Here is a 142,099-nt window from a genome sequence, read left to right as displayed (position 1 = left end):
TTGGAACAGGAATTTGTTGTCTCAGTTCTGGATTGTGGAAAGCTGAAGTGAAGATGTGGGCAGGGTGGTTCTTCTGAGGGCTGTGACAGAGAAACTGTTCCAGGCCTCCCCCTGCCCCCCCTCCGACTGGTGGCCTCAGACGTCCCCCCAGCCTCATCCCCCAGGACTCCAGATTTAGTGGGTAGAGGTGAAAAGGGTGCAGCATGGAAGCCAAGTGCACAAATGACCTTTAAAAGATTCTCTCTGCAGGTGTGGTGTTTTATGGGGCTCTGACAGAGTTTGAGCTATTTTCTGTCTCTGTCTCTGTCTCTTTCCTCTTCTGTCTCTCTGTCTCTGTCTCTCTCTCACCCTGTCTCTCTCTCCTACTCTGAAGGGCTCTGCCCCAGGCCTGGGAGAATTCAGACCCAGACTCAGGTGGTGAGTTAACCATTTCCTGCCAGGTCGGCCGGGTCTTGGCTGCCTGAAGTGCTACTAGTGAGTTTCAGGCTGCGTGTTGCATTGTCAGTAGTCAATGATGGCATTTCCTCCTCTCCCCCAACACAGTTCCAGCCAGTTCATCCTCCCACTGCCTCTCTTCTCAGTTCAACCCACATGCTGGGAGGCAGAGAAGTCGTGTAACAGCAGACCCTCCAGGAGAGGGTCCTGTTTGCCTCTTAGACCTCTCTGCCATTGACAGAGCTACCTAAGCTCTGGAAGGTGAGCTACCTAAACCTTCACCTCCCACCTCGTCTGGGATCCAGGTCCTTGACACCCTTTGATGCCACCCAGGGCTCCATGTGTACGGGGTGGGGACAGGAAAAGCTCTGGCCAAGGAAAATTAGTGTTTCCTGGGACATTAGAATCCTGCCTCTCTGGAATTTACTTCTAAAGTATGGAATTGTAAAAAGAATGCTGGGGTCAGAAGCTAGAAGTCTGGAGCCTTGAACTCTAGCCCACTTCTTGCTGGTCCCAATGCGTTCGCTATTTCTTTACTTCTTTGAGTTTCAGTTTCTTTGTCTATAAAACAGGAAAAATACTGACCCAACTCATCTCAAAAGAGATAGTGGTAGCACTTTTAGAGCTGTAATGTGCTATGAAGAAGGTATAAGATTATTATTACTATTGTCTCTCCTGCCCTTCAGTTATTGGAAAACCTTATTATAGGTTCTTTTTTAAAAAATTTTTTAATGTTTTATTTATTTTTGAGAGAGAGAGAGAGAGAGAGAGAGCAAGTTGGGGAGGGGCAGAGAGAGAGAGGGAGACTCAGAATCTGAAGCAGGCTTCGAGCTGTCAGCACAGAGCCTGACACGGGACTCAAACCCACGAACCTCAAGATCATGACCTGAGCGGAAGTCTGACACTTAACAGACTGAGCCACCCAGGCACCCTGTAGGTTCTTAAAAACACAATTAAAAGCACACATGCTTAAGACACAATACAAGCAGGGCCTGATAGGAATAGCTCAACTCCCCTTCATTCATGCTACGCCTCCATTCCCCTTCTAATGAACTCCTGTTCATTTCGTACGTAGCTCTTTAGACACCTTCTATGCACGTGCGACTGGTGCACAATGGGTTCTTTTTATCTCCGAATCAGAGCACTCTGTATGTCCCTTTTGTATCTGATTATTTTCATTCAGTATTTTGAAGAACCTTTTGTTTTAGCACAGATAAACTCTGTAATGGTTGTATGACACTTCACAATGAGAATGTACTATGATGTGTTTACTGATTACTCAAAGCTGGACATTCCCATTCTTTTAAGGCCCCTCAGGCTGGCAGTTTGGAGACTCCACAATTGTCCTGACATTATGCTCTTCTGCATTTCTTGATCACTGGAATCCCTGGGCCTCTAAAATCAGGATGTGGGAGCTGGATGCAGCAGACACATCCGGCCTCAGGATGGGAGGAGCGGTGGGAGACTTTTTGGCACCCATGTGTTGAGGCCTCCCTAGGGCACAGGAAGCAGAGAGGGAAGTAGGTCTGGGGACATCACTCAGGGTCTTTGCTTCTATTGATCTCTTCTGCCTCCCTGCCTGCCTCTAAGTCCATGCAGGGAGCATGCTGGCCCATTATAGTCACCTGGGGAACTTCTACAATCTCAGAGCTGTATCACCCCACCCCCTGCCCCCCGCCCCCCCACCCCCTGGCCAATTAAACCAGAATCTCTGGAGACCAGCCCAGCACATTATTAGCAGTTTGGTAAGTATTTTAGGTGATTGTCTATTGTACAGCCCACAAGAACTACAGCCGAGACACCTGGAGATAATAATGGCATGATGAACCCAAAGGCCTTTACTTTCTTCCTCTCTTTCAACTCTATGAGAGAGAGGATTATCCCACAGCATGCAACCCAGAATGCATTTACCCAGCGTGCATACATGATGTATACATGAGGTGGTTTTTATTGAATTCCTTATTAAATTTTTATTTGGTCACCTTCTTCACTCTTCTTCAAAATTGTTTATGTAAATTGGTAAGACGCTTTTAGCAGGCAATTTGGCAATATGTATCAAGAGCCATAAAACTCTTTAGAGTTTAGAATCATTGGCCTAACTATTCCACTTTTGGAACCTATCCTAGAGAAATAACATAAATATGGGGGGGGGAATGCTATATGCATAAGATGCTCGTTGCAATATTATTTATATTAATGGAAAACTGGAGAAACCGAAATGTCCAATGTTACAGGAACGGGTAAGTAAACGGTGGCACATCTATTTGGTAAAATATTAAGTAATCGTTAAAATCATTAAATGGTTATGAAGACAAAGCAATAACATGGAAAAAGCTTGTGCCGTAAAGTTAACTGAAAACGCAGGATACAAGATTGTGCAGATACACTATAATCACAACTGCATGCAGAGAAAACTAAATGTAAAGGAAAAGAATCAGAAAGGAAAAAAACAAAATGCTAACATAGATTGTGTTAGGATGATGGGACTAATTTTTTCTCTTCCCTACTCCCCATGATTTTATAATATGATTGCATTACTACTTAGAAGGATGGGGAGCCTGGATGGCTCAGTTGGTTGAGCATCGGACTTTGGCTCAGGTCATGATCTCGTGGTTCATGGGTTTGAGCTCCCCATCAGGCTCAGAGCCCTGAGCCTGCTTCGGATTCTGTGTCTCCCTCTCTCTCTCTGCCCCTCTCCCACTCACACTCGGTCTTTCTCTGTCACTCAAAAATAAACCTAAAAAAATTTTTTAGTAAATAAAAATTGATGGAAATAAATAGTAAGAAAATTCTGCCTCGTGTGTATTTTCATGTCTGTCCAAGACTGGCAACACCCTGATGATGAAGTCACTATACACCATGCTGAGGCCACTGAACAACACCCAGTGCTTTAGGCTTCACCCAGCACTTCACCCAGAGCAAAAGTCCAAATAACAATGGGTCAGAAGTCAAAGGATCTGGTTTTTAGTCCCTGCCCCCATTTTACAGTATGACCTTGAGCAAATCGTTCCTCCCTTCTGAACCTCAGTTCTCACATCTGTGAAACAATGGGTTTATCTTGGAGAGTGCCCAAGAAACGTCCTGTGCTGAAAGGTGACAATGCAGATGGTGCTAATGACCCACAAGTGCATTCCGATTCATTGAACGGGAGAGTAAGAGGCAGAAAAGTGTCTCCCCGAAAATGTCTGCAGACCAGATGCCTTTGCTCCTTGTTTCTACATTCAGAATGGCTCTCCCTCCCTGTCCTGTATTGAAATCCTTAAAAGCATAACTGAATAAATGTAAGGCAAATCACACACCTCTATTCAATATTTGGTAATTTCTCTCCACATCACTCACATGCAGTCCTGATGGCTTGTAAATATAAGTGCTTCTGGAATATGCAGGAGAGTGCGTGGAGCCAAACAGGAAATCATGCTCCACCCCCACCCCTGACTTTTCATCTTGATAAAGTGATTTCCCTCAACAGGCAGAGGACAGGGAATCATAAATCAGTGACAGCAGAGCTCCTTGGGGTCTGCGCAGCCCTCTGCTGGGGAGAGATGGCTCTCTTATAAGATGTGGATGCACCAGCCTGGGGCTACAGAAAGAGGGAGAAAGGTCTGGGGTCGTTAAAAAGCAGAATCATTCTGATGGGAAAGGAAATTGAAACCCCAGGATTTAAAGAGAGCAATAAAGGTGATGATGGGAAACGGAAGTCCTCACTCGTCTGGCAGGAGGGGATAAGCCGTTAGGATTAGTACATTTTCCACCTGACTGATGTTTAACTGTTGAAGTGCCAGGACTTGACCTTTAACCCCATTAAGATGTTTCTCCATCTTATGAGTGTCTGTATGGGGCATAATTTAGCCTTTTTCTAATAACACAAGGGAAGGGAGCCAGGGGTATATCACGTATCTGTCTGAGTGGTTGTCTGTGAATGGCCATGTTCCCCACTCAACTGTGAGTTCCATGAAGTCCGGAACCCTACATTCCGTTCCTAAAGACATTCCTGGCACAGAGTGGGCACAGAGACGTATTTGTTGAAAGAGTGAGACCCCACTGTTGTATAATATGCTGTATTATGAAGGACTTGTTGCTACTATCAGAAAATGGCTGTTGCTAAGCTAGGCAAAAATGAAGATGACCTGAGGGATTTATGGGGTGTCTAATTGCAGTCTGAGCAGCGGGAATTGACCGGCACCAGGCTGGAGCCCTGCCCGGGGAAGAGCGGGTGAGGAGGGACCCAGGGGAAATTCCTTATTCTCATCTCTGCTTGTCTTTGGGCTTCTCCTTCCTTATTCTCTCTCATTGTTGACCACGTTTTTCTGCTGTACAGAATACGACTACCTTCTTTTCAGTTTATTGGTTCTCATTTTCAGAATGAGATTAGCCTTTCTTTCTGGGTTGTTTCAGTTCCTAAACCTCAGTTCGGTTCATGCGTATCTCAGGCCAGTCAACTGTGGCATGGGTCGGGGCGGGGTGGCCCTGTCACCAATAAGATGAACGCTCTGGAAACCTTGCAGGTGGAGGAGGGTGTGTCCTCAAGCAAAGGGGTATGGATCTTCAAAACAATAGCTTCCACTACATTCATATTATCTCCTTGAATCTTTATAATAAACTTCTCAGGCAGGCAAGCCTGTCATCTGTTCTTCACAAGAGGAAAAAATAAGATTGAGAAAGAATAAAGAGTTTGCCTGAGATCACACAGCTGGGGATGGGGAGGCTGGAGGCAGTAGTGGTAGGAGGTAGGTGGCATAAAAGCTTGGGGTGTTCCCCCACGCCACGCAGTCTCCCATCAACCTCCCAATCACTGCCCATCACTTTGCACTGTGGTAATTGTGGCAGACAGGGTGGCCAGAGGGCTAAATGTTCACTGACCCCAGAAAACCCTGCAAATTGCTCTCTTGGAAAACCCCAAAGTCAGCTTGCTTTTGGCTATTTGCTTCTCTCTCATAAAGCTAGGTGAAGGTTGTATCCTGCCTGCTCCTGGGGGCAACGTACTGCAAAGTTGCCTTTCCTAAAAATTAATTGGTGAATCAAAGGTCAGAGTTGCTTTCTCCCCAGTGACTGTTTGGTCCTCCAGAATAGCTTTTTTCCCTTCACCGTGGCCATCCGTGTCTTTTAACCCTCTGGCAGCCATGAAAACCATATCATTTATTCTCTACCCTGTGAACTACACTGGGACCTACTATGCCTTCACGCGTGGGAGGTTTATGTTTGAATGTGTGGGAAGATTGTATTTTGCCGTTGCCAAGAAGTTGTGCAAGAGTGTTTTGACACCAATTTATTCAAAATATCGTTGATATTATCATCCTCTTTCTCATCAGGTGACACTTTTCTCCAAATATGCCACTGATCATGATTTCCTCAAGTTCTTTTTAATGTTTGACTTGTGACAGACTCTCAGGCAGAAGCAATATGAAAGGCATATCTTTAATATTGTCACAAGACAGAAGAAATCCTCTATGGTGTCTACATGGTAAAGAAGCTTGCTCGTGACATTTGTTTTGTAATAATATTTCATATTCAGCATATCCCCTGGTCCATGGGCCAGATCAGGGAAGTAACATGGAGTGCGAGGGTGATGGGGGAGGGCAGGAAGCCGGTAAAAATATTATCAGATTGTAACCTCAGGGAGCATTTTATAATTATCTAGTAATAGGATAGCTTTGCTTACCTAGGGAGTTCTGTGGTTCTCAAGTAATCTTTCATATAAGATTCAAAAGGATGTTAGTACCAGTTAAGAAAAATATCTTTGTCTGACAGGAACTGCAAAAATTTTAAAAGAGATTATAAAATCCTCAAGGAAAAAGGCTTTCAAATACAGAAAGCAAATCCAAATGACTGAAAAAATAAAAGTTACCATTAATTCACATAGTAAGAAGTCTAAAGGAGGGGCACCTGAGTGGCTCAGTCAGTTGGGGGTCCAACTTCGGCTCAGGACATGATCTGAAGGTTCATGAGTGAGACCCCTGCGTTGGGCTCTATGCTGTCATTGTGGAGCCCACTTCAGATCCTCTGTCCTCCTTTCTCTCTGTCCCTCCCCTGCTTATGCTCTCTCTCTCTCTCAAAACTAAATAAACATTTTTTAAAACAGAAGCCTAAAGGTAAGACAATTTTAGAGATGGTGAATTAATTCACTTAACATTATCAGTGATCCAAGTTCTATCTATCTTTCCTGTTGTTCAAGTATGTTAGCTAGCTTTCCTCATAGGCACAAGATAGCTGCACCATCTCTAGGTATTACATCCTCACATACCACCATCTGGAGGAAGAAGAGGGGCAATCTCTTTCTTGTGCCTTTGTTTAAGACTAAGAAATCTCTCTTGAAATGTTCTACCCAGAAAATGGATACGGATACTAACATCCTTCTGAACAGAATTCAGTCAAAGAACAGAATTGTCCTTTTCAAAGCCGATCACTAGCAAAATAAATAGAATTATTTTGAAGGACTGAAGACTGAGGTGACATATCCCTGAAATACATGACTGCCTGGCATCTGAACTGTGCACATATTCTATTAGCAAAGAAGTGGTGGGAGGGGGGATAGCTCTCAGGCAGGGCACAACGATGGCTGCTATAGGGCTCGATACACATTTCTTGATTTTAATCCATTTTATTCTGCTTAAACCTCAGGACATTTGATTCACTGACACCTACTGGGATAGAGATCATTAAGCCTCACATAATAACAAACCAGTTTCCGAAACACTATAAAACCACTCAAGAGAGACTGTATTCAGAAAACAGTTTCTTGAAAAAGCCACAAAATTGGGCTACAGTTTCGTGACGAAGTGATTACTTTTCACTAACTTGGTATAACCTTCTGATTATGAGTCTCATTTTGAAATGCCAAAGCAGCCCTTCAGAAAATACATGACTCCATCAACCACACTTGCTCGTTCAAATCCGTATGTCATTTCCATTAGTACTAGGCTAGAGGGATGGCCATATGATATAGGAAATAAAAACTTTATCCACATCTATCTATACGTCTGGCTATCTACCTACCTACCTGCCTGCCACCTTTTATAACTGTCCACAATCCACAAAAGCTGAGATGTGCTCTGTGACATTTTCTTTAGAGGAACTAGGAAATCCCCCTTATCAGAGGACACTGGTCGCATCACCAGTTCTGTTCTGAAACCACGTATGGTTTCTCTCCAGCTTGGCCCACAGAGTGAGGGAAATTTCCAGAGATCTGGGTAGAGGAACTAATCAGAGTGGTGGGGATGAAATAATTCCAGCATGCCAGTCCCGTCTTCAAGGTCCAAGAGTCTGAAGAGAAAGTCTAATTGGCTTAGCTTGGGTACGTGCCCTTCTCTTAGGCAGAGTGAGGGGACACCTTGATTAACACGTCTACCGAAACCACTGCCTGGAGGAAGTCATTCCCCACAGGGAAATCAGGGAGCTGTTACCAGAGGGGGTGGATGCCAGGCAGGCAAACAGCCATCCACAGCAACCTCGAAGCACTCCCTGAAAATACACCATTGGTAAACAGGATTCGTAGGATGTAATAACAAAACAACTTTTTTTCTGCTTCCCACGTCTCTTTAATCCTGCTTAGTGAAGGCAATCGACTTTCTGTCCCTGAATGTAGAAACCTTACTCATTTTTAAAACGTGAAACAGCCTGTGATCACTCGAAGATGCAAACACAATCTTAAATTCAGTAATAGAATGTTAATGCTATTAGCACTTTAATCTTCATTCAGAGATAAGGCTTCTCCGCCATTCCCCAACTGGGATCAGTTGCAGGCAAGCTGTCTGCCTTTGGCAATGAGAGTGGTCAGCCTATATTGTCTTCTTCTCGCTACCTGCTGCTTCTCATTCCCTCCGTGGTCACAGCCGGGGAAGAAGGAGTGGGAAGGAGGAAAGGAAAGATTCTATTTAACTGGGATTGTCGTAAAATGTTCTTGTGCTCCTCATGGCACAGTGAATGTTTAAAGCTGACTCTCTGATGGGCATTTTCATGTGTCTTTTTGAGGCTTCCTTGCTGTGTGTCTTTGATTGCAACTCTCTTGCTCTCAATCTCTGTGCAGCCCATCCAGCTCTCTCGCCCTCTAGGTTCATGGGAACAGACGTTGGACTCCTGCACTCCCCTCTTCCAACTGTAGGGGTCACATATCTAGTTTTCTGAGTGGTTCTGCTGGATCCCCCATTCACTAGGCTTGTGTTGATGGATAAGCACTGGCATCCCATGCTTAGTGGGGTGTGTGTGTGTGTGTGTGTGTGTGTGTGTGTGTGAGAGAGAGAGAGAGAGAGAGAGATATTCTCAGAACAACACTCTCCAAGAAATCTTTTTGAAATAATTCTTTCCTCCCAATCGCCATCCCCTGTACTTCATTTATATCTTCATAGAATGTGAAGGGTTCAAGAATTATAATTTTTTAAAATAATCTTTGCCAACAGATGACAATGGCATTGTTTTCATTTGTATTTCTTTAATTGTTAATGACTACCCATTTTTCATACACCCCGTGGATGGGTCTAACAATCAAAATAATTAACAGAGCTCTTACTATATGCCAGCTACTTCGCTGATGCTAACTCACTTAATCTTCACTGGACCCTATGCAGTCAGTCCTATTATAATTCCCATTTGGCAGATGAGGTCCGAATGATGAATTAACTTGGCCAAAGTCACACACAGCTAGTGGGTCTCACTCTGGAGTGCTCTTGCCTGACTTTTCCTGTTTCTTGTTCTGTTCATTCTGCTCTGATTCCTCTTCTCCTTCCTCTTTGTCTTCTCCTCCTCTCCTTATCCTTCTTACATTCTTCATTTTCCTAGGGAGCATTCTGACTTTACTAGCTATAGTCAACCTGTTCAGTTCAGTTCCATCCCGTATACAGTGGGCATTTAGCCATGCTGAGCACTGTATCAGGGGCTGATACAGGCAAACACAATGGCCAGTGTGAGCTGAACTCATCATCTAATAGGGAGAGTACACACTGCTCATGTATAGCTCGTGACAGTTTCCCAAGTGCATTCACAGTTCTCCCACTGCAGTTCTCAGTTTCAGAGAGGTTAGATGACTTATCCAAGGTCACACAACTAAGAAGTGGTGCAAGAGAGACAAGAGAGGCTTCTGGCATGCAAATCAACCATCTTAGTATGAGTTCTTCACACCTTTCCTACTTTTACCATTTTGTTGTCACTCCACATCTGGGGACATTTGTCATTAGAACAACTTTAATCTCCACTTTGGGGCTATGCCTGAAGTTTAAAGCCTGGAAGGCTGCTCTCTGGTTAATTGAAGTGTTACTATAGCAACAGTGACCATAAAAACCAGAAGAGCATGTACAAATTTCACATCCACAGGTTAGGGTGTGCAAACGTGTAACTTCATTTTCTTACAACTCAGGTTAATTTCTGATCTTGAGCTCCCATTCTGCTTGATGCAAGAAATGTATTCTAGTCACTTTCAAGCAAACTCAATAAAATTCAGTATTTCTTAGCCATTTTTTTTTTTAATTTAAAACTTAGTCAACTCGAGATGATTTCCCCTCTCCCCCTGGGGGTGGTATTGAGTTCCCAGAGGAAGGTGGGATTCTGCAAATGCTCCCCTGCAGGGGGGTTGTAAGGCAGATAGTGGCATCAGTCTTCAGCTTCCAAAGTCCTGATAGGTGGGCTTGGCTGGGATAATGTTTGGTCCTCCTTTGAAGGGAGAGCGCCCTGTCCTGGTGCTGGGGATCCCTGACTTGTGGTCACATTCTCATCAGCTTCCTGTTGGGAATGTCCAGACTACATCCCTCTGATGCCTGTCTCCTTATCTGGAGACACCCCTCCCAGGGCTCCAGCTTTCCCTACAGTGCTCTCTGGCACTCTCTCAATTAACTCTCTTGCCCCACTCTCAGGAACTAGATGTGCCCTCTCATGCCAATCCCAAGGTCTAGAAAATCCAGGGGATTTTCCCTTGCCTTGAGGCCAGAATGAGAAGGAGAAGAGGAAAAAATGGGCGTCTGGGTGGCTCAGTCAGTTTAGCATCCAACTTCAGCTCAGGTCATGATCTTATGGTTCATGAGCTTGACTCTGCCTTGGGCTCTCTGCTGTCAGCCTGTCAGCTCAGAGCTGGGTTTGGATCCTCTGTCTCTGTCTCTGTCTCTCTCTCTCTCTCTCTCTCTCTCTCTCTCTGCCTCTCTCTCTCTCTTCCTGTCTTAAAAATAAATAAACCTTAAAATTTTTTTTAATCTACCAACATACCTCTTTTGTTGCTTTTTAAACCAGTTTTCCACTTTATTCTTAGATTGATGGAAAAAACACTGAGCACTTCCCCCTCACCCAGAAGCTCCCACAGATGTACCTCTGTTGTGTTGGCCTCAAAACACACTCCCTTGTGACTTGTTCATCCACTGACAACCATCTCTGCCCTCCCCAGCCATCGGGCCCTGCACCTGGGATGTATCACTCTGTCCGTAGATTCATTTTTCTTTCTTTCCATTCTTTTATCACATAAGCCCATGCAATTGGTCGATACGTTCATCCTTCTTTTCCTTCTTTTCTTATACGGAAATGTTTGTTTTCCAACTGTTTCACTTGTCTTCAGTCTTCTTTGGAAATAGAAGAGGGTCTAAAGTAAAATTCTAATAAATAAAATCCATGTAGCCCTTTTAAGTTTCGGTGAGTAGAACCACCCACATTATGCCATATGTGAATGCACCATAATTTTCCTGACTCCAAATTGCTTTCATTTTGAATCAATTTCTTTGTGTGAAGGCTTTGATGTTTTTCCCCCTTCTGAGTCAGTGATCCTAGTTAGGCAAAAGAAAGAAAAAGAATAACAATGTTGAGTTATCTATGATATCCCAGGCTCTATGCTGGACACGTTTATCTACATTATCTCATTGCATGCACCCTAGATTTATAGGGTCCTAGCTGCAGCCTAAGCTCTGTTTGCTCTGAGGTTCAGACAAGCCCATCTGGAGTCTGAAGAGAGAATGAGGTGAGCAAGAATGCAGGGGCTGGTTTGAGCCTCCTGGGAAAAAAATTAATTTTCTAAGTTTGAAGAGAGAATCCACTGGAAGAGAAATTTGCACACTAATTCATTCGACAAATATTTGTTGAGCCCCTACAGTGTGCTGGGCACCAGGGATACAATTGTGAGAAATTGAAGGGCAATGAGCCAGTTTTGGAGGGAAGGGTGAATTCTGAGCGCAGCAGGGAATGAACCACTCAGATTGTCCTGTTACCCAGACCCCAATCCTAAGGAATGACAGCTGCAGTACAAAGTGATCAAACACCAAAAGTTAACTTTGGTTCCATTTCTGAGAAACAATAAAAAAAGGACAGCGAGAGGAAAACCAGTGTTTCCTGCACTCTGTGTGACAATGTCCTCTACACAAACGTCAAGGCAGAACTTGGAATATGTTGGACACCAGGAGGGCTCTCTGATGGGGCATTAACCCAAACAACCAAAGCAAGGAGGAGGGATAAAGCAAGAGCAGCCAGTATGCCTTGAGCCCAGGACTTGACTGAGATCTATGCTGGAGTGTGCAAGAACTAACTGGGAAGACTTTGGGGAATTCCCCAATTCCCACAGGCTGATGGGGCTGGAGTCTGAGAATACAGCTTTGTGACTTCTGCCAAGTCTCCATGTTTACCCCCAGGGTAGTGTGGCCGGGGGAGGGTTATGTTGTTTCACAGAGGCTCAGAGGAGATAAGATACTTGCCAAAGGTTATTGATTTAGTAATGATCTTTCTCCAAAGTCCTTCCAAGACCCAGTCCACCATGTGGTATAGTGGAAAAGCCCCAAGATTCTCATCTCTGCTGTTAACACATTGTGGGACCTTGGGCAAGTGAATTTATCTCTTTGAGCTCAAGTTTTTCATCCTATAAAGGAAGGGGATAAACTAGAAGAGCTACAACATTCTGTGGTTCTTGGACTAATGTTAGCCCCTCAGCTCCACTCTGGGCGCCCTTCATAATCTAACCCAGTCTTGCATATCCAGACAAAACCCCCTTGCTTCCTAACAGGGCCCCTTTACTCTAGCCAAACCAGTTTTCTCACTGTCGCTGAACATAGCACATTGATATTCATTCTTGACCCTTTGCCAAATCCCTCCATAGGGAGACTAAGAAAATTGGAAAATACATCCTGGTCAGACCACAGTCTCTCCAGCCATTGTTGGAAAGGACAAACTCATTGCCTTCCCCCACACCGACCTTCAAGGTGGGCATATGTCAGCTCCCCTGGGCATCCATTTACATCTGACATTAATTTGTCCAGATCCTTTGTGAATTCATTTATATTTCCCTCATGTGCTACATCTTGGAGTAATGTGTCTCACAAGTTTATTACCCATTCCCTTTATTTGTTCTAACTGTTCCTCGCTCATCTTTCCCTCCAGCTAGTGTTTGGGCTGAATAAGTCCTTGTTCACCCTCTCCTGATTATTGATGAGTTTACTGATTTCCATCGTGTCCTTTTCCCATCTGGAGAACTCTAACCTTTATGGCCTGTCTTCCCTCCGCAGCCCTCAATTGTTCTATCTCCTTTCCTTCTCCAGGGTCAGAACATCCCTTCAGAGTTTCACTGACTAGAACTCACCACAAATCAATGAAGGGAGGATGTATGGTGTTTAGAGAAACACGAGGGTTTGAGAGCAAAGTTATTCCCAAACTGCCCCCACCTTGCCGATGTCTGATGTGTGTTTTCTTGGCCTTTGGAACAAAAGCAAGCACTTCAAATGCATGTATTCTAAAGACACAGGCTCTCTCCTGGCTTCTGACAGAGATGTTAGTCACAAAGTTTGGATTTGTTTATTTTTAAAACGTATTTGCTCATGCCATGTTAAATTCATCTTCCTCTTTTTTGCCAATTTATACAAAGTCAGTCAATAGCAATAATAATTAACATTTAGTAAACTCTGAAAATGCCCCAGGCACTGTGGTAAATGTGTAGTATCTTTCTTAATCCTCTCTGCAACCCTCTGAGGTAGGGATTATTATCACCCAATTTTGAAGACAAGAATGTTGAAGAGCAAAATATTGAGAATATTGAGAAATGAAAATATTAAGAAATATTGAGAAAAAGTAACTCGGTTATTGCACAGCTGGCAAATGGCAGAACCTAGTCTCAAACCCAGAGAGGCTGAGATTTGTCAGCCTGAAGTTCTTTGCAGTTAACCCTGGCTGTAGATTAGAATCACCTAGGAGCTTTGAGAAACCGCCAATTCCTCAGGCCCCGCCCCAGGGCAACAAAGTCAGGTTCTCAGGGGGCTGGGGTCCAGATACAGATATCTTTAAAAAGTTCCCCCAGGCAATTCCGTCATCAATCCAGGATTGAGGGCCATTACTCTGGTGCCTCCTACTGTCAAAGCCTGTTAGTTTTTTCTACTGTACCCAGAAGAATACATTTAGTCATCTGCTACGTGCAGGTACATCCTGTGACTTTCCTCGCTCCAGAACATTTATAAAGATACTAAATCTGCTCAGTCTTGGCATAGATTCTTTTGTTGTGGTGGTGGTGTTGGTGGTAAAGTATACATAACGCAATATTTAGCATGTTAACTATTTCTTTAAAAATATTTCCTTTTTAAGGGCGCCTGGCCAGCTAAGTCAATGGAGCACGCTACTCTTGATCTCAGAATTGTGGGTTTGAGCCCCATGCTGGGTGTAGAGATTACTTAAAAATAAAATCTTAATGGGGCACCTGGGTGGTTCAGTTAGTTAAGTGTCTGACTTCGGTTCAGGTCATACTCTCACAGTTCATGAGTTCGAGCCCCGTGTCACTTGACAGCTCATAGCCTGGAGCCTGCTTCAGATTCTGTGTCTCCCTCTCTCTCTGCTCCTCCCTGCTCATGCTCTCTCTCTCTCTCTCTCTCAAAAATAAACATTTAAAAAATTGAGAATAAAATTTTTTAAAAAAGCTAAAATCTTAAAAAATATTTCCTCTTTAATATATATACTGGATCATTCTATATGTATTGGTTTTCCCCCCTTTTAAATTTATGTATTTATTTTAAGGGTGGGGGGAGAAAATGAGTGGAGGAGGGTCAGAGAGAGAGGGAAAGAGAGAATCCCAAGCAGGCTTCACGCTGTCAGCACAAAGTCCAACTTGGGGCTCAAACTCATGAACCGTGAGAGCATGACCTGGGGCAAAATCAAGAGTTGCATGTTTAACCGACTGAGTCACAGGTACCCCTTAACCTTTTTTAATTATGGTGAATACATTTAACATAAAATTTACCATCTTCATGATGTTTTAAGTGGCCAGTGAAGTGGCATTAAGAACATTCACAGTGTTGTGCAGCCATCACCACCATCCATCTCTAGAACTTCTCCATCATCCCGAACTGAAACTCTATACCCATTAAATACGAACTCCCCAATTCCCTGCCATCCTAGTCCCTGGCAACCACCATTCTACTCTACTATTCTAGGTACCTCATATGATTGGAATCATACAATATTTGTCCTTCTGTGTCTGGTTTATTTCACTCAGCATAATGTCTACAAGTTTCACTCATGTTGTAGCATGTGTCAAAATATCCCTCCTTTTTCAAGCTGAATATTATCCCGCTGTATGTCTATACTACATTTTGTTTATCTACTCATTGCATCAGTATAAGAGGAGGGAGTTTTAACAGTGCAGAATCTAGAGAAACCAAATTTTGCTCCTAATTTTGCTTTCGGAATCTAAGCCATTCACTAATCTTAAGAAAAGAGACATTCCCTCCTGCAGCCATATGATGACTTAACCTTTTAAAACAGCCTTTCTTAGACAACTTAGTCAAAAGTTTTTAGTCTAAGTACTTAGTCTAAGTATTTTAGTCTAAGTACTTAGTCTAAGTAGATTACAGTCATTCCTCCTTTATATTTACTTTTTTTACTGTCTCAAAGAACTCCACTAACTGTGTCTCTTCCCTCTTCAGTGTCTGTCCACTCCTACATTTTCTGTGTGGTCCAGGGCAATTTCCCCGTCCCTCAGGAAGCCTTCCGGGACATAGTTCCATGGGCTCCTTCTCTCTTGAGTTTGTCTGGTGTTTACTGCCTACAGCAGGCTATCTGGCATTTACCTGCTATTTACTTCTCACATGCACATCACATTCCCAATAACATGATCATCCCCTAAGTATTGCTCATCCTCTATCTGTGTCTTCTCCAGCCTCAGTGCAAAACTGAGCAAATAACTGGGGGGGGGGGGGGGGGAGAATGATTCTTATTTAATTGAAATGAAGGAGTTTGCTGTCTCTCCCTGAGAATCAGTGCCTCCAGCCAATGTCTGAGATCCGAGCTGCCTGAAGCATCACCAAGATGTGTTAAGGGCACATCCCACCCCTCTGCACTTCTCAGACTTGGGTAAGAGCCAACACTCAGCCATACTGAGAGGGGGCAAAGTTCTCTTCATCAGGACTTACCTTATTATTCACTTGGCTCTCACTCCTGACTTCCCTGGGCACCCATATTCCTGCTTTTGTTTCACCCCTGTCCCTCTCAGTTCCCTATTTTAGATTCCCATCCCTTAGATTCCTTCCTCATACAGCAAAAGTGGACATGGGTTTTTATGCTTTTCATTGTCTCTGCCCAGTGGGTTGCAGGGGCTGTCATAACAGTCTCCTAACTGGTCTCCTTCTCTCACTTCCACCCACTGCCACCCATCTCACCCCATCAGGCTCCTGCTCCAAACCTCGGATGATTCTCCTCTTCTGGCCTGCAGAATTAAATCCAATCCCCCTTCCATGACATTCAAGGCTTCTCTAATCTGGCCCTGCTCACAGGTGGGCATCACCTCCTACTATATCCCCCCATGTGTTCCATGAGTAACAATGTATGGAATGATTCTTCTCAGGCTAGGATTCTGGGGGTATCGTACAGTCCCAGTATAGTGGTGTGCTCAGTGGATAATATGAAGGGAATGACTGTTTATTCCCCACCCTTGCAAAAGTGCTGTTAATTTATGGGTTGCCTTATCTAGATAAGGCATGATGCCAACCTGTTGTTCCCCAACAGGGAGGATTTCTGAAGTCACTGAGCACCAGAGGAGAGACATTTTGGTCAGGGCAAAGGAATCTTTTTTTTTTTTTTTTTTTTAATGTTTACTTATTTATTTTGAGAGAGAGAGTGTGAGCTTGAGCAGGGGAAAAGGGGAGAGAAAGAATCCCAGTCAGCCTCTGCGTTTTCAGCACAGAGCCTGTGAAGATCACGACCTGAGCCAAAATCCAAAGTCAGACATTTAACCCACCGACTACCCAGGCATCCCGCAAAGGCATCTTCCTGTGACCTCTCAACCATCTTGATGGTTTTCCATCCCCACTCAGGCGGCAGATTCTTCTTCAGATTCCTTTTCTCCCATCCAGAGGCCTGGCCCTGCTCAGGTCCTCTCAGTGCCACACCTGGGCCTCTTCGTGGTCACAACTTGGGATTCTCTTCTTGGCAGGATTCTGATCCCACTCTGGGAACACTGTCTCATGTTTCCTTGGCCAATGTCCAGCCTGTGTCCTGATCAATTTGGGACGTCTGTGGCTCGTCTTGGGAGAAAATCACAGACAAAGATCTCACGTTTCCAAATGTCTTTAAGAACAGTGACCACACTTTTTGTTCTTCCTTGAGTCCGAGTGTCCTGAGAGTGACCCCTGCCTGCTGGCTTCTAGCTGAGCACTTGACTTGTCCCTTTGTAGCTCATCTACCCGGCATCCTGGTGTCATCTGTTGGGCCAGCGGTGCCTCTGTCCTTCCTTCTGATCTTTGCACCCCTCCCATCCCTCACTTCTTCCCGACTCAGCCACAGCCTAGATCAGATAGTGCCTGCTGGGACAGCAGGAAAGGGGAGGGCGAAAGGTGCTCCCGGGTGCCCGGGGAGAGACATGTGATTGCCCCTGCGTATGAGGGCAAGCTGCAAAATCAGCCTGCCTTCTCTCGCACCACACCCCTGATTTAGCAGACATGAAAATGGGGTGTGTGTGTTGTGTGTATGTTGTGTGTGCGCACATGATGTACACACTCATTTACGCGTGTTGCCAGAGAGAACGTGTGAGGGTAAATAGATGAACGCCTGGAAGGGGATTTATTTTTTTCAGGAATTGAGAAGAAGAAGCAGAACTGTAACACAAGAAACAAAAACGATGCCAGGATGAGGATGCGCGTGTGAGGTGAGTGACACTTCAGAGGGTCTGGGCTTTCAGAGCTAACTCTACTCTGTCTTGACTGTGTGGGCCAGTGGACCCATGTGTCTAATTGAGTGGAAAACAATGAGTACATTTTTCTCTACTATGCATTTTCTGTTAAAAAGTTTTAAGTGAAGGGGCGCCTGGGTGGCTCAGTCGGTTGAGCGTCCGACTTCGGCTCAGGTCACGATCTCGCGGTCCGTGAGTTCGAGCCCCGCGTCGGGCTCTGGGCTGACGGCTCAGAGCCTGGAGCCTGTTTCCGATTCTGTGTCTCCCTCTCTCTCTGACCCTCCCTCATTCATGCTCTGTCTCTGTCTCAAAAATAAGTAAATGTTAAAAAAAAAAAAAGTTTTAAGTGAAAATGTAGGTGTTAACTAACACGCAAGTGGAGGGAACAGTTTGATGTGGAAAAACCTAAGTTCAACTCTCAGCTCTGAAAATGCCCAGTTGTGTTATTGTGCCTCAGTTCCCCTGTCTGTAAAATAGGGATAATACTAATGCAATCATTAACTTGTTATTGTGCTCTTCTCTTTACCAAGCACCATTCTTGGGATGATAGTAATGAACAAAGCAGACAATGTCTCCACTTTCGCGGAATTCATATTCTTGTCAGAGAAGATAGACAATAAATAAGCATGTATGTACATTGCTGAATGAGGATAGAAGGTGAAAGGGGTTTGTTATTTTTGTTTCTGTTTTTTTTATTTTTTTAATTATTTTTTTTTAGAGAGAAAGGGAGAGTGGGGGAGAGGGGCAAAGGGAGAAAGAGAGAAAGAGAGAGAGAGAGAGAGAGAGAGAGAGAGAGAGAGAGAGAGAATCTCAGGCAGGCTCCATGCCCAGCACAGAGTCCAATGTGGGGCTCAATCCCATGACCCTGGGATCATGACCAGAGCCGGAATCAAGAGTCAGACACTCAGCCGACTGAGCCACCCACATGCCCCTAGGGGTTTGTTATTTCTGAAAAGATAAGTAATGTACCTCTAATGAACTGATATTTGAACAAGACTGAAGAAAGTGAGGAAACTGCCCATGTGAACATCTGTCAAAAGAGCTTTCCTGGCAGGGAGAACATCAAGTGCAAAGGCCCTGACGGGGCAGCCTTGGGTGTTTGGGAAATGGCAGAGAGGATGGTAAGGCGAAAGAGAAGTGAAGAGAAGGGGAGAGTGGTAGGAGATGGTGTCAGAAAGTCTTATGGGCTTGTTAAGGATGTGGCATTTCCTCTGGTGAGCTGCAGGGCTGTGGAAGGTGTTTGAGCAGAGGAGTGACAGGATCTGACTTGGAATGGCTTCTGTGCAGAGAACAGACTATAGCAGCAGAAGTGAAAGCAGGCAGAGCAAACATCCAGGTGAGAGAAGATAGTGGTTTGAATTGGGGTGCTAGTGGAGGAGGGGGTGAGCAGTAGTTTGATTCTGAAAATATGTCAAAGGTCAAGACCGTGGAATTTATGATGGCTTGGATGTGGAGCGTGAGATGACTTCAAGATTTTGGCCTTGAGGGATGCAAAGAACAGAGCTTTTATTTACTAGATTAGGGAAGTCACAAGGAAGGGCTGGTTTTAGGAAAGAAAATTGGAAGTTAGATTTCGGGAATGTTAAGCCAGAGATACCTACTAGATGTTCACGTGGACGAAAGGAGCAGATAGTTGGGTCTGTACATTTGGGTCTCAAAAGAGAGAGGTCAGAGCCACAGACACAAACTTGGACGTCATCATCACAGAGATGGTGTTTACCACCACGGAGCTGGACAAGACTGTCTGCAGTGTCATGGAGCCATCTCCTTCACAGGAGTATGAAGGTCAAAACGTATCGAATGGAAAGTACTTTTGCAAGCTGAAATTGCTACACACGTGGAAAGGACAAAGTGCATACCTTTAGTGAAGAAACATAATTTTAAGGACTGTCTGCTGGAAAAGTTAGCATCATAGAATGTGTGTACAAAGAAGACCTTGGAAACCGGTTGATCAACCCCTGTCATTTGACCCATGAGGAACTGAGGTCAGAGAGTTTGAGAGGGTGGCCAAGGACAGCCAGGTCATCAGCTCCTGAGCTGGTCTTAGAAATGGGAAGCCCTAACTGCTGGTGCAGTGCTCTTTTCCAACACACGACGCACCTGCTCACATTTACTGCTTCAGCTCTCTCTGAATCTGTTAACCAGGGCCAAGTAATTCTTCCAAAACAGAAATCTAATTATATCGCCTGGTGCTTTCATACATGCTATTTCCTCTGCCTGGAATACTCTGCCTCCTCCTGCTTCTCTGTCTGGCAAATTCCTGCCCTGTCTCCATTCCCAGCTAGAAGGACCCTTTGCCCTTCCTTGCCCTGCCGAGTGGAGCTGGTCACTGGCCCTCCACGTGCCCGTGGAGCTTTGGTCCTGCAGCAGAATCCTCAGATGTGCAGTGATTATGTCTGCCTCCGCCCCCCGCCCTGCCCCGTATGCCTGTGAGACCCTGACTTTCTCCTCTTCCTATGACCTCTCCACCTAGCACAGTGAATGGTACTTAAATGTTTGGAGAGGAAGGAAGGAAGGAAGGAAGGTCTTCTCTCTCACTTTAGCTCAGGACAATGGCAAAGCTGCCATTTAGTGACACTTCAGTTCCTCTGACAGAAGTGTGCTTTCGGTTCACAGTTAGACAATGACTTCTGGGGTGGGAATTTTCTGTTTTCTTCTCTCTCCCCAGGCACAATAAACAGGTGATTCTGGGACCAGGAAACTGTTCAGGCATCATAAGTGATTGGTGCCTTCTTTTCAATTCTCTCTTTGCTATCAACATATGTGAGACCGTGGTTTGTATGCCTTTTGCTACAAGGCCAGATTTGTGTCTGTGCCTGGGCCATGCACAGACATGTATGCATACATATACACACATGTACACGCCTTCCTGGGAGGGCTGCATTCTCATTTCTCGGAGGTACCCAGAGCTCCCAGAAAAATGCCCTCAGATGGGAGGCAGGAGGCAGTGTTGTGCTCAGCCTTGTCATCCTTGAGCAGGAAAATCTGGACTTCCTTCTTAACCTCTTGACAACTTAGTTCAAGATGAGTTTGGAATTTCTAGGTCAACAGAGAATTCTAAGAACTTCTTTTCACCCCCTCCCCCCACCATGATCGCTGCTCTTTTTAGCATGTTTGTTTTGAATAATTCTGTGTTAATTACTGTATTTACATTCTACTTAATTAACACATTTCCGGTAGGTAGAGAATTGCTTCTGATAGAAGCAATTATTGTACAGGTTATTACAGAGTTTTAAGGAAGATGACAGAAGGTGATAGCGACACTGAGCGAGGGGGTCAATGCTCCAGGTTTTGTTCCTAGTAAATGAGTCAGAGATTCTAACTGGATTGGATTTGTCCAACTCAGGAAGTGCCTGATGCATGTGGTGAGCCAGTCTAGCGAAGCAACTGTCCGTTCCTGAGGCTTGGACTTCTGAAGCTCTCTTTTATTGAGAGCTCTTGAGTAATCACTGTTAATCAATACAATACTGTAGGATGCAATTAAGATTAATTAGCCCGCATCCCCAGCAGCTATGCTCCTCTGTCTGTGTCTCCTTGGGCGTCTCCGCCTCTTGGCTCCTGCTTCCCCCAGAAAGGAAGAGTCCCTGGCCTGAATCTTCGGTCTCGGGTCTCCTTTCTTCTCTTTCTGCACCAAGCCCTCTGTCATTCATTCACCCATTCATAAAGTGGAGATGGAGAGCCAAGAAGGGGCATGAAGTGATGTTGGAAAGGCAGAAAGATAAAGCAATCAAACACGGTGGAGAAAGAGGGGGAGGGGAGAGAATATGATGAAGGATGGAGATGGTTGTTTTTACCTTTCAGGAGAGAGCTGCTGCAGACAGAATTGCTCACAAGGCATTTCGTCTACTCTCCCAACAGACAGACTCTCCTGCTCACCCTTTTTTCCTACAGTATATCGAATATTTTCCTGTTTCCATATTAATTAAAAGGTGTCTATATATTGCATACATTTATATTTTTGCAATGGCAAAAACCTGTCTCCATGATTCTGTCGGGAATGAGAATGGGGGTTGGGGGGAGAGGAAGCAGCTCTCACAGCAGTGGAAGGGTCTCAGATAGAAGATCAGGATCAGTGCCCTGAATTCCGTCTTTGAACTTGATTTCTACCCCTAAGTAAATGGAAGGGCTACCAGATGGTATGTGCTGGTATGTGCTGACACACGTTTCCTTCCTTTTTTCCTCTTTGTATCTCTCCTCTTGTCAAGAGTGTGTCTTAGTTTTGCAATTCCTCTCCACTCTGTACCTTATGAGTTCTGGCATTTCTGTTGCCCTAAAAAGTCTTTATTTCTGAGATTGTGCACTGTTCCCCTTTTTTTACAGCATCCCATAAACTCCCTTCTTGGATTCTTTCTCTCTTTCCCATCATCCTGACCAAATTGCTTCTCATGTTGGTTCAGGTGTGTGTGTGTGTGTGTGTGTGTGTGTGTGTGTGTGCGCGCGCGCGCGCGTGCGCACGCGCGTGTGTAGGGAAGCACAGCTCTGGAGTTCTTTTATTGTCTCCATTCCTCTGCTTTATCTGGGATTTCCTTTACCCAGAATTTTGTTATATAAAATGATTCACTCTCCTTCTTCCATTTCTGGCATACTCCAGGAGGACTTTTAATGTTGTCCTTTTTCTGACTTACCCATTTTTATTTCACAGTTCTCTGTGGTTATCTCTTAAAATTACTCTTTCGAGGTTTAATTTTTCAAGTCTTTTGTCTTTATCCTTCATTATTTCGTTTTCTTTTCTTAGGTCACCTTTTTAATTTTAAAATACCTTTTTTTGTTCAGCAGAGGGCTCCCTTCCCATCCCTCTTGCAGCCCGGGCAGATAAAATTCGAAGCCCCCCGTCTCTCCCTCCCCGGTTCTTGCCTTCAGAAACACTAGATGCTTAAACTTGTAAACATTTCAGCCTTGATCGGTGAGATCGCCGTAACCCTTCTCTCTCAGCCGAGAGCACTCCTCTGCCTCCCGGGATCGCTACTCTCCTGGATGTGCTCCCAGTGTTCCTTGAGGATATTTTTACTCACTACAGCCCCTACTTGTTCCCCAAATCGTTCTGAGGGTAGGTGTTGCCAGCCCTAGTTTACAGTTGGGGAAACTGAGGCATGGAGAGGTTCCCTCAAGGTCGTGCAGCTGGTAAAGTTAACCCTGATCCAGCCAGTTCTGGTTTTCCAGTCCAGCCCAGCAGCCTCGTCTTCGACCGCAATTTATACCAGATTTCCCCTGTTTTGTACGCGATTCCTTCCCCCGTTTAAATCCACAGGCAGGAAGATCGTCCCTAGCTAATAGGCCTGGGGAATTTGGGAGCCGGGGGGAAGGGAGACTTTTCTCAGGCGCCAAGGTTTGGGGTGGGTAGGGTTCTGGTGGGCTGACGCCCCTAGAGGAAGTCAGGTTCGAGATGGGGTCACCGAGGACAGTAAGGCAGGATGTGGCAAAAGGGCTCAGGAGGACCTGGGTCTCGTCGTCCGAATGCCGGCTGCGGAGCGGGACTTGTGTCCACCCACTGGGTGACACACACTAGGCAGGCCAGGGGCGGGAGTCGGGCCGAGCCTGGGGACATTGAGATGCAGGGCGCCCCCTCGCGCTCTTCCGCGCGCCTCGGGGCTGGCGGGTGAAGCGCCGGCCGCGGCAGGTCCTCTCCAACCCCCTCCTCCTTTTCGCTCCCGCTCCCTCCTTCCCTCCTCTCTCTCCCAACTCCTCCCCCCACCGCCTCTCCCCCCCTCCTTCGGCTTCCTCCGTCTCCTCCCCGTTCTCACCCGCGCTCCGGGTCGGGAGCTAGTTGGAGCGCGGGGACTGCTGCCAGAGCCCAGCTCCACGGAGCCGGGCGGGTCGGCCGCGCGTCCAGCGGCTGCTGGAGGAGCCCGAGCGCAGCGGCGCGGGGCCCGGGTCGGGACTGCACGGGAGCGCCGAGCCCAGGGCCGGGGGCCGTTCCAGCGCGGCCGCCCATTCCCAGACGGGCCGCCAGCCTTCCTGGTTGGCTTCCGCTGCTCCGTGCCGCCGGGAGCCGGGAGCCGCCGAGAGCAGGGCACCTGTGCCCGCAGCCCGGAGGTGAGTCCCGGGAGCCCCGGGCGTTTCCCCTGCGCGGGCTGGGGCTGCAAGTTGCAAACTTCAGCAACTCGGCTGGGCAGAGGGGTAGGGGCCCGGAGGAGCTAGCAAGTTGGAACCGGGTGGGGGAGGCTGCGGGCGGGAGGAGAAGGGGGTCCCCGGGCTTCCTCGCCCACCGCGCTGCCGCTTTCCCGCCGACCGCCAGCTCCGGGTCCCGGCTGCGCGGGGCCCTGGTCGGGCCGCGCGGCCGGTGCGTCTGGGCAGCAGCCGTGATGGGGACCCGCCGCCCGGGCCTGGAGGAGGGGACGGACGAATGAAAGGCTGAGAGAGCGCGGGGCAGAGGAGCTGAGACTGGCGCCGCGATGGAGGCTCGCCGAGGGCCGACGAGTAAACCGGAGGGAAGGAGAGTGCGGGCGGCGAGGCGCGTGGGAACGCGTGGCCCGCTCGGAGTGTGAAATCTCGCGCTCGCGGACGTCCCCGCCTGCCCGGCCCCCACCCGGTTCTTCCCAGACCCCCTGCCCTGGCAGGGCCCCGCGGAGCCCGAACTGTGCCCCGCCAGGGCCCAGACGCGGCGGCCCGGGGGCCCCGCGCTCCCGCCTCGGAGGGTGGAGAAGGGTGCGGCGGCGGGAACGCGGGACGCGGACGGCGATTCCCTGATTTATTTTTCTCATGGTAATTCGTCTTTGTGGTTGGGGCTGCTCATTCACTTTCCGCTCACGTCGTGCGGGAGATCCAGCGCGGAGGGAGGGAGCGGGGGGCGCTCGGGCACCGGGAGGGATGGAGACAGGAGAGGGGATCCGGGACCCGCGCGGGGCGGGAGCCGACAGGGAAGTGGCGGTAGGACGCGCCGGGGGAGAAGGCGAGGCTGAGGCGACCCTGCCTTGCGGAGCCGCGAGCCGGCGGCGGTGGGAGGACAGAGCCGGCTCCTCCGCCTGCCGCAAACTTTAAACAACGAGGAGGAGCCACCTGAAGCGCGGTTCCTGCCTCCTCCCCAGCCCCCTGTGCCGAGTCCGCGGGTCATCCCACCCGCCCCGCCGCGCCGGGCTGGAGTGGGCCCCGAGCCGGACGGGGACGGGTAGCCGCCGGTCTCTGCCCCCACCCCCGCGACGCTCTGCAGGCTTTCCGCGGCGGGGATGAGAGCAGGAGCTGGGAGAGGGCTGCCACCCTCGGGACGCGCTCCTTCCCGGTCCCGTGCCTGAGCAAACGCGAATGGGGTTGGAGGCGTGGAGGCTTGCCTGGGTCTAGACCCCACCGCGACCCTACCTTTTGTGCTTCCAACCCCCATCCTTTTCCTTCAGCCCCTAGCGATTCCAGTCTGCTTCCACCAGTCACCCCGCTTCCTATTCTCCCCATCCTCCCAGTTCGGCCTCATTCTGCTCTGAAAGCAGCGGCGCCTCTCACACGCCCTCCACGCCTGCGACTCCGGCCTCCCCACCCCCACTCTCCCTCGTCTCATAGTCTGTCTTTTCCCATTCATTCCCCTCACTTACCCCGCCGCCGTCCCCCCCCCCCCCCCATTTCTTCTTGACGTTTAAAAGTGACCTCTCACCTTTTCTGAGCCTAGATAGGTGACCTTGAGGTAGGGGCAGGGGGGATCTTGAGCCTGAGAACTGGACCTCACATCTAGGAAAGGGAGGACTGCTTAAGAAACAGTTTGGGAAAACCCACCAGTACCCTGCTCCAAATGTAGACTCCCAACAGAGGAGGAAGGGCGATAAAATATCAAAGAGAGGGAATTTGCCACTTGGTCACCCAGAGGACAGTGAGCATTGTTTTTGGGAGACCTGCTCGGCAAGAAGATGCCAGGTTAGGAAAGAGTGTGTGTGTAGGGGCAGGAGGGCAACTCCTTTCCTGATTTCAACAGCTGCCAGCAGCAGTTTGGGGAGGGGGTGGCAGAGCTTCCAACTCTGTTCTCTTTCCAGGGAGTCAGTGCCAGAGCCTTTGTCCTCCAGACCTGACAATAGCCAGCATTATTATCACTTGGACGTCAAACACTTTTTAAGTGCCTACTGTGTGCAAGGCACCAGACTACATGTGGGTAGATACAAAGGTGTACAGGGCTGAGCCCATGCCCAGAGAGGCTGCTAAATTCACCGATTTGATCTAAAGAAGACACGTGTGTGTATGTGTGTGTTTGGGAAGGGAGAACATAATGGGGAAAAGCACAGGCCGTACAAAACAGCAAGGGCTTGGTGCCAAATGGTGACCTAGGGCGTAGGAGAAGACTGTTTGAAGAAAGCTCTGGGACTCAGGTGGGACTGAGAGCTGGGCTTGTTGGCCCTGCCCCCCTGCCCACCAGCTGTCTGTAAAGGGAGGGTGGGAGAAGAGAAGGGAAGGCCAGGAAGGGGCTCCCTTTCCACTTCTCCTAGAGCCAGACCAGGAAGGCAAAGAAGCTGAGAGGTCCAGCCTGGCTCTGTGGATTGCCATGTCCCTTTTGGGACTGGCGGAATTGCATACTCTTTTCTGTCTTGGTGTACCCTCCCTGGCTTGTTTGAAAGCCACTCTGTTCGTTACTTCTTACTGAGGCTCAAACCTGGAAGATGGCTTAGAGATTGTCCATGTTAGGGAAGTCACAAACTCCAATGCCTATAGAAGCCAAGCAGGTAGCAATGTGCCGATCAGGCAGTTAGTTAGAATGGCTGGACACCTGGATGTTCAAAGTCAAACTGGCCAGATAAAATGGTCCAAGCAAAACCAATATCTGCTCTTGAGCAGCCTGACCCCCTATATTTACAGATCAAGGACTTAAGATCCTAAGAAACATTATCTCTTTGTGTGTACGTGTTATCATGTCTCCCAGAACTTTGGGGGTACTGTGATGAGTTCTCTAGATGATGAGTTCCTTGAGGTCACGGAGTTATCTGTCTTATATAAATCTGAGCACTTCACATCCATTGATGCAAGGTTCCAGACATAGAGCCAGGACTGGAACTCAGGTCTCTTCCCTCTCCCTCCCCAGCACCCCAAGAACTCAGTGAGTATAAGCCAGCTTTGTTCTCTGCAAAAAATAAAAAAAAAAAGAAAGAAAGAAAGAAGAAGAAGCAAATCCAACCATGACTTTTTGCTTCCCCTGATGTAGTAAAATCTTATTCAGGGGTTAGATGAGAAAAGATATTCAGGGATCCCAAGGGTTATCCAGAAAGCCCTGAGCTCTGAGTATGGGTCTAAAAAGGAGAAGAGGAGCCCCAGCAAGGGGGAGAGGGGTGGCAGACATTTATGGAGGATTAGCCTGACAAGGCTGAAGATGAGTAGGTAGAGTGTGTACACTTGGGGGGGAATATGCTGTGGGTTCAATTATTTTCAGCATTGATCATGACACTCTTTTTTTTTTTTTTTAGGGAGAGAGGGCATGCACACAAGTGAGGGAGAGGGGCAGAGGGTGAGAGAGAGAGAGAGAGAGAGAGAGAGAGAGAGAGAGAGAGAGAGAGAATCTTAAGCAGTCTCCATGCTCAGTGTGGAGCCCAACACGGGGCTCGATCCCACGACCCTGGGATCATGACCTGAGCCAAAATCAAGAGTTGGATGCTCAACCAACTGAACCACCTAGGTGCCCTGACACTCTCTTATACTTAATCTTGGTAACCCTCCTATATCCCATAGAAAGTCAACAAGATAGAAACTTGGATCACTAGCATATAATCAACCAATTTAGTACTTTCATTGAGGACTGAAGTGCTAGAATGGGCACAGAGGGCAAAGGACCATGGAAACCTTAAGTGATACAGGGCTGAGACTCACACCCCCAGCTGCCAGACGTTCCCCAAGGTCTGCAAGTGTTAGCTTTGTTATTGCCTAAGTACAGGATAGATGAGACCAACAATAGTAGTGAACTCTTGTGTTCGCCATTTATTACTAAGCACCTACTGTGTGCCAGGCACTGTGCTGGAAGATATGGATATGAGGATAAACAAGGCATGTCTCTGATCAGAATGGAGGTGAATTGGTATGACTAGGAGAACACAATTACTAGCATTACCTTAACTTCTGTGATGGAATTTACTGTGAGGGTTTTCTTTTCCCTTGGGGTTTGACTGGGTAATCTGACAGCTAATGTGGAGTGTCTGAAGGACTTGGAGTCCTGGGTTTGTGGGGAAGGCTGAGAGGGCTAGGGTTCCACCACCTCAGATCTTCCCTGGGCTCCTCAGATTGTCACTCATTGAGGGGGGCTGAACAACTACCTTGTGCCTGTGATATGCACAGAGACAAAACCAGGCATCTGAAGATCTGGAAATGAGAACTATAGGGAGGAAGTGCTGGTTACTTATTCTTCAGAGTCTGAACCCCACTGGGTCCTGGGACCATCCTTTGCCTCATCCAGTCACCTAGATCACTAGCCTGTCTTCTTTGACTGGGGTGTGTGTGTGTGTGTGTGTGTGTGTGTGTGTGTGTATTGGAGATAGCTACCTCTAATGGATGGATTTTCTTCACATTCAGATCTTTGCATTTGAATTCAGACGCTACTAAGTTGATCTAAATCTATGACAAAGCTTAACTAACTTGGTCTTAAATGTATGAAAAGAAGCCAAAGCAAGTGGCTTGACTAATGGAGGTTCATTGAATTGACCAAACTGAGCCCTTCTTTTACAGCTTGTGTGGGCAATACCTGGATTTCACAATGCTATACTGTTGTGAACCTCCTTCTCCTTTTGGTTTGATGATGGGTGCTTTCACTGAAGAGATGGCTCAATGATGGGTAATCTGAAACGGGATCTTTGCATATGCCATTCTCTGTCTCAGATGGAAGATTCTCCCCTAAGATTTTCTTTCTGAAAAAATGTCCCTAATAACGGATTTGAATGCTAGAAAGTAGCAAGGCAAATTCCAGCTGGGAGTAGGGTTCTGGAAGGGAAGCAGGGTGCCGAATGTTCTATGGCTCTGCCATGCCACTTTTTCTCCCTTCTGCTGTGGTGTTTTGCTTTAATGAGCATGAGAGATGAAAACCAAACCTTGCAGGATGCACTCTTTAATCCTGACATTAGTCAGGGGCTCACCAATGAGAAATGACTACACTTGGTAGCTTCAAAATGGAAAAAAAGAAGGTGGTTTCCTATCCAATTTGCTGCTGGGCACAGTGAGGAAAGCGGGAGGAGGAACCCTTGCAATGAAGACCAGGCTCGGGAGAGTTTGACCTTGAGCACACTTCCCAACAGTTGGGCTGTTCACCCTCCTCCAGTCTGACTTGAAACAGAAGGATAAGGAGGTTGGGCTGTTCCTGAGCAAGTGAAAGCTTTATAGGCAATGCTGTGTGTGCTGAGTTGCGCCATGACACTGCCCTCATTGATCTGCCTTAATAAGGATGACTTAATCAGACTTGCACCTGGAACTCGTTTGAATTTGAAGCCTTGTCGATATTATCAGAATAGCTTTGCATTTGAACCAAGAATGTCTCTGGCTGGCCTCTTCTGCAATAGGAAGGGATGGTACTGGAGGATGGCTGGTGACCATCTGCCTGTCAGTCCCCCGAGGATCAAATTGGAGCAGATAGATTTAAATTCCCAAAAGGGGAGGCTGGGTTAGAAATGAGGGAGTCTGCCCCACTTGAGAGCTTCTGCCAGACCTAGATTCCCCATCTGTGAAAATGAGATGGTCAGATGAACCCTAAGACTCTTTCTGGCCCTTGAGGTCAGCACTCTTGAATGGAGATTACAGTCACTTCTTCATTTTCCAGGAAAATCTCTTTTTTGTGGATCACTTGTGGAGAATGTTTAGTCTAAGACCAGTTTCTAGTTCCCTCCAGACCCACTGCTGATAAGCCACCTGACTGCCAGTATCTTCAGAGAGTGCATTCTTTCTCCCTTTAGTTTCTGCCTGAGCCAAACATCATTTGGAAGCTAAATCTGCTGCACAGTAGGGGTGTGTGTGTGTGTGTGTGTGTGTGTGTGTGTGTGTGTGTGTGTGTGAGAGAGAGAGAGAGAGAGAGAGAGAGAGAGTGAATATACTCACATACATCCATGTACAAATAGACGCAATGCATTGCAAAGCTCTGTTAGGGTTTGATCATCCAGCATTTTGGATTATCTGCAGCTCTGTTCTTCTGCCGGAGTTGATGTAATTCTGTCTCTAGGGAGACAATGTCAGTGTCTCTAGGGAAATGGTGGGGTGGCAATTTAGATCTGTCCCTATCTGCCAACCCCACTGTTCCACCTGAGACAAAACTCCCTCCATACTGCCCTAGTCATTGTCCTGAGGGGGCCCCCAGGAGCTCCCCTTTAAGGAGCACAAAAGAGCCGTAGTTGGTTCTTAATTATTCAGGGATGGATGGATCCAGTGTGTAAAGCAACCGACCCAAGCCTGTTCGTTCCCTTCTTTTGGTGCCTTGGGTAACTCTATACCTGTATCGAGAAGCTGGGGGAGATCTTATCATTTAACACAAACTTTTGTTTCCAGCAGCTTGTTCCCTCTGCTCCTCTTCCCTTAAGGCGCCTGGGGGAAACCAGGAGCCCTCTGAGAGGCCTCATCCACCCAGAACAGACTGCCTTTAAGGTCTACACATTGCTCTCTTGACCAGGGTGTGTTTCTGCCCGAAAGCAGGACAGAAGAGGAAAATACCACTAGACCAGCTCTGGCTTCTGCAGAGTCAGGTCCCTATAGATTTCCCTCAATCTTTGTTTCCTTCCCTTCTCCTGTTGTAAAGCCACCTGTACTTACAGTTTATGGAGTCAGCTGGTAACCTGGGCCCCATCAGGAGCCTCAATGGAGAGCAGTGTCCTTGTGGCAAAAACTCCCAAACAGCCCAGCTCCAAGGAGCACTTCTGTGAAAGCCCCTCAAGGCTGAGGGTCATTTTCCTGCATAAACCAGGTACCTGGGGGCTGCCTGCTCTATTTCAGCATCTCTCCAGCTTATAGAGTGAGTCTCTCTTGATATATGGGGCCCAGTCCAGGGAGCAAGACTCCAGTGACCTCTGTATTCAGGTAACCGTAGCTTGGCTGAGTTCAATATGAATCCACTGATGTCTATTAGAATCACCTGCAGAGCTTTGACAACCTATAGATGACCAGCTCCATCCTAGACTTTAATTAAGTCAAAGTCCCTAAGTGTGGAGCCTGAGCAACTGATATTTTTTTCGCTTCTAATATGCAGCTATAGTTGAGAGCCGCTGACCTAAATCTTCTTTCTTATGCTGCCCCTGGCCGCACGCCAATGGCATGGCGTGCCCAATCTCTTTGCCCTCAGCCCTTCCAAACAGCCAGGTCCTTTCTAGTAGTCACCAGCTACAGCTCCTGGCATTCAGATCATAGCTACTGTTTGTGTTCCTGCGTTCTGAATGTAATGGCTTTGTATTATAAGCTGATTGTGGGAGCACCCTTCTAGTGTAACTTCTTTGAGATCGTTTCTTCTTAAAAAGCATTTATAAAAGTAACGCACATTCATTCAACACTGTTGCTTGTTTACTTCTAGATACACATATGACAAAATTGTGATTGTACTGTTTGTGTTACACTGTAAGTAGCCTTTTTCATTTAATAATATATTGTGGTAATTTCCCCCACGTCTTAAGTATTCTTCTCCAATGGGCTTTTTAATGGCTGCCAGTATTCCATCCTATGGATGTGCCCTAATTTATTTACTGAATCCTCTGTGGGTTGGACATCTAAGATGTAAACTACTTTTTACTAATATAAATAATGCTGCGGTGAACATCCTTGTATATAAATCTTTGTGCCTGTAGATGATTATTTCAGAACAGATCTCTAGAAGTGGAATATTTATGCTTCTTTTTCACATGGACCATCTAGACAATTTTTGGTGGACTTCCTATAGCAATAAAATGTTTTCATATTCAGAGCTGAAAAAATAAACTGTTTTCACTGACCTCCTCTGAGGCTTGAAGCTGGCTGCTTCACCCTACTTGACCTGAGGGTCAGAATCCTTGCCCTGGCTGGATGCCTCAGCTCCACCTCCAGGTGAGCTCCAGGTCTCTCCTGCTCCTAACCCAGTGTCTTTAGTTGCTTCTTTCACCTGCTTAGCTTTTTCTTCTTCACGTCTCCAGCCCAGGAACTATCAGCCTTCAGTGCCTTCAAGTTATTGTTCCATAATAACAGCTATTATTTATTGAGCTGTTACTATGTACCAGACAGTCCGCTAAACTCTGTATACCCATTGTCTCTTTTAATCCTCATGTGCCTCATGTGCACGGATTATTTTTATCTCCACTTGCCACACGAGGAAACTGAAACCTTGAGACAGAAAACAATTTGCCCAAGGTCACATGGTTAAAAAGTAGTAGAGCTGGGATTTAAACCCAGACTATCGACTTCAGAGCCTATACTCTTTTTTTTTTTTTAATTTTTTTTTCAACGTTTATTTATTTTTGGGACAGAGAGAGACAGAGCATGAACGGGGGAGGGGCAGAGAGAGAGGGAGACAGAATCGGAAACAGGCTCCAGGCTCCGAGCCATCAGCCCAGAGCCTGACGCGGGGCTCGAACTCCCGGACCGCGAGATCGTGACCTGGCTGAAGTCGGACGCTTAACCGACTGCGCCACCCAGGCGCCCCCAGAGCCTATACTCTTAACTGTGTATATACTTTTTTCCACCCTGGGCTGAGGGTATCAACATATTGTTCACAAACGCTCCTTCAGCATCCCATGGTCATAGCCTATGCCTTTCTCCAGCAGAAGAACACTTCTCACGTACGAGTGGCAGCAGAGTGGCCATTTGTCAAGGCCCCATTTTCCTTTTCACTTCCTTGATTCTGTCTTCACCCCTTTCTCCAGGTATCCCATGCCAGAAAACATGCCTCCTCACTGACCAGCTGCCAAAATCCCAGCATGCCTTGCAGCTTAGCAGGTCCAAGTTTGACATATCCCTATTGCATTTTCCCCACCCAGTCAGAAGGATTTGGATGCTACTTGCCCAGTATGGCTTATAAAGCTGCCAGGGAGGCATGCTCTAGTAATGATGGGGGGATAGGCAGCCTGACTTCTGTTGGATGTCAAATACTGTTTAAAGTGGAGGCTCGGATACATTTTTGCATTCTTACCTTTATCACATTGCTGTTGCCCAAAAGATAGAGAGATAGCAACCGAAACTATCCTTGTGATTTGATTCTGACCATGACCAAGAACTAGGTTGTGATGTGACAGCATTCATATGAAAGACACCGCATCAGCCTGGTGTTAATAACAGCCAAGGAAAGAAATGACATGCCCACGGACCTTCCCTAGACTATAGGAAGTCTGATCTTATGATTAGGGATTCCCAAAGGGAAGATGGTGTGTGGCAGGTGAGCTTCTGAAAAATGAAGCTTCACATTTTTATCCATGAGTTGCATGAAACTGGTGTAAGTGAGCTTATCAAATTGGTTGATGACAAGACTATGATGGGCAGCTCCTATAAAAGATAGAATAAATATTCAAAATGATCTCAACAGACTGGAATGCTGGGTTTAAACCAACAAGATGAAATTTAACAGGGGCAGATGGAAAGTCACATTTAGATTGCACAAATTAATTACTCAAGTTCATAAGGGGGATGGGAGTGGGAGAAGACTTGGTTTGGCTGCAGATCCTGAAAAAAGAAAAAAAGATCTGAGGGGTTTAATTGTGCACAGGCTTTATAGGAACTGACAGGGTGATGGGCTTGCTCAAAACAATACCATCTTTTTTTTTTTTTTTTTTAACGTTTATTTATTTTTGGGACAGAGAGAGACAGAGCATGAACGGGGGTGGGGCAGAGAGAGAGGGAGACACAGAATCGGAAACAGGCTCCAGGCTCTGAGCCGTCAGCCCAGAGCCTGACGCGGGGCTCGAACTCACGGACCGCGAGATTGTGACCTGGCTGAAGTCGGGCGCTTAACCGACTGCGCCACCCAGGCGCCCCAAAACAATACCATCTTAAATGGCACTAAGAGAAGTGCAGGAACCAGATTGGGTTCTCCCCGGTAATTCTGTCCTCATTTCTGGACATGGATCTTAGAGGGGACCCTGACCAACTTCAGTGTGCTCCATGGAGGGCAGCCAGCAACAGGAGGGGCTTGGGAAACCCAGCCACAAAAGTTCCAGTGAAGGGAACTTGTCCATTTATTTAGAGAGGGAGAAAACCCTAGGGGTCATGCTGGCTGACTGCAGAAGGGGCAGGACTTCCTATAGGAGAGAACACAGCTCATCAGCCCGGGAAAAGCAGAAGACTCCAGAGTAGAAAGTACAGGAAGCTGGGTTTTTTTTCAGAATGGGCATCTTCCCAACCAGATGGGTTCTGGTGAAGCAGCACCAGCTGTCAGTCTTGCTGCCCAGGATGTTGCTGGGGGACTCCTGTACTGGAGACAGATGATGATCCCGGCAGCGAACCTTTATCTCTCCGTGGCTCTGAGTCTGGAGGACACCTGCTTCCTTTCCTGATTACTCCAGAGCAGTTGTTCACAGAGCAGGTCCCTGGCCAGCAGCATCAGCACCACCTGGAACCTGTTAGGAATGCAACAGTTCTTGGATTGAACCCCAGATCTAGTAACTCAGTGATTCCCAGGCTGGGGCCCAGCAACCTGCACTTAAACAGACCCTCCAGGCCATTTTCATGCCTGCTGAAGTTTGAGACTCTACTTTAGACCACACTAGGCTGTTCTTTCTGTTACTGGGTGCCTGTGACACTTCTACATCCCATTCCACTTTAGTGTGGAAACTTGGGAGGAACACAGGCTTTGGGATGAGACAGACTTGAGTTCAAACCCAGTTTTTGTTTGTGGGTTTCATATGAGTTCCGTTCCCTGTCTGAGCCTCCCTTTTGTACTGTGAAGTGAGGAAGGACTAGTTTAAGGGAGGATGGAATGAAGTAGTAGAACTCTTGTAGACAGATGTTCACTCTTAGTATCAGGTCATCCTGGGAACAGTCTTAATAGCATAGGAGTTGGTCAAAGGGAGGCCTGGGTGCAGCCTCCTCTGTATCCCCTCAGCACCCACCAGCAGGGCCTTCCCACCCAGTTCGAGTTGGTGAACTCTGGGGCTGCCAGTTTCCTCGCTCCCTGGGCAATGGAGAGCCATGGCTGCTTTCCTTCCCACCCCTATTCATGCCCATCCTTGTGAGCATGAACAAGTTCATCCTTCCAGTGCACCTGCGTCTTGCTGAACCCGATCTTCTGAGGTGTGTGATTCCAGACTCCCTGCTCTCGGCATGCCATTTTGCCTGCCAAAGCCATCGATGAAAGGTCTTGGGCCGAAACAACCCGCAGGAGCCTCTAACTTTACATGGGTAAGGGGCCTGAGCTTCTGGTGTCGGCCAGGCAGGGGAATAGGAGTGGGTCCTTCCTGGAGCTGGAAGTGGCCAGGGTCACCTCTACAGGTCCCTACTGAGTGGTCATCTGGCAGAGTCTTCCTCAGAGACAGAGAGCTCATCACCCCACAAGGTGCCCATTCAATTTTTGCTCAACAATGTCTAATAGAAAGTTCTTATATTTCTCTGAAGTCTGTGTCTCTCCTTGTGGGCCCCATCTCTTCCCATGTGGCTGTTCCAGGCAAACCTAGTCACTTCCATGCCAGAGCTTATCCAGCATGGGAGACCGATTGCCTTCACCTCTTCCCCACTTCCACGAGTGCTCCTCTGACTTGTCTCTTCATCTCTGGGCACAGAACTCTGAACATCCTCCCACTTGTCTTAAATTGCGGTCACCAGGACCAAATCTGGTTTTCCAGGTGAGGCCCGGCCAGCACACCCTCATGCGTCCAGTTACCACAGCTTCTGTTAATGCAGCCTTAATTCTGCCCTGGCTATTTTTGGCAGTCACGTGGCCCTGCTGACTTTCACGGATCTCGCGGCCAACCATTCCCCTTAGGTCTCCCTTTTAGCATAATCTGTAACTCAGCCCCATCTTCTAAGTATGTCTTTGTGTTGCTTTAGTTTGCTAGGGCTGCTGTAAGAAAGTCCCCCAGACTGGGTGGCTTAAACAACAGAAGTGTATTGTCTCACAGTCCTGGAGACTAGAAGCCTGAGATCAAGATGTTGTTAGGTTTGGTTCCTTCTGAGGGCTGAGGGAGAACCTTCCCCTAGCTTCTGGTGGTTTCCTGACAGTGCTTGCCATTCCTTGGCTTATAGAAGCACCCCCTTAATCTCTGCCTTTCTCTTTGCGTGGCATTCTCCCTGTACACCTGTCTCCAGATTTCCCCTTTTGTAAGGACACCAGTTATATGTGATGAGGGGCCCACCCTACTCCAGTATGACCTCATCTTAATTAATTACATTTGCAACAACCTTATTTCCAAATAAGGTATCATCCTGGGGTTCTGGGGATTGAAACTTAAACATGTGACTTTTAGAGGGACACAGTTCAACCCATAACAGCGCTGTAGTCTTTCTGGTCTTCTGTTTGAGACTCTACGTTTTTCCCTAGTTCATTTCATCTTGTCTAAATTCAGCCCCTCTCTCTAGCTGATTAAAATATTTCAGATTCTGGGGGCGGCTGGCTGGCTCAGTCGGCAGAACACATGACTCTTGATCTCAGGGTTGTGAGTTTGAACCCCACGTTGGGTGTAGACACTGGTTAAAAATACAATTTAAAAAAAAAAATCCAAGATTCTGTCTCTGACAGCCAATATACCTGCTAATAATTCCCACCTTCAAATGCTTCCCGTCTATCGATCCAAGGAACTGATAAGATATTGAATGCAGTGGGATAGTTCAGAGCCCTGTAAGTACCTGGCTGCTTCCATCCAAGGGGACTCAAACCATCAGTAGGCACCTTTGGGTAAGATTGTATGGCCAGCTCTGTGTGCTACTAATTCTTCACCTTTTAGCTTCCTTTCTCTAGCTTATATGCAACAATTTCTTGAAGAGCTTGTCAGATGGTTTCAAGATCAGCTACACCGGCAAACCCCATTTCCCTCGTCTACCAGCCTGGTGACCCTGTCAACAGAGAAGATGAGCTTTGCCTGACAGGACTTTATTACTGAACACGCACTTCCTGACTATGATCTCAGCTGCCTTTCCCAAAGTGCCCACCACCATTTGTTTATAGTCTTTTCAGGAATTTTTCTCGGACAGCACATTGAGTTTCCCACTGTGTGGTTGACAGAATCCACCCCAGACCCGTTTCTGGAAGTGAGGGCTTTGTGGCCTGCCTGAGGCCTCCCAGCCCCTCTCGTGCTGGCCAGGATCCTGTCAGGATTCCTGGGAGATCCCCACAGCTGTCTGAGCCTCATCTGCACGTACCCTGGGTGTGGGCTGGGCCAAGTGGCTTGAATGCATTTGGAGCAGCTGGAGTTTTTTACAGCCATTGCGCCAGCCTCCAGCTTGGGCCTCCTGTGCCCGAGGCTCCTCTCACTCTTTCCTCTCCATGGAATCCCATGCCCTGATGGAGAAGACAGAAGCTAAGCTGGAGGCAGAGCTGAAGGCCCACCAGAAAAGCCCCCAAACCTCTGGATACCACATTAGTTCCCTTTCAGCATGCTTTCCCCTTCCCGCTCTTCTCTTTCCCAAATCCCTCTCATTCCTACAGCCTCTCCTTTTCTTTTTCCTATTCTTGCTCTTTGACTCCTTGAGGGTAAGACACAAGTGAAGATGAGAGGTGTGCATCAGGGGGCTGGCCTGTCTCGCATGGGCAAGCATCTGGCTGCGTTGGGACAGGTGAGGGCAGCCATCTGCTGAAGGCCTCAGATGCTTTGCTGAGGAGTCTGGTGCGGAAGGCAGCCTGGAGCCACACAGCGGGGCTTGAATTCTGGCTCCACCGTATACTTGCAGAGTGACCTTGGGCAGATGGTTTCTCCTCTCAGAGGCTCGGTTTCCTCATTTGTAAAATGGCCATAATACCTGCTTCAGAGGGCAGTTGTGGGAACTGAATTAAATGAGCTCCTCTGAGTAAAGCGGGACGCATGGAAAAGTACCTGGGAGCTAAGGGTACCAAACACACCGGCCCTTCTGCAGAGCGGCCTGGTGAGCTGGAGATGGATGAGGTGGGGGAGAGGGAGGCCCGTGACGAGGGCGGGGAGGAGACGAGATCACAGTGCCAGGATTGCAGGGAGGCCACGAGAATGGAAAAGAAGGAGTTAGTCTGAGAGAAAGCGGGAAGGAAGAAGCCCCAGGATTCTGAGCAATTTGTGGAAGAGGATGGGATTGTTAAGAAGATTTCCTAGAGTTTACTGAGAGTTTGTGTTGTGCCAGGCCATGTATTTATTTATTTATTTATTTATTTATTTATTTATTTATTCAATATATGACGTTTATTGTCAAATTGGTTTCCATACAACACCCAGTGCTCATCCCAAAAGGTGCCCTCCTCAATACCCATCACCCACCCTCCCACCCCCCATCAACCCTCAGTTTGTTCTCAGTTTTTAAGAGTCTCTTATGCTTTGGCTCTCTCCCACTCTAACCTCTTTTTTTTTTTTCCTTCCCCTCCCCCATGGGTTCCTGTTAAGTTTCTCAGGATCCACATAAGAGTGAAAACATATGGTATCTGTCTTTCTCTGTATGTGCCAGGCCATTTAAAAAGCTGCTCTGTGTATTTTAGCTCATGAAAGTCTTAGGGGTAGGTATGGCTTTATACCCCCATTTTATAGATGGGGCAACTGAGACACAGAAATATTACATAACTATTAAGCCAGTCCAGGCCTCCAACCCAGGTTGGCCCGCTACCTCCAAGCTCGCTCTCTCCTCCTTCCCACCAATATGTTTTTCCATTTCCCATTCCTGTTCGTCCATCACATTGCCTCCATCCCCGGCTGGATCCTGTAGGATCCTCACGCCAACTCCTCTTCACGGTTGTGGGGTGGGGTGCAAGGCCCTGCCTTTCTCTCAGGACACTTCTCAGGGCACCTTCCGTGAAGCCCTAACTCATATCCATGTTGGTTCTCCCCCACTCCCACTGTCGATCTGTAGAAGGGTGGCTTTAAGTTAAACTTCAGGAAGAGCCTCCCAAGTATGAACTGTAAGAGAAATTAAAACAGCGTGACTTAGCTGGAGATCTTTAGGGCTAAGGTGGAGGGGTGGAAGAGGAAGAGGATGAGGAGAGGTGGTATGGCTCCTGCGTCCTGGACCTCTGAGACGACAGCTCTGGATGCCAGAGGCGTGTCAGTGAGGGGCTCCTCTTGGCAAGATGGCTGCCACTGCTAATTAACCCATGGCTTTAATTACACTTCACAGCCTGGTCCTGCTGAGAGAGAGGATTGCTCTGAGATTGTGGCACTGGGCTAAATGTCTGAAGCAGTTTCCACTTCACAAACTCCTCTCCTTGCGAGGGTGGGACCACAGGGGAGGGCTTTGCCTGGGCCTGGGCCTGGGCCTGGGGGGATAGGAATGGGGAGCGTGCCTGTGCCCGTCCTCTACCCTCCTGCCCTCCTGTCCTGGTCACCTGTCTGGGGAAACCTCCCTGACTGTGAATTAGGCTTCTGCTGGCAGTTTGGTGCTGCGGCCTCGTCCAGGGGCTCTGAGAGCCAGAAATGGGGGGGGGGGGGCAGGGCAGAAAGGAGCAGGAGGAGAAGGCACAAGTGGCCCTAGGGGTGGATGAATGCCTCCAGACCCAAGGATTAATCCTGGTGGGATCTGCTTTGTATTCTCCAATAACCACTACGTGTGGGAACCTACTGTGGGCCAGTCTCTCATTTAAGTCCTCATGGAGGTTTATAATGGAGGGATTTTGCCCCTAGTTTACAGAGGAAGGAAAGACCTCAGCAAGGCTAAGAAACTTACCTAACATTGCATATAAAGGTGAAGTAAAGGAAGGATTTGAACCCAGGTCACAGTAAACCCAGAACAAATGCTCTTTCCACCTGACAATGGGCCTCTCCCAGTAGCTGGTCGCCTCTCCCAGTAGCAGTCTCCTGTAGATCTGGGATGCAGAATCCAAAGATTGGCATACGCCGTGTTTTCTGCTGTAATGTTGTTCTTAAGTGCTGTCGCTGCTGGGAAACCTGGGGCTCTGGGTTTCTCTGGGTCATTCTGTGTCCTGAGGAGGTGATGGGAAGCTTTATGGGAAGCCATCCTACTTTTCCATAGCATAGCCATGGTCTCCCTTCCCCAGGTTGTCCCTCTCCTGTGACCTCACTGGGGCAGCTACCTCAATGCCATCCTAAGCCCTCTAGTGACCGCTCCCAGGCCTGTACCTCTGCCAAGAGCCAATGTCCTACGCACTTTCTCAACCTCCAGCGTGGAAGCCTTGGCCCTGAGTCACAGGCTGTGTGTGCGTGTATATGCTGGGGATGGGGGTGGGGGTGGTCTGAGGTAGAGTCTGCTGCCCTATGGAGGCCCCATCTCCCATCTCAGTGAGAATTCGCATTCCCATTGTTCTTGGGCAAAACTCCAGACTCCGTCTACTGCCATCCCAGATGTCCCACAGTGCCCCATGTTGGACCTGCACACCCTTGAGCTTGCTCATGTGTGACAAGGAGGCTAGACCAGGGGACCATGTCTTGCATGCCCCATGTGCCTGGCATTCTGCTCTCTAAATTACCAGGGGACCATCCCAAGAGTTATTCCCTCATCTTATGAATGGGAAAACTGAGGCTCTTGTAGTTAGGTAACTGGCCCTAGTGCACACTCTCAATCTCACTGGCTCTCTCTGTTCCCTTGCAGCCCTGACAGGGGAAGGCTTGCAAGAGAAAGGGGCTCAGCAGCTCCACGAGAGGGGCTTACTACCCACCCCTCTTTTAGTGCATTCAGCAATTGGCTTTGGGCCTGTCCACTGGAGGGTAGGCTCCCAGGACAGAACCACAGCTTTACACGCAGATGTTCAGTCCAAATCATACCCCATATCTGTCATAGAGATTTGGGGTGGTGAAGCTGGTCAGGGGGTTTGGAGAGGGTCACATCTCAGAAGATAGAAATCAGACCACTCACTGCAGGTCTCAGATGATCTTTCTATGTTAAGAAGACCCATTTTGTGGGTCTGACACAACTTGGTGCCCTTTATGAGGGTGTGAAGGTCAGTGGAAGGGAGGCTGGGCTTCATACGCTAGGTGACCTGTGTGCATGGATGATCCATCCTTCAAGGCACTAAGGAAAATGATGTTTCTCCTGTTGGATTTTCTCTGATGGGACTGTGCCAAAATTCTTCCTGGTTGTAAACTCAAAACAGTGTTTACATTGTGGGTAAAAATGTTTGCAGCGAACTGGAGAACCACAGGGCTTGGAAGGATCTGGGATAACATCTAGTGTGGGCAGCAGGAGCTGGGATGTGGAGGTTGTAGTGGTTCCGGAGTTTTGGCTATGCCTGTCTGTGAATTTGGCTTCAGAGCTGAGCCATTCTTCTCACTGAGTGACAATGGACATAAATGGAAGATGCGCTCCTCTAGGTATGGGGAGGTCACCGTTGTTCTCGGGGTTTTGAAGAGACAACCTTCTAGAGTTCTCATTATCTGGTGATAAGATTTACATCTAAAAGTGAGAGGTGAGAAACCAGGGATGCCACACCCCATGTGTGGGCCCACATGTGACAGAGAAGAGCCAAGGTGGGAGAGAGAGGGTGGAGGCTGGCAGTGGTGCCCGGGATCGAGCCAGCCTTGGCGTTGCCCACTCGGTCCTCTGGGCTGTGACAGCTCTCACCACAGGGCAACACAGGGAGCTTCTCTGAGTTCACAGACTCAACCCCTTGGCCTGCTCTATCAGCCTCTCCAGTTCTACCTTGAACTGACTGTCCAGTAATGACGAATATTGACCTGAGCACCCATCATGCACCAGGACTGTGATGGATGCTGGAGAGATAGGGGTGAATAGGGCACAGCTCTTTCCTTGCAGGAGGTGACAGTTCCAGGGAGAGGCAAGAAGCCTGTTAGCCCCCCTGTAGTCTGCTGAGCTGCTGGCCTTGCCCACACCCATGGCTGCCCTGTCTGCAGGGCTAAATTCTTAGGAACTGGCTGGGCCACTCACTGGCTCCATACAGTCTCAGGTAATTCACCTTCTCCTGCTCCGGGCAAAATGATGAGGAGGATATTGACAAAACCCATGTTTTAATGGAGTGCTTTACTATTGTCAAAGGACATTCGTATCCTTCTTTTCTTCTCCCAGAAACCGCCACTTCCCTTTACTGAACTCTATGCCGAACACTGTTCTAACTGGTTTGTACATTATCTCATTTAATTCTTATACCAATAGCAAACAATTTGGAGTTTGGTACTGTTCTACTCATTTTAGAAATGAAGAAGTTCTCCAGGAAGAATATGTCCCAGTCATGCATCAACCTAAGAGGCAGTTTCAAATCCTTGTTTCCAATTCCAAACTCCATGCTGTGTCCTGTCACACCACATAGTATCTGCTGTCAGTGTGAGTGTCCTGGGGGAGTCTGGTGCCAGGCTCTGGCGAGCACTGGTATCCTGGGGGTGCTGAGGGCTCCCTGCCCCACACCTAGCGGAGTTGCCACCTTGGCTACTTGCCCCGTTCCTTAAGGGTAAGCCTCGCCCGCTCCTTTCTAGATCTGTTTGGAGTTGGACCTGAAGGTGCCCACCTAGAGCGCCCATAGTTATCAGCGGTGCCTCTCCCTTCCCTGGGCACATAGGACACTCAGCAGGGGTGCTGTCCTTTTTCATTCCACCAGCACACTGGAGTGCCCTAAAAGAGGCAACAATAAAACTCAGAAGGACAGGGAGGGACAGGATGCTTCTGGGCTCCAGGTCAGCAAAACCTCTTGGTCTTCTCCACCTTCGAGGTCAAAGAAGGCGGGCGGGGTGGGGGGTGGGGAGTAGTCCAAACCACTCCCTTCTTGCTCTGTGTTGTCCCGGCACTGGCGGGGGGGGGGGGGGGGGAGTTTGAGGAGGGGGGACTGTTTCTGCCCACTTGCCGTGCCATGCTTTGGTGGAGAAGAGCAAATCTGAGCTGGTAGTGCTTCCCTGGGGCCCTGACTCCTGTTTTCCTCTGTCCGGGTCCATCTTGTGAAGGGATGTATGTTTAGCGGTTTTCTTCCCAGGCAGAACAATACAGTCACCAGGGTGGTGGGGGATGGAGTGTGAGGTGTGGTTTAAAACCACCAAAGCCCAGGCCCCGCTATCAAAGAGGGATTCCATCTGTGCAGATGGAGCCTGGGCATTGATATATTTTTAGGGCGCCCCAGGTGAATCTCAGGGACAGTCAGGAAGAGAAACCCCAGGACATCTCTTTCTGCCTTGCCCTTAGCACTCTGTGCTGCCTGTACTGCTTTAGAACCTGTGATGGTCTCCCTGATGTGCACTCCATCTCCCAGGGAAGGGAGAGAGCCCTGTTTGTCTCTGTGTCCCTTTGCTCAGCCTAATGCCTGGCACCAAAGGCTCAGTCAGTGAGTGTTGAGTTGTTAATGAGGGCCAGTCAGAGAACATCCTGGTTTCCCCTTCTCTTTCTCTCTCTTTCAAAACATGGATGGGGCATGTTCTCAAAAACAGGATCTTTGATTTTTATATCTCCAGTGTGGGGTGAGGAGTAGGGTGCTGAACCCCTGCAGAATTTCAGGGTCACTGGAGAGTCTCTATAGCTGGAAATAGAGCAGGGGACAATGGGAGGGGTCCTTTGTGGGGCAGGTATGGAGCTGTACTCTCTTATTTTCTCTCTGTCTCTCTGTCTCTCTCATACTTGGATGTAATCGTGAATGGAGGTGGTAAATCTCTAAACACAGGGGTAGGGCCTGACGTGCAAGGGCTGAAGGAACAAATGTTGTCTCTGTGTATTTCTACCTGATGTACGCGCAGGTCCCTCCCTCATCCCGCAGGGAAAGCTTGGGTGATGGAAACCTGCAGAGATAAGGAAGACCCTTCCCTCAGCCCACAGCCTCTCTCCTTATGGACACCCCACTGTGGGTTCTTCCTCTCAGTGAAGTGAGGGAATGGAAGAGAAAGTAGAAGTCTCTGAGCCTGCTCCCCACACTGAGAACCCCTCCCAGAGAGGAGAAAATGGAGTATGGGTGCATTGGTAGGAGTCTGGGTACAAACTCCCTTTCATCTCCTGCTGAAATGCTGCGCCTTGATTTCCTGCCAGCCCCGCCACGGGCCCATGGACCCACATCTTCTGCGGCCCCATTGAAGACTGGGTGGCATTGATGCTGCGGTCCACACTGGGAAGCTCGGGTTTCCCTTGCCCCACAGCCTGAACCACATCAAAGGTGCACCTGCAGTGGGGGCAGGGAGGCCCCCCCCCCCAGCCCTGGGCGGCTGCAGGCCCTCCCCCTCCAGCTGGAGGCTCCACCCCCTGCCACTGCCCCTGAACCCAGGGCCCAGGGGAGACCCCTGTCCAGTAGGTCTACATCCTACCCGCCACTTGGACACCTCACTCATCCTATCTCCAAACAGACCCTGCTCCACAGACCTGCGCTCAGCTTGGCAGCTCGCTGGATTGCCTCTGCTTTGTCTCTTGCAAGTCAGGTTTCAAACGTGCAGTCTCTGCCTGCGACATCTGTGCAGTCCCTTCCCCCGTTCCCACCTTAGTCTTTTATTGCCATTGTCACTTTCCCTGGGTGACTTTCTCAGGTGGGCTTCTAGTGATTCAGTCCGGTGGCCATTTGTCGGTGCTCGTTCCCTGGGGATCCCCCACCTTTAACACTCTCAACAACTTCTTTTCAAAATCCTGCCCTTCCCAGGCTTCTTTCTGGCCTGCCTGCACACCTCCTCCTTCTGCTCTGCTAACAGCTCTCCTCTCCTCCCATTCTGATCCCACCTGCCCATTAGGGCCAGGACTAGCCCACCTGATGCAAGTGGCCCCTTCTCCTGGGCCCTGAGAGGTGGAGCATCTCAAATAATCCTGTCACAAATACCTACTGTGTGCTCACAGGTGCACATTGCCCTTCTAATGCTTGCGAGCCAGAGCTCTGAACAGAAGCCCTGTCCCTACGGACTTTATATTCTAATCGAGAGGGACAGAAAAAACACAGTAAATTATGTAGTGCGTGAGAAGATGATAATAAAAGTAAAAAATGTGATAGGGTGTGGTCTTAACTATTAGCAGGACAACAATTTGAATATATCCCTAAACAATACGTGCATTCCCATGTATCCCTTACTTTGCTTCAACAGTTATCAGTATTTTTTGCCCATCTTGTTTTATCCATTCCATCCCCCACCAAACTTTTATTTATCCTAGCATATTTAAAATTTTTTAATGTTTTTTAAATCTATTTTTGAGAGAGAGAGAGACAGAGAGAGAGAACGAGTGGGGGAAGGGCAGAAGGAGAGGGAGACACAGAATCCAAAGCAGGCTCCAGGCTCTGAGCTGTCAGCACAGAGCCCAACCCGGGATCGAACTCGTGAACTGTGAGATCATGACCTGAGCTGAAGTCGGACGCTTAACCAACTGAGCCACCCAGGCGCCGCTATCCTAGCATATTTTTAAATAAATCCCAGGTATCATGAAATTTTATCTATAGATAGTTCAGTGTCCAGCTCAACTGGTTAAGATGTATTTACATTGTACATATGCACTGTGCCATTGTCACACCTAACAAAACCAGCAGTAATTCTTCTGGGACTGTTTAACTCTGCCATGTCTGACAGTCTTGCCTCGCCAGGTGTCGGAATCCCCGTGAGGGCAAGGACCATGGTGTTCAAGCATCCAAAGCTTGGAAACAAGGCAAAAGTATGATTGCACGTCCGGGCAACCTCGTACTGTAGCCTACCAGGTCCACCCAAAGGTTATTTAATTCTCTATGGGGATGTACTTTTGCTTGACTTTCAATGTATTATTGATTGGGAGGCAGGCTTTACGAAGTTAAATGTTAACCATATAGGTTGATAAGATAACCCAGATCTTTACCCTTTACAAATGATTCTGTTCAGTAGAAGAGATAACTCCAAAATTATGGGGGTTTTTTTGCCCTGTAGGACATTAACCAGTTTTGTTTCTGCTTCACAAACTCCTTTCTGCATGCCTTTCCTGACTTACTAACAAACCCCTGTTCTCAAATTCTCTCTGGAGCTAACTTTACCATCCCTCACTAATGAGTTAAGTTTAAATTACATTTATATGAGAGCATTTGGAAAACCACACTTTGAGAGTGGCTTATCCATTTTCTTCCTCTTTCCTTAGTCTAGTCTGCTGCTTGGTGTGGACTAGATGGTTGTGGAATGGGATTTATGCTTGACTCGGTATCCTATTATAACAGGAAGAATCAAGGTTTCAAGTTGAGAAGTGCATAGCAGATATGACAGAGCTCTGGAGTGAGGGTGGCGTGGCTAAAGCAGGCCCCTCGGCCCTGGCTCCCTGTGCTCTACCCTGGAGAGCGAGAGGAGGGTCAGGTTCTGTGGATGTGGGGCTCTCTGGAGAGCCCTGGCCCACCCTCTGCTCCTGGGAGCAAGGCTCTGTCCAACTCTCACACTGAGTGGGGAGGATGGAAGGGGGTGAGAACAGGACGTGCATGTGTGTGTAAGTGTGCAAGTATGTGTGGCAGGGATGTGCCCAGGAGGGCATGCTGGTTTGCCAGTTTGCCCCACATGCTCAGAGGGCAAGGATAACATTGTGGGAGTGTTCTTTTATGTCCCCAAATTACCACCTTCTGATTCCTCATGCTTTTCTGGTTTGGGAAGGGCTTCTCCTTTACAGCTTATCCCAATTGTTCCATTACAATTGAGGCTTGGGGATGCAAAGGGAGGCAAGAATATTGACAATGTGGTAGAGATTGTAGTGGGAGGGATTGTGTGTGCTGAAAAGCAGCTGTGCTTTTTATCTTCTAAGGGGTTGTGTTTCTGTTCCAAGAAAGGGGGTGGTGGTGGTAGGGTATATGTGTGGAGCAGAACTGATGGGGTGGTGGTAAGAATTGTCCTGTGGGTTTCCAGGACTGGAGCTGCTCAGTGTGCAGAAACGATTCCTCCCTTTACTTAAATTATCCAATTGCCGTCCTGGCTCCCTCAGCCTCTGGATTGCCTCTTCCTCCAGAAAACCAAAGCAACATGGAGTTAAGGCAAGACTTTGTCCTCCAGGTACCCACCCCAAGCTTCCAGGCCCCCCAGTTCCCAGTCTCAGTGCTCTGTGTGGCACCAGCCAAGGCAAGCAAGCACTGTGGAGGGTTATTAACAAAAAGGGATTTTCTGTTCGCTTTAAAGGTTGGGTGTGTTTGACATTTTATTTCAATTAGCATGGAAAAGCTTTAATAACATCTTTTTCTATTCCTATTTGGAACTAGGGTAACTTTTAAAAGCAACCTGTCTAATCGATGATGGGGGAGCACCATTTGGGGGACATCGTTGGTCCTGGAGACTGGAGGGTGATAGGAAAGAGGGGGCATTTCTTCTTCTCTCCCTGACTTCCTTCATTTTCACTGTCCTGGCTTGTCAGGCGCTCCCATCCTCCTCTATTGCCCTCTTCTCATTCCATTCATGTACCACCCCCAGCCATCCCTCAGGAGACATTTGCCAGCTCCAGACACTGGAGACACAAAGATGAATGAGACACTTTTCCCAGCTGGAGATGTTCTGAGCCCAGTGGACAGTGATCCTTCATGAGTGAACAGTGCTTTCTGGTTGACAGAGCCCATTCACATTTGTTGTGTGTTTTAAGCCTCATGAGAGTTGGGGAGATGAACCAAGACAAGCATTATCCATCCCAGAAGAGGAAACTGAGGCTCAGAGAGGTTGTAGGCCATCTTCAAGGTCACACAGGTGGTGCTAGGTGGGGCCAGGACTGGAAGAGCCTTTGGGTAATGGTCAATCCCATAATCTCTGGCTGCACAGAGGCTGGTAACAAAACGTCACAGGAGTTGGGAAGTTGGAGGCAGAGTGTCAAAGAAGCTGAGGGCTGGCCTACAGGATATGGTGACTTTTGTCTGCAGTCACTTTTTTTTTTTAATGTGTTGGTAAATTGTTATTTGTTGCTAAGTAATATTTCATTCTTTTTAAAAAATGTTTAAATTTTAGTTAACATACAGTGCAATATTGGTTTCAGGAGTAGAATTTAGTGATTCATCACTTACGTACAACACCCAGTGCTCATCACAAGTGCCCTTCTTAATGCCCTTCACCCGTCTAGCCCACCCACCTCCCCTCCAGCAACCCTCAGTCTGTTCTCTATAGTTAAGAGCTTCTTAGGTTTGCTTCCCTCTCTGCTCTTTTTCCCTCCTTCCCATATGGTCATCTGTTTTGTTACTTAAATTCCACATATGAGTGAAATCATATGGTACTTGTCTTTCTCTGATTGACTTATTTCGCTTAGTGTAATACATTCTAGCTCCGTCCATGTCGATGCAAATGGCAGGATTTCATTATTTTTTTAAGAGAGAGAGAGAGAGCAGGGAGAGGGGCAGAGAAAGAGATAGAGAGAACCTTAAGCAGGCTTCACACTCAGAGCAGAGCCTGACATGGGGCTTGATCCCATAACCCTGGGCACCACCCCACTTTGTTTTAGAGAGAGAGAGAGACAGAGAGACAGAGAGAGAGAGAGAGAGAGAGACACACACACACACGATTTTATTCTTTTTGATGGCTGAGTAATATTCCACTGTGTGTGTATGTGTATATGTGTACATACACATATGTACATTACTTCTTCTTTATCCATTCATCAGTTAATTGACATTTGGGATCTTTCCATAATTTGGCTATTGTTTATAATACTCCTATAACCATTGGGGTGCACGTACCCTTTCAATACTGTATTTTTGTATCCTTTGGGTAAATACCTAGTAGTGCAATTGCTGGATCGTAGGGTAGTTCTATTTTTAGTTTTTTGTCTGCAGTTATTTCTGTCTGGCCTGGGACCCATGTCTCCCTGGCTGGAGTGTTAGAGGTCAGGACATTGTGCTCTCCCTTGCCTGGAAAAAGGTAAAGAGCACATATCACTTTCAGGCCAACCACCCTTTGGTGTCTGAGAGTCACATTCTGGTGACCACGGAGTCCCGAGTCCCTATTCCACCCCCACGCTCAGCCAGTTGCAATGACAGGGACTGGGGCTGGACGTAACACGAATAAGGTCTTGAAGAGTGGGACAGGATGGAGTGGGGGGGGGGGTCAGTTACAAAGGTAACCTGTGGAGCGGTGGTGTCATTTAATGGGAGACAAAGAATGTCATTCCTGGCTGGGGAGGGACCAGCTGTCAAGCTGTGGGGGCAAGGCCTGGTAGGGGAAGGCTGTGGGCAGGAAGGGGTGGAGGAGGGGAGCAGCTGGGCCTACGAGGTGGATTGGCTGTGGTTCTTGAGCAAGAGAGAGTTACCTGATGGTGATGTGTGTCGGGTAGTATTGGGGCCTTCCTGTTGGGTGGGGGGAGCTGAGCTGTAAGGGGTGAGTGCCCAGAGTGTTCACTGTTTCTGACGTTTCATGCTGGCCTTCCTGTTACAAGAAAATACAAAAGAAGCAGCCTCTTAGAGTTCATGAGACCTGATTCTCTCGTCCGTAGGGCTTTTGCTCTTTGCAGAGCATTCTGGATTCTCAGAGAGCTAGTGTGAGGTTTGGTCTGGCTGATCATCAGATTTTTCTAGGGGAACTTTAAGGCCACACCCGTGAGACTCTGATTTGATAGATCTAGGCGGGGCCGAGAGTCTGAATATTTGTTGTAGAGGAGCAACACCATTATTCGAATACCTACTATTTGTTTGGCATTGGTAATCAGCCACCTAGTCAGGAGATGAGGGGCAATCAATTTCCATCAGCGCGAAGGAGTCTGGGAGGAGGCCAGCCGTGACATCTCGCCGCCTGCCGTGTACCCTGTTTACAGTCTTAGAGTCTGAACACGAAAGCCCAGCTCTCCAGGGAAGCTGGGCTGGGTCATTCCAAATTTCAAAGTTTTCTAACCAGCTTAAGATTTGTCCTTTTAAGCAACAACACTTAAAAAAATTGTCAGCCACTGTGTTTGTGATTCTGTGTAAAATGTATTACATGCGTCCCTGACTTTTTAAACAGTCACACAAGCATAAATGTAACCTTTTCTTGATGTCCCACGGGTATGTTAGGAACCTTAATTAATGTATTGAGCTATAATTCAGTGGGGCTTATGGGACGATTTGCTTATACCAAATGGCCCCCTGAGGTTTTGAGTGTTTGTGTCTGCTTTTTAGTTTTTCCAGCTGTACTTCTTGCTGACTGATGTCCCTTCTTGCTAGACATAATGTACCTGCCTAAAGCAAATGTCTCTTCACTTTCAATTTGCATTTATTATATGGTTTTGGGAAATAGATAACTAAAGTCCTTGTAATTGGGTAGGAAATCTGTGGTTAACTTGCCATTATTCATTCCATACCCTCTCCCTGAGTGGCAGCAATGACATTTGAGATTGACCTCAGCCTGAGGAGGTGACCTGATTGGTTTAAGGGAACACTGTCTTCCTTCTTTAGTGTTGGGTCCTAAATGGACACATGATGCAATTTTGACTAATGGGATTTGAAGAGAGGTTCTCCCCTGATCTCTGAGAAAGTTCTTCCTCACTAGTAATAGACGGCTATGGGAAGTCATTCTCCAAGTAGACATAAGTGAAAAGACACAGCTCTAGTCGCTTTCTTTGGGAAAAATCTACTGGGGATGGCAGAGAGGGACGTGGAATTACAGAGGCTGCCGTAGCGGAGAAATTGGAAAGCACCATGAGCTGGTGGGGGGTTGAATGTCTAAACCTCCTCTCGTGTGAATTATTATACTTGCTTTGGTTTAAGCTCCTTTGAATTGAGTAGGGTTTGGGGTTACTTATAGCTAAAAGCATACCAATGGATAAAAATCCAATATATGAAATAAAAGTGAGTGGGTTCTGGGTGAGGCCTGGGGACTTCCGTATGTGCCCTTCGTTACTCTGTTTTGGTTTCTCGGAAGTGTGGTTTTGTGTTTTGATTTTGAAGAGTTTGTTTCTTCCTGAGTTTTTCCAGGTGGTTAATGACTACTTCTCGTTCATCTTTGTATCCCCAGTACTTTTCACAGTGCTCTGCACTTACTGGACGTTCAAAAAATTGTTAAATTGACTTAAACTCAGCAGTCTGCCTGTATCTGCGGGGTGCATTCTCCTTCCTGTTGGCAATTATATGAGCTTGTTGCCCTTTACCTATCAAGGTTTTAGAATATTAAAGACACACCACAAACTCTTAACACTGGTAATTTTTTGTAGTGCTTTCCAGCATACAAAACACCACCTGGACCTTATCTCAGGAAACAGGGCCAGGATCATTCCCATTTTACAGAGAAGAAAACCAAAGTTCAGGGGATTTACATGAAGCTCAATGTTATCATTGGTTCTTAACAAATTTAATTTTGAAGTGGCATCCAAAGCACTTCCTATTAGAACGGATAACCCCTGTGCTCCAAAAGGAGCCTCTCTTACAAGACTTCTCCTACACGGGTACTCCTGTGGTCACTAAGAGACATAAATAACGTAATGATCAGCATCTGCGGGTCTGGGCTTCCGGATGGCACTGACCCTACCTCCCACTGCCACCTGAAGAATTGCAATTTGCCATCAGCTTAGAGCTCTTCAAGATTCACAGCTTGAGCTTCTCACCTAGCTAATTGGCACTTACTCTTCAAACTGGGTTGCGCTCCCCAATGAAAGAGAAACTGGAGTTCGCCTCCCTCTGCTCTCCTAAGTTTTGCAGCTAAAAATGAACCGTGAAACTTGCGGGTTTTTTGCTCCGGACGCGAGTCACAATGGGTATCCACACAAAGGCATTTGGGAACTCTGAAGTTCCCTTCTGCCCAGCGAAGGCCTTCCCCTGTATATATCAAAGCTGTGAAGGGCCCCTTCAGTACACAGTGCATGAGGTTCACTGAAAAGTGAAAAGTTATCTCTACCACATCCCTCCTTCCGTGATGCCTGCCTGCCTGAACATGCCTGCCGAGGGCCTCTGCTGCCCCCACCCCAAAATGATGCTCTCACACCACCCCTTCCTTCTCGCTCCCCATTGCCTCATGGACCTAACCTATTTTTGTTTTCCTGCACTTGAACTCTTCTCCTGCCAGAGCTTTGCTAACGATGCCTGCCATGGTGTGGTGCACAGCCTGTTCTGATGCCTATGCCTTTGGTTATGGTGAAACGATCTCTGCTTCGTTTCTGAGCATCAATAGAAATTGTTGTGTAGAACACTTATTTTGACATTATTTCGAAAATGGCTTTGTGTGTATGCCTTGTTTCCTGGAGGGCAAGGATTATGTTTTACATTGCTCTCGTATGATGCACAGCACCTAGCGTTTACCTTATCCTGTAGAATTTTAGAGTTTTCAAAGGGCTGTGTTACTCAATAAATACCTGAGGAATGTCATCGCCTCTTAGAGTTCTACTTTATGGATTATCTGTGCTCACTCCCTCTGCCTCTGAGTACCTTGCCTGGCTACTCACTGTGAGACTGAATTCGGGAGTCACGAAGCCTGGGTTTTTAAGAGGATGAGTGGGTGTGAACACAGTTTATAATGTCTGAATGCATTCCTCAGTACATTACAAATTCATTCTGGGCATTTAGTCCCTGGGAGTTCTGAAGGGGAGAGCGGTGGGAAGCACAGAGTTGCATGCTGAGGGTTTGGTGTCTTGAATACTACGAGAGAAAGGATTGAAGGACCGCGTGTGCGCTGCTCTGATGCCACGTCTGATGATGAGATGGAGGGGTTCCTCGCAAACAAGGACACAGGGCTCTCCTAGCCCATTCGGGGCTGCTAGCGCTCTTTGCGAATTTTCTCCTGCCACCAACCAAGCTTTAAAAAATGGTGGCGGGGGGATGGTTTCTTCTCTAAAGTCAGTGGCTTGGGTTCTCAGACTTGTTTCTCTCTTTTTCTCTACGATACTCCCTCCTGCTGCTACCCAGGCCTCTGCAGAAACGGTCGCCCTCTGAGATTCTGAGAGCCGGGGCCACTCTGTGCTACCATGCGAGAGCACGAGGAGATGCTGAGGTCAACGGAAGGCAGTTGAGGAAATCCCACACTCAGACTGACCTGGGGTTTCCCTTTCAAGCCTTGGTGTCTGGATTTATGGTTTCTTCTCACTCTCTCCCTTTTCCTTCCAGCATCACCCTTGCCTATCCCTCCTGCAGCAGCCCAGTAGCCTGAGCATTGAGGGGCTCTTGGATACAAACTCCCCCTGCTCCTCCCGGGCACCCCTCACGTGGCTGCATGGCTCGGCCAGCTCCTTTGCCACCACAGCCCCCCACAGAGGGAGCTGAGCCTCTGGGAGCCACAGCATCTCCCTACTCCATCCTTCATTCCCACCTCAGGTGGTACTCCTAGGTTGGACCCACCCCACACACAGGGGTCTTGAAGTGTGGGGCTCTTTTTGTTGTGAGGGTGACTTAGAAACTCTATTGCCATTTGGTGGTAGAAGCCAGGGATCTAAGTCTGTGCAGGGCACAGGGGAGGCATAGCCCTCAAAACATGCCATAGGCTCCTTCATTGAGAAACACTGTGCACTCCAGGCTCCATGATGAGCTTCTGATCTTCTCCAGATGCAGGAGGCAGTGCAGCGGAGTCAGGTCTGAGCCCCTGCTCTGCCACTTACGGCCCTGTGACTAGTTTCCTAGCCTGGTTCCTCACTGTAGTGTGGAGTGCTAACAGTGCCCCCGCTCCACGGAGTTGAAGTAGAATTTGATGTTGATATATACGAAGACTTAGGACAGCCCGTGCGCACCGAGTGCCATAGAGGCATTCGCTATTCTTACCCAGGCCTCCCGGGCTCCTCACTTGGCCTCAGGTCCAAACTGTGCTCCTGGCAGACACTTGCTTCAGAAACAACTGGGCCAGTGGCCACCGGGACTGAGAACCTTGGCTCCAGGTATGGGCAGTTACCCAGGGTCCTGGACCTGAGCCGCCCTTGGGAACCTGTGCTTCCTTGACTCTGTTCCCAGTCCTGCCCTCACTCCATTCGATCATTCCAGAGGGCTGTTCCTGTGTGCCTTTCATTAGAAGTCTACTTCCACGGTATTTCTCTTTTCTTCTCTCTCCGTAGTTGTTGTATATGTTTGTTACTGTTTTCTTTTTTTTTTTAGAACCTCTATTAGGCAGTGGTACTCAAAATGCAGATTCTTGGGCCCCACGCCAGAGATTCTGAGGCAGGATATCCAGCTGGGGACCAAGAATCTGTATTCAACTTGCCACTGGTGGCCTCCACAGCACTGGCCTCTAGCTCTGTAGGTCCAGTCTCTGTGTCTGCTATTGTCCAGGGAGGGGAGGGCCTCTGCTGCCCCCACCCCCAGGAAGCATGAGGCCCTTCCGCATGTTACACCTCAGGTACATATATCATCATTTAAAAATATCTACTTAAAATTCCACATTTACATCTCCTTCCAGCTGGGGTCACGCCTCAATCTAGAATCACTCCTTTGGGAAAAGGATAGATGAGAGAAGGTGAGGCGTGACATTGCTTTCCTTTAGAAAAGTAGCAGAGTGGGAAGAAGGGTCTCTGGGCTAGAACTCAACGGCTTGGGTTTCTAGCCCTGATTCCATCACTAGCCTGCTGGGTGACCTTGGTTGAGTCACTTGACCTCTCTGGGCCTCACCCTCTTCATTTCTAACATAAAGGGGTTGAACAGGTTGGACTTGCCAAAGTTCTCTTCCAACTCTAAAAGTTTGTAAGTCTATAAGTCTATTTAAATGTGCCGACAGCTTTAGAATGGCTAATTAATGAGTTTTTAGTGGGAACACAATTAGGTGATAATGAAGGCCTCAGAAGTAAATCTCTCCACTTCTAGTAATGAGTAGATGAGACTTGGATTTTGTTTTCACTTAATGGAGCCCTTGGGAAGAGGGAGCATGGGACTACAGGCTCCTACCTGGGGTCTCAGGGAGGCCAGGAGTCAGGGACAAAGCCACACATAGAGGAAGCTAGGTGGCACTGTCCTAAAACAAAAACGAGTCACCTCTCAGGGTAGGCTTGGAGCCGTGTGGATAAAGCGGAATATTGGCAGCTCTGCATAGTGCCTTGTATCCATTTCCAGAACACGTTCACCTGCATCATCTTGTTTAATCCTCTTACACCTGGTGAAATAGATAAACTTGGAACCTTTATCTCCCCCATTTAATGGATGAAAAATGGAGGCTGAGAGCAGTGACTCACTCAAGGTAAGGTTAGGTTGCTAATCAGTGATAATCAGGGTTCAACTCAAGCTTCTTGATTCCAAAGCCCGTGTCCTTTCTGCCCTACCTGGCTAGTTTGTCGTGCCTGGCAGGCCACCTCTACTGGCCTCCCTACTGAGAGTACGCTGAGGGTCTGCACAGCCACCTGGGACATGGCTTTGTGGGCTGGCTGTGGGGGTGGGAAAGATCAGGCTGGCGTGGGGGGTGATGGCGTCCAATCTGCGGTAAGAAGGCTCCCGGGCAGGCTCCGCGGTTCATGACAGACCGTGGCATGGTTGCTGAGAGCTGGGCACAGCCACACATGCCACCGAACCCAGCATGGCAGTCCCCGGCATGGCAGTGCTCAGACAGTGTTTGCAGAGCCCCTGAGTTTGTATCTAAGTGGGGAATGCCCTAAAGTGAGGGAGTGAGAATGAGAAAGGGTGATCCATAGAGGTGGGGAAGACTTCTGTCCCAGGGAGACAGACAATAAGGAGACCCAGCAAGGAGAGAAACCCCTCTGTGTGGTGTGGGGAGGGGTAGGGTCTCCTGCCTTGGGAGTAGAGGCAGGAAGCAAGTAGATAAACTTCTCAAAGTCAACTGCTGGTGACTTTGACTGCAGAGACACGAGACCTTGACCTTTCCTTTCTGAGTGAAATAGGGTGCAAGCATTATGCCGAGATGCAGTCTTTGCTGCAGAGGGAGGGAGGGAGGGAGCACACCAGCAAGCATTTGTCTGCATCCTGCCCTAGAAATGCTTCAAGTAATAAAATCAGGATGACTTCAGAAATCCATTACCCCTCTCGGCCTCCCACAGGCACCTACGTGCCCTGGTGGAGAGGGAGAAGAGGCCTGGGGACCGAGCCTGATAATGTGGCCTCAGTCTCCTCATCTGTAAACCAGGGGATGGGGGGAGATGGGCCCGAGGTCCCTACCTGCTCTGACCTCAGGTGGTCTAGAGGAGGTCTTTTGGAGTGGGGGCAGAGGAAGGGTTGAGATGAGACACCAGAAAGAAAGGGGAGAGGAGAGGAGGGTAGAGATAGACATGGGGAGAAGAGAGCTGTGATAAAGTAAGAAACACGCAGAGCTCAGAGGTTGAGTGTCCACCCCATCACTAGCGAGTCAGGCTTGGCTTCCACACCTGAAACGTGGTGCTGGGGATGCAAGGATTAAAAAAAAAAAAAGCAAAAAAAAAAAAGCATGTTACAAACCATAAAGTACCACACAAATTAACATGCTGAATTCGCAATAAAAAGCACTGACAAGAGAGGCAGGGAAGGCTGGGGGCAGGGATCCTTTCATGAACCTTTTCTTTCCTGGGGATGTAGATAGAGGAGAGGGGTAGGGAGTGGGAAGGAAATAACCAAAGGTGGACCAAGGAGGAAATAAAACCCTCCCTTGGTGAGGCTGTTTGTGTTCCCTGTGGGAGACAGAGAATCCAGGCAGCTGCCAGTGGCAGGCTGCATCTCCAGCAATGGAGCCTTTGCCTGGGTGAGAACAGCCCAAGTGGGACTAGGGCAGGAGGAAGCTTCCTTCCCAGACGCCCGGGGAAGGGAGAAGGCAGACTGGGGCTTCGAGGTGTCGTGGCACTCCCCAGTTTCTGTCACGCTTGAAACTCTTGACTGAGGAGGCTGGTGTGAGGGGAGCGTGGTAAAAGCCCAAGGCAGAATCTGAGACAGGAGAGGGAAAGGATGCGAAAGGCAAAAAGAGAAAAATCTGGATGAAGGAGTTCTGGAAAGCCAAACCAAGACAGGAGCCTCAGTCCATGTGGCCCAGCTCCACCCACGGTTCCTCCTTCTGCTGCTCGTGTCTGGATCTCCATCTTGGCATGAGGCTAGGCCAAGACGGGGGAAGCACAGGGCCGGGGTCAGGGCGGCCAGCTCCCCTGGCAGGCTAGATTTATGATTTGGCTGAGTTGGGGAGAGAGGGAGCCTGCAACCATCCAGGGTCTGAAAAGCAGCCCAGTGTTTCCTGGAGGAGTCACAGTGCCAAGGGCAGGGGCATCCATCTGGCCTCTCCGTGTAGTACATTTGTCACCCTGGAGCCTGGGACCAGGCTTGCCTCCCTTCTGCCATGTGTAGCCACAGCTCCCACCTTCAGTAGCCTCTCCTGCAGGGCCTGCAGCCCCAACAGGTGCTCCTTGAGGGGATGGGGGGCAGGCAGCCTGCTCCCTGTCTTGGGACCCTCTCCTACTAGGGCCTCTAGCTGGTACCCATCCTAGCTGGTGTCTGCTAAACTTCCCCTGGGAATAAAAAACCTTGGTGTTGGAAAGGTGAAAGGACTCCAGAGATAGCTAGTACTGTAGTTTCATATTCCAGGAACTCTGGGCTTCCTCTGAGCTACCTTGAGAGTTGCTGAGAGAGGCTGAACACCCAGGGCCCAGCTCCCTGCCCACCAGTGTAACTCTACTTCTATCTGATCTAGATATGGATGTTCTAGATAAGATTTCATTTGAAAGAATGGATTCTGCTGCTGACAACGAAAGTTTGAAGGCCACAGATCTGGTCTCGTTTCAAAGAGGAAGATACAGAGGGCCAGAGAAGGCCAGTAGCCTGGCCCAGTTGCTAGCAGAATGGGGACTGGAGCCCAAACCCCCTGGTTCCCCCATCACTCCATGATACTGGGCTGCCTTTTTGAAGGTGCTGGTCTGAGCATTCATGGCCAACACCACTTCTCCACCCTAACAGTTCTCCTATTTCCCCCTCTCTGTCCAACAGTCAGGCCCACCTCTTGAGCTTGGGTGCCATGCCCCTCTTAGCACTTCCTCTGCCAAAAGGGGCTTCCGGGTGTAAATAATGTGTGACCCAGGCAAACTCACTTCAGGTGTGAAGCAAGACCTCCACGATCAACCCCCAGTTATGGCGTCTTCAGCCCTGGAGCTGTCTCCAGGCCCAGATCTTTGGGTTATGGCTCCCCTATCGTCCATCCCTGTGGGCCTTGGAGTTTATTGAGGGTTTTCTGGTGGAGTCCAGTAGAGCTGGCTCTCTTCTATTTAGGTCCCAGTTTGTTCATTTTGGCTTGTCCTCTTTTTTTTTAAAGAAGGTTTATTTGTTTGTTTGTTTGTTTGTTTGTTTATCTAAGTAATCTCCACGCCCAACATGTGGCTCCAACTCACAGCTCTGAGATCAAGAGTCTCAGGCTCCACCAGCTGAGTCAGCCAGGTGCCCCTGTCCGTTTTGGCTTCCGATTGCTGGTGCCCATCCAGCCACTCTCTGCCTCAGTCTCTGGATTCTTTTCCAGAAAACCTCAGACTAACAACATTCGTTCTGGGCAGGCGGCTCTCTCTACCACCACCAACAACTATGCCCGCTTCTCTCCTACAATTCCTGTGGGCCCTATTCTCCCCCACGGTTGCTCTGTTTTATGTTCTGCCTCCTCTGCTAGACTCACTTTTCCAGCATGCTTCCGTTTAGCCTCTCCTTTCCAGATTTACGTGCTGGCTCTGCACTTTCTACCTGCTTCTCTTAGTGTTTTAGAGCCAAGGCCTTCTTCTCCAGTCAGCCCCCTGGACACCTTCCCATTGTAGGAACCACCACAACCATCTCAGGATTCCACAGATGAAGAAAACCAGGCTCCAGGCTTTCCTGGGGGCCTGATACAGGCCAGGCATGTGGGAGGCACCTTATACGTCATATCTCGCTGAACCCTCACAGCATTCACCCAGTTTTCATGTAGGGACACTGAATGTCAGAGATTTAGCAGCTTGCTCAAGAGCACACAGTTAATAAGTTTCAAAGTCCTAGTTGTGCCTAACTCCCGAGCATAGGCAGTTACCCACAAGACCAAGCTGCCCAGGTGGCCACCTTGCATGGTCAAGCCCATGACCTAGGCCTTGGGTGGCACACCTGGTGGTTTTTCTCCAAAGCACTCATCCTATTCCAGGGCCTGCACCCTGCTTACTGTCTTCCCTGTTTCCCCTGGTGGGAAGCTCCACAGTGGCTGGCTTCTCCTTTCCTAGCCCAGGACCCCCGGGAGGGTGAAGGAGAAGGATATGGCTCTGTGATGGGAGAAGATGGGGAAGGTTTCTGGGCTCTCCATCTTTGGGAGAGTGGACACTGGGATGGGAGCAGGGAGGACGATGACCAAAATGGGGACAGGAAATGACTTGGGCTAGAAAAAAGAGAGATTGTGCTGCTGACTCTTTTGTGAAGCACTGCTTCCTCCAAAGTTGTTACCCGAGAGTGTGCGGCAGAGGAAGCTGACTGCTGACAGCAGCAGCTGTGGAGGCGGCGGGAGCTAGAGGGGTGGCATTATCACCCTCCGGGGCGGGAGGGGGGGGAGTGGTGTCTCCTGCCTGTTCTGGAATCTGTGTCTCTCACCACCCATCCCCCCACACACCCTCGGGCTCAAAACCCAGAAGGAGAGAGAGGGACAGACACCCCAGGAAGATGCACACACCCTGCCTCTCACACTCCTGCTCACATGCACACCCACGCGCGCGCGCCCTCCTGCACACACACACACACACACACACACACACACACACACACAAACTCTTGCAGGTCTCTCTTTTCTCTGTCTCCATAAGCATCACACCACTGCTCTCCGGTCCAGCCAAAGTTGGAGTATTTCTGGGATGAGCAGTCTACTCCATGAGGATAAATCATCCCAAACCATCCTCAGGCGCCTTTGAGGAAACTCAGGAGACAGATCCAGCCCTCTGTGGGGTGGCCCGGAGGACAGCCTGGGAGCTGGTGATTGGTGTGTCACGCCTGGGGCTGCAAGCTGTTTCCCATGCTTTTGTCTGATGCTGGGAGCAAGGCTCAGCAGTGTGAGGGACAATCAGAGCTGCTCGGGCAGGCTGCTGCATCGTGTCCTGCTGTCCCTGTGGCCAGACCGAGCTGCCAGAGCCCCCAGACAGGACGGAGGTGTTTTCTGGCTAACCTGAGCGCAGAAGCCCGGGTCGATTTATCAGCAAGTGTTTCTTCCTGAAAGCAGTGGCAGCAGCCTTGGTCCCCTGGACTGAGAAACACTAGCAGGGACTCAAGCCCTGGCCCCTCACCATCCCAAGGAAGCCCCCCCCCCCAGCCCCTTTCAGAGACCTGGGAGCTGGGCGTGCCTGTGGCCCTGGCTCTGCTCCTAGGCTGAGGCTGGGGTCGTGAGTGCTAGCCCTGGGGGTGAGGAGCATGAGAGCGTGGTTGCTCGCCTGGGCTCTGACAGCCGGGCTGACGGTGCTGGCTTCCCCAGGATTGCTTCTCCTGCCTAAACCGTATTTGAGCCTTGGGTGTCCGCGGCTGAACTGCTAGTGGTGAGTACTTGGACAGATGTCCCTTTTCATGTTCATTGGCCATGCCCTGCACGAGTCACAGTGGCTTGGCTCTGCAGCTTTATTTTCAGAGAGAATAGACATTAATTTGCCTCACCTCGTGCCAGCTGGGTGAGGTAGAAAATCTAGGGACCAGGGCCAACCTGAGGCGGGGGGGTGGAGGTGAGCTTCACGCAACTGGGGCTGCAAGTGTTTTTTCTTAGGACAAAGAGGTCCCTGAAAGGAGAAGCTTCTCCCACTGGCTCCCTCTCCCGATTGGGTAGAGATGTACCTAAGCAGCGTGTGAAGGAAAGGCTGCCCCCAAAATGCCCGCTCCTCACAGGTGTTTCAGGCTTTGGGGCCAGCTGCACTCTTGCTGCCCAAACCCTGCTGGTTGAAGGGCTCAGTGAGGTTCCCCTTTTCCTATCTGGCCATGTGGCTTATTGCCTCTTCCCACTCTGACGTCATCATCCTGGGGCCATTGAAGAGGGCCCTTTAGTTTTTTTCCTTGCTCCCTCAAATCCGTGGGCTGCCTCCTGAGGGCCAGATTGCTGTCAGCACTCCCAGGGCAGGCCATGGGACAGCAGCAGGTCTCCCCCTCACGTGTGCAGAGTGAGACCCAGCAAGGCTGGGGAGATGTGGCCTTGGGACCCTGGGGCTCTCTGTGGTAGCCCTGGTCCCTGCCTACCCCTCTAAAAGAGCACTGTCCTTGGTGGTTATGGTTATGTTCTCAGCGTGGGCTGCCTCTGGGAATAAGGAGGTCTGGGAGGCTGCCACATGCTGGATGAAGTCATACTTCCTATACTCCTATATGAGCCCTTGATTGTCTCTTTTGAGTCCACAGTCAAGTGCATGCTTTCTAGCTTTCCAAACATGTCTGTGATCATGTTTTCTGTTCCCTTGTGATTGCACAGTCTGCCTATATCTGCATAAGTGTCATACAGTGAATGTGTCTGAGGTCCCTTTGAAGAACATCTTTCTGGAGGATCACTGGGGGACAACTCTGTAACCCTATGTCCTGTTATACCTCGATCCTTTGAGGCCTATCTGAAATCCAAGGCATGGCTAGAGAACTGTGGTTCTGACTCATTTGAGAATTCTGACCTTATGATTCCAAAATCATGGCTTAGCGCTGGGCAAGCAGTGTGTATTTAGGGCAGGTTTTCTCAGCAGTGGTACCACTGAAATTTGGGGCTGGATGATTCTTGGTGGGGGGGGGGGGAAGGACTGTCCTGTGCCCTGTAGGATGTTTAACAGTATCCCTGGACTCTACCACTTTCATTTGTGACACCAAAAAATATCTCCAGACGTTACCAAATTTTGCCCAGGGACAAAATGACAGCAGTTGAGAATTGCTGGTTCATGTTAATGCTGTGGCTTCTATAGTCTCTCCTTTGGCCTCATGGGACTGGGTCCAATGTGGCCAAGTGAAGTGTCGCCATCCCTGGCCTAGGAATACAGACACCTGGGGTCTGGGCTTGAGTGATCTCACTCAGTCTAGGTGGAGAATCACTTCTAGCCCTCCCCTGTGTCCACCAACTTCCAGATTTTCTTGGTGGAAACATAGTGGTAAGGGTCAGTGGGGCTGGGTAGGGCCTCCCTTCTGTGGGGGATGAGGTCTGGGAAAGAAAACCCCGCTCCTGGATACCACCATTTCTTCCTGACATTTTCCCAAAAGCCAAAAGTGGCATGGGAGCCAGGATGGGTTCTGTACCCAGGGCAAGTGTGAATATGCACACATGTGCACGTATATACGCACACGCACTTGGTTGCAGCTTTCTGGACCCTGTACTGAATGAATGATGTGGAGGCCAGCCCTGCCTTGGGGAACTTGCAGAGTGAGATGGACATCCTATTACGTACTAATAAAGAGATAAACCAATCGAAAGGATTCTGTGCCTTGTTTGGATTAAGTTTCATCCTTCTAGGCAAATTACTTATGAGTAAGAACAATCAAGGGGAGAAGAAGGCTCTTGAGTTTCTTGGTTTATCAGAATCTGTGTGGGATCATGGTGGTCTTGCCCTTCATCAATCCAGGAGAACTTCATAAAGGAGGAGATATTTCAGAGCCTATAATGTGGGCAGAGGCAGCATGGTGCATGCGTGTGTGTGTGTGTGTGTGTGTGTGTGTGTGTGTGTGTGAAGCCCTTGGATCTTTTATCTGACAGTGACTCTGGCAGGGGGGCAGGTGGAGAAGCTGGCTAAAGCATGTCCTTCCTTCCTCCTTGAGTAAGCAGGTGCCAGCCCTTTTTCTCCATGCCTCCCATCTACTCTGCTGAAACTTGTCTTCAGAGCTGGAAGGCAGACCCTCCCACCCCCAGCACAGAGGAGGGACTTACAGAAAGCCCCATGCTGCAGAGAAATGATGGCCAAATTCTGATTTGTCGAATAGAGCAGAGAGGTGCTTCAGGTGACACGAACCAGCAAATCATCATCTAATCAGCCTGCTGAGCTTTGAAATACCTCCCGTGATCCATTTCAGCAGATTATATCTTCTAATGATGCTTGATTCTGGTGGGTAAGTTTACAGTCCCCAAACAAACAGCATCTGAACTGCAGGGATGGGGAGGTGGCTGCACAGTGTTGCCTGGCCTCTCTGGTCACCCCAGCTAAGCCACAGCACATTGTCCTTAGGCCCGAGTCTCCATGGTCTCCACCTAAGTACACAGACTGTTTTCCCCAGCAACACTTTGGGAGCCTTTGACCTTCCCTTTTCCTGGCCCTGTCTCCCTCAGCAAGCCAGTTATTCTCTGAAAAGCCTGATGGGCATTGGAGAAGGGGAGAGAAATCTCATTATAGGTGGAGTATTGGGGCAATAAACAGCTCTGTGATCTGCAGCTTTTGAACCTATAGTGTTGTGATAATGCTCTGAGGTTTGCAGTTTTGTGGTCCCAAGAGGGAGCTGGGTCCCCACCTACTTTCCTGGTTTTTTTCGGGGCTGGCTGGTCATATAGGAATACAGGGCCCATGGGCAGGGCCAGGCCTGGGTTTATGTAACTTCCAGGGCTTACATGAGACTCCTCCGCTGTGGAACAGAGACAGAGAGGTGACTCGGAAGGACAGAAGCCCTCGTTGCTCCCACAGAGGGCACACGCCTATGTATGTGAGACGAGGCACAAATCAGGAAGCCCCATCCAGGGTCTTGGTGGGCCGTTTCAGGGTCAGCTTACAGGGGAAAGTCATGGCACAGCCCTGCACGTGGGACCTTTCTTTGTACCAGCGAGCCCTGGTGACATTAGGCAGCATCCCTAACACAGCCCCCTCGGGCCCACCAGCTGCCTCTGTGTGGCTGCTGGGAAACAGCAGGGCCTGAGTCTGGGAACTGAACGGGTGGTCATGAGGTTCCCAGCCCAGTTCCCTGAGTAGAGGTCAGACTCTGTCAGACTCCCAGAACATGTGCTCGTCAGATGCAAAAACCTTTTTTCCCATAGTGGAGCAGGGAGGGAGAGAGATGTGGAGAGATGTAGCATTGTGAAGGGGACTTCTGCCCATGCCAGTTAGCAACAGGAGCCCTGCTGGCCATCCCCACCTGGGAGTTACACTGAAAGCTTAAGCAGATGTGACTCCTCTTGAGGAAGTATACTGAGGGCAGAGCCCGCTTCTTTGGGAAGAGGAGGCTACATTCGTTACGACATCCATTTCTTTATCCAACTTTTATAGAGCGCTTGCCAGCCCGGTGCCGGCTGACACCCTCTCCAGCTTCACGGAGCTCACAGCCAGGGGAAGAAGGATGGAGGCTGATTGAGACATGGTGGCCCTCACACAGCTGTGGGAGCCCATTTGAGGTCCAGATTAATTGGGTTTTTGGCTCTTCTCCCGGCAGAGCTTTCCAGGCCCCACCCCAAGGCTTTGGGGAGATAACAGAGTTGTGGGGTCAAGTCACAGCTGGAAGCAGTGGGGCTGCTCCCAAACTGCCAGGTCCTAAAGGGGCTTGTTAATCTCTGCCCCCCGGGGCTGGCAGGAGGCTCCTCGGTGCCCCTCTATTCTCTGCTCTCGGTTAATTGCTTTCCACAATCTGTTCGCTCCCCACCCTGCCTTTCCTCCTCCTGCTGCTGTCTGCCTGTCCAGCTTTGGAACTGTCACTTCCTCCCTGGTTGCCCGCTCCGACCCTCCAGTGGGACCCACGTGGCTGGTGTTCCTGGAGACTCTACCTGAACACGTGGAGGATAGAGGGAGGGGATATGTTAGATTTTAGCTCTCTGATATTTTTCCTCTCCTCAGCTCACCTCCACATTCTCCTATTCCACTAAGCTCAGGGCTCCGAGAAAGGGGCTGTTGGTACCTGGCTCTACCATTAAAGCATCGATGCTTGTCCATCGTATATAAAATGAAGGCCTGTTCTGGAACAGGGGTCCTCTTTGTGTGGTCCTCAGACCGGCAGCATCAGCATCACCTGAGTACTTGTTAGGAATGCAGATTCTCAGGCCTCCCCCTAGACCGCAGAATCAGAAACCTGGGGTTGGGGCGCGTGCACACCGCAGACCTGAGAACCACGGCTGGCTGCTCGCCTCGCGGGATGCCCTGCTCTGATCCTCCCCGCACACCCCCCACAGCAGCATCCACAGGTCTGCCCCAGTGACTTTAATAATGCCTCTCTCCCCAGAGGAGCAGAATGCCCTAACATCTCTCTCCCGCTGCTGGCATTTAGCCCATTGCTGAGTTAATTCAAGCAATACTAATAACCGGTTTGCCGGTGAGCAGACCTCTCACAGACCCCTAAATCCTACTCGCTGGGGTGCTGATAACAGGCTAGGAATCCTGTCTGGCCACCTGCAGCCATTCACAAAACAACGTGCAAAAGGTCTGGCACTAGACTGGATTCTGTGATGATACCGAAAGAAATAGAACCTTTGTCCCTGCCCTCTGTGAACTGACAGTCTAAAGGGGGGACCAGTGCCACAGTCCACAGCTTTTAATACTGGCTTCCTCCCTCCTCCTGCAGACCTTTCCCCTTGCTCAAAGTCTCTCTCCTTGCTTGGTGCAGACAGCTGGCATCAGTTTCCTGGAGGTCCTCAAACCCCTGCTGGTCAGGCTCCATCAGGTCACGCTCAGCATCCCGCTTTGCACTGGTTCTGTGAGCGGCTGGCCCCAGCTGAGACCTTTCCCGGCCTTTCTCTGGTCTCCAAGGAGCCTGCAAGAAATGCAGCCTGAGAAAACAGCCTCCCTTCCCTTCCCCCACTGCTCTGTTCTCCCTGCCCACTCCCCCTAACTCCCCAAGGCTCCCCCAAGCCTGCAGCTCCTTCACTCCCAAACTCATGTTTTATGCAGGAACATCCCCATTCTCATGGAAAGTGCAGCAAAGTTGGGGAAAGAATTCCAAATCTCTTTTGAAGAGGGCAGAGCGAATGCAGGGTTATGGGGTTAACCTCAGCTGAGAGTTTTTTCCTGGCTGAGTGGATGCCCTTCCGTGTGTGTGTGTGTGTGTGTGTGTGTGTGTGTGTGTCCCTTGTTTCTTTCTGTCCACCATTTGCATGGGAGGGGCGGGGTGGGGAGGGCAACACACACCAACACACAAATAGACACATGTGCACACATGTGTCTGGAGTGGGCCTCCCCTCCCAGTGCCCCATTCTGCCTCTCCTTCTGCTTTCTGGGGAACACCTGGAGTGTGGTATTTTGGATTTAAACATTCTCAGAAATTTGGGAGGCATGAGGAAAAGCGATTGAATGTTTTTTTTCAAATATTAGAAAGAAAATGAACATACATCTAAAACTTTCCTTTGGTGATCTCCCTTTGTTTTGAAACATCAAAAATGGTTGTATAGAATTGATTTTTTAAAAAATAAAATTAGCTTGCTGGGTATGTGAAATTGCTGCAGTTTATTCTGCTAATAATTCCAAGTTTCCCATTGTGAAGTGCCCACCCTTTCAGAAGCCTGGCATCCTTTCTCTTCTGATCGTTTTTAAGAAGTAGTAAAACCTTGAACAGAAGACTCCATCTACAATAAATACACTTAGAACAAGACAAAGGACAGTATTATGTTTTCTGGACTTGGTGCTGGGAGAAACAGAAAAGCACTTATTTTCAGAAAGGGAATTGTGGAAAAAAGAAGAGGGAGACCTTCCAATCGCGCTGGATGCAGTTTGCTCCACAGAACTTTCTCTAAGCAGCCTGATCCTCTGAGCCCTCACCTTGAGTCATTCTGGATTCTTCCAACCCTGCATTTTTGTGGTCTTTCCAGAGTCTTGAAAAATGAAGATTTGCCTAGTTGGAGACAAACTTCTCTCCTTTTTCACATATTAATTCATCTCTTGATTTGCACCATGTTTTTCCAAGTATGGCTCCATGTCCGTCACGTGCAATAAGATATTTTGGGGGGCAGATTGGAGCCATAGGATGGCAAGCAAGGCCACCATGTTGGGGAGATTTGCTGGGGACCTCCCCCCAACCCCGCTTTCCCTAGACTCAGGCCTCCACTGATAACCATCACTGTCTGCAGCCCTGAGCAGCTAGGGCATGGTTTGTGTTTATTTTAGTGGTTCTGTTAAGCACTGTGGCTATTCCCCTCCCGCCTGCCTGCAAATCTGCCTCTGAATCCTGGACCCAGGGCTTCCACAACAATTTGAGTTGCTGAGGACAAAATTTTTCCCATACTTGATTAAAGTAATTTATTTTACTTTCCTCTGTACTTATAAGTGGAGATGTACTTGGATTCCCAGGAACAATTGATTTTTCTGGAGGAGGTCATTGAGAAAGGAATGTCAAACAAGGCACATCATTATATGCAGACGAAAAGATTGATACAGTTCGTTTAACATAAAATCTTATTGTGTAATTTTTAGAAATGGTTTGGAAACGTAAAAACACTCCATCCTCAACACTTTATTCATGCTGAAAAAGTTTTAGAATGCCGAAACATATTTGAAATAATCTGTTTCAAAGAAGTCCTTGGGACAAAACAGAGGGGGAATTATTTTTTTTTTTGCTTTACGTGTTTCTTCCAGGCCTTCACATTTTCAGTCTTGTCTCTGGGGAATCTCCTGTGTTCAGCAAATTTAGAATGAAATCTACTTTCCTCTTCCCTCCTCTGTGGCGTCCTTTGTCATTATTCTTAAAGAAAAACATGTGTGATACACCCAGAATTCCACTGTGGCTTTTGGTTGGAGCAGAGGAGTCCAAGAGTGCTGGAGATAGCAAAGAGATAAAGACCATAGATGGATATAAAGAGACATGGACACATTGGCAGCCCCCAACTGACAAAGGACAAAGAAAGAGGACTTTAGGAGTAAACCCAGACACCCTCCTAACAGTGAGCCCATCCCCAAGAGGAGGGTCCACTCTGGGCCTTTGGGCCTACGTTTGCAGCTTCCAATACCTGGAGGACAACCCTATATGAATGAGCCTATGGGAGCCACTTGGGGAGCCAATGAGAAGGGAGGGGGGAAGGTTAGTTGGAGAATTATAGGCAAACCCTCTGAAGCAAAATACTGTAAGATGCTAAGGGTGGCTCCTATCAGCCCTGCCAGCTGTTTATTTATTTACCTCTCTTCACAGCAGGACATTATGAAGCTGATGAATTAATGCCTTTCTAGGGCCAAACCCTGAGGGTGACCTGCCCTTGTTTCTCTCTCCCTCCCCCTCCTTTCCCTTCGTATGCCACATTCCCTGCCACCCCCACCCCTCTTCTTCACAGTGGTGGTAATGGGGGGAGTCATGACAGCTACCATTTATTAAGCAGTTACTAGGTGCTTGGCTGTGATGAGCTGCCTGAGTCTTCATTCTTTTTGGTAAACTTGAGTACTTTGAACCTTTAGGGGTTAAGTGGGGGCTATGGGCCCCTTCCCACCTCACTACCAGGTTGCCATGAAAGGCAAATTCTCTCTATATATAGATAATTCTCAGTCCAAATTCTCTCTCTGTATAGATAATTCTTAGTCCAAATTCTCTCTATATGTAGATATTTATTAGTAACCCAGCACAAAACAGTCATATGACCTCTTCTGGAAGCTCGGGGAAGTGCTAACTCTGCCCTTTTAAGTGGGCCAGCAGCACCTGGCCTGAAATGGTCCCTTGAGACAAATGTCACAGGGTTTAGGCTAACCATTTGGTGCAGGAGCCTGAACCTTGGAGGAGATGCTAAAGAAGTTGGGGTTTTTCACCCCAAAGAAGAGCTCATAGGGAGGGGGGCCTGAATGATGATTCAAATGACTGATTATTTTTAACACTATGATGATTTATTTTTTCCTTTTAACTTTAGTTGAGATATTAGAAAACAAAGATAGAAAACCACAACACAGATGTTTTAGTAACAAGTTATATTAAGGTTAGTGCCTTACGCCACCACCCAGGTGGAGAAAAAGACCTTTGGCAACCACTCTAGAAGCTTCTCTGCGTTCTGATCCCAATCTCCCTGAAAAGGTAGCTCAACTACCTGTGTGTCTTTATGGGTGGTTTTTGTTTCAATGATGATTTATTAGAGGAAAGAGACAAAGCCTCTGCTTCCTGAACCCAGAACAACCCATAGTTCGTTGTACCTACAGCAGAAAAGATTGAAGTGAGACTACAAAAAGAATTTAGAAATCTAGAAATCAGTGACATGGAGATAGAGGAAGAAAATCTGTGCAGTGATTGAGATGTGGTTCTGGCTGGGGGCAGGGAAATAGAGGTCACCCCAGTCTGGGGGCTGCCCTCAAAGAATTAGGCTGGCTGGGTGCCCCTTGCCTTTTCTTTCCTTTCTTCTCTTTTTTAAAATCTTTATTTACTTTTGAGAGAGAGAGAGAGAGAGAGAGAGAGAGAGAGAGTGTGTGTGTGTGTGTGTGTGTGTGTGTGAATGGGGGAGGAATAGAGAGAGAAGGAGACACAGACTCTGAAGCAGGCTCCAGGCTCTGAGCTGTCAGCACAGAGCCCGATGCAGGGCTCGAACTCACGGACTGTGAGATCATGACCTGAGCTGAAGACAGGCGCTTAACTGACTGAGCCACCCAGGCACCCCAACCCCTTGCCTTTTCTGATCAGCAGGAGATTGAGGAGGCTCTGTGTGTGGTGATGGGGCGGGGGAGATGGAGACAGGTGGTACCTCACCCCACAGTGCCCTGACTGGCTGGCCTTGGAGGTCACCCGGTGTCGTGACCCCTTCTTCTGATCATGCTCTTCAGAGACATGCTCTTCCTCCTGAAGCCTCTAATCCTGCCTTCGCCCGTCAGAGAGAGTGACTCTTGAAAGAAAGAATGAGCAGCTGGGGGACAGGCCTGGGATCTGAGCCCACCCCATTCCTGGGTGACCAGGGCAGCCGAACAAACACACTTTGGCCCCGGGCCCAAGGGACACCAGGCAAGGTGCCTGGAGGAAATGGGGCAGTGGAATAAGAGGAGAGTGAATGGCCTCCCTGCTTTCCCTCCATTCAGTGTGTGGTTTCCATGGGGCCCCAAGTGTGTTTATAGGCAGCAGACCTGAGTGGGGGGAGCCCTGGGGACCGGGCTGCAAGGCTGCAGGGACAAGAAAAGGAAGACTGGGGGGTGGGCAGGGAGGGCGGGGGCACTTGAAAAACCAAATGAAAAGTTGGCTGTCGAATGCTTTTTGCCAACCATAGTCAATTCTTAATTATCCCCGTAATGGGAGGGAGCAGTGGCAAGAATGATTCAAAGCAGCAAATAATCCCAAACCATTTAAGCTACATGATTTTTAAAAGAGAGAGAAGGAGATTTCCCTTCCTAATGATGTCTGGCTCAGGCTGATGTTAAATGAGGGAAGTATTAACAGCGAGCTCCCCAGGGATCAAGGCTAGAACCAGTCTTATTTAACATGTTTATAAATTATTTAGAGTTCACATTTCGTGATTTTGTGAACGGATGCTGGGAGGGGGCTGTAAATCCTCCCAGAAGCCAGAGGAAACCCTCTTCCAGGGATTATGCACTCACTGGAGGGAATCCCCGAAGTGGGAAATGAAGAAGAGATTGGAAGTGTTAGGCTAACCAGGGCAGTCTCATGGGAGGGCACTGGTCAAGAGAGACTCCCACATCCCCCAGCAAGCCTGTGGCTTAAAAAAGAGGAGCATGCGCCTCTGCTCTAGAGCACTGAATGGCTGCCAGCTTCTCCCTGAATTAAGTGCACGAAAGGCCCTCCACAACGAGGTCTCAACCTTCTCTCCCATCACTCCAGCCATGCTCCCGACATTAGGAACAACAGCCTATAGGGCCTGGTGACTTGCCACAGTCACATGGCTAAATGCAAAGCACTTGGAATTGGACCCAGAATTCTGACTCAGAGACTTTATCCATGCATATTGCACTGAATCCTGGCTGACTCCCAAAGCCGCACCTCGGTTCCTGCCTCATCTCCTGTATCTGCTGTCAGGACTCTGTTGATCTCAAGTGCCACCTCCTCTGAAGAGCTGTCCCTGCTCTGAAAGTGCTCTCTCTCTCTCTCTCTGCTCAGAAAAACCAGTGGCTGATGTGCCTCTCTTATGGCTCATGTCAAGCTTTACCTGTGTGACAGCTGTGGCGTTCTTGTCTCATTCTACCCAGACACCCTGGAACTTCTTGCTTAGTCTGTCCTCCCTGTGGAACCCCAGGACGGTGTCTTGCCATTGGCCTGTGCTGTCCAGGGGTTACTTGAGTAGAGAGGATGGGAACACCCCCTGGAATGGAGGTAGCAAGTTAGAGCTGACTGTCGTAGTCCGGCTAGGTCTCCAAAACCCTGATGACCTCATTTCCCGACAGAGCACTTGTCTGTCGGTTTTCACAAGAAGCTGTCCAATGCAAACTGTCCACACATGAGCTCAGGCTGAGGTCAAGTCCTCTTTTTATTGCACATGCAACAGCTCCCACGACTGCATGGCACCTGGTCCCCCTGCCTCAGCATCACCTGATGTACTCTGCCCGAAGGAATCTCTGCAGGGCCTGGGACTGGCATTGTGATGAGCCCTTCTCGTGTCTCTAATGCACAAGGAGGTCTGTGCATTACCTAGAGGTAATGCTCCTAGAGGACAGAGGGCAGCCCTCTGGGATTCGTGGAGGTCACATGGAGGAGAGTGTGTAAGCACATGCACATTTATACACATGGATCTGCAGGAGCCAAGTGCATGCACATGTCCGTGTTTATGGGTGCCACTCTGGTAACTGGGCCCATTCTCAGTACATCATGCCTTCACAGTGCCACCTGCTGACGTCTTAAAAAATATTTTGGTGAGGGGGCACCTGGCTGGCTCCGTCAGTAGAGCATGGGACCCTTGATCAGTAGAGCATGAGACCCGTCAGTAGAGCATGGGACCCATGGACTCCGTCAGTAGAGTTCAAGCCCCACACTGGGTGTAAGGCTTACTTAAAAAATATATTTTGGGGGCATCTGGGTGGCTCAGTCAGTTAAGTGTCCAACTTCGGCTCAGGTCATGATCTCATGGTTCGTGGATTTGAGCCCCAGCTTGGGGTCTGTGCTAACAGCTTAGAGCCTGGAGCCTGCTTCAGATTGTGTGCCTCCCTCTCTCTCTCTGCCCCTCCCCCGCTCATGCTCTGGTTCCCTCTCTCTCTCAAAAATAAATAAACGTTAAAAATATTTTGGTGATACGTGCTACAGTATGGATGAATCTTGAAGACATTACGCTAAGTGAAATAAGCCAGTAACAAAAGGACAAATACTGTATGATTCCACTAATATGAGGTACCTAAAGTAGTTAAATTCATGGAGACAGAAAGTAGATGGTTACTAGGGGCTGTGAGAGAAGAGGGAATGAGGAGTTAGTGTTTAGTGGGTACAGAGTTTCACTTAGAGAAGATGAAGAAAGTTCTAGAGATGGATGGTGGTGATGGTAGCAATGTGAATGTACTTAATGTCACTATACACTTAAAAATGATTAAAATGGTAAATTTATGTTATGCATTTTTCACCACAATAGAAAAGTATAGTAATTTGAGCCATTGCCCTGCCCCTGGGAAAAGCCGTGCTGGCTAGAATGATCAGCCTTGCCTTGACCTTGAAGCTCTCCAGAGAACGTGGGATTTCCACTGCCCTGCCCAACATCCCACACCCCTGGAGACAGGGAGACCTTCCTTGAGTCCTTCAGATCGACATCACAGTAGGTCATCCTGGGATGAGAGGGGTTTGTGTCATGAGACTGGCCTAACAAAACAGAAGGAAATGATACTTTTTCACATGGGGGAAGCCAAAGGCAGGGTCTCATAGAAAATGCGGATGACATCAAAAGCTTCCGAGTGATGAAATGTCAGGTCAGCTGGTGTGTGTGGCCCCAAACAGTGTCAGCTCCACTTTACCTCAGATGTATGAGGCCATTTAGGGAAAATAAGTAAAGTCATGTCCACAAGTTGGGAGATGCCATTGGTCTGACACAGCCCAGCCAATCTAAGAAGGTATTGGAAGTATTTCCCTAAAGGCTTTGGCCTTATGCGCTGGTTTGGACAAAAAGACTAGCCAAATAGCCAGGGGTTACAGCGAGGGAAAGAGCACGGCATTTGGTTCTGACCTCAGCAAAACCGGACATGTAGCCTGTTGTTCTTTCATGAAAGGATTGTCTTTTCGAGGTGAGACTGAGTCTACCAGGACTCCAGGACAGGAAGGAAATCGGGAGGTGGGGACCATCCGCACTGTGAATGCCATCTCCCTATTAACGCTGTGGTTGAGGTGACATATGGACTTGATCTCCAAGTCCCTGAAATCAGAACGAGGATCTGGCAAAAGGCAGCTTTCGCACAGACGTGAGTAAGTAAGTGCTATTTACATGGCAGGTAGTAAGTGTATGTGGAACTTGTAACCCCCAGAGGTGGCATAAGCTAAATATAGGAATAGACTCAGGGAGAGCGCAAAAATGTTCATGGATGACAAGCCATAATGGGTGGTCAGGGAAGCCAGGCTGCAGGGCCAGCTTCTGTGGTCTGTGTCAGGTGGCGTGGCATTTCCAAGTGCTCTGAGAGCTAAGTCTGCCCCCTGGCTTCGGTTCTCATTTTTCCTTTGCTCTTTGCCTTGTTTTGTCCTTGGAGCAGTGGCTGTCTCTGGTCATCCTCTCTAGGTGATAGCCCTTCAGAGACTTAAAAATTTTGATTGCCCCCCTAACTCCAATTCCACAGATATTTTGTTCCTTTTCCAGTCTGTAGAGTCCCAACCCTTTATCCTTTCTTTTTAGGTGTTCCTTGCACCCCACATCTCCCTCTGAACCCCCACTCCCAGCCACTATGCAATCTCAGGACTAGCTGAAGAAGTCAGAAGCACCTGGGCAGGATGACTGGAGGTGAGGGGGTATGGTGACTTTGAGATCCCAGGAAAGGGGCAGAGACAGAGCGGCCTAGAGCTGCAGGACATGGTAACAGGTGCCGAATGGGCCTAGAAGAAGGAACAGTCATCAGCTTCCTCTCCTGCCCTGTGCTTTCCCTCACCCTTTGCCCAGTTAGGCTGATCACGCATTTATGGAGTACCTACACTCTCCGTGGAGAGCTGGGGGTGAATGAGTCTCCTGGAATGGAGCCTGTGTCCTTCCGCTGCAACCCTGCAGAGCCTTACTCTGGGCCTCATGGCTGAGGCTTCCATTCCCCTAATATATTACTCTGAGAAGCTAGTACTGGGAGACTGGCTAATCAACCGCCGAGCTTCTCTGCCTGCCTAACTTCCTTCACTCCCAAGCTGTTACCTATTTAGCTGTTAGGTTTTCAGGGACATAACTTTGACCCATGGTTTATGGGAGTCCATTGAAAAACAAGCTGTGTTATAATGGGCTTCTACTGTCCTGGATCAATTTCCCCCTTTCTGCAGAAAAGGAAGAATGCTGGCTGGCTGGTGTTTGGGAGGCTGCGATCCCGCAGCCCGACACCCAGCCTCCCCCGCTGGCCTGTGAGCATTCAGCTGCTCACTTCCCCAGCCGAGTGAGTGGTTCTTTTCAGGGGCAACCGACTGCACAGATTCCTGAGCCATGATCTCATCGGTTCATGAGAGGCTGAGCACGTAGACTCACGCTGGAGAGACGGGGGCATTCTAGGGTCTGAGTGGGGTTCGGGGAGGTTCAGGTTCAGGGCTTCACTCCTTAGGTTAGTTCCAGGGCTTGGGTAGGCATGGTCTTGCCCTCTGTCTCCCGTGTCTCTCTGCACATGCTGCTGTGGATCCCCACCTGGGGCAGGACTAGCTGGCAGGCTTCCCATCCGCCATTCGCTGCCCCCACACCAGAGCCCCCAGCACACAGTCTTGCAGGGGCAGTCTCGCCCTGACTTGGACATCTTCCTGCCCACACTGTTGCCTGCAGCGTTCCTTTAGTTGGCAAATATTTATTGAGCTCAAACTGTAGTGCTTCCCAAAGTGGGCCCATGGAGCTTTGGGATTGGAACCATCTGGAATGATGGTTAAAATTCTGGCTCCTGGGCACCACGCCAGACCTAATGCATCAGAATCTCTGGGTGGAGCCTGGGGATCTGCATTTTAATCAGTTCCCCCAAGTGATACTTTTGTGCCCTAATGTTTGAGACTTGCTGGCTGTAATGGTTAATTTTGTGTCAATGTGGCTGGGCCATAGTGCCCAGATATTTGTTCAAAAACTATTCTGGATGTTTCTGTGAGGATGTTTTTGGATGAGATTAACATGTAAATTGGTGGACTTTGAATTAAGCTGATTGCTCTCTATAATGTAGGTAAGCCTCATCCAATCAGTTGAAGGCCTGGATAAAACAAAGACTGATCTCCTCTCAGCAAGAGGGAATCTGCCAGCCCACCCTGCAGATTCTGGGCTTGTCAGCCTCTATTATCACATGAACCAGTTCCTTAAAATAAACACCCCCCCTCGACACAGACACATAACACACAGACACACACACACACACACACACACACACACACACACACACACCCTATTGGTTCTGTTTGTCTAAAGAACCTTGACTAATACACTGTTTTGCTATGTGCAAGGTCCTAGCCGTCATAGTCACACTTGGGCAGATGTCAGCTTAAAGCAGACCCCTGCCTGGCTCTGCCCATCAGCCCTGGCTTTGTAGGCACATGCTCTGAAGCACCAGAGAGACTGACTGGGCAGAGCAGTAGTTGCTGTGGCCCAGCCCTGACTCTTCTCTGGGTGGAGGGTCCTGACCCTGCTGCCCTCCACAGGACAGGGTTTAGATATTATTGCCAGATTTAGCAAATGCAAATACAGGATACCCAATGAAATTTGAATTTCAGATAAGCAATGAAATATTTTAGTGTAAGTATGACTCATGCAGTATTTGGGACATACTTATACTAAAAGAATTATCTGTCATTTATCTGCAATTCAAATCTTACTGGGCATCCTGTATTTCATCTGGCAACCCTATAACAGCTATGCACACTTTTCTCTGGAGCCTGGAGTCAGCGACTGGTTCTTGTTAATTATATTCCCTTCACAAAGGGCTTTCTCTGATGTGATCTCATTCCATCCTTACGATGATAGGGAGGCAGAGCAATCCTATCCCCATTTCACAGTGGGAACTGAGGCTAGGGGGCTGTCAGAGGTTCCCAACTGAGATCAGAGCAGCCCTGGCTGCACAGTGGAACCACCTGGAGGGATTTTAAATCACTCCCATGTATGTATTTGGGTGATGTGTATGATGTCTGCAATTAACTTTGAAATGCATCAAAAAAATAAAATGGATGAATGCATGGGTAGAAGGATGATGAATAGATAGGTATGTGATAAAGCAAATACAGCAAAACATTGATGATAAAATCTAGGTGATGGGTATACAGGTGTTCACTGTACAATCTTCCAACTACTTGGTGTGCTTGAAAGTATTCATAAAAGGTTGGGAGGAAAAAAACCTGGATGCGTAGGTCCCATCCCAGAGCAATTAAGTCAGAATCTTCGCAGGTGAGGCCCAGGCAGCAGGATCTTTTCAAAGCTACCCAGGTGATCTGATCTAACCCCTCACTTCTCACTGTGCACTGGGCATCACCTGCAGGATACAGGTACCCTGCATCAGTGGTTCCCTGACGGAGAGTGCATCCGAGTGTGGAGAGCTGCTTAAGCAAATTACCAGGCCTCATTCCCAGACTTTTGAATCTAGTAGGTCTGGGGTGGGGGTGAGAATTTGCATTTCTTACAAGTTCCCAAGGGATACAGATGCTGCTGGTGCAGGGACCACACTTTGAGAAGCACTGCCCACACACACACAGCCAAACACAAGATGGATAAATGCTAGTATAAACCACACGCCACATCTGTTAGCAGAGGAAGCCATTAGCTGTGTGGGGGTCAGAACAGGTTTTGCAGAAGAGCCAGCATTGTCTGTGAGCCTCGAAAGATGGAGAGGTTTTTGTTGGAGGAGAGTGCGATCTAAACAGAGGAAACAGTAGAGGTGGGCAAGTGCATGGGGGTAGCTGGATTTGGGATGAGCTGGGGGAAGTGGGGTGGAGAGGGAGTGGCCAGAGAGGAGGCAGGAACGGTAGCTCATGCCAGATGGATTTGGATTTGATCATGTAGGCAGTGGGAAGCCGGTGAAGGTTTATTAGCAGCAAAATGATGTGACCAAATCATCGCCATAGACTATTGTTCTGGCAGCTCTGTGTGGGACAGATTGGGGAGGAGAGATGAAAGATAGGCAGTGTCCTTAGGAGGCTATTGTGAGCATCTGCAGTGAGCGATGTGGAGGGTCCGCATAATCATGACACTAATAATGATGATAAAATAATGGCTAACATTTATCGAGTGCTTTCTAGGTGCCAGCCAGTGCTATGTGCTTTTTGCAAACATTCTTTTTTAGTCTTCACAACTGCCCTGCTTGGTCTTACAGACGAGGAAACCAACTCAGAGAGGTTAAGGAATGTCCAGGTTGAGATTTGAACCGAGGGCCATGCATTTTGTGTGAGTGTTCACACAAAGGCAAGGGGGTGATGGGGAGGAGCAGGAGGCCAGCAGGTCCCTACCTTGGTCTCCACTTCTGCAGATAGTCATCCATGTCCCCTGGCTCGAGGCCTCATTCACTTCCCTGCTGAGGCCGAGGCCTGAGACGGGAGAGGTGCAGCTGGGCGGGGGAGCAGCCATCACTGTCCCTCCCCACCAGCTAGCAGCACTGCTTTCCCGGCAAGCAGAGGCTTAGCTGTGCCTCCCTCCACCCTGCCCCCCTGGCCCAGCGCCCACTCTCTGTGCCTCCTCGTCCAGTGCTCCCCACAGCTGCCTGCAAACCACACCTGTAGTCACTTAATTAAAACTTCTAGAAGAAAAAGGATATTGCTCCCTACTCCCTTCTGTGTCCCCGCTGTTCTTGAGCCTGAGCAGCAGACACTTCTAGGCACCTTCCCAGAATTCTTGCATTTCAGATGTTCCTCCAACAGGCCCGTACCATGGCCACTCTATACCCAGGCAGTTCCATTACTGAAAAGGAAATGGGGCTGGGGGCAGGACCTGTAGGGTGAGTAATAAAGTCCTTATAGAAGAAAAATGCCTGCAAATAGTAAGCCTGTTAGCTGTTATTCTTATTATAACTGGGCTCCATGAATGCAGAGCTTAGGGACTTTGGCACCAATGACCAGGTTTAAAGAGAGACATTCATTAAGCACTGGAAGGGCTTTGTCAGATCTTGACCATCTTTCTGTCTCTAAGAAGGGCTGCTTTTATACCAGGTCAGAAAGAGCTCACTGTACTTCTCTTAAAGACCCCCCTCCTCTCCTCCCATCTCCTGGCCCAGGGCTGAAGCTCTCTGTTTTGCCCTCCACAAAGCTCCCAGCCTTGCTCACCTCCTGGATACTGTCCACCTGAGAGGTCTTTGAGCATGGGCCCTGTCCTGCCCCCCACACCCAAATGAGAAGGACCTGCCTCATAGGTGCCTGGGGCTGGGGCAGCAGTGAGGCTCTTATTGTACCTACAGAAGCCTTGTAGGCATCTGAGCGTGTGTGCGTGTGTGTGCACAGTTGAGTGTGTACACGCGTGCATATTCACATGTTGAGGGTGTGCGTTTGGGGCAGTGGTGGTGGTGCAATCCCAGACCTGGTCTTCATTCAGACCCACTCTTCACCTGTTTGTGCAGGAGAGATGGGGCTCACCTGGCAAGGGAGGGTGATGGAGGCATTTTCTGAAAAGTCTTCTTGCTAGGGCTAGACAGCGGGGCTATGTGTGCCCTGATTGCGTCCCAGCCTCCCCTCCCCATCAGCCAACCACCTGTGAGCCTTCCTCCTCCCTGGGCTGAAGTGTGTAGCATGTGTGGGGAGCAGATGGGGGCTGGTGTCCCTGAGCTCTTTCTCCCAGCTTCCCTGAGCCAACCATTTGCTGCCAGATGGATCTGGGTGCCGATGGGGCGTGCACAGGGAATGGCAGCCGGCTCACAGCCAGCCCATGGCCTTGCCCCAATGAGTTGGGACACAATTATGTTCTGGAAGTTTGGGAATCTGAGCTGGCAGGATCCAGATCACCAGGAACTGAGCCTGGTAAAGAAAACTCTCAGCCCTCCAGGAGGAAACCCTGCTGGAGTCGCTCCTTGCCTCTCCCTCCCCTAACCTGGGCTCCACACTGTCTGCCTTCCCTGGGAATGTGCAGGGATACCAACTCTGCATGAGCACAGACTCCAGTCTCTTATCCCTTCGCTGTTTTATTTATTGCACGAACACCACCATAACAGCAATAACATAAACCAAAGAAAAAATCTCCCTCCATTTCATGACCTTAACAGATGAGCTGTTCAATTTTCTTTGTTCCCTTATGGTCCCTGTTCATATTACATCGCTCCCGCCTTCCTCCTCCACCCCTCTCCACTCCTTCCTTCCTTTCTTCTTTCCTTCCTTCCTTCCTTCCTTCCTTCCTTCCTTCCTTCCTTCCTTCCTTCCTATAAGAGGAAAGGGGGCAGACTCCAGCACCTTTTGCATGCTGCCAGGCTCTGCCCCGCTCACCTCGAGGTAGGGGAGAAGACACACCTGCAGCACAAAGGGTTGGATGCCATCCTTGGGTGGCTGCATCCTAGAAGCCGAGCTGGAGCAGCTTGGGCACCCTGGGCTGGGCAGCTCATTGGCTGGCTTCCCTCAGGGGTCTGGGGACCCAGGCCCACTTGGATCTCCCAGCTCTGACTGGGAGACTGGGGGTAGGCAGAGAGAGGACAGAAATGTAAGGAGCACAGGCTGGATTCAGGGAGGCTAGGGATCCAGGCTGGATGAATAGCTATCATGTCTCTTTCCTGCCCTGGTCTTAGGACTGTTCACTCCCCAAAGGGGGTATTTAGAGTGATTTTTCTGGAGACGTTGGGATTCAGTCATTTCTAGCTCCCAGATTTCTGAATCAAGGTGTGTGGATGCTCTGAATTACCTGTCATCCAGAGTAGGGGCTCTCTTGGTTTCAGGCTCAGCTCAAGTTGCTCAGAGCCTTATCCAGTGTGAACCATTAAGGCTTGACTTGGGGAGAATATTGTATCCAAGGTCTGGCAAGGTACAGCAGGGGAGGGCAGATCTGGGTTAACTTCACATTCTGAGCATTTGGATCTGTGGTGGCTCTCAAGGCCTCCGACTTCTCATCTGTTAAGTGGAAGGAATGACAACCCTCCTGCAGACTGCAAAGGGGATCCAATGGGGTCATGGCTATAAAGAGCAGTACAAGCCCATCAAAGGAAAGGGGATATGTGTGATCCTTGACACCAGCCTTTCCGCTGAGTCAGTTCACCTGCACCCAAGCCAGCATCCTAACCACTCTCACCAACTCCTGGGGACCTCTCTCCCCAGTGCTGGACCTATTAGCCCGAGGGCATGAGTGGGATCATCTGGAGCTAGTGGGTTAAACAAAGAGCTGAATGAAGTTGAATCATAGCCCATAGCGCAGATAACGCAAAACAGTGTGCAACCCTTGAACAAATTTTGTTTGATTCAAGTTCCGAGGATGGCTAGTCCAGGCTGAGTGTTGCACATACACAACTGGATGAACAGGGAGGTCCAGCGTGTGCCGGGTGGCAGGGAAAACAGCTGACACGCTTCTCATGGGGCACCAGCACCCTACATGTTACCGTGTGGTTTGGAGTTGCGTTGATTTGGACATATCATCCGTTAAGTCAATGCACACTCTTCACAATGTCAGTGCACAGCTCCACAACGTGTTACTGCTGGTTTCCTGGAAATACTGGAGAATGAGTACTGTAGAAAGGTCCCACCAACTGCTATCCTATTCCCTGTCATCATGAACAGCAGAGTAAGAAGCTTCCCGTTGCTCTAGGAGGAAGACAAATTAGACCCTGGAAGTACTTTCTGTCTGGAGAGCTGAGGAACTCTTCTCCAACCGTCTAGACTGGAGAAGTGACCTAGCCACAGTGGGTCTCTCAATGAAGTCATTCGGTTAATAGGCATTTGTTGAGCACCGACTCTATTCATGGTGGTGCTACCACATCCACAAGCATTTTGTCTTCCTGCCAAGTCAAGGAAAGGAGTTGTCATGATTGCTATTGTTGCTGTTGTCATCATCCTTCTTTTACAGAGAAGGGAGGCAGTGGGGCCCAACGATTCAGGGCACAGTGCCTGGCCCTGTCCCACCTGGGATTGTGCCCGTTGACTATTTCAGGGACAGAGCCAGGGTTTTGCATGCAAAGTCCACGCTGTTGTCACCACACCCCACCCGCCTTCCCAAAAGCCTTGGGGAAGGCTTCCTCTGCAGAGGCACGACACCACCCACGCAGCAGTGTGTGAACACCTTCCTCATTGGGCATTCAGGATGGGAGACTCACATTCATTCATTCATTCAACAGACTTCGGGGCTGGGGATCCAGAGATGAATATGACATTATTCTTGTCAGATTTTAGCAGACCTGTTAATATCTTTGCTTCTCAGCCCACACTGGATTCAGAAAACATTTCCTATCAATTACCTTGAGCAGAATTATCACCTGCCACATTCTCCTTCTCAAAGCTGGCTGCTTTATGAGTATCTAAACTTTCAATCATGAGTGGGCACGTTATCTAAAGTCCCTTTGGCTAAGACCAAAGATTCCCTACCTTTTGTTCCATCGTTCAGTCATTCTTTCACTTAACAAATAATTCAGGGTCTACACATTACGTATTGTGTGAGGAACTGGAGATACAGTGCTGAGCAAAAAAGACATGGTTCCTGCCCTTTGGAATTTACAGACATTGACCAGACAATTCCCCCATCCTGCCCTGATGTGTCCCCAAGGACTAAGGTGCTTTGTTCAGGAGTGTCTCCAGCAGGCATGGCATTCCTAGGGTCCTTTGCTGCCCCAGGGTCAGCCCATCCCATCTGGGAATGATAAGCCACAGGGCAGGACCCAAGGACCAAGTGTTGGTTGATCCCTCCCTTTGGAGGGAGGAAAAGGATGCCTATAACTCCCCAGGTCTCCTGGCTTTTGATCCAGCCCTTCTTATGAGAGTTGCCCCAATGGACAGAGCTCAGAGGATCCTCTGAAAAGAAGAGGCCATTCTGTTCACCTCCCAGAAAGAGGACAGAAGAGGGGCCTTATGTCCTCTGTGGAGTTTGTTGGCTTGGCAAAGGGGGCACTGGAGTTAGGCTGATGTGGATTCCAGGCCCAGAACTGTCACTTCCTAGCTGTAGGTCTGAAGCAAGTTGTAAACATCTCTGCGCCTTAGCTCTTCAGCAGTAGTGGGGCAATAATCGCTGCCTTCCAGGACTGCTGCAGCCATTAAATGAGATCCTATTCATGAAAGTTTCTGATGCATGTTTGCCACTTATTAGATGGGTGGCCACCCTTCCTTCAGTGTACAAATGACTTTCAACTTCTTAAGGACATGATTACCTCTGGAGCTGACACTTACTGAGAAAAGCCTAGCAAGTATTAGAAGGTAAGGACGTATAAGGCCCTCTGTTGTAGGACCACTAGGCCAGAGCAGTGGGTCCTGAAATGTGGCCCTGGACTTGGCAGCACCTGGGAACTTGCTAGAAATGCAAATCTTGGGCTCCACCTCAGAACCACTGAATCAGAAATTCTGGGGAAGGGGCCCAGCGATGTCTTTTAACAAGCCCTCCGGGCGATTCTGATGCATGCTAAAGTGTGAGAACCTCTGGGCTGGAGACTGCAAATCGGCTGTCAGGGGGCCAAATTCTTCTACAGATGTGTTTTGTTTGGCTTCTGTCATCAGCTGGAGCTGAATAGCAGCTGCCCCTGAGGAGTGGCTGTGTCCTTTTGAAGGGGTTACAGTCTTCACTCTGCCACTCCCTTCTGCGTTACACCAGCTGGCCCCACTTACTTGGCCGCCCAGCCCCTGTCGGCAGGCATCTGAATTTGCAGCCAGGGCTCTGGGTCGGGGGACTGTGTAGATCCGACTCATGGAGAGGCAGCAGCTCTGCTTCAGCTGCTCCTGAGCATCAGGAGGTCAGGAGAATGCCCAGAGATGCTGAGCCACCCGGCCCAGCAGGAAATAGGAACAGGGTAGCGGTTTTCTCCTTCCCCAAACCAGCAGTCAGGTCCTGCTGATTTCACTTCAGGATCTGGTTTGAAGTGTTGTGAATTCCCAGCACATCATACACACCCACATTCAACTGTAGGTCCAAAAATACCTTCCGCAGCCAAATAGAGATGATTTTTACATTCCTCACTACCTTGGATTATCTGCCTGGCTGCTCTGTGCCACCCCCGCTATTGGCCCAGCTGATGAGCAGTGACTAGAAAGTGATGGCTAACGTGGAGGAGCAGAAGGGCCGGTGCCTCCAGCTCCCCAGCAGTGAGCAGCTCAGCTAGGTGTGGGGACTTTGTCCGCCCCAGAAGTATCAATACAGGTGGGCTCTGGGAAGGCTGGGAGGATGGGGGCGGGGGGCTGTGAAGTCTGGGGGATGGAGCAGGATGGAGGTGGAGCTGGGAGCTCTCATTGCTGAGGCTGGAACAGAGAAGCACAACTGAAAATGGACCCAGAACCCTGCATGGAGTAGGATGGGATGGGATGGGATGTGGGGCGGATGCTCTGGGCTGTGGGAGAGGAACTGAGCTGGACTCAGCCTTGGACACGGGTGCAGAGGAGACTCAGGAAGCTTCCCTGTTCTGTACCCCCATGCCACTCCAATGCCCGCCTTCCTTCTAGAGGGAACACCCCTCTACAGGAGCCCCGTCTAGAGACAGAGCAGGCTGGCTAAGAGCACAGGCTTTGGCATCAAACGGATCTGAGATCAGATCCCAGCTCACCTCACTGCCTGTATGACTCTGGACAAGCCACCCAAACTCTCTGTTTTCTCACCTGTCAAAAGTCAGTAAAGCCTATTTTATAGGCATATGGTGAAGATAAAATGAGACAACATTTGTAAAACAATTAGCACACTGTGTCATAGAATAAAGAACACAAAAAGCTTACATATAATTATAATTATCAGAGAGCAGAAACTATGTATTTTCCACCAGACGACCTGGTATTGAATTTTGGCAAGCTGGGGTCATTGGTGAGGAAAATGGATTCGGATGTAAGCATTAATAAGTGAGCAGAAGGTCATGTAATTCTCAAAAGAGGAGTCCTCCAACGAAAGAGACACTGTCCTTCCCCGGTACTTGGGGCCCGTGGCATTTATTAGGGCCCTTGATAAGTGTTGGTTCATGTAGCAGAAGAGATGCAAGAATGTCCTGTTAGTGATGGGTACCAGACACTGATGAGGTCACTGAGAGAGGTGGTTAATGTGAAGTGACCCCTCCCCTCCTCAAATCCAGCTGCCTTGGAGTGGGGAGGAGCTATTTTGCCTAGAACCTGGGGAGAATGAACAGAATTACCTCAGATGTCCACACAAAGCATTATTAACCTCAGGAAGATCCAAATTTTTACCTGCTTTCCCCCTGCCCTTTCTTACAAAGAAATGATATTTCCAATTGTGTTTGGTGTGGGGTTTAGGATGCAAATAACTGCCCTCTTTTCCAATCTAAAAGGGACAGTTCTTGGGCGAGGGACGCCTCCGGCCCTCTCCGCCCCACCCCCACCCCACTGCTAGATCACCCCCAGGACCACTGTTCCTTCTGACCCAGGTTCATTGCTTCTGGGGAGACTAGCCCTGAAAAAAGGGCCTGAGGTGGGAGATTAGCATCCATGCATTTCTGATTCTGTCCAGCTGTGTAAGTGGCTTAGTGAAAACTAAAGCAACCCGTAATTATCACAATTATAATGAGCAGGGAGAGCACGGGTGCAGAAGTATAATCCAAATTAAACTGCAAAAGGGAGTCACACTATCCCCCAAGGCTTTTTCTGCACAAATACCGTGTGAGTCTATGAGCCTAAACATTCCTGGGGGCCAACCCTGATAATCGGGTGACATGGAGACCATTTGATTTCTGGATTCACAGCTTTCCAGGAAAACACTGTGGGGCCTTGGAAAGGATGCACACCTTTCCTTGGAGGAGGGAGATGCAGACACCAGCCCTGGCGAAGGTTCCAGCCCTGGCAGGGATGGGGGTCTGGGCCTGGCCCACACTTTGCCTTGCATACAGGGTGAGGGGAAGAGCCCCAGACCAAACAATGTGTGCAGTTTAGTCCCGACCCCAGCTCACTCCTTCCCCTAGCTCCTCGTCAGCCCTCCTCTGCAAAGCCTCTGAAGGGCTTTTCTTAGGGCAGTTTCCCTAGAAGCGGAGCCTGACCTGGGATTCTTGTGCAAGGGATTAACTGGGAGAGCCCTTGTAAGCACCTGAGAGGGAAGCAGGATGGGACAGAGGACAAAGCCAGGTGAAAATGCACTGCCCGGGGAAGCCTGCCTGATCTCACTGGGAGCTCTGGGGTGTGAATTACGCAACAGAAGTTGGTACATCCAAGACAGGGGGCTGGGCTTTTATACTTCTGTGTCAGTCGTGATTGCCCCCTAGTCTCCCAGGCGTATCTCCACGAGGCGACTGCCCTGGGCTCAGGGCCAGCCTCTCGAGAAGGTTGCTGGGACATGGGGGATGGGTACTCTGGCCCAGGAATGGGGGTCTGGGCAAGGCGCCAACAGCACCTGCTACACAGCTATTCCAGTCCCACATCAGTCCTCTCCTCTTTCTCTCCTGTGAAAAGCCGCATTAATTAAACTCAAGAAGTTCCTCATGTACTTCTGAAGACCATATAGAGGTCATTTGTGGGGTGGTTGTAAGAGGGAAGTCTAAAGTTCTTCTCTAGCCTAAAGTCTACAAGATTGCACTCAAAAGTGAATAATTATTGGGATAATTCTTCCAAGACTAATCACACATAAAGGCTTATTTTAATAAACATTCTTACAATGAGATTTCGTGCTGACTTGACTCCCAAAAGGGCACTGCGAAACAGCTTTTATTATTATTCCCATTATACAAACTGTTGCTCAGAATGTTTATGTGTTTTACATAAGGTGACTCAGCTAAGTCAAAGTAGTCCATTTCTAACAGTAAAGTTTCAGGTGGTACTACAGACATCTAGGAACTATTCTTTTTAGGGGAGCTCTTTCCTAAAAAGAGCTCTTTAAATCGTCAACCTCTTAGCACCTCTCCAAAGCATCAACCTCAAATGAAAATTTCTATCAACTGTCTTCAGTGTTCAAGACACTGGTAGTTTCTGGGGACTTTAAAAATATTGTGGCATCTGCCTAAGGGGCTTTGAGTCTAACCAGGGAGCCAGATATATAACAAAGAGGGAGGTTGGATCGAATGCCAACTGAGAGGATTAGGTGGGCATCATAGGAACTGGATGTGGGGGGGGGGGTCTTCTGAAGGTGAGGGGTGCTCCAGGCTGGCCTTGGAGAAGGGTGGGTCTTGAATCGGCTAGATTCAAGCTAGCTGCTAAATAATCCCTTCCTGCCAGCTGGTTGTCACTGGGAGACCTGTGCCAAGCAGTGGCACATCCGTCCGTTCATCCATTCATTCACACAACACGTGTCAGCTGAGTTCCCATTACATGGCAGGCTCTGTGCTTGGTTCTGGCAGGGCAGTGGGGAGAGGGCTCCCCCTGAAACTCACCATCTCATGCAGACATGGCCCACACTGCTGTCATCTTTCCGGTCCCTAATCCCGGGGCCTACGCAGTCCAGGCTGAGCAGCAGTGTCTGCTCTTGACTTCGCTCAACTCTACATAAGCAAGTGGTCGGTTTGTTCCCTCCCGAGAGAGAAGAGGTTTTAGAGGAGGGAGTGTGTCACCTAGGAATGCTTTTGGCTGCAAGCAACGGAGAACACCACCAGAATAACTTTAAACATGGGGACATATTTAACCGCTCAAAGGTGGTCGGAGGTGACAGCAGCTGCTGGCCTTTGCTCCCTGGCTCAACAGCATCAGGATATTCTCTGATTCTCTCGGCCTGTCTCTCATTGTGCCAACGTGGCTGCCGTAGCTCAAGACATCACATTCCTCTGCGGGACAGGAAGGTGGCAGGAGGGGCCAGCTGACTCTATTCTCTTATAAGGAAAGCAGCACTTTCCCAGAATCTGCAGCTGACTTCTGTTTATTTCTAATTGGCTGCACATAGCCGCCTCACTGCATGCAAGTTGAGAAAGCATCTTACGCGGGGCCGGCAGCGTGGCCACTCTGCAACGTGGGGGTGTCATTGAGGATGATGGGGGAGTGAACGTCACTAGTGCTGCCCCAAGAAGAGCTGTGGACTTCCTTGTACAAACCTGGGCGGTGAGCTTCTGCCCCTAGCTCCTGCCCAAGAAACTTTTGTACTGATCCGAGCCCCCCCTGCTGAATCGTAACCTGCCTCTTTCTAGCCTGTCCTTTTCCCCTTCCTCACATGGAGACCGTCTCTCCTCCTCCCCACCCCCGGCCCACTGCCAGCCACAACCTTCCCATTCCCCGCATCTGCCTTCTGCCCTCCTGGTTTTCACTTTACTTTTACCCACCGTGGAGCCCCTTTGGGAAAGGAAAATGGGAGGGAGGATGAAAGAGGAGGGGAAGTGTTAATTAAACACCAGATGTTTAACTCTGTTAATTAATGGCTCTCTTACCCTGAGTGGCATCAGCCTTCTCTTATCTGTCTCCTTCACCCACACTGATCTCTGTAAACCTGAAGAGGCCAATATTGGTGCAGGGGGCCTGAGACCAGCAGAGGGAAGATGGAGAAAGTGGCTCAGGAGGGGGTTCCTTTGTCCCGGCGGGGGGGGTTCCCTTGTCCAGGAGAGGAGCATGGACATGCTGGCATACTGGCATTGGGAACAGAGGAAAGTCATAGTGGGAGAGAGGATGAAGCCCTGAGGTCACAGACCTGTTTTGTCTGGTGCACACAGGGACTGGAAAAATGCAAGTATTTGCCGCCATTTAAAAATAAGGGAATTTCAGGGCACCTGAGTGGCTCAGTCAGTTAAGCGTCCCACTCTTGATCTCAGCCCAGGTCACGATCTCTTGGCTCATGGGTCTGAGCTCTGCATCAGGCTCTGTGCTGATGGTGCAGAGCCTGCCTGGGATTCTGTCTCTCCTTCTCTCTCCCTCTCCCTCTCTCTTTCAAAATAAATAAACATAAAAATAAGGGAATTTCACATAAATCCAGATGGATGTGTAGACTTTCTTTAAAAGTGGGCAGATGTGGGATACCTGGGTGGCTCGGTCGGTTGAGCATCTGACTTCAGCTCAGGTCATGATCTCGCGGTTTTTGAGTTTGAGCCCCACATAGGGCTCCTTGCTGTTAGCCTGTCCACGTCTGTCCCTCTCTCTCTGCCCCTCCCCCGCTTGTACTCTCTCAAAAATAGATAAATATATTTTTTTTTAACGGACAGATCAAGCCCTGGGAAGGCAACAGTCAGCTGGAGAAGAAGGAACTGAGACACAGCTGTCCTGTCCAGATGGAGTATGTGTCTTTCCATCCTCCACTGCCCCCTCCCTCACCACCTCGCTCATGTGTCCCTGCTGCCCCTGAGGATTTCTGGGTTTGGGATCCATTACAGAGACACAAGTCCCAGGACTTGACAATGGGTTGGGTATGGGAGATGAGGAAGGGGGTAGTCTGGGAATGCTGAGATGTGAGTCAGGATACCTTGGGGGGCGGGGGGGGGGGGGGTTGTAGTTCCATTGACAGAAATGGGGGACATGGGAGGAGTAAGTTAAGGAAAAAAAGTGACAAATTAATTTGGGGCAGGCTGCAGTGGACATGTCTGTGTGACCTGAGGTAGAGATGGAGTGTGACCACACTCCGTGTGGTCTGGCGTTTGAAGAGAGGGGCTGGAGATCTGGGCAGCTGAGGGAGCTGACTGGGAAGCAGAGTGAGAGAAGAGGGAATTGAGAATAGAAACTTGGAGAACCACATCTGGGAGAAAGAGCTCGAAATGAAAGTTAGGGCCGACTGAGAGGTTGGGAAGAACGTGGACAGTGAAACGACAGAGAAGTAGGCATCGCGTCCAAGATTTTTATGGCACCTTCCTCTATATTACTTGCTTGGAAGCCCAAGGGGTACTTCCAGCAAGTTCTATGGCCCAAGGGAGGGAAATGGGGCTAAAGCCCTTATTCCTCTGGTGCTCTGTGTTTGCTGGCTCCCCAAAGATGCGTGAAATCAAGCATTTACATCATGGCAGCTCTACCCTGTTCAGGCCACCCAGAGTCTTTTCTCTAATAACTTTAGAATGAAAGGCTTTGTCCCTACTGGAAAGTTGCAGTATCATCCTGGAAACGACCCACTAGGTAAGCAGCAGCCCTGAGTGTGGATGTAGGAGGGGTACAGCTTCTGTAGCCAACACACACAACTCCTTGCCACCCCAAAAATCTCTCCTGTCTCGGGAGAGGCGGAAGGAACAGGGCTGCGGAGTCAGAGAGTCCCCAGCCTGTGGCTGTCCTTTCTGTCACCTCTCTGCCGCTGCTTCGTCCACGTGCAGAATGAGGGAATGTTGCCATGAGGATTAAGTAGCTGGCTTTCGTGGGGTGGGGCCGTCCAGGCTGGAGTCTGGGCCTGTCACCCCCAACAGAAGCTCCTTCCCACTCCCCCTGACACCAGCAGCACAGAAGGCAGCAGATGTTACTGGTCTCACTTCATTTCAATAGATTTACAAGCATCCCTTTATGTGTTACTGAAAAATTGGGTGTAAATCCTATTTTAAGAACACAGTGGAACTCATTACTTGAAGAAAGCTTTGGAAAATCCTTTTGGGAAGTGAAGAATAATCACGCTTTGGTAAAACTTTTGTGCCAATATTCAAGAATTTCTTTGTCTGAAGTGCGGTTCACCTGTAAAGTCTTTCTCGTGACCTCCTCTTTGCATCTTGTGACCATCTTCTTTTCCACGGGACACGCTGTGCCCCTTCCCTGTGTGTGCTGTCCCATGTGTGGCCCCCTCTCCCTGCCCCCTGGGGTTCTCCTATCACACCCCCTGACCACTCTCCCCCACCCCCCAGACTGTGTGGCCCTGACTTGCCCGTGACTCTTTACTGGCTGCTGCTCTTCCTTCTTCCAAAATTCAGGCACAGATCAGTCTCTGGACATTAGATATGTTTGCCACGTGTGACCACTTGGGTGGGAATATGTATGATGAGTGTGGTAGGCCACTAAAGATACCCTTGTCCTTATCCCTGGAACCTGTGAGTATGTTACCTGTGAGTTGCATACCTGTGAGTATGCAAAAGGGACTTCGCAGATGTGGTTCAGCTGAGGACGCTGAGATGGGGAGAGCATCCTGGATTATCCAGGTGGGCCCATCGTAATCACAGGGGGCCTGAAAAGCAGAGACTCTTGGGGTGCTTGGGTGGCTCAGTCGGTTAAGCGTCCAACTTCTGCTCAGGTCACGATCTCAACGGTTCGGTTCGTGAGTTCGAGCTCCACATCAGGCTCTGTTCTGACAGCTTGGAGCCTGGAGCCTGCTTTGGATTCTGTGTCTTCATCTCTCTCTCTGCCCCTCCCAGCTTGTGCTCTTTCTCTCTGTCTCAAAAACAAATAAACATTAAAAAAATTTTTTTAAAGGGGCACCTGGGTGGCTCAGTTGGGTTTCTGACTTCAGCTTCAGGTCATGATCTCACGGTCTGTGGGTTCGAGCCCCATGTTGGGCTCTGTACTGACAGCTGAGAGCCGGGAGCCTGCTAAGGATTCTGTGTCTCCCCCTCTCTCAGCCCCTCCCCTGCTCTATTCTCTCTCTCTCTCTCTCTCTCTCTCTCTCTCTCAAAAATGAATAAACCTTAGAGGAAAAAAAAAAGCAGAGACTCTTTCCCAGCTTTGATAGGGAGGGATGTAAGTATGGACAAATAGGTAAAGGGAGCCAGTGTTGCTGGCTCTGAGATGGAATATGGGAGGCCTCTAGAAGCTAGAAAAAGCAAGGAAATGGATTCTCCCCTAGGGCCTCTGGAAAGGCAGGCAGCCGTACTGACACCATGATTTTAGCCCAGCAGAACCCAGGTCGGACTTGTTACCCACAGAGCTGTAAGAGAATAAATGTGTCGCCTGAGGCCATGAGGTCTGTAGTAATTGGTTACAGCCGCAACAGGAAGCAAGTGCAGGGGCAACCACCCTGTCTGTGGAGCAGTCTGACCTCACACCTGACCTTGTCTCTTTTGCCTCCTTCACCTCGTGCTTATGGACTCACCCAAAAATTCCCCCTTTTGCTGAGTGATTTCAGCTGGTTCTGGGGCCTGCGTCTCTTGGGTGCCCTAAGGCTCCCCTCCATCTCTGGCTGCCCACACCTCATCCCCGAGCCGCTCGATGTCTCAGCCACACAGCCAAGCTGTGGATGGACAGTAGGGGGCCTCTTCTCACTCAGGTCAGGGGTAAGGTGCGCCAGTAGCTCGCCTCCTGGGATCTCCTGGTCCTCCTTGGACCAGTGGATTTTAGGAGTTCTTTTTTTTTTTTTTTTTTTAATTGTGTCAACATACACAAAAGATAAGACTTACCTTCTTAGCCATTTTGAAGTATACAGCTCAGTAGTATTGGTACATTCACATTGTTGTGCAACCATTACCACCATCCGTCTCCAGCTCTCTTTCCTCTTGCAAACTGAAACTCTGCACCCATTAAATAATGACCTCCCCATCTTTCCCTCTCCCTGGTTCCTGGGAACCGCTACTCTACTTCCTGTGTCTATGAATTTGCCCATTCTAGGTACCTCATCTAAGTAGAATCATATATTTGCCCTTTCGTGTCTGGCTTACTTTATTCTGCATAAGGTCCTCCAAGTTCATCCACGTCACAGCATGTGTCAGAATTTCCTTCCTTTTTAGGCTGAATAATATTTCATTGTATGTATGTACCACATCTTGTTTATCAATTCGCCTGCCAGTGGACACTTAGGTGGCTTCCCCCTTTTGGCTGTTGTGAATAATGCTGCTGGGAACCTAGGTGTCCAAATACCTTTTCCAGTCCCTGCTTTCAGTCCTTTGGGGTGTGTACCCAAAGTGGAATTGCTGGATCAGATGATGATTCTATTTTTTTTTTACGTTTATTTTACTTTTGAGAGACAGAGAGAGACTGGAGCGAGAGTGGGGGAGAAGCAGAGAGATTGGGACACGGAATCCAAAGCAGACTCCAAGCTCTGAGCTGTCAGCGCAAAGCCCGATGTGGGGCTCGAACTCACAAATCGAGAGATCTTGACCTGAGCAGAGGTCGGATGCTTAGCCGACTGAGCCATCTAGGTGCCCCGTTTCTACTTTTAATTTACTGAGGAACCATCATGTTGTTTTACATAGCTGCTGTGCCATTTTACATTCCCACCAACCCATTTTAGCCATTTTTAAGTGTCCAGGTCAGTGGCCTTACGTACATTCACACTGCTGTGCAACCGTCAGCACCACCCAGGGTGTGGAGAGCCATGCTCAAGAGAGTGACTGGAGACAGGCCCTCTTTGCAAAGGTTTATGTTGAGCAAGTGAATCTGTCATTGAAACCCCGAGGAAGCCCAGGCCTTCAGCTGGATTTGCCTTCTATTTTTGAGCTGTAGGCATGTTTTCCAATGCAGTTTTCCTTTTATGCAGTAACTGAATATCTGATAGCAAAATGTTTCCACAGAGAGAGCTTGCCCATGGGGAGGAGGAAAGGAGGCTGCTCTAATGAATAGATAAGCTTGATTTGTGTTTGGCAACATCCTTAGCATTTAATTCTAGCAATTAAAGTAGGCAAGTCTCCTTTGTTTTCCTTTTCCTTGCAAAAACAATAAAACATCACAGAATGTTTGGGGGAAGAATCCCTACTCATTGTCATACTACCTTTGTGGGACCACTATCACCATTCAGGACAGTTATCTGTGCAAGGCATGAACCAAACATTTATTCACCCTGCTTCGCTTAAGCTGCATGGCAACTGCGAGGCAGTGTCCTGGGCCTAACCCATGGCATCTCCCTTCTGCACTCATTCTGTCTTTGTGCGTTTGGTCCAGCTTCCTCCACACACGTGTTGTTTCCTACAAAGTTGCCCCCATGAGGTTCACGTTTGCTTGCTTTCCCAAGTAATGTGAACATTCCCTTTGTACTCCTGTTTTCAATTCTTACCTTGTGTGGACATACTTTGTTCACAGGAGCAAATCCAGGCTCCATGATTATAAATACAGAATGACTGAATGCATTAGAGGGTTCCCATCTGCGAGTGATCACTGGAGCAGCCTGAGCCCTAGTGAGAAGCTCCGGAAGCTATGTCAAATAATGCCATTTTCCTGCCTGGTGCACTGAGACTGTGTAAGGGAGAGGCTCTGGAGCCTGACTGCCTGGGTTTGGATCTGGCTACCAGTTTGACCATATGCAAGCTACTTAACTGGTTGATGCCTCAGTTTCCCCGTCTATGAAATGGGTATGATAATAGTATGTGCCTCACAGGGTTATTGTGTGGATTAAATGGCATAACGAGCATAGAATACCACCTGAGGGGCGCCTGGGTGGCTCAGTCAGTTGAGCGTCCTACTTCAGCTCAGGTCATGATCTTGGGCTGGAGCCCCGCATCAGGCCCTGTGCTGACAGCTCAGAACCTGGAGCTTGCTTTGGAATATGTGTCTCTCTCTCTCTCTCTCTGCCCCTCCCCTGCTAGCACTCTGTCTCTCTCTGTCTTTCAAAAAAAATAAAACAGTAAAAAAAATTTTTTAAAAAAGAATACCACCTGATGTATGAAAACATGTCTCTGTTGTTGCTATTTACTTAGTTTTGGATCTCCCACCACCTCCCTGCCCAACCTCGAGCTAGATACGCTCCCCCAAGCCTCAGTTTCCTCATCTGTAAAATATGGGGTTGAACTAAATGATCTTCAAGAGCCCTTCCTGTTTAACTTTTTATGATCGCCCTTTTCCTTTTATCTTCCCCCTGGGTCTCACTGCAGTTGGGGGGATGTGGGTGGGATGGCAAGGACTGCCCAACGCTGATAGGGCAAATGCACAACCTGGAGTTTGCTAGGAACAGACAGAGGAGAGGAGAACCCAAGCAGGGCCTGGCCTGGCCAGAGAGCAGAGAGCATGGTGCAAAGGCAGGGAATGAACTTGACCTGGGACAGGGGGAGCATCCCCACCCCCACTCCCAGGTTCCAGAGCTGAAAAGTGCTAAGTCTTTCTGAGCCTCTGTCCCTCCCCCACCTGGTCCCAACCCTTCCCTCTGGGCCCCAGTCGCCCAGATGGTCTAAATGGGAAGAAAAGAGGAAAATCCGTATCCAATCTGCTCTATTCAGAGCAATGGGAAGGAATCTGCATCTCAATTTTATCTTTGTGCTGAGCCCGGCTAAGCTTTGCCCCCCAAGTGGTGAGTGATGGGTGGGTGGGAAGATGGCATTGGTGGCCCCCGTGGGGGAGTGAGGGGCACCCCTGCGCCTTCCCCTCCTTACCAAACCGCAGACAGAATGCATTCTTTCCTGCTCTTGGTTTCCCCCTGTTTCCTCTTCTTTTCTTTTCCTTCTCTTTTTCTCCCTCTTTCCCAGGCAGGCAGCCAAGTGGGGACTTTGAATGGTGGCAAGAAGGGAGGGGCCGGGAAGGAGGAGCAGTAGTGCACCCTTCCTAGAAGGTACTCAAGGGCTCCTGGGCTGAGCTTGAAGTGGGGACAAACAGAAGCGTCTCATTCTCTCCCACCCACCCTGGCCCCTAGCTGTACAGCCTGTGCTGGGGGGTGGGCTGTGGCTGTCAGTGCTCTGGCTGGGGTCTGGATTCTGCCCTGTCTGTAGGCAACCTCTGGAATTTCCTTCTCCATAGCCACTCAAGACCTGGAAAACTGGCTCCCACAGCCCAAACTCACAGGAGACTGATTTGCAGCAGGAAGTCAGTTTAATAATTTATAGCCAGAAAGTGCTCTCCCTGGTTGGGAAGCCAACTCAGGAAACCAAATTAAATTCTGAAGGCTGCTTGGAGAGTGCATGGAGTTAGGGCTCTGGAAGGTGCCAGGAGGGCTGAGGCCAGTTCTCCTCCAGGGAGGACACTGTGTGTAGTGGCCTGCGTCTACAGCAGACAGTCTCAGGTTCAAATCCCTACTCAGTTATTAACTGGCACTAGGACCTGGGGCATGGTCCTCAGCCTGGCTAACCTCTGTTTCTTCATATCAGCTATGAATGATGATCTTCGAACGATGATCACAAGGGCATCTCTCAGCTTTCTTGCCAAATTGCCATCAGGTCTTGCAGGGAAAGAGCTTAGCACAGTACCTGGCACTTCTCCATACACAGCAACCATGCTTATTTAAGCCCTTATCTTTAGGGTTGTAGGTTGTCTTTTCCTTTCCAATTACTCTTTTTATCAATCAAAAGGAAAGAGGTCCCTGGTCTCTCTGGAGAGGACCCCCTGGCAGTAGCAATTTGAGTGGTCTTCCCCTTTGACTCGTCCCTATGACACACCCTCTCCTACCTGATCCCTCAGTCACTCCCAGCCTTTTTGCAGGGCCACTGCCTGCAGTTGAGCTGATATGTCCCCTGCGGGGAGCAGGTGGAGCTGAGATCTGCCTTGCTCCAGGCGTGGGGCTCAAGTCTCTTGGAGCAAGAGGCACACCCACTTCCATTCTCTGAGTTGCCCTGCAGACTGGTGGCTGCTTTAACCTATTGCTGTCACTGTCCACTGCCACCCAACTTCCCAAAGCACAGATATGGCCACATCCTTCCACTGCCCCAGCCACTAACTAGTCTTCTGTTTCAGCAGAAGGAAATCTCGCAACGCTTTAGGTTTAGTCTCGCCATGATTTGGCCTTGGTCTTCCTCTCCAGACTCAGCTCCCTCTGCCCCGTTCTCCAGCCTTGCTAGATTATGTGAGGATGGTCCAGGGCCAAGTCTTTGCCTGTGCTGTTTGCCATTCCATCGTTCTGGAATGCTCTTTGCCCGTGATGGCCGGGGAAGCTCCCGCCTTCTTTCCTTCAAGGCCCTATTTGAGTTCTCCCTTCTGCAGGAGGCTTCTTAGGCCTCCTGCCCCTGGCATTCCTCTCTCTCCCTTTCCCAGGTCACCTTGCACCTGTCTCAGGCCCCCCTCATCATCTGTTTCCTGTTCATCTTGCACTCAGGCCTCCATCTCCTTTGTAGGACTGTAACCTGCCGGACACTGGGACCCCTTTGTTCCTCCCGGCACTGAATGGCTTGGTGAATGAAGATGGTCTCCAGTGCAGTAGTTCAGCTTCTTCCCGCTGCAGGAAGGTCTGGGCAGTCAGCGCTCCAGCAAGCAGCACGGTCTGCTTTGGGCTTTTGCGGGGGGATTCAGCTCTCTCTCTCTCTCTCTCTCTCATAACACACACACACACACACACACACACACACGTTCCACCCCTGTTTCCCTCTTCCTCTGCCCCAGAGAGAAGAGCAAAGGTCCTTGTGTAACTGGGCCTTCCAGCAGGCCTGGCCCTGGCCCTCCGTCCTTCTCTTGCTTTCTCTCCCTTGCACTCAGCAATTTCATCCCCTCCCCCGGTTGCAGCTAATCCTCCTCCCACTGTCTGTGCTGGGAAAGTAAGCCCTGGAGGAGTCCCATGGAAGGCGAGGAGTCCTCAGGGGGGTGCATGTGTGGGTGTGCGTCCTCTCTCACACACAAGCACATGCATCACATGCCTCCCAGTGTCATCGGAGTGACCCCATATCGAGGACCACAGGGAATTGGGGCAGCAGTGAGAGAGAAAGCAATGGAAGCTCTGGCCAATGATTTAGGAAAATGCTTTCCTTATCACTGAAGCTTTCCCAAAATAGCAGGAGTCGGCTGCTGCTACGTCTCCCTTTTTCCCCACTCCTAGAGCACCCTACCACACAGTGCCGGTGCCAAGTGGCTCCACGACAGGATGAAGCACAGGCTTTCTGTGCTCCCTTACCTGTCCAGGCCCCAGCTCACTGTGTCTGCCTTGTGATATATTGTCCCTTGGAGAACTGTCTCCTCTCTTCTATTAAACTGTAAGCTCCCTGAAGGCAGGGACCATACTTTTTCAAGGAGTGTTCCCCCATCCCTCATTTCCCCCATCTGTACCAGAACCAGCACATAGTAGGTGTTCAGCAAATGCTCAGTGAAGTATCGTATAAACGACTGAATGGATGAATCTGGGAAGACATTTCAGTGACTAGGGAGTGTTTTATGTACACGAATACATTTTTACAGGTGGATTTCATAAAGGGCCTACTTGTGCCAGACATAGTTCGGAAGCAGGGAAATATTAGCCCCATTTATAGGTGACAGAACTAAGATCTATAGAGACCTGGTGGCCTCCTGAGCTCAGGACTTGCTGTGGTAACTACAGCCCTCAGGAAGATCGAGAGGCCTCTGCTACGCACTGCCGGCGGAGAAACTCCCGGATTATTTTAGTGTCAGATCAGACAAATATACTACAAATAGAAATTCCTGTTTGTCATAGGCATATTTGGGTATAAGAATGAAAACCCAAACCGTATGGGATAGGTTGTGTATCCCATGCTGTGTACCTTGGGGTAGCTGCTGTTCTAAGCCTGTTAGACAAAATAACTCATTCAATCTTCATAACACCTCTCTGCAGTAGGTGTTATTCTCCCCATTTTACAGACAAGGAAACAGGTACAGAAGTATGATGAGCAAACATCACAGAAAGAAGTCTGGAGGAGGGCAGACCAGAGCTGCCTGATTCTATCATCAGTCTCCCAGGTCCCACCTATGTTTCTGCACCACAGTCTGGATCACGAGGCTAAGGGATACTAAGTAATGTAGCATCATCCATCCTAGCTACTGGCCACTCTGGGAGAAGGAAAGCCCTCTTAGAGAGCTTCCCCACAAGCCCTACCGATGACTTCCTCACACATCTCACTGGCCACCCCTGTCTGGATGGCTTTGAGCAGGGTACCTTTCCCCCTAACCCCCACCGACGCAGAGGCTCCTTTAGGAAGGAGGTGGTGAGAATGGGCACCAAGGAGGCAATACTGTGCAGGCAACTCCTGGTCTGACACAACTCTGGCTGGCTTAAGAGAAAATGGGAGATTTTATTACAAGGATCCAGGAAGTGGGCTGATGGCTCATGGTAGTAGAAAGTAGTCAGGCCTCAGGAAGGGGCTAGAATTGGGAGTCTGTTAGCATCCCAGAGAGGCTCTGCTGTCTGTCTCCTGTCCTGGCTCTCTGTCTTCAGACCGCCTCTGCTCCCCTCCTCAGCCCACATGACAGGTAAAAGATGGCCACCCCACAGGGCCCATGTTGCTTGTTCCAGGTTCCTCTACAACACTGACTTGACTTGACCCTGGGGGTTGGATGGGGGTTACAGCCCCAAATTACCATGAGAGAACATCTGATTGGTCTGTTTTGACATGACTATCCTTGGTGCACGCAGCTATGGTGGAGTGGGGATAGGCATATGTAAGGCTGCGGGGGCCTACCCCTTTGACCTGTGGAGGGAGGGGGGAGATAATTTCCAAAGAAGGGGGATTCTCGGGAGCTAGAAATTCACCCCCCACCCAAGTATCTAGAACTCTGCTCACAAAGACCAGTCCTGTAACACTCAGTGATGTGGGGATTGACCATTCCCTTTTTTTCAGTATGGCGCCCTTGACTTTTGTTGACATTTGCTAAGCCGCAAGCCCTGGCTCATCGAGCTCTGCCTTGACCACCAGCACCCCACACCCCAGCCCCACTCCTCGGTGCCCTGCTTCTCTCCTTCCTTTGTACCCCTCTTAGGGTCTACTGGCTTCCTTACTAAGGACAGAAGGCGTCCTTGAAGGTGATGGCAAAATAGGCCTGTGCGTGTGCCCCCGTGGGATCCCCGAAGTCAGCACCTTGGCCCATACTTGCATCTCTAAGGACTGGAATGCTCATCTGAATAAAGGCTGTTCCTATCTCCTCCCTGCTTAGCCTTCAGTCTGTCTCTCTCTGGGGGCTTTCTGGTCGGTGTGCTGTGTACATGTCCATCCACTGCTCTGGCTCTCTATTCCTTTTTCCTCCCTCACCTGAGTGGAGCAGATCTGGATCTAGGTCCTGCCCCCAGTCCTTCCCCACCCCCATCCACATGCTGTGTTCCCTTCCCTTCCCTTCTCCTTAAAGAGCAGGCATGCTGTGCTGGGGCCCAGGTGGACCAGGTGATGGTAATCTAGTAATTATTGATTCCGGAGGGACTTGGAGGACATATTTACATAAAAACCATAATGTGAGTGGAGCTTCTGCTGTGGAAATTAGGTACTTTAAGGCCTGGCTCCTGGGGGAGGCAGGGGCCAGGGGAGGCTTGGGAATAATGAGGGGAGGGTGGCTGTCACACCGCCTCAGATGAAGGGCTGATGGCCGATGGAGGAAAAGCCCCAGCTAAGGTCTAAAAAGATGATATTTGCATAGGCATCAAATATCACCAATGAGATGTTTTATCAGTCAGGGTCCCCCCCCCCCCCGGAAACAGATGGCACACTCAAACCGGGAAATGGGAGGGCAGTTTAATAAAGGAACTATTTACGAAGGTGTGGGAAGGGGTTTGGGAGCCATATGGGACTGCTCACTGGGCTCTACCCGGCCTCCGATAATGAGGGGCTGGCACCACCCCAGGCAAAGAGAGGAGGGGGGAGCTTAACTCTGACCTTCTGTGGGGGGATGCGGCTGCTCACCCAGCTGCCTCCTCTCTCTCCCATTCCTCCCATCTTCCGCCAGTGTCCCCACTGGCCAAACAGAGGGAAGGAGTCCCCTGTTGCAGCCCAGGCACTGAGCACGGAGGAGGGGCAGAGTAGAGGGACAAATAGAAAGCATCCAGCACAAGTGTCAAAGGGCAAGAGGAAATTCCATAGCAGCGCCAGCCCCATGCAGCAGGAAAGACCCAGTTTAGCTCTCAGGAATAATGCCACGTGAGCGGCCATGTGAAAGTCACTCCAGGGAGGATGTCTGGGCCAAAGCTCCCTCCCAGAGGGTTTCCACTAGCAGGGGTGTCCAACCTCTCCCGGGGAGGGACAGAGAATTCCACATTTGAACCTGAGGCTGAGGGGACCAAGAGGTGCTCCAGAGACTAAGGCCCCCTGGGATGCAGGATGAGGCCAGGTAAGGGAGAAGGGAGCTCTTCCAGGTGCACCGTCCGCATAGTCACTGGGGTATTTCCTCAAAGCCTCTCAGCAACACGATGACAGGAGTTACCCCATCTCACACAGGTGTGAGGAAACAGACAAGAAGTCATCCTACTCTCATTTTCCAGACCTAGAGTAAGGTAGTGGTGGTAGGAAAGGAAGAGAGGAGGGGTTAGGAGCAAAGGGTGTTCGAGAGGAAGGGAACCCTAGGGGCCCCTAGTCCCTGCAGAGGTTTGTCACAGTCATCTTTGGAATCACTCACCTGCTGGTCCCAGGACCCCACCTCCAGTGGAAGGGGTTCTGATTTGTCCCCACCTCCAGCAGGGAATCCCTGATCTAGTCCAACCTTTTATTTCACAGATGACGACTGTCACCAAGGAGGTCTATCGGTGGGTTAGGGACCTGTGAGGGATGTGATGTCAACAAGGCTTGGTGGGTGACACGTTGGATGGGCCAGGAAAGGAGGGAGATGGGAGCTGATTCAGAGGGTCTGAGTCAAGCTCCAGAGGAAGTGTTGTGCTGCCCCATATTAGAAGTTTTAGGGAACCAAAACTAGTCTGGGTTTGTGAGTTCAAGCCCCAAATCTGACTCTGAGCTGACAGCGCAAAGCCTACTTGGGATTTTCTGGCTCCCTCTCTCTCTCTGCCCCTCTCCTACTCTCTTCCCCACTCCCCACCTCAAAATAAATAAACTTTAAAAAAATAAAAAGTTTTTGAGGTTTTTATTGAATGGGTGATGTTAAACATTTAATAGTCAAAAGTGAAAATAATATAAAAAGGTGTATATATTGGGGCACCTGGGTGGCTCAATCAATTAAGCGTCCGACTTCGGCTCAGGTCATGATCTGATGGTCTGTGAGTTTGAGCCCTGCATCGAGCTCTGTGCTGACCTCTCAGAGCTTGGAGCCTGCTTTGGATTCTGTGTCTCCTGCTCTCTCTCCCTCTCTCTCTCTCTCTCTCTCCCCCCTCATCCCCCACTAGTGCTCTGTCTCTCAAACATAAATAAATGTTAAAAAAAATTTTAAGGTATATATTAAGGAGCATCTGTCATGATTTTGCTATTTACAGGTAGTCTGATTTAAAATTAGTTTGGGTTTATTTTTCCAGTGTCTGTTAATGCTCATACCAGCAATTATAAATATGTATTCTCATTTCCACCTTCTTTTTTACACAAAAGGTATCAAGCTAATACCCTGTTCTGCATCGGGTTTTTTCCAGTCACTATACCTGGAGATTTCCCCATATCGAAATCTAGGGGAAAATCCCCATTCTTTTCTAGAGCTGTGTAGTATTCCGTTACACAAATACACCCTCGCGTATTTAAGCAGTCTCCAGTTGCTAGGTGTTTGGTTGTTTCCTGTCTTCTGTTACTTCAAAGAATGCCCCCAAGGAGTAATCTTGTGCATAAATCACCTGGCACATGTACAGGTGCCTGTTTAGTCTATTTTTGCTTCTCAACTATCTCTGGTGAAGGAGCAGGTTTTACATTTCAATTTACAATCTGTCGCAGATGGATACTTACATAAAATTCAATAAAAGTGAATTACTAGAGAAATGAATTGACAAAAAAACTATGAAAAATACAAGCCTCCAAATTTTATTAGATCCAATAGACATAAAAATTACTCTGTCACATTACTATAAAGATTTTTAAACACTCTCAAGTTTCTGCATTTATCTTACCACGAAGTTGTCACAGTTTGTGGATTTGACACTGATCTGTGGACCGCACTTTGAGTAGCACTGGTTAAGACTCCCAGAAATTAGATCAAAAGGTACATGCCTCTGTCGTTTTGCCAGATTCCTCTCCATAGGGCTTGTACCATTGTTGCACGATGGTATATGAGAGTGCCCCCTTCCCCACAGCCTCGCCGAGAGTGTCATCTGTCTTGGAATTTTGCTAAACTCATAGGTGAACAGTAGTAGCTCAGTCTAGGTTTTAATCTGCATTGTTCTTATTGTGAGTGAAAATAGCGTCTTAATTAATTAAAGTATTTATTTATTTACAGAGAGAGAGAGAGAACGCATGCACACATGCACAAGCAGTGGAGGGGCAGAGAGAGGGGGACAGAGAGAATCTTAAGCAGGCTCCATCCACACCGAACTGGCTGCAGGGCTAGATCTCATGACTCTGAGATCATGACCTGAGCTAAAATCAAGAGTCAGATGTTTGAGGCACCTGGGTGGCTCAGTGCCTTGAGTGTCTGACTTCAACTCAGGTCATGATCTCGTGGTTTGTGGGTTTGAGCCCCTCGTTGGGCTCTGTGTTGGCAGCTCAGAGCCTGGAGCCTGCTTCTGTGTCTCCTTCTCTCTGCCTCTCCCCCACTCACATTGTGTGTTTCTCTCTCAAAAATAAATAAATGTTACAAAAAAAAAAAGAGTCGGATACTTAACAACTGAGCCACCCAGGTGCTCCAGTGTCATTGATATCTTTAAGCCCTATTTGTACATATATTCTTTGCCTATTTTGTACTGTATTATTGACCTTTTTCCTCTTGATTCCTCTTGATTTATACATTAGGAATATTAGCCCCTTGTCTGTGATATGCAATGCAAATATTTTTTTCCAGTTTGTCATTTGCCTTTTGATTTTGTTTGGTGTTTGTTTGGGGGGGGCATGCAGAAGTTTGAAGTTTTATGTAGTTAAATATGTCAATCTTTTCTTTAATAGCTTCTGGATTTTGAGTCCCGGTTCTTTATTCCAAAATTATAAAGAATTCTGCCTGCATTTTCTTCTAGTATTTTTATGGTTTTATTCTTAACACCTAAATCTTTTATCCAGTTGGAATTTTTCCTAGTACAAGGTGTGGGTTATGGATCCAAATTTATCTTTTTACAAATGGCTACCCACGTGTCCTAGCTCCACTTATTAAGATCCCTAGATACCACCTTTATCATTAAAACTAATTTTACGCCATTTGGGATCATAATAGAAAAAGCTCTATAATTTGTCAGTTTTATCCAGAATACCGTTGCAAGGGAAATTAGCTCTCCAGATATGATCTATAACTCTGTGTTACTAGAGCAGAGTAAACTATAAGTAACATAGGTAAAATGTAAATGTATTTAAACAAGCAAACACAGCCCGTGGGCCTGCCAACAACCATGGAGGAAACTGGGAGAAGTGGGCCTTCCTGAGGGAGCTCGTGGTGAGAGTCAATGTTTGCGTTGCAGACCTTACCTGCCTGCCTCCGGAGCTAGGACTGCAGAGGGGCCCAACGATGGTGTTCCTGGGACCCCTGGCTGTCACCCTGTTGCCGCCCAGCCTCACACTGCTGGTGTTCCACCTGTCCAGCTCCCAGGATGTCGTCACTGAACCTAGCAGTGAGCAGCAGCTGTGCACCCTGAGGGAACACCCCACTGTGGCCTTTGCAGGTGAGAGCCACTTCCCATTCGGTCCTTTTTGCAATGGCTGTGCCTTGAAGGACTTAGGTCTGAACTCAGCAGGGTCTCTTTGATGTTGGAAGTCCTGGGATGTTCCCCTAGGGATAAATGTTAGAAGGATGAGTAGCCATGGGCTGGAGGGGTCTGATTTTAGTCTCCAATTTATTTAAGCCTTCCATCCATGTTTACCTGGAGGAGGAGGGTGCCTTGCTCTGGCATTCCTGCTAGGAGGAGGGGTTGTGGGTATTCTGGGTAGAGTGGACAGGGGTTCATCGGCCATCTCAGCTCTAGCTCTTCTGGAAGCATGAGTATTTCTTAGCTTCGTTGGGGGGCCAGAATGAAGATGACTCACTCCTGAGGAGGTGCCTGGAGATCTCTGGAAGGCTTCCTTCTGCTCTAGGACAGTTGCAGATGCCTGTCTTCAGGGCCCTGGGAACCCACAGGGAAACGGGTCCTTGGTGACTGATAACTCCCTCTGTCTATCAAGGGAGGGCATGAGAGTGTCCTGTTAAAGCGTTTCCCAAACTGGGATTTGTGACTCACTGGGCGTATTCTGAGAGGCCTATAAATTCTCAATAAGGGTTTCTAAAATTAATACATACAGTCGATGATAATCGAAAACCAAAACAAAACATAAATACCAGAACATGCGGGATGTTCTCCCATGACCTGTTGGCCAGTTTGGGGCTCCCTGGTGGTGCCACATCAGCACTTCCGAATCCGTCACCTGCATGGCAGCTCACACTGGGATCTGCGGATGTAGCTTCAGAGGTCCCCAGGTTCTTAAGTCTGATAGACACCTGCCCTATTTCCTCATCACAAGTACCCTGGCAAGGAGGCAAGGCAAGGACTGTCACCTCCCTTTACAAATGGGAGGGCTGAGGTGTAGAGGGTGGGAGAGACTTGTCAGAGGCGGGCCTTCACGTTGGGCACCCAGTGCTCTTTCTACTCCCCGTGGCAGAGCGATCGGGGCTCCACCTTCTAGGTGCCACGGGCAGGAGGGTGAGGAGCCGTCCTCGGGATTCCACACAGCTAATCGAGAGGGCAGAGATGGAAACCAGAGCAGAAAAATAAATGCCCGAGTGCGAGGCTGGCATGGGATTTGGGGGATAGGAGGGGTGGTATGGATAGGTGTTGGGGTTAGCAAGGCGGGGAGGCTGGGGCGGCTGGGAAGTGTGGGATTCCCAGCTGTGGGCTGGCTCCTGCCTCCGGGAGGAGAATTTGCAGCTGTCTTCTCAGTGCTGTCTTGTTTGAGCTGGGATCCAAGGCTTTGAAGGCTTAAGTGGATTAAAGTAAATTAGCAATGTCCTTAAGCCTACAAAACACGCGTACACTCTCAGACTTCTGATGGCTCCCAGCGTGCTGGTGGCTGTCACTGAAGGGAAGGACCAAGTGCGGGACAGAAGGAGCGGGACTCTCAGGGCTATCCTCATCTTGGATGCCCCATGGCAACTCCTAATGAACCATTTCCTCTGAGGGGCTTTGCTGGAGGCCACTGTTGGCCTGGTGGATTCTTGGGGCAGGTACAACGGAAGGAGAGCAAGAGAATTTCTGTCCCCCAGCCAGGCTGGTCTGTACTGGAGCAAACTAGATAGATAAGGGGGTAGGGGTAATGGAGAGGTGGAAGATGTGTTCCTTGAATGCCTGGCTTCATTCCCACCATTTTTTATCTTAAGGTGTATATTACTTGAATGAAATAACCTCCTTCCCCACCCTCTTTCAGAATGGAGGAATGAGGCTCAGATTGTCATGGAGTAACTAAGGAATCCCCTTAGCCCCAGCAAGCAGAGATGTCCATCATCCTAGACTGACAGCCCTAGAGTGTGGCATCATCTCCACTTTTCCTCCCCAGCCCTCCTGGCCTCCCCTCCACTCACCTGGGTCTCCGTTCTGACAGCTTTGGATTTTCCTATCCATTCACCAAATTGTTATTGGGCCCTACTTGAACCAAGGACAGGGCTAGATGCTGTGGGACTTCAGAGGTAAGAGTTTCCTCTGGGTACTCGAGTATCTCTTGTTGTTCCTTAAAGATCACTCCCTTTGGTCTGCCAGTGCAGTTGGTCCTGCACTAGGACTGGTCCTCTTGTCTCCTCACACCCTTTAGTACTGGTGAGCACACACCAGGGACTCAATTCATGTTGGGAACTGTGTTCTGGGTGATGCTGCCGTTCCAGAGAGGTTGCCATATAACCCAGCCCAGTGCCAACCCCCAGCTTCCAGCATCCCCTCAGATGTTACATTTTATTTCTGACTGATCAGTAGGCTTCCAACTCTGTAGCTGTGAGTTGCCTTCTCCCCTGACACCTGGCTGATCTGTGAATAACCCCTAAATACCCTAGAGGACCTGCCTGTTGCAGAGTCTGGCAGGCGTTTTTCCATCTTGTAAGGTTAAATTTTCTCCTTCTTTTAAGGGGGGCCCACCTGTGTCTCTCTTTGGCCTGCACGTTATTCCTTCTGCCACGGCATGGAATTTCTAGGAGGCAGGGAGAAGCCAGGATGGAGTTAACACTGACAGTGGTTAATCCACAAACTGGGTAATTGAATTGACTATAATTAAAATCACAGGCGCGTCATGGAGAATGTCATTTTTCTCTTAAAGTCGCCGTCCAAAGCCTTCCCTGCACACGGAGCTCAGAACGTGCTTGGTGTTTTAAAGACAGGTTTCCCTCTGGTCCTGTTTGCCTGTTTAATAAGAGGAAGCTGGCTCCTTTCCCAAGACAGCTCCCCCAGGATCAGCGTGCTGCACCCGCCTGCCTCTCTCCCCCCTCGCCCCTTTCCCCTTGCCCTTGTCAGTTACAAGAAACTGGAAGCGGCCGTCACCCTCCACTCCTTCCTCTGCCCCTGCCTCCCATTGTCTTCACATCTCCTACCCTGTTTCATCTTCCTTTCCCTTCCCTGCCCCAGGGAAGGGCCTGAGTGAAGACTGAGCTGAGAAGTCCCCACATGGAGTTTCTCCTGGTTTGCTGCACACCAGTCATGCCACCCCTTCCCCTGTTCAGCTGCCCACATCTGGAAGACCCCTGTCGGAGGGGACAAAAGGAACTAAAGGGTGACCCAGTTGCTACCGTTGGGGAGCACTCATCTGATGGTGACAGGCAAGCCCTCCATATCTTCCCCACCCCCACCACAGAAAACAGGCTTGAGCACATTCAGAGTGACAAAAAAATACACTGTGAACAGAATAGACAAGGTAGAGAGAATATGGAGCAAAATAAAATCAGGGTGGAGAGATTGTGATCCAGGAAGTCTTCCTGGAGGAGAGTCCTTGACTTAGTCTATAAAGTAGTATACTATTCTACCAGGATTTCTGAGTGTGGCCCTGAGGTCAACTAAAAATCCAGCTTACCCGACTCCTGATCCACTTCTTACACCGATATTGCCCAAATGCCATTGCAACTTCATGGTAATTCTTGCTAACCTATAGTCCCCTGCTGAGGACAGAGGCAGACCCAAGGGGTTTGTTACATTTTGCCGTAGAATTTCTTTCTTCTTCTTTTTTTTAATCATGCATATCACAGTTTTCTGAAAAACATCCAACTCACAAAACCTCAAGTTCTCCAGGGAGCGATTAAGTGTTTGCTTGTCGTGCAGAAATGAAGGGCTGCTTTTACTCTGTAGTGGAGGGATAATGAGCAATGATTTATTTCCCCTGGATCTCTCACACACACACACACACACACACACACACACACACACACACGCACGCACATACTTCTCTGGGCCTTCTGTGAGCCAGTTGCTAATAGACTGTGGGGAGAAAGCACCGGACCTCACATTCCCCCCTCATCTTTTTCTCCATTGGCATGAAAGTTCTCTGCCCCATGGTTCTCTGGCTCTCTCGTTATTGGTCAGTTCCCTCCCATCTATGAGGCAGAGGCTGAGGAGTGCTATTAAGGGGTTCTGGACCAGGATGGGAGAAGTGGGTCTCCAGTGGAAGGGAAAGAGGGAAAGTCAGCGTACCCTGACGTACCATCCCCAGGCGTACCTTCCACAGACCACTGCCCCATCCATCCAGAGGGCTGTGAGATCTCCTCTCTGCCCACCAATCTCCATGGAAGACTTTGGCCTCGGCTGGGAAGCTCCTTCGTTGGAGACAGGGATAGACAGGGATAAACCCACCTTCTGTTTCCCACCTCCACGGAAGCTTGTTTGAAAACTTGGTTCTTCTTGTACAGATGGGAATTGTGGATTGATCCTGCATTTACTCAATTCCTTCCAGGTGCTGGACACAGCCTAGAGATCTAAGAAGCAAGGGCTTCCCTACCCCCCAGGGAAAACAATGGGGATATACACCCAGCAATATGGGGGCTTTGATGGCAGTAAAGTAGAGGCCTCACCCAGGCTTTCGGGAGTCAGGAAAGTCTTTTTGGAGGAGGTAGGGTGGGGATGGGGCTGAACAGGAACTGTTCCACTGAGGGAGAACAGAAAGGCAAAGTTTGCAGGCTCTGGTGCGATAGATCTGCACAGTGTTCTAGTTTAGTATGGCTGGAGCGGTAGTTTGAGGGGAAATGTAAAATATGAAGTATGATTCTTTCTGTGGCACTAAATAATTAATGTGCCAGGCATCCAAACTGGGAAGACAGTGCAGAGCCCAAAGGCCTTCATAAGAGTTGAGACTTTTTCTGGGGTCAACTGGGAGCTATTAAAGGGTTCTAAGCTGCAGAGCGACAAAACCAGATTTGCATTTTAGAAAGATCGCTCTGGTTGCTATGTAGGAAATGGACCGACCAGAGGGGCAGGAGTGGAGGCCAGGCTAGATAGGATGCTCCTGGCACCAGGCCAGGCAAGAGATGATACTAGCTTGGATGGGGGTAGGGTACAGAGGGCAAAAGGGATGGATTTCTTGGAAGTGGGACAGACAAGATTTCCGAGTGTTTTTAAGTGCTGGTGAGGGTTTAGGGGAGGGAAGGATGATTACAGTTTTCCCTTTGGGCAGCTAGGGGTTAGGTGGAGCCCTTCTCTGAGATAGCGGACATAGCAGGAACAGTGGCGACACCCCCACCCCCTCTCCCCCAGCTGGCTGCTCACAGAGGGGGCAAGTGGAACCCAGGTTTAGGGGGTGCCAAGACTGCTTCCGCCTCACCGCTCGCTGATGTTAGCCCTTTCATTGTGGGGTCCAGTGCTGGCACAGCTGGTCCAACAGTAACTGGAATGCCTGCTTCTCCCTCCACCAGATCTGAAGCCGTGGGTCTTCAACTTCACCTACCCTGGAGCCCGAGACTTCTCCCAGCTTGCTCTGGATCCCTCCAGGAACCAGCTCATCGTGGGAGCCAGGTAACGAGGTGCAGGAGGGTTGGTGCCACGAGGGGTAGTGTGCTTAGGATTGGATGGAGGGAATATCATTTGGGATGAGCCCACTATGGGCAGGCCCTCATCCTGGGCCCGTGTTCCTCTCTGCCAGGCCCTCTCTGTATCTGAATGTCTGTCTCCCACAAGAGGAAGCATTAGTTGGAGCAAGGCGGGGAGGAGGGTGACCTCTAGACCCCCAGATTCTGTGGCTGGTAGTTTTCAAGAGCAGGAACATCTGCTGGCCACCTTCTACCCCGCGTCCCTACCCTGCTTCCTGGACTGCCCAGGCAAAGTCCTCCCTGAGAGCTCCATGCAGGGAAGGTGCCCAAGAGCCCCCTGCTGGCTGGCTGGCCGCCTGCACCTAGGATGCTGGACTCAGGCCATGGCCTTCTTGTATGAAGCACCTCACTTCCCTCCCTGTTGCCTAATCTTGTTTAGCCTCACTATTCTGGCTCCAGGGAGGGCTTGTGGAGACCTTACAAAATTGTAGACTCTTAGCTCTAGTAGAGAAGGGAGCTTAGAGATGGTTTACTCCAGTGGGTCTCAGAGAGTGATCCCTGGACCAGCGGTACCAACAGCACCAGGAACTTGTTAGAAATGTAAATTCTTGGCCCCACCCCAGGCCTGCTGAATCAGAAGCCCTGGGGGTGGGGCCCAGCAATGTGTTTTAGCAAGCCCTCCAGGTGAGTCTGAGGACTCCTAGGTTTGAAAATCACTAGTCTAATCTAACTGCCTTCAATTTCAACATGAGGAGGCAAGGGACAGGAGAGGGGAATTGACCTTCCCAAGATCCCATTGAACAAGACGACAACAGAGGATGGGGCTAGAACTCCTGTCTCCTTACCTCTGGGCTAGAGTTTTTTTCTGCCAGTTCCTTATCACCTTCGACTGCACTGGTGTTTTTCAGAAGCTCTCCACCCCAGATGTTCAGATTCAGCAGGTCTGAAGGTGGGGGAGGGTGGCCACTAGGTTGGGCAACCCCAGGCTATCCTGCGTGGCTTACCAACCTTGACCTTCAGGTTTTCCAGAGTGTACCCACCCCCTATTTACATTATGAAAAGGAAGCAAGCCAAGCAGAGCTCTGGACAAAGACCAGAGGAGCTGCACTGCTCTTAGGATACTGACCTCTGAACCATCTGTAAAGTCTGGCTTCCAGTCTTCTGTGTTGCCAACCTCTCAGGACTGTTGTGAAGCCAGGGCTGAAAGCATTTTTTTTAATTAACTAATTATTTTGCATCAGTGATATGAATGTGTCATGGTAAAACATTCAAAAAGTACAAAAGAATATACAATGAAAGACACACACACACACCAAACAGGACGCCTTCTTGGAGGCACATCCTGCGACGAGAATGTGTCCTCCCAGAGGTAATCTGTGCTTACGCAAATATACAAGGGTATGGGCTTTATTTTTCCCAGCAAATAAAATACCGTTAACCCTTGAACAACATGGGGGGTTAAGGGCACTGACCTCCCTCCCCTTCCGTGCAGTTGAAAATCTACCTATAACTTTTGGCTCCCCAAGCCTGACTACTCAAAGCCTACTGTTGGTTGGAAGCCTTACTGATAACATAAATGGTCGATGAACATGTATTTTGTATATGTATTATACAATGTGTTCTTACAACAAAATAAGCTAGGGAAAAAAGTGTTATTAAGAGAATCATAAGAAAGAGCAAACACATTTACAGTACGGTATTGAAAAGAAATCTGTGTGTAGAACAAACTGGAGTTGTTCAAGGGTCAGCTGTAATGGTTTTACTTTTTATTTTCAGATAATTATGGATTTCCATGCAGTTGTAGGAAGTCAGTCCACATACCCTTCACCCAGCTTCCCCCGGTGGTGACATCTTGCATAATGACAGTGCATTGCAGTTAGGAAGCTGACATTGAGACCATCCTTCTCCCTTATTCAGGTCCTGCCAGTCTCACAGCTGTACTTCTTTAAACCCAAAAGGATACCACTGATGCCTCTGCTCTGAACCTTGTGGACACATTTTGAAAACTGCCGGTCTTTCTGTGCCAACCATGTGCCAGGCACTATTTTATGTACCATATATGTAGTAAAGCATCTAAAGCATATAGTAAATCAGGCATGTAATAAATCACCTAACCTTCACATGAACGCCGGGCAGAGGGTTCTGTAATTATCCCTACTGTATGGATTAGGAAACTGAAGCTCAGAAGGGTTAGGCCGCCTGCCTGTGTTCTCGCTGCTGTTTCGGACCCACTCTGGGGCTTCCCCACACAACAGGCATGCCTTTTCCTGGCGTTTTGAGCCTGGCTGTGCCCTCAGAGACAGGGGACAGTCAGGCAGGACATGGTGCCTTGCACCCCTCACAGCAAATGAAGTGGTTCCTCAGTTTCTTCTCCCCCGTTCTCTAGGGAGAGAGAACTTTCCTTCCTCCTGTCCTTCTGCCTGGCATTCTCCCTCTTCTTTCTGACCCCCTAGGTCTCTGGAATTCAGCTGGGGATATTTTTTATTTATTCATACCCTGCCTTGTTCCATAGGGGATTTAGGGGCAGGTCAGGCTGAAGAGATTTCTCTCTGTTCTCGTCTCCCAGAGGAGCAGACTACGTTGCTGTGATAAACGATTTTTGATGGGATAAAAATTAATAAAGTGATGCAATGTTTCCCCTAATTTTTTAAAGCTGTGAGCAGATGCCTCTGTTACCTGAGCAGACAGCTGGGGCAGAGTCCGAGTCCATCTGTTCTCAGGCCAGGAGGGAGGGGGTGGGGAAGCTCTGCAGGGCAGGGGGCTGGGGAGGGACAGTAGAGGCCTGCAGCCAAGGTCAATGGCGAGGCCTGTCCGGCCCCAGAACAGCAAAGAAGCTAAGCGGCGTCTGGGCCTGGAGCCAGAGCTGGGGACAAGAAGCCTCCAGGCTGAAGTGTCTCCTTCAGGCCTCTGGATTCATTCAACAGGGACCCCTCCATCCCCCATCTCCTCCTGGCCCACTCCACAGCATTTCCCTTCAATTCTCTTCTCAGTACAGCCGAGGTAGGCCAGAATGTTCTAAAGCAATTATTCCTAAAAACCTCAGGAACCAAAAGGGGAATGGCTAAAAGAAAATGTTAGAAGGAGAGAAAAAAAATTCTTAGGGAAAACCAAGATTTTACATCTGTTTGATATATTATCACTGCTATTTAAGGCCTTTTTAAAAATTACGACTATATTATTTTTAGAGCATTTCTAGGCTGACAGCAGACTTGATAAGAAGGTACACATGTTTCCCATGTGTCTCCTGCTCCCATAGCCTCCACCACCAGAGGGGTACATTTGTTGTCGTTGAAGAACTGCATTGACACATACATCATTATCACCCCACATCTATATTTTATATTATGGTCTCTTAGTGTTGTACATTCTGAGAGTTCGGACAAAGGTATAATGACATGTATCCAGTGTTACAGCGTCATACAGAGGAGGTTCACTGCCCTAAAAATCCTGTGCTCCACCTGTTCATCCTCCCTCCCCTCAACCACTGATCTCTTACTGTCTCCATAGTTTTGCCTTTCCCAAAATGTCATATAATTGGAATCATACAGTGTGTAGCCTTTTCAGATTGGCTTCTTTCACTTAGTATTATGCATCTAAGTTTCCTCCATGTCTTTTCATGACTTGATAGCTCATTTCCTTTTTGCTCTGAATAATATTCTATTATCTGGATACACCACAGTGTATTTATCCATTCACCTGCTGAAAGGCTTCTTGGTTGCTTCCAAGTTTGAGCAATTGTGAATAATGCTGCTATAAACATCCATGTGCAGGTTTTTGTGTGGACACGTTTCTTTATTTAAGGTTTTTGAGCAGGAGGCTAATGTGATGAAAACAGTATTTGAGGCAGATGAGGCTGGCAGCCCCATGTGGGCTGGGGGGGCACAGGAGAGGAATCGTGGGGGCGCTGAGGGGGCCACTGGGGCAAAAGCGGATAGGGTGATCCAGGGAGGGGATCATGGGAAGGTCAGATCCAGAGTCACCACAGGCAGGGGCTGCGGGAGATGAGGAGGCAGACAGGACTCCGGGGGCCCCAGGCATGGTGTTAGGAGAGATGGCTGGTCTGTCTGAGGAGGGGAGTCAGACAGGAGTGGGTCTGGGTGGAAGGAAGGAGATGGTGTGTTTAGGCTCCTGCAGGAGCTCCATGAGGCATCACGTTTAACAGAAGTGGGCTCTCTGGCTGGGAGGAAGGTGGTGGGGCTGCTCCCTGGACCTGCCAGGGCAGCCAGGGAGCAGGGACGGTGTGGGCTTCAGGAGTAGACAAGTCTGGGCGTGAATCCCAACTCCTTCACTTACTGTCTATGACTTGGCCAACCTGTTTCCTCATCTGTAAATGCAGTTTTCCCTCTCCACTCATGGAGTTTCTGTGAGGGTTAACAGAGCCAATGGAGATAAAACTCTCCCAGGGGGTTGACCCACCACAGGCCCTCTGCAGTCTGCACCCTGTCCTGGCACCTTATGAAGCTGGAGCCGGGAAGCTGCTTCCTGGGGACCTGCCTGCAGAACCAGCTTGATTTATGATTCTTGTCTCTGTTTTCACAGGAACTACCTCTTCAGACTCAGCCTTGCCAATGTTTCCCTCCTTCAGGTACATTTGCCTCCCTTCCCTTCCCTTTCTTTGTGATTTCCCCGGTATTTGGGAGCTGGGGCTGGGGTAGCACAGGGAGCAAGGTTCAGAATTCAGCCCCTATGGGTGAAAACAGGAGCCCCATGCTCTTTTCACTGGCCGTGGACTCACGCTGGCTTCCAGGTCTAACAGCCGGGAAGGTATTTGGAAGTGAGGGTCACCCACATAAACATGGAGGCACACATGGGGCTCCTGCATTGTGCAGGGGAACTGCTGACAAGGGGAGAGAAGGAGCACCCAAGTGAGAATGACCAACTGGCCTTGTGTGCCTGAGACTGAGGGGTCTCGGGATGCAGGACTTTAGGTGCTAAATCTGGGAGAGGATTGGGCAAACTGGACTGGTTGGTCATTCTAAGTCTTACAGAAAGGACTGAGTTTTGGCCTCAAGAGAAAGGGTATCCCTGGTTCCTTTTTTAGCTTGGCCTGAGTGATCCCATTCTAACTCAGCGTTTTCACTGGACTGTGATTGATTTATTATCTGCTGCCAAGAAGGACTCCCCAAGCATAATTCCCTAAGTGCTCTAGGAGGCATTTTAATGGGACTCCTTGATCCAGAACATTTATCCCAGATTGAGAAACAGATGCCAAACCATCTCTGCAGAGGCGGAACTTTCTAGATGAAAGAAGTCCATCTCTTCCTCAATGAGGGGAAAGCCTCCGTTCTTGTGTCTAGGAGGCTTGAGTATTTGTTGTGCATCAGATCTGAGCTGGGGGAGGAGGGGTTGTAAGACAAGCAGGGGTTGTAAGGGGTTGTAAGGGGTTGTAAGACCTCTAGGGCTCACTGTATAGCCAAGAAAAGATGGTGAGTGATGCATCTAACCTAATTACAGAATGGTTAAAGGACGCAGTCAGGTGCTGGACAGTTTGGGGTACAGTTTCACTGCAAATGGCATTCGGGCAAGGGGACACCTCCTTGGTGAGCTGTTGTGACATTCCGGTCTGACCTTTTCTAGCTGCACCTGGGTGTATACCCCCATGGGCCATTGCAGCTGACTGCCAGAGGGGAGGTATAAGGGAGCAGAAAAGGTCTGACCATCAGAAGGGAGGAACTAGGGCAAATAGAAAGGAAACACCATTCATTCATTTATGGCTCCATCTATCCTTCAGTCCTTACCCTTACCAGCCAAGCTGCCATCCATTCATCCAACTACCCACCCAATTAACATTTATTGAGTACCTACAGAAGGCTGGGTCTGGTTGGAGGCATGGTACTAGGCATTTGAGATCCAAAGTTGAATAAGGCTCAGTCCCTAGCCTCGAGGAATAAGCAGATGAGATCACAAAGGATTCCCTGTCCTGGATGGGATTTCTGTGGCATGATCTTGGGGCCTGGGCTAGAGCAGCCTCAGTGACCTGCCAGCTTGGTCACAAGCAGCCCATCTAGAGCCTACTTACCAATTGACATCCACAGAAAATGAAACCAAGTTGCCAAGCACAGCAGGTCAGGGCCTGGGGAAAGTGGGCGCAGAGGTGGTTCAAAGTGGGTGAGAGGAAGTGGACCCGGGCAGGGGTCCTACCCTGAGCTCAGGCAGTCGGCTTTTTGTTAGGTTCCCAAGGTCTGCAAGTGAAGATCTTCTAGGAGTAGTAAGGTGGTCCCAGAGAGAAAGAGAAACAGATGCCGTGCAAAGCATGCAGGGAGGGGTAAGGCTAGGTTCAGTGGTGGCACTGGTGGCACCAGAGGCACTAGAAACCCATCAGGCTCAGCATGGTCTGCAAAGCCTTCTCGGAAAGCTGCCCTTGGCCTGGAGCTTGAAGGATGGGGATTTTCCAGGCAGCTCAGGAGGGCACACAGAGGGGTGAAATAGCATGGAGCACTGAGGGACCTGGTGGCAGGATCATTGGGTGTGAGTGGGAAAAGGGTGGGAGATAAGGCCTGGGAAAAGAGAGAGACCACTTTGCACCTGGCCTGGTGCAGAGAATAGGTTAGTCAGGGGAGCCTGTTTGGAGGCCACTGCAATAGCTCAGGTGAGTGATGGGGAAAACTGAACTAAGGCAGGGGGTGGGGATGGAGAGAAGAGGGAGGAAGATCTGCAGGTGATGGAAACACACAGGGTCACAACATCAAACAGCTCCAGGGCGCATCAGGCACACTGTCTTTTGCATGAAGGAGGAAGGGAAGTTAGCAGCTCTGGGGGGCTTGGCCAAAGGCTTGGTCCACGGTGGTGCCATCCAGGGCTCTGGCTTACAAAGCTGGGTAGCATAAATCAGGTTGTGAATGAAGCTAGCCTGGCTCTTGGCAGTAGTTCTGCCTTGGTTGCCCAGTAGAATCACCAGGAAAGATTTGAAAAACACTGATGCTTGGTCCCAACCTCAGAGATTCTGACTTGATCAGTCTGAGGTGCAGCTGGGCCCCAGGAATTTAAAAAAAAACTTTTTTAAACGTTAATTTATTTTTGAGAGACAGAGCATGAGCGAGGGAGGAGCAGAGAGAGAGGGAGACACAGAATCTGAAGCAGGCTCCAGGCTCTGAGCTGTCAGCAAAGAGCCTGATGTGGGACTTGAACTCACAAACTGTGAGGTCATGACCTGAGCTGAAATCGATGCTTAACCAACTGAGCCACCCAGGCGCCCCGGCACTGGGATTTTTTAAAGCTCCCAGGTGCTTACAGCACGCAGCCAAATGTAGGAACCGCTGCTCTAGGATGTCAATGCCTTTTCTGTAGGTGCTGCCTGCCTGGTTTGGCTTCTGACAGTTGGCCCACAGTTCCCGGGTCCCATACCTTATCAGATGTTAGGACTCTCTGGCTTGATGATGAGGCCTGACATTTGGTTCAAACCTCTCTGTGTTGAGCTGGCCTCTGCCGTGGGAAGATATCTTATGCTAACCCCATAACTCGCACTTGGAGCAACGGCTCAGCTGCAGGGGCTTCTCTGAAGGTTGCTGCCAACCGGCCACAGGTACACTAGGAATTGGTTTCACCACCTTCCCAAGATGTCTCTTTGGGGCCTGATCTCAGGAGTCTAGACTAGGTTTTCCAAGACAGAATAAGGAGAGGATTTCATGTCCACATCCCTACCATAGTGGACTACCATCTGACCACAAAGGGGAAGGAAAGGGAGAGAAGTTAGAGTGGGCTGTCCAGCATTCCTGGGCAGACTGGAGGTGAACCCCTGGCTCAGGCCCCCTGGTCTGTCATCTGGCCCGGTGAGAAAGCCTTGACTTTTGACCACAGAAGCCTGGCCTCCGCAAGTGCCCTTCCATTGCCCTATTTGGGGCTTTGGGGTTCCTGCTCATAAGCTTTCAGTCCTCAGCATCTGCTATCACAATTGCTTACAGAAACCAAGTGCTAACCAAGAGCTGACCACCAGTGTCAGGAGGAGGTAGGACCCAGCCCTCCAAGCCAGCTTCCTCTACTGTCCATACTTCCTGGGGGTGCAAGGCAGTAACTCTAAGTTACAGCCAAATGATCCACTGACTCCAAGGAAGGATTTAACAATGCTTTATTGATAGCTTAAATAATTAACATCCCTTAAAAAAAATCTAAATACAAACAGTTTATGCAAACCAGTGTCCATTAAAAGGACTTCTAAGTGCCTAACCCCTATTAAACAGTTTATGTGAACTACTATTCCTTCAGGAAAATCTAAATACCCAGCCTCCTTCCCAATTCTCCAAGCACAAGAGGTGAGATACAGGTAGCAGCACAGAGGGCAGTGCATGAGCGCGTGCATACCTGTGTGTGTGTGTGTGTGTGTGTGTGTGTGTGTGTGTGTATGTGTGTGTGTTTACTACTGCTTGCGGTCAGGAAGGGGAAATAAAATCAGCTCCTCTGTGATGGTTATTTATCAGTGTAACCTGAACTGGTTTGGAGAAAGAAAAGGTGGCGAGTGGTCAACAGTGTCGGGGGGTTGCTGTGTGATGAGCTATCCTGGATTTGGCAATTTTCTGGCCTTTGCCAGAGTAGTTCAGGGAATGATGTGTCTGGAGGCCTAATTGCAATGGATTCATGATCTTGGGCTGCTAGATGTCCTGGAAGTGCAGAAACACGGACTTTTTCTACACATACCCCATCAGGATACACGTGGGGCTTTGTTGGGCCTTGGCAGACAGTGAAGCTGATTCTGAGCTCTCTTCTAGTTATCTCTACATTCTCCAAGCTGGTCTGGCAGCTCTCAAGTTATTTGAAATCTAAACTCTCTGCTGAATGGTGGACCTAATGCTCAGAAAATGTTTTAATGATCAGCCATTGTCGCTGGTGTCCAAGGAAGTTGCTGGGTCTGCAAGGAGATTATCCAGGCCCTGGGTGTCTTGCCTGCTCTCTCCCGTAGCAGAAAACCATACAGTTACTCTGTTACTGGAGATTGCCGTATTAGAATTTCTGGGACAGTCCTAGTTTAAAGCTTTATGCATGGCAGATTGATTGATCATACATGTATATCTCTACTCCTTCACAAAACCCCACTAAAAGGACAGTGAGGAATTTTAAAAGGTATAGGTCCACAATGACAGAGAGAACAAAAGAGACATCAATGGAGAAGAGATTAAACATATTTTAGGGAGATGGAAAGTGGATGGATAGTCATAATTGACTAGGCAGAACAGAACAGTTTACAGAGGAAAATGTGGCAGAGAAGCAAACTGATCCCAGCCCCCAGAAGGGCTTAGAAGTTGGGATGTTGGGTATTGTGGAATGTGAAGATGAGGTATAAGGTGGGGGGGGGCAGTTGAAATTGTCTACATTGAGAGATTGTAATCCAGGGATTCTATCCCATCCTACACAGCAATCCCTTCATCCATTTCACCCCTTCCCCAACAAAGAGAGACTAAGACCCTTACTCTAAAGAGCCAACTGGTGAGTCTCCAAACTTGGAGACTCCAAGAAAGCTGAAGGACACTAACGGGGTATGGTGCTAGAACAATGTTTCTCTTCTTTCTCTCTTTATGCAATTTATTTACTGAAGAAACCTGGTCATTTGTCCAATAGCGTTTTCCACAGTCCAGATTTTTCTGATTGCAATCCAAGTGGTACATCTTAACATGTTCCACTATTCTCTGTATCATCTGTAAATTGATGCTAGATCTAAAGACTTTATTCAGTTTAGATTCCAGCAAGTTTACTTCATAAGTGTTTTATGTACTTTTTTTTAGGAGGTATGTTGTATATGATTTTCTCTGTGTTTTTTTTAAATGTTAGCAGCCATTGATGATTGTTTCCCAGATCCATTAATGTTGTGGGGGTTACATTGTATTAGTTGGACTTCTACAAAGAAAAACTTCTCATCTCCTATTTGGTTACCCAATGATAGAGTCGTATAGGAAAAGCAGGGTAAATGTTTGATACTCTTCCTTTATCTACCACCTTTCAAAGAATGAGCTGTTTTCCTAGTGTCTGTGATGATCAATTAATCTTATTCTTTTATTATTATTATTATTATTGCAAACTCAGAATGGCTTTAAACACTATTGATGTGTCTCAGTCCATTGCACTTATCTTTCATGGCTATGCCATCTCTTCCAGGACAAAGCCTCTTCAGGTTGGTTCCTGGGTCCTTTGACATGATGGCCCTTTTGCCTTTGGTTGCATCCTTGCTATTTGGTGTGAAGAGATGCTCCAGGCTCACCTTGTACATTTCCTAACCTCAGACCCAGAGTTAACCATTACTCTAAGATGCCGGTTCCTTTCAGTGGGAAATGGTTAGTTGATTTATTTTAAATACAAACAAATAGCCCCAAATCACTAGACATTTGAAAAAAAAAGCCTATAAAGTGAAAGAGAAAGATCAAAACAAACAAGCAGAAGAAATGAAGAAAGGTGCAGGTACAATTAGAGAAATATAAGAAAACAACTTAAAAAGTAATTAGAAAAAACTCATTGAATCTTCTGATATATAAAAATATATTTTTTAATATACTAAAAATGTGATTGGGGAAATAAAAATCGAATTGAAGAATATAAGATGAAGTCGAATAAAAATCTCCCTGGAATTAGAACAAGAAAAAAATAAGAAATCACGAACAGGAGAGAAATAACAGAGTATTAGAGGATCAATGCACAACGGCCATCACTTCGTTGGATTCATAAGAGTTACAAAAAAGAGAACAGAGGAAAAGTTGAGGAAGAAATTAAGGATGAAATAACATAAGAAAATCTGCCAGCATGGAAGATGAGGCTTCACACTGAAAGGGCCGAGTGAGTTCCCAAAAAGGTCATGCACTAAGACACCTCAGTTGGAAAATTCAGGATATTGTAATGAAAGAGAAGATCCAAAAAGTTTCTAGAGCCTAAAGAAAAAGAAAAAACTAGAAAAGTTGGGGAATAAGAATTACATCAGACTTCTCAATCGCAACACTGGAATCTAGAAAACAGTGGGGGAATGAATGCCTTTAAAATTCTGAGTGCAAATTATTTTTAACCTAGAATTCTGTATCAAAGCTATCAATCAAGTATGGAGATAAAATGAATCAGACATGCAAAAATTTTTATCTTTTTAAAAAAATTTTTTAATGTTTATTTTGAGAGAGAGAGCGTGCACACTCCCATGCATGTGGGGGAGGGGCAGAGAGAGAGAGGGAGAGAGGGAATCCCAAGCTGACTCTGCACTGACAGTGCAGAGCCTATCGTGGGGCTCAATCTCATGAACCATGAGATCATGACCTGAGCTAATATCAAGAGTTTGATGTTTAACCCACTGAGCTACCCATGTGCCCCAATGAATTTTTAAAAATTGATCTATCATGTTCCTTTTCTTAGGAAGATAGTGGAGATGTGTTTTACCAAAATAAGCAAGTAAATCAAAAAATTGGGAGACATAGGATTCAGTGAAAAGGAGAGGAGAGAAGGTAAGTCCCAGGATAACAGCCAAGCAGGGAAGCCCCAGGAGCAACCAGTCCACAATGGGGCAGGAGGCTGGAGCCTAGGGGCAGAAGAAAGAGGATGGGACTGAATAGATGATCAGAACCATTTGTGTTTACATTTAATAAATGATATCGAGAAGGATTTGTAGCAGCTGTTGGACATTGACCAATAACTTGGTCATCATTCCTGGTATTCCGGTAACAGCACACATTAACATTTCAGGATCATATCAGGAGGGAATTTGAGTCCTGGTTTTTTTGGAAAACCTTCTGTGGATACCTTCTGGTAAGATCAAGAGAGTATCAGCATCCAAACTTGCAGAATGGGAACAATAGCTTGGAAGAAAACTCTGGAGACCAGAGTGGAATATTCTTTAAGAACTGTGGTATCACTGAAACCCTGGGTGGTTCAAAAAATGATACTCTAAAACAAGCAAACAAACAAAACAAATGAGCACTGACAACCAAAGAGAAAAGTGATTCAGAAGAGGTGAACTCTGAATTCAAAGAAGGTTTTGGAATAATTAATTTTGCTTACATTTTTCTTTGTTGTACTCATAAGATTGATAGATGATAAAAATTGTAGGTCTCAGTAAGAGCATTTTGAATAAGTTTACATTAAAAATGTAAGCAATAAAGGATTTGATCGGCAGCATATTCTCTTTCTTGGTGTTTCATATTACAATCAATGGTGTCTTACATTCAGTGAAATCCAGGGTACTGACTGGTAGTAGTGAACAATTTTTATATATTCATAATAATGTAAATACTGATGATTTTAATTTAAAATTAAGTAATTATATTAATATATTAAATTAGTTTAATATTACATAATTATAGTGGGAGGATGAGGAGAAGGGAAATGTATGTGTGCTTTAACGTGGGGGGAGAATGGGATGGGTGAGTGGGAAAAATCTTCACCCCCATTAACAGGAAGTAAGAAGAAAAAGTCTGAGTTTGATACATATTTTCAAGAAATTGGATTAAAAGACACACACACAGAGAAGCAGCTAAAAGCATTGAAAGAAGTTGTCCTTAGAAAATGGGATTGGGGCGGAGGAGGAGTGAGTTGTTGGGGTTTTTTTTAAATAATTTTTTCATATCCTCTAACTTTTTCAACTCTGTGCATCATTACTCTTTTTTTTATCATTACTTTGATATAAATAATTTTTTAAATAAAATAAAAATTTTAAAAATGACTCAAACAAGCCTGTTCTGTGCTGTTATCATTATAAATATACATATTCTTTACAGGCCATATGTTCTAACTTTGGGTTTGAGAAATCTATTCACTGTGGGAAGCTGCAGGATGTAACGGAGAGAGCTCAGCTCTGGTGTCAGCTCTCTGGGTTTGCATCTTGGGTCTGCTGCTTACTAGCTTTGTGACCTTGGGCAAGTTGCTCAACTTCTCTGAACTTTATTTTCCTCACCTGTAAAATGAGCAGAAGTCTAAATGTTTTAGTGGCTGCAGTGAAGATCCAAGAGAGGTGTGTCAGTCCCTGGCACAGAGCCTGTCCGGGTGTCTGCTTTTCATTTGTACATTTGTACAACTGCCCCACCCACCCACCCAATGGAAATCTCACCCCCTTATGAGCAAGGCCCCTTTGCCCACCACCAGCACCCCCCCACACCCCAACAGCTATCCACTGTCCAGAGTCTTAAGCCTGGACATCTACAGTGTCTATGGGTCACTGCTCTTTTCTGGCCCCAAAGGCCCTGAAGCTGCTTGTTTATGTCCCTCTTCTCACATCAGGCTCAGCCAGGGAGCTGATGGGGTCCGGAGGGTGACAATGGCTCCATTGTTCCCGTCCAGATAAACCTCATGGCTCTGTGGCCAGATGCCAGGGTCATGGGCCCTCCTTCAAGGTCTGGGAGCAGAGGCCTGCCTGAGCTCCAGGCCCGGCATGGCAGGGTGAGCCCAGCCTGCTCAAAGGTCTGATGGAGGCATGACCAACTTGCCCCCCGGCTCCTGAATCCAGGATCTGCTGGAGCCAGCCCTCCCTCTGCCCCACAAAGCAGCCATCTCAGAGCTGTGGGTGGATTGCAGCCTGCTGCTCCCTCTTCAGGCAACCCCCCTCCACACCCCAACCCTGGAGCTCTGCAGGCAGGGACTTCACGGCTAGAAGAAGCTCTGTGAGAAATGAAAAGCAGATGGGGTTTTTTTCCCCCCTGTTTGGATGGAAGACCTGCTTGCTCAAGGCTCCCTCTCCTAGGACAGGTAGGCAGTTCATGTTTATACATGTGACCCAGAAATATATAATGAGCCACACACCAGGGCTGTTGACATTGCCTGGACCTGGAGGGTAGCAATCTTCCCTCCAGATGCTCTTCAGAGGCTGGGAGGGAAGTGGAGACAGAATAGGTGAAGGGGCAGAGGGGTTCCCAGGTGGGGAATAGCCCTTTCCTAATGCCATGGACACTTGGAAACATGAGGCCCTGAGTGAAAACTCTGTCCCCTAGCACCCCCATGGTGCATCCCATAATAGAGCACGAGTGATACTACAAGGGAAACAAGAAGGGAAGCAGACAGCACAGAATCTGGAAGAGAGGTAGCAATTAAGAAATAGGGATCCCAGGGTCGCCTGGGTGGCTCGGTTGGTTAAGCATCCAACTTCGGCTCAGGTCATGATCTCATGCTTTGTGAGTTCAAGCCCCGCATTGGGCTCTGCGCTGACAGTGCAGAGTCCTCTTGGGATTCTCTCTCTCCCTCTTTCTTTGCCCCTCCCCCACTTGCATGCGCTTGCTCTCTCTCTCTCTCTCTCTCTCTCAAAATAAATCAATAAATTTTTTTAAAAAGAAAAAAATAAATAGGGAGCCCAAGGTCCTGGTACAGCAGGATAAAGAGAAAAAACACACAGAGCCTTTGAATCAAGAATGAGGGTTCCAATTCCTGCTCTAGCACATGGCAGCAGTAAGTCACACAGAATCTGAGTTTCTTCATCTGTTAAGGAAAAAAAAAAAGAAAACACTTTGCAGGATAATAGTGGGAAAATTAAATAGATCTATCTCTGAGGTTTGCAAAATCTAGCCTTTCTTCCCACTCATTTGAGAGACATCTGACACATAGGGAGCACATTTTCCATCTCGGGCTCTGGGTCTGGGGTGGTTCTGAAGGTCGTCCTTGGCCACTTCAGCTCCCTGGCTGACCTGGGGAAGGAAGGACAGAGAGTCCTGGGACAGAGCTGCATGGGGGTAATTCAGCATGAGGAAGTTGTTACTCTAGGCCTCCCTGACCCAGGCAGGTGGGGAGGGACTGAGGGCACATCCTTCTTAAAGGTCTCTGAGTAAGGAGATCTGGCAGCCCTCTGGGTCCGAGCAGATGTGGTGAGGGGAACCCTTACCCTGCAGGCTGTCATTGACCCTTTCCCAGCTTCCGGTCCACTCCCGCCCCTGACTGCTGCCTGCCCCGGCCGTGAGTGCCACGGCCATATGATGTCTGTGTGCTCCTCCCGCAGGCCACAGAGTGGGCCTCCAATGAGGACACGCGTCGCTCCTGCCAAAGCAAAGGGAAGACTGAGGTATGTGGCCCTGGTGGGTGCAGGCATCTGGCTTAGAGCTGTCAGGTGTGTGGTTGTGGGGATGGAGGGTCACCATGTGGGCACGAGGCTGCCTGTGTGAGAAGCCCACCCTGATCCGATTGGGCAGCGATGCAGCCACCTGGCCTGGGAGGGAGATGTGAAGGCAGGGGATGTCCACAGATGCAACCTGAACTTCAGAGCAGGGCACATCTGGGGCAGAGGGGAGTGCTTTCAAATGTCTGTGGGGCAGTGGTGTGAGGGAAAGACACCCAGCCCCACACCTGGTGTTCTTGTTCCTTTATTACTTCCCCTTCTTGCTTCAGGAGGAATGTCAGAACTACGTGCGAGTCCTGATTGTCACTGGCCGGAAAGTGTTCATGTGTGGGACCAATGCCTTTTCCCCAGTGTGCTCCAGCAGACAGGTGGGCCCCCTCAGGGCAAGACAAACTGAAGGGGGTCACAAGAAGTTGTCTTTCCCAGGCACTACACAGCCTTGGGGTGGGTGGCCAAATTTAGGCACACACACACACACACACACACACACACACAAAAGAATGTCCAATTAAATTTAATTTCAGATAAACATCAAATTATATTTAGTGTAAGTATGTCCCATGGGAGATTTGGGATACACTTATACTAAACAATTATTCATTAGTCATCAAAAATTCAACTGGGCCTGCTATATTTTATCAGTCAGCCTCACCTTGGAGGGTTCTGACTAGGATGCAGGGAACAGAGGCAGATGGAGCTCCTGTGACTCAGTCTCCCCCCTCCATGATGGCTGCTCCCTCAGGGGAGCTATGTGTGGGGGAGGGAGTGAGGAAGAGGTTGGAGACAGAGAAAGGCCCCGAGAGACCAGGAACCCAGGAGGAAGCAAACTCTGGGGTGGCAGGGGAGAACAGGGAGCCCCTGGGTGTCAGGGAAAAGTGCCCCTATCTGCCCATCGTCCCCAGGTGGGGAACCTCAGCCGGACCATAGAGAAGATCAATGGTGTGGCCCGCTGCCCCTACGACCCGCGCCACAACTCCACAGCTGTCATCTCCTCTCAGGGGGAGCTCTACGCGGCTACCGTCATCGACTTCTCAGGGCGGGACCCCGCCATCTACCGAAGCCTGGGCAGCGGGCCACCTCTTCGCACCGCCCAGTATAACTCCAAGTGGCTCAATGGTAAGGGGGCACAGCCCCGGGGGTGGGGGTTCTCCTGCCAGCCAGCCCACCTGACCCCTATCAATCCTCCTTCCTTCCCAGCCTCTGAAAGGGCTCACACTTGCTTCATCAAAAAGCCCAGAGGCAGGGAGATACTTGCCCAAGGACCATAGCACATCAGAGATGGACTCCGGATGAAACCACAGATGTCCTGAGTACCCAGAACAGATGAAGGGGAGGCTGTGAGGGCAGAGGAGGAGTTAGGAATTAATTAGGAGAAAGGGTTATGGGAAAGAATAGATTGGGAGAGGGTGGTATGGGTTTCAACCCCCTGGCGTTGAATTCCAGCTTCTCCCCTGACTGGCTGTGTGGCCTTGAGCAAGTACTTGACCTCCCTCTGCCACAATGTTCTCATCCATAACGGGGATAATCATAGCACTTAGCTCATAGGTTGCTAAGAGGATCCTATAAAGTACTTATAATATTGTCTGGTATGCAGTGAGTGCTTGGAAGCACGTGTTAACTATCATTATACCTGGACTTTGCACTGGAGGTAGGAACAGGGTTAGTTAGAGCGCCCAGGTCCCCAAGCTGGCCAGGGTGTCAGGATGCCCATCCGGGGAAACGGAAGTAGTAGGTACTCCAGACTCTGTCCCCTTCCTCCCTGCTGGCCCGACCCACTCCTCCTCTTCTGCCCCCCCCCCCCCCCCCCAGAGCCAAACTTTGTGGCAGCCTACGACATCGGGCTGTTCGCCTACTTCTTCCTGCGGGAGAACGCGGTGGAGCATGACTGCGGACGCACGGTGTATTCTCGTGTGGCCCGAGTATGCAAGAATGACGTGGGCGGCCGCTTCCTGCTGGAGGACACGTGGACCACGTTCATGAAGGCCCGGCTCAACTGCTCCCGCCCGGGCGAGGTCCCCTTCTACTACAACGAGCTGCAGAGTGCCTTCCACCTGCCTGAGCAGGACCTCATCTACGGGGTCTTCACCACCAACGTGTGAGTCCCTTGCCCTCTGCCGTCCCTTCCGGTCCTCGCAGCCTGGTGGGAGTGGGCAGATCCCTCTTTGAGCCTTTGTTTCTCCTTCTGTAAGATGGGGAGTGCGTGCCTTCTGCCCTGGGTAGTCTGAGTGTAACAGCACTCCATCCGGTCTTAAGGGTTAACTTGCTCCCAGATAACGCACTCCTTACTTGCTTGTGACTTGCTGCCTCTGGAGCGGTAAGCACTTACTCTAGATTGCCGTGAAGGGCAGGCCTAGACCAGATCTGAAGCAAGTAAATGGAGCTGGATTATGGCTCTGTGGAGGAAGAAATTGCTGGTGGTGAAAGGGAAATAGCCCTCCTAGGGGATGGAAGCCCGGCAAGCTCAGAGGGAAGTCTTTCTGGTCCCTTCCACCTCAGGACTCCGTGAACCTGCTAAACCTAACCAGCAGAGTCTTCTGCCAGTCCTGATGGCGCTGGGAAACACAGGCTGGGAATTAGAACCCCTTTTGTTTCCTGGGTATAAGGAGATCATGAGACCCTGCCCCCACCGCCTCCTTCTGTGTAAAGGCTGACCCAGTCAGGTGATTTTCTTATACAGAATGCTGAATGGGCAGCACAGACCAAGGAACACATCTGTAGTGCAGGATGCTGCTGGGGCTTCTTTGTGAGGACCTCTGAAACATATGTGCCCTAGACTGGTGTTTGCTTACCCTTGGCCCCAGGTAGCAGGGCTTGGGTGAGGGCCAGGCTGGCTATAGGAAGGACGGTCTGAGGGGATGCACAGGGATGGGAGGAAAGCTGGGAAACAGGAACAGAGAGGCTATCCAAGGCAAGGGACAGACATGCAGCATAGCCCATACAGCCATGAGCTGATAGCCAGGACTTAGTGACCAGCCTGGCAGTCAGCACCAGAAAGTGGGCAGCCATGAGCAAAGGGCAGGAGCTTCTGGAGAGGCATCGGGGGGAAATGATGACATTGGTATGGATTGTAAGGAGCTTATGTATTGTGTGCCTTTTCCATGCCAGGTGTGTGTCATGGTGGGGGGTGGGGGGTGGGGGGGAAGCAGGGATGCCATTAAGAAAAAGACCTGGTTCTGCCCTTAAGAAGCTTACATTCTAGAAATAGTGGTTATTAAACACCCAGTTTTAACTGTGATAAATGCTACAAAGGGCAAAGGCAGTGTGCTGAGAGCCTCTACCAGTGTGGAGGGGTGGTGATCAGGGAAGCCTTCCTGTAGGAAGGGACATCTACAGGATGAATGAGAGTTAACTAGGAAAGAGTTTGGGGGTGGGAAGAAAGAAATGTTTGAGGAACTTAGTGGAGACCAGCATGACAGGAGCCTGGAGGGTGAGGAAGAAGAGAACAGGAGAGGAGGCTGAGGGGCTGGGACAAGAAGAATCATGTCCCAAAGACCTTACAGACTGCTTAAGTGTTTTGATCTTTATTCTAAGAGCAAGGGGAAGTTATTGAAGGGCTTAAAGCTGACCAGAGACTAGCTTGGATGTGCATTTTGAAATGTTTGCTGTGGCTGCTGTGTGGAGAATGGATTCCAGGAGACTGAACAGGCTACAGGGAGGCCAGCCAAGAGGACAACACAGCATCCAGCAGGAGATGAGGGTGGCTGACCCCAGATGGGGGCGGGGGGGAAGTGGACACAGACTAAATGCAGAGAACAGAACTGCAAACATTTGGGGGAGTGGTGTAGCCTCTGTGACCTGTTCACATCAGACTCATAGAAATACCTAATTCTGGGACTGAAAGGGTCTTAAGAGGTCATCCGACTCAGGGTATTGTGGGATGCAGCATGAATCAGTGGTTTGATAACCAGCTTTAAAAATGAAATAAAATGAAGACAGCAGAATAGAATGGAATAGAAGTATCAGAGTACAATAATGTATTTAGTAAGGGCAAGTATTGTTTCATGAAGATTCTTCACAGATGTGTGTGCTCATGTGTGTGCTATTCTGAGTTGTAATATGAAATGTATCTCTTACAGTGGGCTGTGGCCGGAATGTTTGAAAAACACTAACTTTTTTGAGCCTCCCACTGGAGAAGGGAAAGGGATGAGGAAGTAGCACAGAATGACCCCCCCCCCAGTGCTTCTCATCAGGGGGCTTCCCCCCCCACCGAGTTTCCAGAGTGTGAGGGCCAAATCTCCTCCTCCTGTGACACCCCATGGTGTGGGAAGCACCAGGCTCACCCAGGTCCTCAGCCAGCCTCTGAGCCGGGCCATGGCGTGACATGACAGCTGGCGGGGGGGAGGGGGGTTACAGGCATCGAGCCCCACAGGGAGGGCAGCATCCCGCCATCTCTTGCCTTTCAGAAACAGCATTGCCGCTTCTGCTGTCTGCGCCTTCAACCTCAGTGCCATCTCCCAGGCTTTTAATGGCCCATTTCGCTCCCAGGAGAACCCCAGGGCTGCCTGGCTCCCCATCGCTAACCCCATCCCCAACTTCCAGGTACAACTTTTCCTCCCCGTTCCCTCTCCTCACAGACCACCTTTCCCTAGCCGAGCAGCCACCAGCTGGCTCTCAGCTGCTCAGCACGAACACCAACCCTGCCCCTGCGGGTCTGCACCCATCTGTGCCATCTGTGATAGTTCCCCAAGAGGGTGGTAACATCTAAGACTGTGGACTGAGAAGGGGAGAGTGGGTAGGATGCAGAGCAAGGGAGCATGCTCTGAGCCATCTCTAAATGTGATGTCTCACCCCCAGGGAGACTCAATGTAGGGGACCAGGAGAGCACTCACAAGCTGTCTGGCCAGAATTTGGGGATTTTAGCTGGAGTTTGCTTATACTCTCCCCAGCCTGGGTACTCATTCCTGGAGGGTCTGAGTGCCAGGAGTGGTCAGCGCCGAGCCGTTGGGTAATGAAAGCATACCTAGTGCTGTGGTGGAGAAGAGGAAAGAGCCATGAGGCAAAGGAACCTACAGGTGGTTGACTTTCAAATCCATCCACCTTCCTGCCCACGGGGCAGTATGGAGCAGGGGAAGACCTCACCATTTGCAGTGGGATTATCCTGACCCAGATCTAGCCCTCCGTCTGGGTGATCTTGACCTTGGCCAAGTCACCCAACCTCCTTGAGCCTCTTTACCCTTCTCTGGTACATAGGGATAATGCTCTCAACCTCAAAGATAAATGCAAGGGTTAATATGTACCTGACACAGTGCCTGGCCTGTAGAAGTGCTCAAGAAATGGTAGTTGCCTTCCAGCTTGGGTTTAGAAGGCATAAGAGCTTGGAGCTGGTAGGAACCCACGAGAGGAAAGGCAGGTTGTGGCCCAGCATGGGGGAGGAGCCCCTACAGCAACAGCATAAAATCACAGGACACTGTTTTTGGCACTCAAATGATTCATTTTTAGATAATCCCAGCTCCTATTTCATCTCCCCGTCCTCTTCACCATCCCCAGAACGTCCCTCCTCCCCATCTTCCCTGCCTCATGTTCTCTTAGTTCTCAAAAAAGAGGTATTGCTCCCTGGAAGGGGTTGCAGCCGCCCCCTCCCCGCCGCAGCGATGTTGGGGGTGGGGAGCCGGGATTGGAGAATCAGAACCTGCCACCCGGGTTACGATGAGGAAGGAGAGGGATAGGGGACTGCGGCAGCCGGTTGGCTGGGCACGTGTGACCCCACCCCCTCCCCGCTGCAGTGCGGCACCCTGCCAGAGGTGGGCCCCAACGAGAACCTGACAGAGCGAAGCCTGCAGGACGCACAGCGCCTTTTCCTGATGAGCGAAGCTGTGCAGCCGGTAACGCCCGAGCCCTGTGTCACCCAGGACAGCGTGCGCTTCTCACACCTCGTAGTAGACCTTGTGCAGGCCAAGGACACGCTCTACCACGTGCTCTACATCGGCACGGGTGAGCCTCCCCGTCCAGCCCGGCTCCCGGTGGGGAAGAGGTTGAGGGGCGGGGGCTGGGCTGGTCCTTCAAGGCCACCTGCATCTGGCCCCTGCAGAGTCGGGCACCATCCTCAAGGCACTGTCCACGACGAGCCGCAGCCTCCGCGGCTGCTACCTGGAGGAGCTGCACGTCCTGCCCCCCGGGCGCCGCGAGCCCCTGCGCAGCCTCCGCATCCTGCACAGCGCCCGCGCGCTCTTCGTGGGGCTGAGCGACGGCGTGCTGCGGGTCCCGCTGGAGAGGTGCGCCGCCTACCGCAGCCAGGGGTAAGCGGGGGCCGCCGGACGGCGGGTGGGCGGGCTCCGGGCCTCCCGAGGCTTATGCCCGCCAATCGCACCTCGGAGGTGGCGCCTAAGAGGCAGAGCTTTGGAACCACCTAGGGTGGCATCCTGACCCAGTCTCGTTATTTGCCTTTGGACAAGTCACTTAACCTCTCTGAACCTTGGTTTCCTTCTCATAAAATATCTGCAGGGATTTTGTAAAGGTTAATTGAGATAGTCTGCCTAAACCACTTATCACTGCCTGGGGGAGAAGTGTGTGCTTAGCAAATGGTGGTGGCTGCTGTTATCCCTGTTGTCAACCCCAAAGTTAAGGCCTCCCAGCCAGCTCTAGCTTAGCTGATTTATTCTCAGCCCCTTTAATTCAGAGAAAGGTCTTTATCTTTGAAACCACAGTACTCACTACCTAGATGTGGAGGGGGAGATGAGAGATGATACTTCTGAGTCAGCACCAGGTTTTTGCTTTTCTTCCTTCCTGACTTAGAGGAGGCAGAGAGGACTGGCTCGGGTGGGGTGGAGGTGAGGAACCATGTGGAGTTGTTTGTTGTGTTTGCTTCCCAACTGCTTCTGAGACCTTAGCTTCAAGTGGATTCACAAATTTGGCAATAACAGCACTGGCATTTAGGGGGGAAAACAAAAAGCCTATTCCAAAGCCAAATAGAAATGCATCTCAGATGCCTACCACGTGAAGCTCCCCTGAGCTGTGCCCCCTCATTTTTGAGATAATCAAAGGCTGCCTTGGCTGGCATAACCGCAGCCACATGGGCTCTTGTGGCCTTTGCAACACAGAAACCTCCTGGCTGTGCCCATCTGTCCTGAGAGTTTAGAGACAAATGGTATCCCTGCTGCCTAGGGTCGTTCTCCAGCTCCTGTGGGGTGTACTGGGAGCTGGGCAGAGGTCTGGAGGGCAGGGGAGGAGACTGGATGGTCATGGTGTGGCAGCCAGAGAGGAAGAAAGGGAGGGCAGTGGGCAGACACTCAGGCTCCCCTCAGTCTCAACACATGGCTCCGTCAGCAAAACACCAAACATTTACTAAGCCTTCCCACGCTCAGAGCACTTTGCAAAGCTGTCCGTGTGAGAGGGGAGAGGCAAGAACACGGCCTAGAACACTCTCATTTCCCTCAGAGCTGTAGATGTCTGGCTGGGGAGAGAACCTCACCCTGTGTTGGACGTGTGAGGCATACTAGGCAGGGCTTACGTGGCAGAATGGGACACACCTAGGATTCTCCCTCAGCTCCGTCATCTACTGGCTGTGTCATCTTGAGCAAGTTACTTTACCTGTTGAGCTTTCCTCTCGGGGGAAAATGGGGAAACTGTGATGGAGTAAATGATAGTTGGTTTTGGCAGAGATGTTGTAAGGATTGGGAATTACATCCATGAAGTGCCTAGCCCAACAAGTCGTAGCTAGTGTCCTTATTCCTTTCCCATCTCCACAAATGCATTTAGGGGCCCTGCAGCCTCCTGGGATCTCTGGAGTCTCAGCATCTCTGACATTGAGTACAGGTAATACTGCGTGGCATGAATGATAGGCTGTCTACTGGCGGTGTTTCTCCCATATCTTGTATTCTTCTTTAACTCGTGTGTTGTTATTAAACTTTTCACATATGCCTTGTTCTTTAAATGATTGTTGTTTTTTTTTAATTTATTTTTGAGAGAGAGGCAGAGTGTTACTGGGGGAGGGGCAGAGAGAGAGGGAGACACAGAATCTGAAACAGGCTCCAGACTCTGAGCTGTCAGCACAGATTCCAATTTGGGGCTTGAACCCCACGAGCCATGAGATCATGACCTGAGCCGAGGTCGGACGCTTAACCGACTGAGCCACCCAGGTGCCCCTCACATGTGCCTTGTTCTTTAAGAGGTTGTAAATCCTTGAAGGCAAACTCACTGTCCCAGTACCTTTTCTACTTCACCAGGGGACCGTGCCCAGCCCCAGGCACAAAATGGCCTTCCACACATGACTGATCCATCAGCAGATTGATTATTTGGCCTGAGAGAGGAGGTTGGTGCAGGAGAGGAGTGAGGAATAGTACTGAGGCCAGCTGAGAATGCCAAGGGAGGATTTGATCCCAATCTGTGGCTATAGGCACTGAAGTGGGGGAAGTGGAGTGACAGGCAGTGTGAATAGGTGTTTGACAGCCATCAAAGAGACAGTGGCGTGCAGCACTGTACAGGGTCAGATGGTCGGCCAGCATGAGGTAGTGCGGCTCCAGGCTGGATATCAAGTAATGGGGTCTGCAGTGGAACCAGAGGAAGGAAGACGCTGGGACATTTCACCACTCACATGGTGCTGCAGAGAGGGGACAGGGAGGGTGCAGAGCATGGCCAGGTGGAACAGCAAGGGAGAAAGAAGTCAGTTTGGAATCTGATACTTTCACCCTGTTTGAACTCCTGAATTTGGGATCTGAACCTTTGATGTGTACAGTGAGATCCTGCCATAAAACTAGAGGTGGATCTGAAAATGTGAGGTCTCATTATTGCAAAGTTAATAAAATGACCAGGGTGAGGCTGTGTAGCCACCAATCCATGCACTCCAGAGTCTGGAAGCCAACTATCACACTATATGAGAATCTGTGCTATTGTGGGGCAGATTGTCACACGGGTTTACTGTGTCCCAGGATAGACATTTCATGCCTTTTTCCTCATTCCTAACAGAACTGGCAGGAGGGTGAGGATGGATGCGCAGAGGCCTCTTCACGCTCCCTCCTGTGCCCGGAATCCAGGGGCTTGTCTCCAGCCCTCTCCTTTCACTCAGGCAAATCTCAGCCCCATAGGGCATGACCAGGATCCTGGCCTGGCCAGAGAGAGACCAGGGCTCACAAGAGGTGGAGCAGAGGGAATCAGCTGCTGACTGGCTCTAAAAAGCAGATGCTTTGTGCATGAACCACCCCCTTCCTCCTTCCAGCATGCCCTTCATGAGGCACTGGAGGAGACGTGGGGGTGCCTACCCCAGCTCACTCAGGAACGTGGATCAGAGTATCTCCTTCCCACCTCCCTCCCAGGCAGGAAATCTGGGTTTTCCTCCACTGCCATCTTAAATAATAGCCACTTGCTCTCAAGCTCCACCTTGGACAGCTCCCATTGTGAAACTATTGCTGCAGGGTTCTCGAATCCGCCTGCTTTCAACATCCACCATCCATCTCTGTCCTGCCTCCCAGCCCATGGAATGAACCTGTTCCCTTTTGTAATGGCTGCTTAAGACACTGCAGTAAAAAAGACATGGTAATATATTATCGGTCTAATGGCTGCTTCTATGGAAGGAACTCTCAATTGCTACCCATTCTTACAGTCAGACACACTTTAATTCTCTCCTTGGAGCTTTAATTTTCTTAAGAACATTCCCTGCTCTGTAAGCTTTGGAGTGGTCTTTGGCCCAAAGCAGCAAATGTGGACAAGGAGAGAGCTCAAGCATTGGCTCCAAGGGAGTCGTGCAAGCTTCCTCAGGCAGCCAGAGCCAGGGGCAGGGGCAGGGGCAGGGGCAGGCCAGGGCAGGTGTATCTGTGGAGAATCTAGTCTCCTCTCTGGGAGAACTGAGAGCAGGCTGAGAGGGCAAGGGAGCCTAAGCAGGGCAGGGGTGGGAGGTAGGGGGTTGGGGCCAGCATCCAATCTGTGTTTTTCTTCCATCCTTATTCTTTTCTTATTCTGTCATGGATTGGAAAGACAAGACATTTCATCTCTTAGCTTAAGAACCCTGACCAATGTAGCCTTAGAAAAGCAATGATCGACCATGCTATACTTTAGAATCACCTGGGGAGTGTTTAAAAGATTCCAGTGCCTGGGCCTCCTCTGATCCAGAAGGCCCAGATATAGGTGGGTTTTTTATTTTGTTTGCTGAAGCTTTTAAAAAAGATCGCCAGGAGATTCTAATTTGCAGTCAAAACTGGAAACAATTGTTCTAGAACTGGTTAGACCCTAGATGAAAGAAGTAGCAAGAGGCAAATTGCAATCTTCCAGTCTCTACTGCTTTTATCTTGTATAAACCGATTCAGATTTTCTGCTTTTATCCATATTCTCTACTGGCAGACATTTGTTTTTGATGAATAGAATCTTATTTATTATTATTATTAATCACTAGTCATAGCTTTTTTTCCATTTAATTTATATAGCTTACAAAGTGCCACATCAGCTGCTTCTAGAGTTTGATACTGCCTTCTGAGAGCTGAGGGAAATACCCTCAGGAGTGGGTTTTATTGAGTTCTGATTGGTTGAATTTGCTAGCAGCAAATTTGGTTCAAATGTCAGCCAGAGGAGCAGAATCTCAAAACCACATGCTGCTGGGACTACTTTGCATATGTACTGCATTTAGTCCCATGATGTCTAGTTTGATTCATTCTGCTGGTGAAACACCCCCAAATCAAACCTTTGGATCCCCAATGAAAATATGAACACACTTATATTGTACAATTTACACAAATTGTTCTTGAGTGAATAAAATGGAAACAGATTCTTGAGTAACAGATGAACGTTCTGGATTTCTGGGTGGGCCAGAGTGTGCTTACTGGGGTCCATCAAGGCCCTCGCCCATTGAAGCCCCAGGCATCACCTCCCTTACATGAGGCCAGGGGCTGCCTGAGCAAGGGGCATCATTGTCTTCTTCAACCTTCTCTGGCAACAAGGGGAAGCCTCAACCCTCTCTTCGTAAGGTCTCTCATATAAGCTCTTTTGTCCCTGGAACCTGACACAGTCTGTTGAACCACTGAAAATAAAGAACTCACCCGACAGGAGACTTTCCCTGAAGCTTCAAGTGAAAAGAGAGATTCTATCCTGAAAACACCGAAAAGAGCAACCCCTTGACTCTTTCATGTATTCCTTTAACCCTTGGCCCCTTTGGCCAATCAGAAATCACTCTGTAGTGTCACGTCATGGTGTGGACTCCCCCACCCTCCTTGCCGTCCAGAACCTCCTTTACCTGAAAGCTTTTCTGCTTCCTAACTTCCAATTTCTGCCCCCAGTCCCAGTGCTCTCTCTAGACCCGCTCTTGCAGGCCCACTGCAGTGGAGCAGCCAGGCCTAGGAAAAAGGGTGGAAGCTGGGGAAAGGAGGCAGAAAGGATCCAGGGTATCCCCTGGGGTCGGCAGTGGGCTCTCTGGGTATTGGAGGGAACTTCCTTCAGGTGCCAGAGTCTGATGCTCTCTTTGCTTAGCAATGAACAGCAAATCCTGATTCTATAATTTCCACACTCGGGGTGCCTGGGTGGCTCAGTCTGTTAAGCGTCTGACTCTTGATCTTGGCTCAGGTCATGATTTCACGGTTTTGTGGGTTGAGCCCTGCATCGGGCTCTGTGCTGACAGCACAGAGCCTGCTTGGGATCTCTGTCTGCCTCTCTCTCTGCCCCTCCCCGACTTGTGCTCTCTCTGTTTCTCTCAAAATAAATAAATAACCTTAAAATGTTTTCCATACTCTTTTTTTTCCTCCTTGAAGGCTTACTAGTAGACATTTGATTATTTTTACATATTTGTTTGTTGTTTGTTTGTTTTTAGTTATCTCTACGCCCAACACGGGGGCTCAAACTCATCACCCTGAGATCAAGTGTTGCTTTTCTGACTGAGCCAGCCAGGCACCCTGAGATTTAATTTGTTGTTGTTGTTGTTGTTGTTGTTGTTAAAAAAAAAAAAACTGTAAAGGATACAATGAGTAAGTCTGAAAGAGAAAGGGAAGAGAGGAGGCCTAGAATATGAGAAGTAGAGGCACTTGGTGCATTCATTGGTGTGTGATCAATTACCTTTTGTGGGTCATTGCAGATAGGCCAACCCTGAGGGACCAGGAAGGGGGACCTGGGATGTGTGACCCCTCTCCCGGCAGCCTGAGCTCATTCTCATGATGCTAACACACTGGACTCTGGTTCCTGCCCCTGAGCAGCACAAGCATGTGGATGCTAGCTTCAGCTCTGCCGTGTGCAATTTACGTGATCTGGGGGAAACTCCTCTTCCTTCTCTCTGTTTCTTCCTTTGTACAACAAAAAAAGGTTGTACTGTGGATCCCGGTAACTCTCAACTTGGCTCCCATTAGAATCACCTGGGAACTTTTAAAAACCTCCCTATCCCCAGAGGTTTTTGTTGGGGTGGGGAGGGTATCAATATTTTTTGAAAGCTTCTTTAGTGATTCTAATGTGCAGCCAGGGTTGAGAACCACTGGGCCAGACCATCTCTAAGATGCTTTCCATCATTAATGTTTTAGGACTCTATTATAGTGTGTGACAGACACTACTTTGGATTTCTGTTTACCGCATCTTCTCCAGTGGACCTAGATGAAGAGAATGGGGCACCCAGGCTTGGGGAAGGCGAGGTTAAGTGTGTGGGCTCTGGAAGGCATGGGTTTTAATCCTTGTCCAGCTCTTTGGGTTTCCTGCATATATCGTGGGGATAATAACAGTACCTTCCTCATTGGGTTGCTGTATTAAATTAATTCATGCTTGTAAAGTGTTTTAAAGGATTCCCGGCACGCAGTAAGTGTTCAATGAGCTTAGTTATTGCTGTGAAGGGCGACTGGATGGATAAGGGCACCCAGAGGAGAGTACCTAGGTGTGTTAATGGGATGCAGGTGAGACTGAGAGGCAGCTGGCTTGAGTCTCAGGACCTCTGTCTGGCAGGGCATGCCTGGGGGCACGGGACCCATACTGCGGCTGGGACGGGAAGCAGCAACGTTGCAGCACCCTTGAGGACAGCTCCAACATGAGCCTCTGGACGCAGAACATAACCACGTGTCCTGTGAGAACCCTTTCATGCTCCCCACCTGGGACCTCTCCCCCTGATTCAGGCTGTGACTGTCCATCAGAATCCCCATATCCCCTGGGACCTGGTGCCTTCCCTATCCCTGACTTGTGTGACCTGTTTGCTATGTATTTGCAGGTGCGGAATGTGACTCAGGATGGGGGCTTCGGCCAGTGGTCACCATGGCAACCATGTGAGCACTTAGATGGGGACAATTCGGGCTCTTGCCTTTGTCGGGCCCGAGCCTGTGACTCCCCCCGACCCCGCTGTGGGGGCCGAGACTGCCTGGGGCCAGCCATCCACATTGCCAACTGTTCCAGGTATATGAGGATACAGGACTTGGGTGGTGGCTGCCTGCCTTGGACTGGAGGAGGGTGGAATAGAGGAAATGGGGCATCTTCAGGCAGGTGTTCCCACAAAGAGACAGAAACCACTTCAGAGCTGTGCAGGGGACTGGAAAGGTAGCTAAAGCATGAGCCTTGGGGGAGTTTCGACTCTAGTGGGAGAGAAGTCTCTGCCTCGTGGGGGCTCTTGATACAAAGAGAAAGGCTGTACAGGCACAGGAGTCACAGACGACAGCCTCAGTAAGCCTTGCTGTTCCAAACACAAGGGACAGCAGGGGATGTTAGTAAAGTAGGCAGACCGGGTGCCAATCCGGAAATGCCACTCTAGGTGCAACCTTGGACTCTCTTAGAATAACTCAATTCTATATATGTTTATTGATTGGACTGTCAAAACAACCTCATGGGGGTAGGAATACAATCATTATCCTTACTTTAATGATAAGAGTATTATTGCAAGGCACAGAAATTTTCAGTAACTTGTCCAGGCTTATACAGCCAGTAAGCGGTACAGCCAGAACTTGAAAACTGGAATCAAAGTAGACAACAGTGAATAGTGTGGGAGGTTGGAGCGAAGCGCGTGTTGATGTAGAACAGGGGAGAGAGCATGGGTTTGAGTGCAAGGCTTGGACAACGAAGAAGGCTGAAACAAATGTTGCCTATTGTAAAGGCAACTGGGGCCTTCTCTAGAGAATGTGTCCTTTTGCTGTGTGAGTATCTCCATGCCCTATGCCCTATCTCTATGCCCTTAGCCCCGAGCACCTCCTGATATATGGAAGAAGGTTCTCAACACATGTTTGGGGAATGAAGGAACAAATGATCACATAAATAAGTCTGCCTGAGACGGCCTGGTTAGGAGCTGATATTTTCTGTGTCACTGTCTGACAACTTCCAGACAACATAAAACCCACCCGCCCAGAAACAGACTACATCTGGGTAGCCAGGACTCAGAGCGTCATCTGTCCCTGTCCCCTCTGACCCCACCAGGAATGGGGCGTGGACGCCGTGGTCCTCGTGGGCCCTGTGCAGCACGTCCTGTGGGATCGGATTCCAGGTCCGCCAGCGAAGTTGCAGCAACCCTGCTCCCCGCCACGGGGGCCGAATCTGCGTGGGCAAGAGCCGGGAGGAGCGGTGAGCGAGGGTGTGGCCAGACGTTCCTCAGACGCTAGCTAGCCCTGAGATCCCAGACCTCCCCGGCTTCCTAGAAAGTGGCCTGGATTCTCCGAGTGTTCCGGTGGATTCTTGACCTTCCCGGGCTTGCACTCCCAGTGACCTCTTGTTAGGGAAGGGGCTGCCTGCTCTCCCCCGCCCCCAACACACACCCTTCCCCTCAGGTTCTGTAACGAAAACACGCCTTGCCCGGTGCCCATTTTCTGGGCGTCGTGGGGTTCCTGGAGCAAGTGCAGCAGCAACTGTGGGGGCGGCGTGCAATCGCGGCGGCGGTCCTGTGAGAACGGCAACTCCTGCCCAGGCTGCGGCGTGGTGAGGGCCTGAAGAGGGGGCGCGGGCAGGAGGGCCTGCACCAAGGGGAGAGCGGGAGGGGGCGCAGGGCCGGCCTGGGGCTGTAGGTCACGAGACAGCACGTGCTCCCATCCCGAAGGAGTTCAAGACGTGCAACCCAGAGGGCTGCCCGGAAGTGCGGCGCAACACCCCTTGGACGCCTTGGCTGCCCGTGAACGTGACTCAGGGCGGGGCGCGGCAGGAGCAACGCTTCCGCTTCACGTGCCGCGCGCCCCTGCCCGACCCCCACGGCCTGCAGTTTGGCCGGAGGAGGACGGAGACCAGAACCTGCCCCGCGGATGGCTCGGGCGCCTGCGACACCGATGGTACAGCGCCGCGCGGCCCCTTCCCTCCCAGGCTCAGAGTGCTGGCGCGGGGCTGGGGGAGGCCGGGGTCGGGTGGAGCTCCGGGCGGTGAATCGCGGGGTTTGGAAGGAGCCAGAAGGACTGTGTGTGGGGAGGGAGTGGGGGCCGCTGGGTGTCCTGTCGCTGAGGCCAGTCTCCCCACCCGTGCCCCACCCAGCCCTGGTGGAGGATCTCCTGCGCAGCGGGGCCACTTCCCCGCACTCTGTGAGCGGGGGCTGGGCCGCGTGGGGCCCCTGGTCGTCCTGCTCCCGGGATTGCGAGCTGGGCTTCCGTGTCCGCAAGAGAACGTGCACGAACCCGGAGCCCCGCAACGGAGGCCTGCCATGCGTGGGCGACGCTGCCGAGTACCAGGACTGCAATCCCCAGGCTTGTCCAGGTGACCTTCCGCTTAGGAATCCCCATCTAGGAGACCCCCTAAGCTACAGCCCATGCCCAGAGGACCTTGTCTTCCTCCTTTTTTGTTGTTTTGTTTTGTTTTGTTTTGTTTTTGTTTTTGGCAGCTCTGTCCACTGGGCCCTAGAGCAAGTTTGTGCCCTGAACTTGGATACAGTGGCTTGTCCCACAGAGCAGGGCCTTTTCTCACCCTTCGTGTCACTCTCTTCTCTGTCCCTAATAGGTTAGCTAGCTAAGGAGCTTGATTTGAGGTGGAGTTGGTTTTTGATGTCTCCTTTGCAGCCTCATTTCCCCACTGCACCCCTGAGGGGATAGGGGCAATCCTTAACAGTAGGCTGTGGGGTGGTGCAAATGATGGGGCCAGGGTGGCCCAGGGCAGGGTGGCCTAGGGTGCCATAAGGTAGAAGACTGTCTTGGGCTGTGCCTTCACCTGCAGCCCCCATCACACACCCTGTCCACTTGCAGTGCGGGGTGCTTGGTCCTGCTGGACTTCATGGTCCCCATGCTCAGCGTCTTGTGGTGGAGGCCACTATCAACGAACACGTTCCTGCACCAGCCCCGCGCCCTCCCCGGGCGAGGACATCTGTCTTGGTCTGCACACAGAGGAGGCGCTGTGTGCTACACAGGCTTGCCCAGGTATTGAGAACATCCGGCCAGGGCTGGGGAGCACTATGGATCCCTCGGATCCCCACCAGGGGGTCCCAGAGCGGTTAACTTCATCCCAGCCCACAACCCACAGAAGGCTGGTCACCGTGGTCTGAGTGGAGTGCATGCACTGAGGACGGAGTCCAAAGCCGCAGCCGGCACTGTGAGGAGCTGGTCCCAGGGCCCAGCACCTGTGCTGGAAACAGCAGCCAGAGCCGCCCCTGCCCCTACAGCGAGATTCCTGGTAGGTCCTCAAGCCAGCACCTTCACACCCACCCTTCCTACCCCGTGTCCCCCACTTCCTTCTCCTTCTGAAGAATCTTGGTGGGTCCAGGATGAAACACCAGAGTGGGAGGGGCACACACTTTGAGCTTTTGCCCCTTCTCACCTAGAGAATGGGCTGACCCCCCATTCTCAGAGAGTGGGGACAGGGTGGAATGAAGGCCCCAGGCCCCGTCCCACAGCTCAGCGCTGACCCACAGGTCTTCGTAAAGATATACCTAGACCAAGAGGGACCCTTCTTTCCTCCCTGCCCCAACACCCTCTCTGTTTGTCTTCCTGCAGTGATCCTGCCTGCCTCCAGCATGGAGGAGGCCACCAGCTGTGGAGGTAAAAGGAACCTGCCCCACCTCGTGATGCTTTCTACCTCTCCTCCCCAAGGAGGAGACCAGCCCTACCCTGAAATCTGGAGTTTCTCAACTTCTTGCTCCAGAGAGACAAACCTTGTGGAGGTCCTGGCTGCTTTAGACCACGTGTGGGGGCGGGGGCTGGGAGGTTCCATCCATGCCGCCCCAACTAGCCGACGGTCACCAAGTCTGTATTCAAGAAGAGTCACCCAACTCCACACCCTGTGGTTGCCTCCTCTGACCTAAACCAGAGGTGTCCCGTAAGAGAGGCCCCTGGTGGCAGGCTGCCCCGCCTTCCTGTTTTCGTGGGCTCTGGCCTCAAAGCCCTTTCTTTAGATCTCAGAGTTTCCTGCTGGGAGGCAGTCAGGAGTCTTTTCTCTTCTCAGTGGCCCTTTCCTTACCACTTGCCTCTGCCTCTCCCAGGGTTCAGTCTTATCCACCTGGTAGCCACAGGTGTCTCCTGCTTCCTGGGCTCTGGGCTGCTGACCTTGGCGGTGTACCTGTCCTGCCAGCACTGCCAGCGCCAGTCCCAGGAATCCACACTCGTCCATCCTGCCACCCCCAACCACCTGCACTACAAGGGTGGGGGCACCCCCAAGAACGAGAAGTACACGCCCATGGAGTTCAAGGTGGGAGCCTAACTGTAGAAGCAGAGTGCAGGGTAAAGGGGGCAGTGGTTCTGGCCCTGAGCTGGGCATGACTGGGCTGGGCACTCGGGAGGGCACAGGGTATCGTGAGCTGCGTCAGCAGCCAGAATGTTTTTTCACTGGCTGGTCCCTGATCTCCTTGCCCTGGCCTGTCGCCTTTCCCCATCCCTCCCTCACCCCTTTCTTTCTGGTTCCTACCTTCTTCCACAGACCCTGAACAAGAATAACCTGATCCCTGATGACAGAGCCAATTTCTACCCACTGCAGCAGACCAATGTGTACACAACCACCTACTATCCCAGCCCGCTGAACAAACACAGCTTCCGGCCTGAGGCCTCACCTGGACAACGGTGCTTCCCCAACAGCTGATAACACTGTCCTGGGGACTTGGGCTCCTTGCCTTTTTAAGGCACAGAGCAGGTGGAAATGGGACGGTGGAGCCAGTTTGGTTTTCTCCTTCTGCACCAGGCCAAGAACTTGCTGCCTTGCCTGTGGGGGTCCCATCCGACTTCAAAGAGCTCTGGCTGGCGGTGACCATGGGGGAGAGGGCTGGCTTCAGGCTGGCACGTGGCTGCAGTTCCAGCACAGCCCAGGTCTCTCATGGCCTCCTTGCAATTCACTACCGTGCTGATATCCCTTGTCTGGGCTGTGGACCTACTGGGTGTGCGAGGAACTGGAGAGTGGAGATGGCCGAACAGCAGGCTCTTAGGTTTGGGTTGGAAATGACGCTCATGTGGCCATCACAGGCCAAGGCTGTCCCTCTCTGGCTGGCCTCAGGAAGGGCGTAGGCTACATCCTGATTATCTCTGAGAGGAACTAATCAAATGGCCCCAGAAGCTCTGGATTCTCCACCCAGGGCTGGGCCACTGTGGTGCTGCCCCAGTGTGACCTGGGGACCAAGGCTGGCCCAGGTTGTCCACCTTTGCCTAGCAGTCTGTACTTTCCCCAGGGACATCCCTCTGGTCAGAGGCAGTGAGGGCTGGGGACTGAAGATTGAACTTTGCTAAGAAGCCCTTTAATCTGGGCTGGCACAGGCCTCAGCTTTACCATCAGAATGCACAACAGGTGGCCCAAGAGAAAGGGAAGCAGGAGTCCAGCCTCCGTGCCACTATGGAGACTGTCTTCTAGCTGCTTAGTAGACCTGTTGGCTGAGACCTGCTTGGGAGTCTCTGCTGGCCCTTCATCTGTTCAGGAACACACACACACACACAAACACTCACAACATGCTACAGTAACAAAAAGGATGTTGGGCTGTGGCATTATTAAAGATGATATCCAGTCTCCAAATGTAATTCTGTCTTTGTGCATATGTGTGTGGGCTCCTCTTGGTGTGGGTTAGAGCAATCAGAGCAAGGCACTGGACTAATAGATGGTCTTCTCGGGGTGGAGAAAATGACCCACATAGAGCCTGACTTTCATAGAGGGGATCTTTCCACTTGTGAGTATATGTACATACTTTTTGGAAAATAAATTAGGGACAAGCAAAACCCTAAGTAGGGACACAAGGTACACCAAAGGCAACACAATAGGAGATTTTTCTGCCCATTCCCTTAGCAGCTCTTCTAGGCAACCGCTCCAGGGTGGAAATGCATGAGCCCAGCAGGAGAGTAGTAATGAGGGCTGTTTTATGAGGTATTTATAAGGCTTAGTTTAATAAAGCTGAAAATGACTGAGAAATGAATATGCCTCTGAAGTGGGAGAAGCCCAGTATAGTTTATGATGGATTAAGGAAAAACCTTGAAGCCTCAGTCCACCAAGCCAGAGAGGGAGAGAGAGATGAGTTGATGGACATGTCAAATTCAGAGAGCAATTTCCCAACTTAATTGACTGGGTCAGTTCTCCTTGGGCTCCCAAGGAGTTCTACTTGTAGGCCAGGCTGTAAACCCTGTGATCCTAGTGGTAAGGAGGAGGAAAAGAGCCTTCCTGGGCCCTGGGTCTTGGAATCCCTTGTGCTTACTGGGACAAATGAAGTAGCAGTGTCCTCAGACCTGGGTAGAGCCCAGAGAGAGAGCTCAGGGGACATAGTAGTCCTTCTGCTTTGGAATTTTCTTATTGGGTTCCTGTTAACATCATGAGTCCAGAGCCTGTGGGAGCCTGTGGGGTGTGGTAGATCTTGGGGTCTCTGATTCTCTTGGACCTGGTTCAGGCAGTGAAGATCAAGAGTGTTCAAGGGTCCAAGGTTCCTGCTTCACAAGGGCCACTCATATGTCCAAGTGGAGGGACTGGACAGGTCTGTAGGAAGTGGTAA

The 142,099-nt window shown here is 49.5% G+C and overlaps 1 protein-coding gene and 2 long non-coding RNA genes across 7 annotated transcripts; 1 reads left to right on the top strand and 2 right to left on the bottom strand.

Moving 5' to 3' along the window:
- Positions 1-23,247: 23,247 nt before the first annotated feature.
- SEMA5B (semaphorin 5B) lies at positions 23,248-141,143 on the top strand. Of its 5 annotated transcripts, none has more exons than XM_023260225.2 (22): positions 23,248-23,563; positions 101,890-102,090; positions 107,274-107,373; positions 111,927-111,972; positions 122,263-122,325; positions 122,649-122,747; positions 123,282-123,495; positions 124,189-124,474; positions 126,783-126,918; positions 128,103-128,310; positions 128,408-128,615; positions 135,214-135,331; positions 135,473-135,654; positions 136,663-136,806; positions 137,010-137,157; positions 137,276-137,501; positions 137,698-137,916; positions 138,399-138,569; positions 138,673-138,822; positions 139,143-139,187; positions 139,628-139,833; positions 140,062-141,143. In XM_023260225.2, exons 2-22 carry the CDS (start codon positions 101,937-101,939, stop codon positions 140,218-140,220), a joined length of 3,282 nt encoding a protein of 1,093 aa, XP_023115993.1. In that variant the 5' UTR covers positions 23,248-23,563; positions 101,890-101,936; the 3' UTR covers positions 140,221-141,143. The 5 variants fall into 5 exon arrangements, with proteins under 5 accessions (XP_023115993.1, XP_044892962.1, XP_044892961.1 ...); XM_045037027.1 differs by lacking the exon at positions 23,248-23,563 and adding an exon at positions 59,431-59,614 and having other exon boundaries at positions 123,378-123,495; XM_006936108.5 differs by lacking the exon at positions 23,248-23,563 and adding an exon at positions 59,434-59,614.
- LOC123379971 lies at positions 33,308-37,744 on the bottom strand. The gene is made up of 3 exons (XR_006585100.1): positions 36,698-37,744; positions 36,185-36,391; positions 33,308-33,963 (listed from the first exon to the last, which is right to left on the bottom strand). It is a non-coding gene; the product is annotated as an uncharacterized LOC123379971 (long non-coding RNA).
- On the bottom strand, positions 37,844-44,137 carry LOC109503473. Its single transcript, XR_002162465.2, has 3 exons — positions 43,745-44,137; positions 39,173-39,428; positions 37,844-38,409 (listed from the first exon to the last, which is right to left on the bottom strand). It is a non-coding gene; the product is annotated as an uncharacterized LOC109503473 (long non-coding RNA).
- Positions 141,144-142,099: the final 956 nt, after the last annotated feature.

Source organism: Felis catus, chromosome C2 (assembly GCF_018350175.1).
Source record: "Felis catus isolate Fca126 chromosome C2, F.catus_Fca126_mat1.0, whole genome shotgun sequence".
Classification (NCBI taxonomy): domain Eukaryota; kingdom Metazoa; phylum Chordata; class Mammalia; order Carnivora; family Felidae; genus Felis; species Felis catus.
The sequence above is the reverse complement of the archived record's forward strand: the minus strand, read 5'-3'. Positions and strand labels throughout refer to the sequence as shown.

Coding starts and splice junctions, on each gene's coding strand:
- SEMA5B (XM_023260225.2), top strand. CDS start 101,937: ATGGTGTTCCTGGGACCCCTGGCTGTCACCCTGTTGCCGCCCAGCCTC. Junction 111,973..122,262: donor CCAATGTTTCCCTCCTTCAG/GTACATTTGCCT, acceptor CTCCTCCCGCAG/GCCACAGAGTGGGCCTCCAA. Junction 137,502..137,697: donor GGGCGCCTGCGACACCGATG/GTACAGCGCCGC, acceptor TGCCCCACCCAG/CCCTGGTGGAGGATCTCCTG.